The 144,179-nt window shown below is 32.7% G+C and overlaps 5 protein-coding genes across 9 annotated transcripts; 3 read left to right on the top strand and 2 right to left on the bottom strand.

Moving 5' to 3' along the window:
• Nucleotides 1–14,924: 14,924 nt before the first annotated feature.
• LOC117925598 (pollen receptor-like kinase 1) lies at nucleotides 14,925–19,542 on the bottom strand. The gene is made up of 3 exons (XM_034844659.1): nucleotides 18,774–19,542; nucleotides 15,900–16,478; nucleotides 14,925–15,802 (listed from the first exon to the last, which is right to left on the bottom strand). Exons 1-3 carry the CDS (start codon nucleotides 19,435–19,437, stop codon nucleotides 15,144–15,146), a joined length of 1,902 nt encoding a protein of 633 aa, XP_034700550.1. The 5' UTR covers nucleotides 19,438–19,542; the 3' UTR covers nucleotides 14,925–15,143.
• A 31,428-nt stretch (nucleotides 19,543–50,970) lies between these two features.
• On the top strand, nucleotides 50,971–73,259 carry LOC117925066 (26S proteasome regulatory subunit RPN13). Of its 3 annotated transcripts, none has more exons than XM_034843886.1 (14): nucleotides 50,971–51,094; nucleotides 54,846–54,919; nucleotides 55,537–55,629; nucleotides 55,796–55,855; nucleotides 62,106–62,144; nucleotides 62,239–62,313; nucleotides 62,412–62,478; nucleotides 66,866–66,947; nucleotides 67,171–67,289; nucleotides 67,446–67,469; nucleotides 72,270–72,364; nucleotides 72,482–72,559; nucleotides 72,656–72,710; nucleotides 72,875–73,259. In XM_034843886.1, the coding sequence occupies exons 2-14, from the start codon at nucleotides 54,881–54,883 to the stop codon at nucleotides 73,009–73,011; spliced, it is 963 nt and encodes a 320-aa protein (XP_034699777.1). In that variant the 5' UTR covers nucleotides 50,971–51,094; nucleotides 54,846–54,880; the 3' UTR covers nucleotides 73,012–73,259. The 3 variants fall into 3 exon arrangements, with proteins under 3 accessions (XP_034699777.1, XP_034699779.1, XP_034699778.1); XM_034843888.1 differs by having other exon boundaries at nucleotides 51,001–51,094; nucleotides 54,816–54,919; XM_034843887.1 differs by lacking the exon at nucleotides 50,971–51,094 and adding an exon at nucleotides 51,154–51,178.
• Nucleotides 73,260–80,268: 7,009 nt separating this feature from the next.
• Nucleotides 80,269–89,524, top strand: LOC117924993 (TORTIFOLIA1-like protein 2). 2 transcript variants are annotated; one of them, XM_034843762.1, is made up of 8 exons: nucleotides 80,269–80,373; nucleotides 80,973–81,808; nucleotides 83,005–83,199; nucleotides 83,291–83,393; nucleotides 84,478–85,130; nucleotides 85,786–86,496; nucleotides 88,101–88,266; nucleotides 89,286–89,524. In XM_034843762.1, exons 2-8 carry the CDS (start codon nucleotides 81,158–81,160, stop codon nucleotides 89,300–89,302), a joined length of 2,496 nt encoding a protein of 831 aa, XP_034699653.1. In that variant the 5' UTR covers nucleotides 80,269–80,373; nucleotides 80,973–81,157; the 3' UTR covers nucleotides 89,303–89,524. The 2 variants fall into 2 exon arrangements, with proteins under 2 accessions (XP_034699653.1, XP_034699654.1); XM_034843763.1 differs by lacking the exon at nucleotides 80,269–80,373 and adding an exon at nucleotides 80,406–80,552.
• Nucleotides 89,525–89,641: 117 nt separating this feature from the next.
• Nucleotides 89,642–96,850, bottom strand: LOC117924994 (probable serine/threonine-protein kinase PBL17). Its single transcript, XM_034843764.1, has 6 exons — nucleotides 96,544–96,850; nucleotides 95,447–95,802; nucleotides 94,420–94,555; nucleotides 91,221–91,357; nucleotides 90,888–91,011; nucleotides 89,642–90,402 (listed from the first exon to the last, which is right to left on the bottom strand). The coding sequence occupies exons 1-6, from the start codon at nucleotides 96,596–96,598 to the stop codon at nucleotides 89,837–89,839; spliced, it is 1,374 nt and encodes a 457-aa protein (XP_034699655.1). The 5' UTR covers nucleotides 96,599–96,850; the 3' UTR covers nucleotides 89,642–89,836.
• Nucleotides 96,851–103,356: 6,506 nt separating this feature from the next.
• LOC117924470 (prefoldin subunit 1) lies at nucleotides 103,357–115,064 on the top strand. 2 transcript variants are annotated; one of them, XM_034843083.1, is made up of 6 exons: nucleotides 103,357–103,459; nucleotides 103,747–103,800; nucleotides 113,327–113,432; nucleotides 113,684–113,690; nucleotides 113,828–113,912; nucleotides 114,758–115,064. In XM_034843083.1, exons 1-6 carry the CDS (start codon nucleotides 103,436–103,438, stop codon nucleotides 114,869–114,871), a joined length of 390 nt encoding a protein of 129 aa, XP_034698974.1. In that variant the 5' UTR covers nucleotides 103,357–103,435; the 3' UTR covers nucleotides 114,872–115,064. The 2 variants fall into 2 exon arrangements, with proteins under 2 accessions (XP_034698974.1, XP_034698975.1); XM_034843084.1 differs by lacking the exon at nucleotides 103,747–103,800 and having other exon boundaries at nucleotides 103,389–103,459.
• The last annotated feature ends 29,115 nt before the right edge of the window (nucleotides 115,065–144,179 follow it).

Here is a 144,179-nt window from a genome sequence, read left to right as displayed (position 1 = left end):
TAGTATGGTGTAGCTCTTGTAGAAGGCGAAATAAAGTACGGTATGCCCATAAAGCAAAAGGAAGCTTCTTTGACCAATCTCGAGCAATCTCGACTGTCTTCCTCAAAATCCTTTTAATGTTCTTATTTATAGCCTTTACCGCTCCATTAGTTTGTGGCCTATATGTAGATGATCTGTGATGTTGGATGCCATATTTCTGTAACAAAGTTTCAACTTCAGCTCTAAAGTGTGCTCTCCTATTTGAAATCATCTCATGTGGAACTCCATAGCGGCAAATAATGGTGACCTAATGAAACTGGCAACTCTAGTAGATGTTAACTTCGCATATGATGCAGCTTCGACCCACTTGGTAAAGTAATCTATGGCTACTAAGATGAACTCATGGCCATTAGAAGATTTCGGCGAGATTTTTCCAATGATATCAATACCCCATACTGAGAATGGCCATGGCGATGTCAAAACATGCAACTTTGAGGGAGGTATATGAATAAGATCCCCATGCATCTGACACTCTAGGCATCTTTGAACAAACCAACAACAATATGTTTCCATGGTCAACCAAAAGTATCATAATCTCATAATCTTATGAGTCAATATGTGTCCACCCATATGCGGACCACAAACTCCTGCATGAACCTCTCTTATCACTCGATCGACAGAGGTGCTATCTAGACATATTAGTAACATGCCATCAAATGATTGTCTATATAAAGTCTCTCCACATATCACAAATCTAGTCGCTAATTGCCTCAATGCTCTCCGATCCTTGGCTGTCATAACCTTAGGGTATGTGCCAGATCTGAGAAACTGATGAATGTCATGAAACCATGGTAGGTCATCTTAGACCTTTGTCTCATCAATCAAGTGACAATAAACGGGTGTAGTTCTAGTCTCAATCAGCAAGGGATGAACTATCGCATTAGTTGGAACGTTAACTGTAGAAGTTAGGGTAGCTAAGGCATCAACAAACTGATTATGTGCTCTAAGGAGATGAATGTATTTCAACTCCTCAAATTTCTCAATCAATAACTCCAAGTAGGCATGGTATGGCTTCAGCTTTGCGTCTCTGGTCTTCCAGTCACCTCGAACCTGTCTGAGTACTAGATTGGAATCACCAAGTACATCCATCTGTGTGATGTTAAGCTCTAATGTGGTCTCTAAACCGAGGATACATGCTTTATACTCAACAATATTATTTGTGGTGGGATGGTAACTAGGAAATGTTAAATGAACAGATCTTGAGATGTGATCACCCTGGGAGATACCAACAAAACACCTATCCCATACCCCGAATGATTAGCTGCTCCATCGAAGTACATGCGTCATCCTAGTAACCTAGTCATAGCGACAAACTCCTCATTTGGAAAATCATCATCAACTGACTTACTCTTGATTGTTGGTAAGGACACTAAATGATCTACAACAACGCTTCCCTTAATGGATTTCTGAGAGACGTACTGAATATCAAATTCTGTAAGAAGCACTAACCATTTCATCAGTCTACCAGCCAAAATGGGTATATCAAATAAGTCTCAATGGATCAAGACGAGAAATCAAGTGCACTGAATACTCTGTCATATAATGTCTCAACCTCCTGGTAGCCCATACTAGCGCTAAGCAAAAACGCTCAATCATAACATATCTTATCTCATATTCCAGCATTCTCTTACTCAGATAGTAGATAGCTTGCTCCTTCCCTTAGTCATCAAGCTGAGCTAGCATACATCCCAAGGCCATGTCTGAAACTGATAGATATAAAAACAGTGGACGTCCTGGCATGAGAGGCACTAAAACAGGAGGAGAAAGAAAATACTTCGTAATCCTCTCAAACGTAAGCTGACAATCATCATTCCAAACTGTAGGTTGGTTATTTCTCAATAAACAAAAAATGGGCTCACATATGTCTGTCAATCTGGTTATGAATTGATTGATGTATTGTAACCTGCCCAGAAAACCCCTAATCTCTTTCTCAGTCCTCGAGACAGGCATGTCAAGTATGACTTTGATCTTATCTGGGTCAACCTCTATGTCTTGCTCACTGACTATATGCCCCAACAATTTTCCAGAAGTCACTCCAAAAGTGCACTTCTTGGGATTCAGCCTAAATCCGAATTTTCGAATCCTCTCAAAGAATATCTCTAGAGCTGCTAGGTGATCTACTCTGCCTTGGGATTTCACAATCATATCATCCACATACACCTCAACATCCTTATGCATCATGTCATGAAATAAAGTAGTAACGGCTCATTGATAAGTGGCTTCTACGTTCTTTAACCCAAATAACATAACCTTATAACAGTAGGTACCCCACTTAGTAATAAAAGTTGTCTTCTCCATATCCTCTAAAGCCATTAAAATCTGATTATACCCTGAAAACCCATCCATGAAAGACAACATCGACTGGCTTACAGTGCTATCGACCAATAGATCAATGTGAAGGAGAGGAAAGCCATCTTTAGGGCTGGCTTTATTAAGATCTCTGAAATCAACACAAACTCTAACTTTCTCCAGTGCTATTGACCAACAGATCAATGTGTAGGAGAAGAAAGTCATCTTCAGGGTTGGCCTTATTAAGATCTCTAAAGTCAACACAAACTCTAACTTTGCTGTCCTTTTTGGGAACAAGGATGACGTTAGCCAACCACTCTGGATACTCAACCACTGATATAAATCCCATACTAAGCTATTTCTGAATCTCTTCTTTCACTTGTAGACTCCAACGTGGGTGTAATCGCCTCAATTTCTGCTTAACTGATCTGGCATGTGGTAAGATAAACAAGTGGTGCTGGACTATAGAGGGATCGAGACCAGGCACGTCCTCATATGACCATGCAAAGACATCTAAGTATGACTTGAGTAAAGGAATAAGTCTATCTCTCTCATCTATGGATAAGGGTAAACCAATCTTCAACTCTCTAGGCTGATCATCTGTGCCAAAATCAACAGTCTCAACATCCTATATAGTAGGTGAAACCCTCTCATCTATGGGATCAGATTCATGATAAAAAAGTCTCTATCTGAATCAGGCTATGCAATTTCATCATTTATATCAAATATATGTGAAGTGGGTGAATAAGGTGCAAGTAACGAAACATCATCATAAGAGACAGACAAATACTCATAAATTCTCAAATCCATAACTGAATCATCATAAACATAGTTAGAGTGGATGACAAATCCCGATAGAATATCAAATGAAATAGGTGGGTCCATAGAGTTGGACGCTCCCTCAACTGGGCCAACAGTGCTCTCATACATATCAGTAGTAGGAACATAAAAAACAAGAAGCTTAGGAGCAGGAACAGTCTGATCCTCCTCAGCAATCTTGATGACAGATACTCCAAAAAACTCCAATGGCGAGAAAGACTCACGTTGAACTGCATTAAGGAACTATCTGATACCCAACATGTCCATCTCATCACGATACTCATCATGAGGAACTGCTCCATCAATCATATTTGTAGGCTCAATGACTGCCCCATAATCAGTAGTCTCATTTGAGAAGCACAAAGAGAATAAGTTGCCTCGATCCGGAGATGGTGGAGCGATCATCATAAAAGCCGACATGCTAGGAGTCTCATGATCCATCTGCATCCGATGAAGCATATGCTGAAGCTCATCCAATGTACTATCATTAACACCTATCTCCTCAACACGAGGTCGAACCTCTAATCCCCTAATAAAGTAATCGGCCAAACTGAAAGTGTAAGGGCAAACAGGATAATCAAATGGGATGCCAAACAATCGAGCCCTCACCCTGTCACTACGTAGTCTTACCACATAACGAACATCGTCCTCTGAAGGGGTGAATCCAAGTCCAAAAGGAGTATCATGATCAATAGTAGTCACAAACTTACTAGATCCATGTTGGCGTCGTCCTAAACCAAAACCAAATAGAAAGGACATGCCTCTCATCATATCAAGAACAAGGGCACTACTATGCTGGTCAAATGACATGGCCACCAAATCTCTATAAAAATCCTGAATCTCAAGGGTCTATACCTCATCAAATGTGAATCCTATCAGAAAAAAATCATCATCACTGTAACCGATTTGCAATACTGGCTCAGAGAATGAAATCATGTCTCTAGTAGACTGTACTGTAATAACCTGCCCATCATGGATAAAATTCACCTTCTGAGGAAGGAAAAATGGAATAGCTCTAGCCTAGTGAATCCAAGGTCGACCCAAAAGCAGGTTAAAGGAAGCAGGAATCCTCAAAACCTAGAATAATATAGAGAATGTGGTCGGGTCGATCAACAAATCTATAGTCAAGGTGCTCATGACCTTCCTCTGAGTGCTGTCATAAGCTCTCATTGTCTGTGTGAAGGAACCAAAATCTGAGGGTGTAAATCCAAGGGCTACAATAGTGGTTAATGGGCAAACATTAAGGGTAGAGCCATTGTCCAATAGGATAGATGAGACTTTGTGGCCTGAACAAACAACTATAATATAGAGAGGGTGAGTATGGTCAAAACCCTCCGATGGTAGATCATCAGCATAAAACACAATGCAAGTGGCCCTATCAGTTGTCATCATATGAATCAATCCCTCTGGAGTAGTAGAGGTCTCAACACGTATCTGACTCAAAGCTCGAATAAGTGCATCTTTGTGGGTACTAGAAGTGGCCAACAAAGTCCAAATGGATATCCAAGCCTAGGTGCTCTACAGTTGTCTCAAGATCTCATCATCCTCCCTCCTGACCTCCTCTTGAGAGTCCATACCACCAAATGGTCTAGTAACTGGAGGTGCAACCTGAGCTATCCTCCCACTATGAGTCATAATCTGTACATCAACATCCTCAGGCCATAGAATAAACTGGGCAAACGTGTCCCTATGCCCGATATATGATGGTGTAAAAGGAATCAACTGTAACGGCGCTCTATCCGGGATCAAACTGAATGGTGCAGGAATCGAAAAATCTTATGTAGCTCCTACAATCTCATAGCCATCCTCTAGAAAAATCATCTAAGGCAATCCATCATCCCAACTCAGTATGTGTATGACATCGTCCTAAACAAAATCCATGTGATGAATACCACCAGTAGGCGGAGCCATTGAATGTGTGGTGTGAGCAGGTAAAGGGTTCATGGTCACACTTAGTTGTCCCAAGTTAACCAGACCCTGATCTATCAAGTCTTGAATAACATGTCTTAGAGCAGAGCAATGATTAGTGTCATGTCCTAGACCTTGATGGTAAGCACAGTGAAGGTCCATTCTGAACTGAGGTGGCAAAGGCTGAGGTGGTGGTCTCGGTGCTAATTCAGTCAACAATCTTCTCTCTACGAGCTTCTTGAAAGCTCTACTCAAAGGCATTCCCAACATGGAAAATTGTCGCATCGGTCTCTGTGTAGGTGGAGCCCTAGGTTGGGGATAATGAGCGGGTGACCTCTGTGTGGCCTGAGTAGCATAAATTGGTTGTAGGGCCGAGTGTAGATATGTGGGAGACATAGGTCTAAAAGGAACAGGTGGCCTATACTGCACTTGGGGTGATGGCGAATAATAAACATCGAAAGTCTGCCCAACTATTTGATAATATCTAGGAGGCCTCGGTCTGGTGGCATTGATGGTACTAACGTCCCTTGATCTCTGTCCAATAGATGGTTTCTTCCCCTTCAAGTTTGAAGGGGAAGAATCAAGCCACAATCTTCTAGAAATACCCTCCTCAATACCATATAATGTCTGCACCAAAGATCCAAAGTCCACGTGTGAGAACCCCATCAAATGCCTTGAAAATTGAGGCTGCAAGCTCCTCATAGTCATGCTGATTTGATCCCTCTCAGATGGTCTATCAATTATCTGGGCAATCTTCTCCCTATAATGAGAGATGAGTGATGTGACTGTCTCATCGGGCCTTTGCCTCAAGGCCTCCAACCCTCTCCGTGAGACATCTATGACAGTGTTAAATGCAAACGGTCGTAAAAAAATCCTGGGTTAAATCATCCCATGTACGACGACGTGATACATCCAAAGAAGGAAACCAACACTAGGCTGCCCCACTCAAGGACATGGGGAATAACATAATCATCTAAACCTCATCCAAACCATAAGCCTTCATTACAGTACTATATAGTCTCAAATGAATGCGGGGGCATCTAATCCCCATGTATCATTCGATCTTTGGCATCCTGAACTTGGCCGGAAGACTGGCCATTGGTAGTCCATCAAAATCATCCCATACCATCCCCCCATCTGATAATCTCAACTATCTTATCCTCTGCTCAAGCTTGTCTATCCGTGCATGGGCATCCTCTAGGGTTGGAACAACCACCATGGCAGGCGGTGGGGCAACCTCAGTCTATCTCTATAAAGCAAATGGTGTAGGCTGTGGAATTGTCTGACCAAGTAGGGAAGGTGGTGGCATTTGAGTGTCCTATGAAGCTGTCTGACTAGGCGGGAGAGGTAGCGGAATAGTGAGTTCATACTGCACACTCTCCTAAACTAGAACCTACTAGGCCTACTGCCCATCCATTCTATGACCAAGACTAGTTATGGCCTCTTAGATCGAAGCCATAACAAAAACAATCTGATCAATTGTAACCACTTGTGAATCCATATCTGTCTTATCTAACTAGTCTGACACTTTGATCAATCTACCTCTAAATCTGATCTAAGAAGCTGAACCCAAATCGAACGTATCGATACTCCTACAATAGTGGAAATACTAGATAAGATACGGTGTAAGGAAAATTCTACATGGAATGTCTATCAACTATGCAGGAAGGTAACTTGGAAATACTCAAGACTGATATCCAATTCTAAGTAAATGTAAAAGAGACTACTATGAATGTAACTAAACCTATCACTACTAACCCAGCTCTAAAGGTCCATAGATGCACCCACGCGTAGGAAAAGAATCCTAATGGGGCCTAAGCTTAGCTTATAAGGATAATGTGGCTCTAAAAATGACAGGGTGGGTTAAAGGATCCTTAGTAGAAGTGATCATACCCTTCAGCGGTACACAACCCTCTGCAAACCTCTGAAGAGATGGGGCGCTTCCATGCAAGGTGTTCATTACCTTTACACATGCACTACCTCAATATCTTAGGGGGTTTCCTATGGTGAAAGATCTCGCAACTCTCAGCACTTAGTAGTAAACTAAAGTGCATAGTGAGTGGTGTGGGTGCATCCAAAAATCCTATAAAGCTAAAACGGAAAAAAAAAAATACACTGGTCACACAAATATCCATGAAACCTAGCTCTGAGTTATATAGGTCTTCAAAGATCGAACTCCAATCAACATCAATGTGTGCCGGCCTCCTCTAGAATGCTCCCAAAAATCGATATTGCCTATTGCTAGACCCTACTCCTAACCACTAGCTCGGTCAGAGAAACAAACACACACAAGGACTCACATTTGCAAAGGTAAGAGTCGAGATGAAGGAAATGACCGAAACCAGAGGGTTAAAGGTAAGAGGATAGATGTACGACCCACACAGACAAGCAACATGCAAACACACATAATAAGAGCAATCAGGCACCGAGCAATCATGCAAAACAGGTATATATCATCCAAATTTACACACAAGCCAAGTAGGAAGTATAATAATCGAGATGGATGTATATCAAAGATAGAATACTCTATGATAATCATGATAATATACAAGCAAGAGAGTCAACACTAATATAAACAAAAGATACAACAAAGTGAACATACATGTCAAAGTAAGAGCAAAATCAATATGCTAAGACAATAAAAAGAATCAATCAACGTCATCAGCACGTTAATGTCCCAAATGAATATGACAGTTAAGCATAGGAAATCATCACATCAAACTCTCAGTGTGCTATGAACACTCAATCATAGAAAAACACAAAGAGAATGTATCCATCAATCAACTAATCAAACACCATATTTGCCTCAACTTAAGTTCGAACTTGATCTTCTATGAAACCAGAGATTCTGGGTTCAATCCCCAACGGAGTCGCCAATTTGTGGACCCCACATTTTTCATGATGCGTTCCCACTCGATTGGCGAAAGTCGCATTTGATTAAAGTGAAAAACTGATTTTTATAAAAAGTTGTAGTCGCCACTTACTTTTATTTATTTTTAAAGGGGAAAACAAGTAAGAATAAAACCCCTAAAATGACTCTTGATTTTTTTGGAAAAGTTGTCTGTGAAAAACTTGAGTTTGGGTCCGGGGATCAGGTTACTTATTGGGAAGGTACGGTAAAGACCGTAGCACCCCTCTAAGCCCCTAAAAAATGGGTTTCTAGTAAATAAGGTGAAGCAGACATGATAGTTAACTAGGAGATCAATGGATACAAAAAATGATTATAGTTAAAAAATAAGTCATGATAACGAATTAATAAACAAAGTGAGGGTGAGAGCGTACCTTAGCAGCAGGTAATAAAGCGCTGTCATGAAAACAAGGTTAGTGTACAATGATAAGTATAAAACATTTCGCACAAAATCAATCAAAACCAAACAATTTCAACCGCACAATTTACTTCAATTATTTTTGAAAGAAATGTTATGAATGTTGGGCCCCCACCAAAGCCCAATTTATTTTGTTATGAATTAATTCTCATAAATTTCAATATTTTGGAATTATGAAAATTTATTCATTTTTTTTTTTTAAAAAAAATTGAAAACAGAACTTTTGGAAATTTAAATTTGAAATTTGGGATTTTGAAAAAAATATTTGAAGATGACATTTTAAAAAAATAAATTTGGAAATTGGAAATTTTGAAATTTTATTTGAGAAGGATATAAAAATAAAATAAAATAAATTAGAATTTTGGAAAATTTATTTGAGAATGGTATTTTAAAAATTAAAATTGGAATATCGGAAAATTATTTGAGAATAATAGTTTGGAATTTTGGAATTTTATTTGAGAATGGTATTTGAAAAAAAAAAATTAAATTTGAAATTTTGGGAATATGGAAAACTTAAGAATGGTATTTTAAAAAATTAAATTTGGAATTTTGGAAAATGTATTTGAAGATAGTACTCAAAAAATTAAATTTGGAATTTGGAATTTTAGAAAACTAGATTAAAGTTTTGTAAACTAAATTTAAAATTAAAATTTGGAAAACTATTTTGAAAATGGATGTTTTGAAAATTAAATTTGAGAATTGAGATTTTTGAAAATTATTTGAGAATGGAAGCTTGAATAATTAAATTTGAAAATTGGATTCTCTTTTTGGCCACCTTTCATTGGGGTTCAAGGAGCCAAATTCATGATGGAGAGAAATAAAAATTAAATATTTAAAATTTAAAAAATTAAAATAAATAAATAAATAGGATAAAAATAAATTATTTTTGGTAAAAGAAATTTTTATTCACCTTGATAAAGTCATTTTAAAGAAAAGGCTTTTTCTAAAGAAAACCAATGCTCAAAGATAATCAAACAATGAATTGTAAATAAAGATATTAAATCATAAAATAAATAGTAATCTTTCGAAAATGATTAATCAAGCTTCATGTATTTTAACAATGAGTCTAGATCTTAAACAAATTAACAATCTCATAAAAAAAGAATAACAAGATTTCATGAAAATGAGTAAATAACATGAATCTAAAATAACAATACTACTAAACCCTAAGAATCATTCAACTTTCAAGAATTAAAAACAAGAAAAACTAAAACTTAAGAACTACCAAATTTTCAAAACAAGGACTTTCAATAGAATAACATTATCAAATAACAAGTATAATAACAAGAAAATTTTAAATTTAAGAAACATTATTTTTTTCCATAGATGAGAATTTCCAACTCAACAATCCAATCAACTAACATACAAAACTATATATATAAAAAAAAAAAATTTATTCCCATGAGAACAAATAACCTAAAAAATTAAGGAAAATTCTAAAACTTTTAAACTAAATAGGATCAATCAAAAACTAAACTTAATAACTTGAAAACATGAATTATCAACATGGAATTAATTAAATTAAAAGAAGCTAAAAAAACTAAATGAGACCAATTAAAAATTAAAGTTAATACCTTGAAAACACAAATTTATCAACATGAAATTAATTAAACTAAAATTAAAAATTAAAAAAAAAACTAAAATTTTAAAACACATTAACTAAATGAGATCAATTAAAAATTAAACTTAACAACTTGACAACATGATTTTATCAACATAAAATTAAATAAATTAAATGACTAGACTTCTTAAACAACTACGCAATTAATATTTGTGAATCAAAACTTAAAAGAACTAACTTACCTTTTTTTAATAATGCATGGGCTGCTTTCCACCATTAAAAGTATCAAATCTTTTTTTATTCATGCACCAAATTCAATCTCCATTGCTTCTTCATGCAAATACTTGCCTCCACGAAGTAGCCTCCATGATCCCCGCACAAAACTCATGGTTGTCGCTATCCATAAAACAACTCTAAAATATCTCCACTCACTCTCGCACCTTTGCTCCGAATGTCAAATACCACATTTCAACCTGGCTGCACCATTTCTTAGAAAGAACCCCTGCGTGAGTGGCCTTGTCCGTTGGGTTAATAATGCATGCGTGGATATCTCTATGTAGCTGGTGGTGTACTATATTCTCCAATGGTTTATGCACCTGGCAATCCAATCGTCCACCAAAATCTATTCGGAGAAGGTTTTTTTTTTTAAGTGGCAGCCTGTGCCCAATCCTTCACTCAGAAAATTCTAATGCTTTTTATTTTTTCGCAAGCTCAAGGATGCTCGGAAGAGGGTGTTTGAAGATGCATGCTTCTCATCCAACACTTGACATGCTTCTTTTTTAATTTTCTGTGAGGCTTGCAATCAAGAGTTTTCATGTGAATAGATCTATTCACCATGCTTGACGAGCTTGAAAATTCTATCAACTTGGTTGATCATTTTTAGCCACCATCATCATCCTTTTCAATAAGTGAATCACCAGCAGCACTCCATTTGAGTATAACTTCCAACCTTTAGAGAGGTCTTCTCTAAGTCAGGCTTATCAGCAGCAGAATTTTGGAACTGATGTAGTTCGATTGTACGACATCTAAGACGCACTGATCTTTCTTAGAAATTTAATCCTCACTGCACCCATTAAATTTGGCACCAGTTGATGTTGCAACAACACTGTCAAGATTAGTGATACTACTTCCCTTAACATATGGAGTTGATGGTGGCATGGATTTCTCCAAAGTAGGGTTCAAAACGGGAAGCCCCGTCACCCAGTGTTTTGATAATGCTACATTAGTTGGAGGTTCAGACATGGGACCATTTGTTAGTGCCAAGCAGTCAGATGAGAACCTGCTACTTTTTGGAGCTGATGCTTCTCTTGATAGAATCTCCTTTGGCAAGCCAACATTTGATACATCATTTTGAGTTACAGTAGCAGAAACATCACCACCACTGAAACTTTTCCCAACTGGTCCACTTTGAATGGTTTCCTTTAGATCTTGACTTACATTGGAATGTGTTTTCTTTGCTATGGAACTTGCAACCAAGTTCTGTTTCTGAACATAAAACAACATGTAGGCCTTCTGATCCAAAACAGTTCTCTCACTAACCTGGACAACCTGACTGTCATCGAGGGAGTACCACATGCCAGTAGAAGTGAGAACAAAGTAGTGACAGTCACCGGAATTGGTGCTCCAACTGGTAAGATAGATGCATGCACCTTATAAGATCAAAGGGTAGGGAATGGAGCAATCCGAGATTCCCAATATGAACTTAATGTTTATCAAATTGTAAGGGACTCAATATTTTCCTATAGGTCCTAATAGTCCTTGCTTAGGTTCACATTCTTTGGTAGCACATGGTTTGAGGGAAATTTATATTTAATTATAAGCGTGCATAAGGGTGCAAAATAGTAAACATATTCATGTCTTTGCATAAGCACGAGATTGTACAAGAGCTTACAATTAAGTACTTATGGTTTCTCCTTGGAACATTTAATGGAGCATGTGGGGTTAATTAAATAGGGATCATTAGGGCTAGATTAATTTACATTCATCATAATATAAGTAGATTTGAGACTTAAGGATTAGAGAGTCTTAAAAGGTTGATAGTTACCACTTTGTTAGATTACAAACATCAGTTCATGAAGAACCTACATACAATAGATAGTAGGTCGCAAACCTAAGAAAACTAATTAATTTGTATATCGATTTAATGTCATAGGATATCAAAGTACAGTTAAGTCTCTTTAGTGGAATGTGGAGTCAACTTCATAATTGAATTATGAGGAGGTCAATATTTTCCTTAAGTCCTAATGGTTCGCTCAAGCTCAAATTTTTTAGCAACACTTGGTTTAAGGGAAATTTATATATTACTATAAATATGCATAAGGGAACAAAAGCATAAGCACATAAGTGCTTTTGCATAAACACAAAATTGTACTAGATCTTATAATTATGTGCTTGTGATTCTACTTAGGATATTTAATTAATTGAAGTTCATTGGACTAATTAATTACATAGGATTCATTAGGACTAGATTAAGTAACTTAAGCTTATGAGATGGATCCTAGTCACTTAAGCTTATTCATTTGTCTATATCTTAAGGTTTATGGTTAGACAATCTTTGTTCTTCCATTCATTAGAGAGAAATCATAGCCACTACCATTTCCTTAAGGAAGAGAACCTCACACTTCTCTTATATCAAAATTCAAAGGAGTCATCAAGTGGAAGCTAGACTCGTTTGGCTTTTGAATTAAAGAGCTTTTATAACTTGGTGAAGATGGTTTGGGAATAGTTACTTACAAATATTTTCTTCAACACCCTAGAAATCTTTAAAGGCAATTAATTCCACCATGCCTAGGATCTTAGAAGCATGCACCCCATTGATTTAGTGATACCAACAAATTTATTGTGGTCCTATTCTTAAATGTCATCTAAATATAGTTAGTGCTCTCTCATATGCTCACTAGGTAGGGAATAAAGATATTGCACTTCCAAGGCCTACATTTATGTTGACAAAATATGGTGTCCCAGTACTTGAAGCTTGTAGTTGCATGAGTAACCACCAATGTTGAATATAAGGCTATAACCATCACAACGAAAGTCACATGAATATTCAACTTGCTCCCTAAGTTGGGTATCTCTAATTAAGCCTCCCAACATACTATATGATAACCTCAATGCCACTTATTTGTATCAAACCTGTGCTTTACTCAAGAATGAAACACGTTATGAATTATTATCACTTTGTTCATGGTGAAGTTTTCAACGGCTATTTATAAAATCTTCAATGTCTAGACTAATGATTAGCCAATGACTATTTTAATGAAGCCCTTGAGCAAGTCATTGTTTTTTCTTCTTCAATCCAAGATAGGAGTCTATAATGTGATCACCAACTTGAGGGCATATAAGTAAAGAAGACACCTAGCTACAAATTCTCTCCATGTTAAACTAGCCTTCATACAATTGCTCTTCTTGTTGTATGTATAGTTATGATTCTAGTTTATAATTCTTGAGATATAATTGTCTTTGTAATTGTTGTTGTATAGTTGATTCCTTTAATTGTTGCATGGCCACCTGTATACCTACATACACTAATGAATTCAACCATTGCTATAAATTTCTTGTCTCTTTCTTCTTAATACATGTTACATCACATGGATAGTAGTTGAAATTTGAGTATTGTGGTGAGCTTGTATCCTTAAAAATGCTCTTTGCTTTGATAGATATTTGCGTGCATCCTAAAACTATAGTTGTTTAGATACTTACCATTTCATTGTCATTGTACTAGTTGTTGGAAATGTCTCATATTCAGAAATATTAATATTCTTTTTCATAAAAAAATATTTAATATGTCATTGTAATAATAGAATTTCTTATCAAATAAGAAGAGTTATTAGGAATATCTCTATAAATTTTATAGATTGTGAAAACAAAAGGCTATTAGATAGAGATAGAGTTGTGAAAACTATATGTGGTAGATAGAGTTGTGAGAAAGAATGAAAGACACATCTCATGGAGCAAAAGAATTTATGGTTCAAGGTATAGACACAAGGAGTGGAGAAAATGGAATGTTTTATAAGCTTACAGTTATATCTATTTCTATCCTCTATAATAATCTTTATGGTATAATGAAATAATTTTCTTTCATTCAAGAAAACATGAGTGACCGAACCATGTTAAAATCTTATGTACTTATATGTGTGGATTGTTTTGTCTTATATTTTTATACTACTATTTTTGTATTGAAACTTCTACTAGCACAATAAATTGGTGTCAAAGCCTAAGTCGAGATTTTTAGAAAAGTCAAAGAGAACAAAACATAGAAGAGAATTACAAAATGAATTTTAGGTTTAAGATGGGATCATGAGGGAAGAAAAGGTATAAGATTAAAATGAGTTCACGAAGGCTATACATGAATGATAGAAATGTGAGGAAGAATGGAAAACACTCGCATACTGAGAAAACTTATGGTTTAAGTATAGATACATTAAGCGAAGAAGCATAGGATGTTTTGAGACTCAGTAGTTATTTATATTTTTGTCCTTTATAATATTCTTTATGGTGTAGTAAAATAATTTTATCACCGGTGGATATAGGTATGATTGGTTAAATCATATGAAAACTTCATATAATTTTGTATATGAATTATTTTATCTTTATGTCTTTGCACTAATATATTTATATTGAAGCGTCCACTAAAACAATACTAGTAATTTAATCTTGGCAATTAGTGTTTTTAACTGTTGTAATCTTGATTGTTGTTTATTTTTTAACATACATGCATTAATTGGGTATGCTTGGACATATCAATTTTAATTTTCAAGTTTTGAAAGCTCAAAATTAATTTTCAATGGATTAGAAATGAAAGTAGTTTGCAAAAGGACCGGTCCGAACTTGGCTTTCATTTATCCTCTCATGATCATATGATTTTGGATGAGTAGTGTAATTCTTTTATGAATTAGAATAGCTTTCTCGTACAAATGTATGCTATTTTCCACAGCGCAATGCACCCCTTTTGTATGATATACACATGGAATAGAGGAGAAGAAATTTATGATTAATGTAGAGCCCAAATCCCAACCAATTTGCAGTCTGGTAGCGCAAGGAGAAAGAAAGAGAGGGGAAAAGCTTTTGAATCTGCTTGAAACCAGTAATTAATTACTGAATTTAAACACCCTCACTCAATTGCAGTTGCAACTTCCGCACTACATTTACAATTAATGAAAAAAGGCAGCCAATCCTCTATTAATTCCACCTTTCAACACCATTCATGAGAAAGAGGGTTCATCTGACAGTTGTCTTGAAGGGCTTTCCATTTCACTGGCATATGAAGAATAGAAATCATCCTCGCTATCCCTCTCTTTTAACTCTTCGATCTTCTCAACTGCCTCCTTCATATCCCACCTTTTTCCCACATCCCCTTCACAACAAGCCAACCCTATCTTCAACAGCTTCACCATCTCCCATTTACTGTTCGTCGTCCCTCCCATCTCTTTATCAAACACCTCATCTTCCCACTCTTCCTGGGAAACAGAATTCACCCAACTTGCCAAATCAGCGTCACTTGCTTGACCTTGTTGTAAATTTTGAGTGGGAAACTTTCCAGTTAATATCTCTAGTATCAATGTCCCAAAACTCCATACGTCGGTCTTCTTTGTTATCCGACCATGTTGTTTGTATTCTGGTGACTTATATGCGACCATGAGCGCTTGGGCAATCTCCTGGTTAATCAAGGGTACTAGACCGTAGTCAGTGAGCAGGGGCGTGAAAGACTTGCTAAGAAGAACATTAGAAGATTTCAGGTGGCTATGAGGTGCAATTAGGGTAGGGAGCTCAGTATAGAGGTATGCAAGGCCCTTGGCTATTCCTTTAATGATTTTCAACCGAGTTGCCCAATCGAGCCTTGGTTGGTCTCGAGCATGGTTACCTGATGGAGGAAGAATGAAATGGAAATTTAATTAATATAGAAAAAAAACTAGGTGTGTACATATATAAATTGTTTCGAGTTTGGAGGAACAACATACCATGAAGATGAATTGCCAAGCTGCCATTGTCAATGAAGTCAGTAACCAAGAGCTTCTCCTCCTCCCTGTAGTAGTAAGCCACAAAAGGAAGCAAATTGGGGTGTTTCAGTCTCCCTAGTCTTCTCATATGCTCTTGAAACTCTTCTTTTCCAACATTATTCATATGCCTAAACCTCTTAACAACCACGGATGACCCATTCACCAGAACAGCTTTGTAAGAAGAGCCAAAGTATCCACTGCCTAATATTTCAGCTGAGGCTTTTAGCAAGTCTTTCAAATCATACTTGTTCTCATCATTCCTTAAGTAGTACAACTTTCCTTGCTCAACCTTTTTCCCGGATTCAGTGTTAGACTCTTGAAGCTTGACCTTATCTAACTCCCTACAAGTCACTTTCAATGGTGGAGTCTCTACTTGTACTAGAGTTGTTTGGCATTTGCTGCAGCGGAGGAGGATGAAGGCTACAATGATGGCAGATAATGCCAAGGCCACAACGATACCAACAACAACCATCATTAGCGTTGTTGGTTTCTTTGGCCGAGAACATGAACCCAACGGTGCTCCACATAGATTTTTGTTACCTGTTTCCACAATTCAATAGGTGTCTTATAAGCATATGCCCAAAATTGCTCTACCATATATCTAAGACGAAGAGTATATTTGATAGTTATTCTAAGAAGTGTTTTTAGTATTTCTAATACATAAAAAATTTTATATTTCAAAGTATTAGAAAAATTAAAAACACTTGTTAAAATCACTGCCGAATGGACTCTAAGAGTGCATTTGACATTGATTTTAAAAGCATTTCTAATATTTTTAACACTTATAAAATGTATCTTTCAAGTATTAAAAATGTTAAAAACACTTCCTAAAATCACTACTAAGTGCGTTTTAAGAGTGCGTTTGATAGTAATTCTAGAAAATATTTCTAATATTGCTGATACTTGAAAAATAAAATTTTTCAAGTATTAAAAATGGTAGAAGCTTTTCCTAGTATCACTATTAAATGCACCATTAAAGTGCGTTTATAAATTATTCTAAAAAATGTTTCTAACATTTCTAACACCTGAAGAATAAAAATTTTCAAATATTAAAAATATTAAAATGTTTTTTAGAATCACTATCAAATGGACTCTAAACAATCTGTGTATCATAATTTTTACTAAGACATACACCTTTCTTGATATGGTACCATGCAAAGTGCATTTATTGAGACCACTTTATTATTATTTTTTTTTTATTTTTAGAAATAATGTAAGATTAGAATGATTATTAGTATTTTTATTTCAATATTAAGTAACAGTGGGAATGAGAATAAAAAATAAATAAATAAATTGTCAATAATATCTCTATATATAGTTTTAAATCATTTCTTGTTTTCATTTAACAAAAAATAAAAAATAAAAAAATCTCTCACCATACATAGTAAAATAATTTTTTTAGTTTCATTTAAATAAACATCTCTGAAAGTTTTTTTTTTTTTTTTTGCTAAATATTAAAAACATATTTAAGTGTGTGATTTAAAAACAAAATTGTTTTTAAAAATTTATAGCACTCTTTGATTATTGTTCTATAGAAACAATTTTTAAAACAAAACAAAATAGAAAACCATTTTTCTAATTTTTTTGTTAGAGAAATGAATTTCAAATTAAACAAAAAATTGTATTAAACTTATTAATGAGTTTAAAAATTTTTAAAAAGTAATTTGAAACTCATAAAATATATATAATAACTATAAACAATATTAATATATATATATATATATATATATATATATATATATATATATATATATATATATATATATTTAATACTTTAAATTCTTGAATGGATCTTCTAATTTTTAAGATTAATTAATTACGAACTAAATAAAAATATAAATGTGTATATATAATGAAAAATTGATTTATTTATATATTAAAAGAATTAAAATTTAGTTAATAAAATTATTTTTGAAAAAAAAATGTATTAGCAATTATTAATTTTGAATTATTATTTATATTTTAAAAAATAAATGAATTATCCTTTTATGACATGTTAATATTCATATTTTTATAATATTAATAAAAAATATATAATTTATGATTTTATTATAACATAACTATTCATATTTTATTAAAATTTACTTTTTAATTACAAAATTATTTAAGACTTGAATTAAATTTAATTTATATTGTATAAAGTGAATTTCCTTTTTTTTTTTTTTTTTTACAAAATCAAAATAAAAAATTAATTTTTAAAACACTTATCCAAACAAGGTTTTCATTTTTTATTTTTTATTTTCTATTTTCTAAACCATGTTTTTAAAAATAACTAGACTAGTAAACCAAAATACAAGCTCTTAAAAGATGAATTAAAATCTCACTTATAAGTATGATTTTACTTTCATAAAAATTATTTTTTATTTCATTCCCATCATCACTTGAATTATCCAACCATAACAATGAATGAGAAAGGGAGCAAGATTTTCATTCCCACTTCTCCTTACCCTAACAAACATGGCCTCAAGGTCAACATGCCATTAGATCACAATACCTCATCCAATCAAATTCGTTTGGTGCCATGTTTTGAATGCAATGTGTACTTGTCCATTCATTTTCTCAGTTTCATTGATTATGAGAAGGGATAACAGTATGGGATCTATAGTGGGCTTCTTTTATTCAAGTAATTAAGGGATTAATTGTTCCAAGTTTTGTTCCTGTGTATCTTTCAATTTTCGGTTTTAAACTACAGTTGCAAAGTTTGCTATAGATGAGGATCCATTGAAGTGTTATTATGGAAAGAGTAAGAAAGTGTTAAAAATCCTAAAAACATCATCTTCAACGTGGAAATTGATGATTAGTAATTGGCTATATGCAGACATCATAGTTACTCACCTGAAAATGAGGTCAACTCCATCTTCCTAAGGCTTGCCGGGATCGGACCTTCCAAGTTATTGTTGGATATGTTGAAGGATTGCAATTGAGTTGCTCTAAATTCAGGTATCTGGCCTTTAAAATGGTTCCCCTCCAATCTCAACTCCAAAATCCTAGGCAATAAAGCCAAGGACTCAGGAACCCCACCTGAAAACTTATTATGTGCCAAATGCACCTTCTTCAACGAAACCATACCCGAAAAGGCATCATCCTCTATCTCCCCAGAAAACTGGTTGTTGGATAAGAAAACTGACTTTAGTGCACTGAGTTTCTTTATTTTTGGAATGGCCCCATCAAAATGATTGTTCATGAAGCTTATACCCCTCAGATGAGGCAACTTCGCAAGGGTGTCCATTTCAATGGTGCCCATGAGTCCCATACCCTCCAGTTGTAATCCCCAGACGTCTCCATTTATGCAAATAACACCGACCCAACCTCCCGGCGAACCACCGCATGGCGTAGTGGATGTGTTCCAACTGCCTAATGCAGTAGCATTACGTAGAGAATTCTTAAACTCGAGAAGAATTTCAGACTGGGATGGTTTGGCACCAGAGGCAACATTAATGTGCACCACTGAGATGATGACGAGGAAGATTAGAGGCCAAGGTGAATAATTATGGGACATGATTCAGGTCGGTTGGTGCACGCGCTTGTGGGGCGACGTGCATGCCCTCCAGCCTCCAGTGGGGGTGCTGCAATTGATGAATGGCGGTTTGTGGGGATAGAGAAAGAAGAGGTTTGAGGGGGGAGAGCAGTTTTGATGGCACAGAAATTAGGAAGGGAGACACCGCAGCTGCATGCGCTAAGAATAGGAGGATTAGGTGGGGGAAGCAAAGGACAAAATGGATGAAGGGTGATTTGGGATTGACTAAGTCTTCCTTTTCTTCTATTTCTACACTCTCAATGCACTTACAAATAATGATTGCTTTAATAAAAACAACTTTTCTAATATTAAAAATCTAAAATGAGAAAGTTATGATAAGGATGACAATGAAACGGGTTTTTTCGGGTATATTCCATCTCAAATGAGAAAGGCTTGAGATAAAGATAAATGGGTTCGAAGCGGATTTGAGAAGTTTTCAAAAACTCGAAACAACTTCATAACAGGCTCAAGTATGACTTGTTCCACCATGCCTTGATTATATATAATTTTAAATAAAAAATTATTTTTATTATTTTTTTTGTCATTTTTTAAACTTTTAACATAAATAAAATATTATTTTTCACAAAATAAATTATAAATATTTATAATATTTTTTATTTATAAACCATATTTATTTTTAATAAAATTAAAATTTTAAAAGCAAAAAATTGAATAAAAATTAAACGGGACTAGGTGGATATGAAAATTTCCTATATCTACCCTATCTTGTTCCATCCCATTTAATTTTTTCTTTTTTTTTTCTTTTTTTTTTATAGTAAGGATGAAAATAGATATAACTAACGAGACAAGGTTGGGATAGCAGTCACCCGTCACAAACTCGCCCCATTGTTATCCCTAAGTTCCAATAATCACAAAGATCACAAGTAGTATATTTAACTTTTATAATTTCTTTTTCATCAAAATTATATAGTTTAAGAGATGGAATCAAATTAAACTTTTTAACCCAAATTAATTGGCATCATATTTACTAAATTATTAAGATTACACTCAAATTTAACTATTTTTTATAAATAAATAAAAAATAAGCATACTATCATTGGAAATCAAATGTAAAAATAATAATAGTAGAGAGAGAGAGAGAGAGAGAATAATAAATAAAATAAATTTTGGCATATTCAAATGTTTTTACACGATGGTTGCTGTTTGTTTTCTAGTATAACACAACCATAAAGAGGAGCATAAAAGCAAAATTTTGTAGAATGCCTTTTGACTAATAATTAATTTCAAATATGGGATAGAATTAATTTTTTGTAACAATTACTTAGTATCACATGTGCTACTATTAAATTTCACTAAAATTAAAATTATTAAAAAAAAAAGATATCATATAAGCATAGTTTCACAAGAAATTAAATTAAAATGAAAAAAGAATAAATAAATATATAACCCCAAGTCATATCAAATTATTTTATTACAACCAATAAAAAATAAGCCAAAAAAATTAATTAAATTTTGATATATATCTTGAAATTTTTTAATGTAATAAGTACTTGTTTTACACTAGAGTGCTACCACAAAGAGGAGAAAAAGAAGTTTCATATAATGTCATCTAATTATGCTTTCGGGTTAGATGGGTCTAAAAAGTAGTCCAACATCCTTGTATTACCCATAATTGATTGGAATGATATAAAATAATAAGAGACAAAAATACCCATTTAAGTTGTCACGTCGGATATTAAAAAAAAAAAAAGAAAAAAAAGTTGTTTGTTCACATCTAGGGGTGGCAACTGAGCAAGTTCAGGATGAGTTGCCCTCATCCCAACCCCACCCATTTATTTAAAATATTTTCCATGCACATCCCATTAAAAAAAAAAATTAAATGAGATAGGGCGAGGCGGAGAGGGTATGAGAAATTCTCATACTTGCCTCGCCCCACCCAGTTTAACTTTAAAAAAAAAAAACTTTTACCTTTTTTAAAAAATTATTTTAAATTTTTTTAACTACATTAGAATAAATATATTTTTATAAATACTTAAAATATTATAATTTTTTATAACTTATTTTAAAAGTATTTTATTATTGTATATATATATATATATCTATATAAAATAGGAAAATAAAGATTAAATTAAATTAATTTTTGAAATTAAATTTTATATCTAATTAGGACGGGGTAGGATAAGATAATACCCAAATCGTCCTGAACTCAGTTCAGGTTTTTAAAAAACTTTCAAATTCATCCCAAACTCGTTTATTTAAATTTCAAACTTGTCTGATTAAGGGCGGGGGGGGGGGGGGGGGGGGGTAGGGGGGGTATCCGAAAAAACCTATCCTATCGTCATTCCTATTCACATCAGATACCCCAATAACTTTGATTAAATAGAAGAAATCCTCCGTTTTTCTTCCCAAACTTTCATTAATGGTAGACTATTTTAATAGCAAAACCACACAAGATGATGATGATGAGGATGAAGACGACATGGGAGATCTCTCTCAATTTACTCCTCTCAACCCCTAAAAGATAAATTGAAAAAGGTTCCCTCTGTAAACTCTAAATAGGCAAGAACAAAGAAAGAGTCTTTAGAAAGTGACAACAATGAGAAGATGATCCATTAACCCTAGCAAAAATGAAGGCTCTGTTCAAGATGTTGAAACAAATGGGCTACACCTTGGGTTTAACATTGCTCAATTATTTTGAGCTCTTTTACATGAAGAGCCAACTCCGTATTCATCTCATTTGTTAATATTTCTTGTCATAATGTGCAATTTTTTTCAAAGTTTTGTGCACTGTGGCAGATTCTCCAATATTTTGGAAAGCCTTATTTATTTTGTTACTGTTAACAAAGCAAACTTTCTCTTGATATTGCATTTAGCGAGAATAAGATTAAGGGAGAATTGAGTTTCAAAGATAACATGAATTCAAAAAGAAATTTTTTTTGGGCATAATCAATTTTGTTAAATTTTTTTTCAAAGACTATCATTTTATTATTATTTATTTCTTAGGTTTTTTTTTTTTTTTTGTTTCTTTTATTGAGCTGGAAGTTTGCTATAAGGTTGTGACAACCATTTTGTTTCCCGCCTACATATATATATATATATATATTTTATCATTGATAAATTGAAGGAGGAAAATATATTATAAAGCACTATGTGTTCTTCAAATACATTTTGTTTGTCTTGATAAAAGCTATGTTGTATTTTATTAATAAAAATAAGGAAAAATAGAAAAGAAAATTCTGCTCTTGTGCCATGCTCCTTATTGTCTGGTATTTACCAAGATCCATTTATGCAAGCAGGAGAAACTACTTTGAATGAAAAAAGCTCAAGATCACATCATATAATTAGGTTGGTATGCTAAACTAATTGTTATGTATGAGTAATCAGGTTATTATGACTAACTAATTGTGATGCATGATTAATCAGGTTGGTATGACTAACTAATTGTTATGTATGAGTTCTATTTATGAATGGGGAATATAAGGTGCATCATGCTTCTCTATTCCATTAATTTGAATAAGTAGGCCCTATATAAGATGTTGTTACTTGGAATACATGGTGCCCTAGCTTGTCTTGCTATGTTATGCAATTTCCCTATCCTTGAAGGAGCAAGTCAAGGAGCTTATACGTTTGCAAGTAAATAAAGAGGATGAGAATCAAGCATGCCTAAGATAATGTAGATACTAGCATTGAATTTTTTAAACAATGAAGTTAACGAATATCATTATTGCAATCCATAAGTTCGCAGATCATAAGGAGCAAGAAATAACAACAATCACTCATTCTCCGTGTCCTTTGGCCTACTTATAAGACTTGGCCTTCCTAACAATATTGTGATAGATGTTGAAGCCCCCACTCACTACCATTAGAATAGCCTCCAGAAGTTATAATTAGCCCATTTGTATATTTGATTTGTTTGTTTGATAGTTCAATTTCCTAGATAATTGGAAATTTATGAAAAAAAAATCTTTGCATTTATGGTTTCATTTATATTTTTTTATGGCTTTTATAAAATTACAGTTCAAATTTATTATTTAAATTTTAAAATCAATGATGAGTTGCATAGTAGTGTTGGTGAAACACTATTGTTGAATGGTTCCATGAAGAATCAATGTTCAAAACTTTTATTTCCCCATGATTGATGGTTTTCTACCCTTTTATCAAAGAAACAAGTGGAGCATAGTTAACACAATTTTGGACAACGTTTTAGTAGGGGGTATATGAAATTTGTCATTGTATAAATGTGTTACACTAACTATACATGACAATACACTAACTGTACAAGGAGTGTAAAAGGGGGCCCTTTTGTAAAGGATTTCAAATGATTCTAAACCACTCCCTAGCTTATTTCCCTCACTTAAGGATTACACACTCGTCTTACACATTCTTTCATGAGTTTCTCATCTCGTGCAAATCTATACACTCGAACATGGCAATTAGACTACCTACCACACTAATAATGATTAGGGAGTGTAGTTTGGATTCACCATACCAAACCATTGGAAATATGGTTCATGCCCTTTATTCTTAAGTTTTCCACCCTTTTCTAAATCATACAATTGAAAACATGGTTCACACACCTATATGGACATATAATTTATGCATGTGTATGGAATTTGCACCACTGTACAAAGGTGTTATACTAACTACACAAGGTCAATATATTATTTGTAGAAGGGGTGCACAAGGTTGCCCTTTGTGTAATATTTTAATAAATTGTTAATCACGTTTTTTTTTTCTTATAACCTAAGGCTTGCACTCTCTCATACCATGCATGTTGGCATCTTAGATCAAAGCAATGGAAGTAATAACATTTTTTTTTAAAAATGATTTTTTTTTTTAGGGTTAAATATCTAACCTTTAGGTTTGGATGTTCCCAAACCTTAAATTCCAAGTGTTGAAGACGACTTTCAAATTGTTGGAAGTCTCATAAATCCATGATCTTCCACCCGATGACTCAATCTTGTTCTTGGCACGCGAGGGGAAATGTGGGTTAAGACTATGGCTCTCTTTCTCTTTGGATGGTGGAAAACAAAAGTTATGGAAACCCTAACCCCTATGGAGTATTTATAGGGTTCCTAATTGGGCTTAAGTGACTTGAACCCACATGGGCTTGGGTCACTTGATCTAACCCAAAATGGGTCCTAATTGATGAATTAACCCAATAAGGTCTACTAATTAATCAATTAGCCCAATCTAAAGACCTTATTCACCCACCCTTGTGTAACCTGGCGTAATTAGCAAAACACCCTTATGCACAAAAGTGAACCTAGAGTCAATCTTTCTCTCATAATCCATGCCAACAAGGTAAATGAGCTTAGAGCAGAGACTACTAGGACCCATAAGAGTATTGGCTCCATCATAATCTAATTCTGAAGTTGATTCAACATCTCACTACAGAAAATCAATTGAACTCTAGTATCCTACTTAAATAACAACGAGACACTATGTGCTTGGGTCTGTGACTTGCTATTCATTGTGTTCAGTTTCCCTATGAATTGGTGTCTAGAGTCTAATAAGGTGAAAGCTATCAGTCTTTCAAGACTACCTCTACTATCCTTGAGTTACAGAACCTCCTATTGTGTATTTAACTTGCATGTCTTAGCTCTCAAAGAACCTATGTCAAGTTCCACTTAAGGAACTACTATGACCATAGTTTCCATGAACACACCTCCTTAGAATCACCCAAGAAGGCACATTGTCTCAATCTCATGAGATATCATGGTGCCTCTTTTAAGAATACCTATTGCTACCGACTTTCATCAATGGTAACTCAATTCATAGGGAATAAATAATCAACTTACAATCTTACTCGTAGGTTAGAGCCACTGCTAACTTTAGCACAAACTCAATATTCTCTCAAGATTGAGAGACAACACAATGAAGCAGCTTGGTAAGGTCATGACTACTTGACAGTCTTCAGTCATGACTCACTGTAGGTCATGTTCAATCTGTAACCATACACACTAGTACACTCATCATGAGAAAACCATCCCAATAACCAAGACCAACCATCCCTCCAATTAGGAGGTGGTGCACTACAACCTCTAATGGATTGCCTAGACCCATGAACTAGTTTTGAACAAGTCATTTATTTGCAAAAAAAAAAACCCATGATTTAGATCTTTTGTGCAACTCCTAATGCACCTAAGTCACATACAATGCAAAAGATGCAAGCAAGAATGCTCATAAAGTATAATACATGAAATAAGGATAGGTAAAAGTGAAATTAGAACATCATTAAATAAATAACGAATTCTAAATTTATTACATCATGTTATACTTTTAAGGGTTCTATCCTAACAACACACTTATCTCATGCACTTTATTACACTTGTACATTGATATTTGAACACCTATCCCCCAATGATCATTGGGAAATCAAATTTGGATTAAACTTTTCCCTTTCTTTTGAACCAAAACATTGAAAACATGGTTAACCTACCTACGAGCACACATTCAATAGGAAGTGTATGGAATTTGAGCCACCATACAAGGTATTTACACTAAGTGTACAAGGTAAATGTACTAATTATATAAGGAGTATACAAGACTACATTTTTTAAAGGAATTCAAGGGATTTTGAAAAACTTGCTTACTTATTTTTCTCGACCAAGGATGAAAGACATTCCTCACATATATTGTTTGATTACACACTCATCTTATGCATTTTTTTAACTCGTACATAGTCATTCGAATACCTACCCCACTAATGATGATTGAGGAATAAAATTTTGACTCAATTTTTTGCCTTTTTCTAAACCAAAGGAATGGAAACATGGTTAACTCACTCAGATGCACACATTTACTAGTAGGTCTATGAAATTTGTGCCACTGTACAAGGTATTTATACTAAGTGTACAAGGTAAATGTACTAAATGTACAAGGGGTATACAAAGTTGCCTTTTTTGAAACATTTAAAGGGATTCTAAAAAAATTGCTTGCTTATTTCCCTTGGCTAAGGATAGGGGACATTCCTTACACATATTGGTTGATCATACCTCATCCCATGCATGATATTGAACACATACACGGCCATCTGATTACCTACCCTACTAATGATGAATGAGAAAAAATATTTGGGTTTTAGAACCACACGAATGAAAATATGGTTAACCCACCCATACCACATTCATTAGTAGTTCTATGGAATTTGTGCCATTATGCAAGGTATATACATTAAGTTTACTAGGTTAATGTACTAACTATACAAGGAGTGTAAAAAACTGCATTTTTTGAAGCATTTGAAGGGAATTCTAAAAAACTCACTTGCCTATTTTTCTCAACCAAGGATAGGGGACATTCCTCTCACACATAGTGGTTGATCACACACTCATCTCATGCACATTATTAAAATCGTACATGGCCATTCAATTACCTACCCCACTAATGATGAATGAGGAACAAATTTTGGATTTCAATACCACACAAATGGAAATATGGTTAACCCCCCATCCCCCATATGTACACATTCACTAGTAGTTCTATAGAATTTGTGTCACTGTACAAGGTATTTACATTAAGTGTACAAGGAAAATGTATGAACTGTACAAGGGGTATACAAAACTACATTTTTTGAAGTATTTAAAAGGATTATAAAAAAACTTACTCGTTTATTTCCTTCAACCAGGGATGAAGAACATTGCTCACATACATTGCTCAATCACACACTCATCTCATGCACTTTATTGACCTCTTACATGGCCATTTGATTACCTACCCCACTAATGATAGATGGGAAACAAAATTTGTATTCAATTATCCATTTTTTGGAAGTAAACAAATGAAAACCTAGTTAACCCACCCATATGGACACATTCACTAGTTGTTCTGTGGAATTTATACCATTATACAAGGTATTTACACTAAATATACAAGGTAAATGTACTAACCGTAGAATGAGTATATAAGTCTGCATTTTTTAAAGAATTTCAAGGGATTTTGAAAAACTCACTTGCTCATTTCCCCCTGCCAAGAATGAGGGATATTTCTCGCACACATTGATTGATCAAACACTCATCTCATGCACTCTATTTAACTCATACATGATCATTTGATTATCTACCCCACTAATGATGATTAGGGAACAAAATTTGGATTCAATTTTTCATTTTTTTTCTAAACCAAATGAATGGAAACATGGTTAACTCATCCATATGCATACATTCACTAGGTCTATGGAATTCGTGCTACTGTTCAAGGTATTTGCACTAAGTGTACAAAGAAAATGTACTAACTATACAATGGGTGTACAAGGTTGCCAATTCTAAAGGATTTTAAGTGATTTTGAAAAACTCTTTTGACTCTTATTTTTAAATTTTATCATCCAAAATTTGTTAACTTCATATTTTATTTTTGTAGTTTTAGCATTTTTTTTTTTTTGGCATATTTCCATCCCTTGTGGAGGATTAACCATGCTATTTAAGTTTTTCATTATTTTTTTTTGTGAAATAAAAATGATGAAAATCCATAGCACACTAGTATCATTGCTTGAAAGAGACGTAATGCAACTTATGAATGGAAATATTTAGGTCCTAATTTTTGTGAAAAATAATAATACATGCAAAGCATAGTGTACTCATACCACACTTGAACATACCTAAAACAACTTTTAAACAACAAACATAATTGTGAATATTACAACACATCCAAGTAGAAAATGAGCACATAAATTTGTTATGGGATCTTTGGTCCTCCTGATAACTTCTTCACCGTCTGGTTGTCCAATGAGTTTTTTAACATCTTCATCTAAGGATGATTAAGTTAGTGTTTCAAGTTTTCTCCACAAAGGCTCATACATGGCCCAAGTCGATATAGCCTTATGATGGGTTTTAAATGATTTATAAATGTTACCCTTATAATCAACAACTTGAGCTTGGCATTTAGCTAAGATGTGTACACACCTAGTTTCCACCTAACAAAAACAACATAGAACTTGTCTTTATTTCCCATATTCGGCTTCTCATAAGCATAATTGTAGTTGTATTTGTTAATAATGATGAAAACAAAGCAACATTTATGCATGAGTCTTTCTTCCATATTTGTTAAAAAAATTGAAACAAAATTTAAATGAAAATATCAAACACCGACTTCCTCACATAAAAATACCAAAAAATATGTTTGACCTACGTTGCAAAGAGAGGTTGTTTAGAGGTGCATAGAACATAGCAATGATGTTGAAAGGTTATATAATTTATAAACTTTCAAGATTGACTTGAGGGTCTTCTTGCAAGATTGGCCTTAAGGCCTACTTGCAATACAAAAAAGTACAAGACATAAGTTAGAATTAAAATACATGTGGCTAATAAAAGTGTAATTGTGAAGTCAGATTTGTAATGAAAAATCATGCTACACTAAACCATCATTTTCAGTCAATTGTAAAATATGGTTTTTATTTTTGTTCACACCAAAGTCTATTTCACCTAATATATGTCATCTTATTGTACTAACCTGCAAGGTTTTCAAAATAATATATTTTATTCCCTAACACATGCAATATGTGAACCTTATCAAAGTTGGTGGTAAGATTGAAAACAATCTCACATCCACATACAACACTATGAAAATCTTGTTTACAATTTGAGGAAAAAAAACAAAGTTTAGCATTATTTTGAAGCCATTTAGTTAATTAGTTACCACATTGATCCCAAATTTCAAAGTACAATATTAGATAGGTAACCCAAGGGCAAATCTTCTAAGGTTATTCAAATACATTTGAAATTGAAGAATTCGTTTCATATTGCCATCAATGAACATGTTACTGCTTCTCATCAAATATTTCAAAGTCCAATGTGCATTATAGCAAAGAAAGGATTTCTTCTTTATTTTCTACACTTAGTTCTTGACCATTTGCAACTCCCTCATTGCACGTTTCTTGTAGCATTAGGACCCTATTTTTTTGGATATTCATTTTATTATTTTTCTCTCTAATCTTGTTTAGTTTTTTTGCCTAAACCAATGTGATCGTATTTATGAATGGACAATGATTTTCTACGACATACCCATACACTCAATGAACATAGCTCTTGGATGAGATTATTTAATTCCTCGACTCGATGTTTCCACTTATTTTCCATTGTACACAAGGTCACATCAGAATACCTATCCAATGACCCTAGCAAGTACATGAATTCATCATCTCCTAATACTCAATAGCACCCTGACAACTCAAATATATCTCTTGACCAGTAGTGCTTACCCAAGTGCAGATGTCTATGTCATTGCGAGTCCATGTCATTCACAAATTATTGAACTTGAGAAACAAGTGTGTAAATCACCAACATATAATGAGCGTAGAAACATAAATAATAATGATAATGTTTGTCTTAATGTAAAATATATACAACCTACAATAAGTGTCTAGGGAAAATTATTAAAATATTGAACCAAACTATATGAATAAGATCTTTTCTACCAAAATTAAAACATATTAGATGAGAGTTGTGATTGGTGTAAAAATGAATAATCTAATTTCCTATGTTCTAAGGTTGAAAGTACCATCACTTATTTATGTTATGTTTACATGGCACAATACATGATAATATTTTCTAATATTGTGTCCCTCTAAACCTTATTCTTATTTCTTTCACTATTCCTACTATTGACTCTATATATTTTCCTTTTGAAAAAGTGATTTGACGTCTCATTTGTGAGTTGTGTACACACAAAAATCAATTAATGTTGAGTAAATTTCATGTTTACTTTCAAAAAGTACGCAAACAACTCTCAACGGCGAGTTGTCAGTAAATGGACTTTAGTGTTGTCTTGTCACTCTGAAAAAATTAGTGTTGTCTTCTCGCTTTCAAATTGGCATATGTATTAATGAAATCTCGTGAGGTATTTTTGTGTTGTCATTTCATAGCAAGATGTGTATAGAAGTGTCATCAATGAATTGTTAATAGTTGTGAATCTTAGTGGGATATGGACAAAAGTGTTATCTCGTCACTATGAAAAAGTAGTATTCTTTTTTCACTTTCAAATTAGCACATCTAACAAAGGAATCTCCTAAGCTAATTCTTTGTTGGCATTTATTTGGAGCTTGAATGAAATCAAAGTACTAAATTATCAAGATTTGCCAACCATCTCTTGCTTTATGAGTTGTATATCTATACATATAATCTTGGCTTGTATAATATATGTTTATAACAAGGGTTTGTTGTTCTATAGGAGTTTCATTTTCCATCATGATATATAGTCATTGATAAGAGATGGATTCCAAAAGGAATTCAATCCTTGTTAATGGCCACTTATGAATTTCAAATGGTGCAAACTTCACTCACTAAGTGTATATAATCGTAGAGAGTAGGCTTATAAGGTGTGTAAACAAAATGAATTAGTCATGAACTTAGAATAACTACATGCCTAGGTTAGCCTCTTTTATGCAGTTCAAATGCATCATAAAGTAATGTATGTCTGGGAAGATGCATTATTTGAGATACAACGAGAAAATAATCGAATGATGCATTATAGAGCTCAGGAGTTGTTTTTGTGTATTTGTATCCAATTTGCACAAGACAATGGTCGGGATTTGTCAATTAAAAAATATGACAATGTTTTTGTAGACCCTTTATTTTATCATCTTAGCATATTCCATATAAGATTGTCTTCCTACATCCTTTGATGTCTTATTTTTCACTTATGGTGGTTTTTAAGCTATTTTTTATCTCTCATTATTGGTCTACTGTGACTATTAAGGTCATTATTTCTTTGGATTTTCCATGAGAGGCATTTGGAGAGATTAAGTGGATCCCAACTTTTATTATAGTGACCCTTGATTTAGTTTATGATTTTTTTTTTTTTTGATTGATTTCTAGTATATTTAGGTTTGTTTAGAATTTTAAAACCTTAATCCTTACATATAAATTCATGATTTAAATTAAATAATAATTGGTTTCATTTTCTTTAAAAATATGAAACACAATAAGGGTTTAGTGATGAATTAGGATAAGTTTTCTAATAAGAATGATTTAATATGATTCAATTTCTTTTTGTTAACATCATTTCAAAAATTATAGAAATCTAGGTATCAATCATGATTGTTAAATGAGTAAGTTGAGAAATAATATGTTAGGGTTACTAAAATATACTTTAAGATTTCTTTAATGCTAAAATAATTTTCCTTTATAATATTTCATGAACCATAAATCGAAATAAAATTTTGAGTTTATTAATATTCCAAAACAATTTTCCTTCTAATACCTCATGAACCACAAAAAAAAAAAAAAAATATTTAGGATATTACAACTATTAAAACACTCATCTTAAATATGAAATGAATTTTTTTTCAATCAATAACAAGTATACAATTTATATAATTCTAAAAATATTTTATTTTTCAACATTCACATAATTTAAAATATGCCAAACACTCATCATCACAACCCATTTTATCTCTTTGCAACCTTAACACATTAATGTCACTAATTGTAAACCCTTTACCCATCATAGCCCCATGCTCATGACCTAATAGACCACCAACTTAATTGCAACTAGTTGTCTTACTCTCTACTACAACTCAGTTTTAGTTGTCCAAGACACCCTAACTCAGGCCCCATTAGCCATTCTATTCCTCATGTTGTATCCATACCTTTTAGTTGCCTAAGACACCTTAGTACAACCCCTATCAAACCGCCACATCCCCTACAACAGTCCATAAATCAAAATAAAAATTTGAGTTTATCAATATACCAAAACAATTTTCCTTCCAATACCTCATGGACCACAAATAAAAATAGAATATTTAGGATATCACAACTATTAAAGCACGCACCTTAAATATGAAATGAATTATTTTTTTTTCAATTAATAACAAGTAAACAATTTATATGCTTTCATAAAACATTATATTTTTCAACATTCATATAATTTAAAATACACCAAACACTTCTCATAACAGCCCATTTTATCTCTCTACAACCTTAACACATTAACCTCACTAGCTATAATCCTCTCATCCATCATAGCCCCATGTTCATGACCTCATAGAACTCCAACTCAACTGCAACTAGTTGTCCCACTCTCCACTACAACTCAATTTTAGCTGCCTAAACTCAACCTCCATTAGTCGGTTTATTCCTTATGTTGTACCCATACCTTTTAGTTGCCTAAGATACCTCAATACAACCCCTATCAAACTGCCTCATTCTTGCAACAATCCATTCTTTGGGCTACCCAAGACCTATCTCTATTACTCTCACTTTATTTCAATCCCTACCATAACCACTCTTTCTTTTAAGCTACCCTTGCTACAAGCAAGCCTACTTATCCACTCATTCATTACTCCATCTTCACTAATTTCATCACCCTCCAAAGATCCATGCACCGGTCGTTTTCACTACCCATGGTCACTGAAACCTACTCTTTCTTCTCTAATACAACCCACATCACCAACAACTCCATCGAAGCTTCTTCATTTTCCAACCTGTGTACCACCAGCATCTCCACCAAAGCCTCGTTTTCATTCTTCTCTAACTTGTGCACCACTAACAGCTTCATCGAAGCTTCATTTTCATTCTTCTCTCACTTGCACACCACGACCCATGGTTACCATTGATCCTTTGGCTACCTAATCCTTCATTTTTTTTAATACCATGTTGTTCGAAGCTCAATTCTTTTTTATTGTTATTTCATCCTTCATTCCCACCTTTGGCACTCTATTCATGTTGTCCATATCTCTCCAAATACAAAACATTTCTCTTCTCCACCCTATTTTCTCAACCAAAACCACAACAGTAACAGTCAAGCTTCACTGACTTTAGATTTCAAATCCCATTCATCATACCATAGTCAATACTGTTTCCCATGTCCCTTGTATTTCGAGTAGAAGTACCATAGTCAACACTGTTGACTCTACTATGGAATTCAAATACATTATAGCTTTTGAAATAGTAAAGGAATTCGTTTGGCTTAGGAAGTTCCTCATAAAACTTAGGGTAATACTTTGGATGTATAACCCATGACATTGTTTTGTGACAACAATGGAAGGGGGGAAGTGGCACAATATAGAAAACCCAAAAACCATATAAAGAGTAAGCACATTAAAAGGAAGTATCATTTGAAATATAAGATAGTTTAGAAGAGTGATATAGTAATTGAGAAAATACCATTTTTGAAGAACCTGGAAGATCCCTTCACCAAGACATTAATGAGGAGAGTCTTTGATGGTCATTAGGATAGCATAGGTGTTAAATATGTGTCTAGTTTGCTTTGATAACATTATATTTTGAGAGTTAGTAGGAGATTGTTAGGATAAAACCTTAAAAGCATGATATGATGTAATAAATTTGGAATTTATTATTTATTTAATGAGATTCAAGTTTAACTTTATATATCCTTTTTCCATACATTATACTTTATAAGCATTTTGACTTAACATCTCTTGCATTGTACATGTTTTGTCTATATTAGGAGTTGTACGGATGATCCAAGTCATGGGTTCCTTACAAGTAGACAATTTGTTCACAATCGATTCATAGATTTAAGTAATCCATTTGAGGCTATAGTACACTACCTCATAACTGGAGAGATGTTTGGTCTTGACCATTAAGATGAGATTCCCATGGTGAGCGCACTAGTGTATACGATTACACATTCGACTATGGTGAGTCATGAAGTAGGTTATCAAGTAATCATGACTTCACTAAATTGTTATATTGTATTATCTCTCAACCTTAAGAGTATACTAAGTTTATGCCAAAGTTAGCAATTGCTTTGATCTATAAGTGAGATCCTAAGGTGGTCATGTATTTCCCATGGATTGGGTCACTATTGATGGAAGTCAATAGTAACATATATTCTCAATAGAGTCATCGTGAGGTCTCATGGACTTTGAGGCAATGTGACCCCTTGGGTGATCCTAGGGATATGTAATAAGGAAATCTATGGTTATAGTAATTTCTTAAGTGGAATTTTCCATATGCTCTTATAAGCTAAGATATGTCAGTTGATCACAAAATAGGAGACTTTGTAATTCAAGAATGACAACAATAATCTTGAGAGGCTAACAACATTCAAATTGTTATATTATGAATGTTAGTTCATAAGGAGATTGTATACAGTGGAATAGCAAGTCACAGACTTGGGCATTTTGTGTCTTATTATTCTTTACATAAGGTATTGGAGTGCAGTTAACTTTTTGTAGTAGGATATTGAGTCAACTTCATAATTAGATTCTAAGGGAGTTAGTACTATCCTATGAGTCTCAATGGTCCCCACTCAACTCATATTCCTTTATGACATGATTTATGAGGGTTGAATTAGTTCTTGGTTCACTTTATGTGCATAAAAGCATTTTAGTAAATATGTAATGTTGGAAAGGGGTTAGTGAATGATATCTCTGGATTAAGCTAATTAATTAATTGGAATCATGTTAGATTAATTAATCAATTAGGACCATTTTTTGGGCTAAATTAAGTAACCGAGGCCTAGGTAGGTTCAAGTCACTTAAGCCTATGAGAAGCCTATAAATACCCTTTTTAGGGGTTAAGGCTTTACTTTTGTCATTCATTATTTCTCTTATATGTTCCAAAAAGAGTCATAGCCTCCACTCTCCCAAATCTTCACCATTTGAGTGTCAAGATTCAAGGAGGAGTTATCAAATGGAAGATCAATGGATTGATGAGATCTACGAAGACTACCGTGGATTCAACATATGTCTGCATCAATAGGAAATGGTCTTAGAACATCCAGATCCTTGGTGAAGCACGCCTAACCTATGATACTATTTATTTTTTGTTTTGAATGTTTCCATTGCTAGTATCTAATAACCCTAGGAGTTTTGCATGCACCTAAATATCTAAGACTAGTGAATGGAGTAATTTGGATCCCCGACAAGTTCATCATTCAAGACATTTGTAAGCAAATAGTTCATTAGTTTAATCACTGGTCACCTTAACCAAAACATTTTTTTAGCAAGTTTTTTTCTAAGAAATTTCATTTGAAAATTTCAAAGTATTCATACTTTGTAACTTTCTAAAGAATCAAATTCTTTAATCAAGAAAATTATCACTCATCTATGTTCTTCTTTTATATCCATTTGCTCTTTTTTTAGCTAGAAAAATCTCCTTCTATGTGGCTTAAACTAGCAACTCCTATGATTCATCCCAAGTTACCAGGTATTAAGGACTTTAAAAGGTCACTTACCCTTCAAGGTGTCACCCTAAGCTCTTTAAAAGAAATCTCAATTTCCCAACTTTATATTTTATTTAATTATTCATTTTTATAAAGTGATAAGTAGTTTTCCAGCTTATGTAGTAAGAAGATGTTGACGACTCCTAACTAATGGGCATCAGAGTTTAAACACAAAGTGGTCATAAACCCTAAGGACATGTACTCAATCTTTCAAACTTTTTCTTTTTCTTTTAATTTTTATATATATTTGATGACAATATTGTAGACCCTCCATTTTGTCATCTTAATAGATGTGACACTAAGTGTCTTCCCATACTTCTTTTTTGACTCGTAGTCATCTCTTGGCTGCCTTTCGAGCTTAATTTAAGCTCATTTAGACACACTTGGCCTATTAGGCACACCTTGCCCATTAGACACACTTGGCCCATTAGGCACACCTGGCCCATTAGGCACACCTAGCCCATTTAGGTACGCCTAGTCCTTTTGGGGCTTACCCCAGCACCCCTAAGTCATTCGTATGGCTTACGTGACTTTCATGGCCCGCATGGCTTACGTAGTTTGCATGTTTTCTTTATAAATACATGTTGTGTACTTATATCTACTCATTTATTTATTTATTTATTCATTTTCATATCTACCTATATATGTATATAGTTATTGTACATTTTTATTATTATTGATTACTACCCAAAAAGTGCTATTTTACACCTTTAAGTCATTATGTTTTAAGCACTTTTGTGTAGTAGTTCTCCATCTTTATTCCAATTGGCATGTTAAGGACCTAGCAATGACTTCTAATCATATTTGTGGCTAGTTTTAGTGTTTTGACAGCTTTTTGGATCATTAAGACAAGCCAAGTAAAGGAGAGAAGCAAAGAGGAAAAACAAGCAAAGTGAAGAAAACAGAGGACAGCAGTTGCAGTATTCCTTCGCACTTTTGGAGCACTTCCTGAAGTTCATTTTTTACATGCTATATACCATTTCAAATATCAAGAAGTCAAGAGTCCAACGCTTCAAACCATGTACGATTTGGAGCTGAAATGAGGAAGATATGGCCTTCAGAAGACAACTGCTCCAGGCTTATGTGAAATTCGTACAACACTTTGAAATTCGCACAACACCTTCCTTGAAAATTCGCACCAGCCCATGCGTGGTGCGAATTCTCCTCTGTTCTGCCGACTCCACTTTAGATCTTTTCTTTTGTATTTTTTTTATGTAAATTCCTTTCTTATCCTTGTAACTAGCCAATCACAAGCTTTGCTTTTGTAAAGACTATAAGAGGGGTGGAAATCATCTCTCGAAACAGATGTTATGTTTTACACTCAGTGAAATACAGGGCTCTCGTGTTTTCCTTTTCTCTCTACTATTTTCTTTTTCTTGGAAGCCAAACAACCTCTGAGGATGTTTTCCCAGAGGATGAGAGGCTAAACTTTTGGTTTCTTGGAGTGAAGGAAGCTAGGTGAAAAGTCCAGATGCAAAGGTGGAAAACTCTCGTGCATTAAATACAGGTAGTTGGAGTTCATAAATGGCTTTTAAATCTAAAGTTTTGCTTTAAATCCCTTTGAATCGCTTTAAATCCCTTTGAATCACTTTGAATGGCCAATACATGGTAAGCTTCAGGTCTCTGTGGATGCTTATTGCTAGATCCATATCAGTCCATTAGTTATCATGTACGAGCCATTGGAAAGTGGCTCAAAGTGAAGACCCATAGTGTCTAAAGCCATTAATGGACCTTGACTACCATTTCTATTGACTTTTTATGGATTAAATCTTCATTGTTAAACCTATGCCGGTTCGGGAAATAACTATAGGTTAAATCCCCAATGCGAGGAGAAAAATCCAGAATTTTCCACTTTGCATTCTGAACTTGATCCTAGCAACCCTTAGCTCCGGGAGACTTTCTTTCTTCCATTTTTATCTAGTTCTATATTAGTTTAGTTTCAAACACCACTTTCAAAACAAATTTTATTTTCTTTTAAACTTTAAGTTTTTTACAAAGGAACTCATCAGACTCAATTTCTAATCTTAAGTATACCACTGGTAGAATGAAAACCCATCCCAGAGTTCGACCCTAGAGTCACTATGCTATAGTAGCTTTGCTACGCTAGTATGAGGTCATAGGATTTATAAATGTTTTTTATTAAAAGACCCGACTGGATTTACACGGAATCAATTATTATTGTCATTTTGTTTTTTTAATTATCATTATTAGAATTGTTTTTCTTACCATTGTTTCTAATATTATTATTATTATTATTAAAATCATTATTATTATTATTAAAATTATTATTATTTTATTGATATTATTAATATTATTCTTACTAGTATATTATATTATATTTTTTATTTTTTATTTTCATCTCCATTTCGAAAATATCTTTTATGATCTTTTTATTTTATTTACTCGTTTATTTAAATATAATAATAATAATAAATAAATAAATAAGAAAAGAAACGATTTTTTGGTGGGAAAGTAAAGAAGGAAGACTCAGTTTGGACTTTAAAAAAAATTAATTTAAAAAGTTTGGTGGGAAGGTGCAAAGGGGCCATCGAGAAGGGGAGTTTGTAGAGGTAGGGAACAACAATTTTTTTTAAAAAAAAAAAAAAAGTGAGGATTTTTATAAGGAAGAGGAGGAGGTAGAAGAAAGGATTCTGGTATAAAACAAGAAATATGAGAAGTCGGTAGAGGTAGGAGAGAGGAGAGAGGAGAGAGGAGAGAGATTTGAGGGGAGAAAACCAGGGGAGAGCATTCAAATTTGAGAAGAGAGGGGAGAACATTCACATTTGAGAGGAGCTTTCCAGGTATGATGACTAAAGCATCTTGTTTCTCATTTTTACACTGTTTTACTCTCATTTTCAACTGTTTTTCTGAGTATTGATTTGCTGATTGGTGTGGACATTAGGGGCCACTCGCTTGCTTTACTAGATCTACCCTTATGTACATGCTTTGTTTTGGCTTTGAATTTTGGTATCTTTGTTTTTTTTCTGGTAAATACCTGATGCATTGATCTCTCCCTAAGTTTGATAGATAAAAGTCATGTTTTTGTTTCCTGTGGATTCCACCTGCTCCTAGCTCTTTATCAGTTTATGTTTTGCCTCTGTTTCTGTTCTTCCTTGATCAAGAAGCAACAGCTTCAGTCATGTCTAGACTTGCCATCCATTCAGCGGAGACGTGTTATGCTTGAGATTTCATCAAATGGCTAGATAATGAACTGATCCATTTTGTCTCCAAGTTTTGGGACTGTATGCAAGAAAATACATATTCTTTTCGCCTATCAACCAACTTCTCTTTATACCCACAGTTCACGTATCCATCATACTCATTTCTCTCACTACCCATAACTCCACTCACCACCTAACTCTATAAACACACTTCTTTCACCACCTCTTTCATTTAAACCCATTCTCCTAACCCATCATCATGCTCCCCCTAGTCAGGCCAAAAACGGATATGCTTGTGTTCTTGCACCTTCGTCCATCACTGATACTCCCATTTATCATACCCATTTCCAGCAGTTGAAACCCATCACCATACTCACATCTCCATTATTTCAATATCCACTAAAGCCACTTTTCTCACTACCTTTCATCACCCATTCCACCATTCATTCCCCATTTGTTTATTTTTCATCTTCCCACGTACATGAAGTCCCATGCACATGGTCACCATCATCTCACCATCCTTCTAATCTTCATACCCCAACACACCCCTCACCACTTCATTACGGCTCACCCATGTAGTCCGCATGCACCCCATGGTCGCCATGCTCACCACGACTCACCCATGCAGCCCATATGCAGTCCGCATGCACCCCATGGTCACCATGCTCACCACGGCTCACCCATCCAACCCACATACAGTTGTTTCGAAACCTCTAATTAAAGAAAACCAAAATTGGAGAGATACTCATTTTTCTGCTTCGATTCCAAAAGGTAAGGAACGGGGTTATACAGGTGAATAATTGGGCCGACCCAGTATTGAACCTACGTTCTACACTGCTTTAGGGTTTGTTTGCCAAAAGCATTTGATCATTGCTTCTCCAAACGCTACATTTCAGTCAATTTCTCAGTTCAAGGTACTGCTCTAATCTCTATTCTCAATTCCATCGATCCATTTCGAGTTTAGATACAATCGTTTGGATGCTAAGAAAATGCTTTAGGTTAGATACCATCATAAATATTTCATCATCGAGGGATTGCACTTTATCTCAAACTCATATGATTGTTTGGCTTAGTTGAACTCTATCTCAAGTAGATAATTTGTTCATAATTGATTCATAGATTTAAGCAATCCATTTGAGGCTATAGTGCACTAACTCATAACTGGAGAGATGTTTGGTATTAACCATTAAGATGAGATTCACATGGTGAGCGCACTAGTGTATATGATTACACATTCGACTATGGTGAGTAATGAAGTAAGGTTATCAAGTAATCATGAATTCACTAAGTTGTTATATTGTATTATCTCTCAACCTTAAGAGAATACTAAGTTTATGCCAAAATTAGCAATTGCTTTGATCTATAAGTGAGATCCTAAGGTGGTCATGTATTTCCCATGGATTGGGTCACTATTGATGGAAGTCAGTAGTAACATGTATTCTCAATAGAGTCATCATGAGATCTCATGGACTTTGAGGCAATGTGTCCCCTTAGGTGATCCTAGGGATATGTAATAAGGAAATCTATGGCGATAGTAATTTCTTAAGTGGAATTTGCCATATGCTCTTATAAGTTACGATATGTCAGTTGATCACAAAATAGGAGAATTTGTAATTCAAGAATGACAATAATAATCTTGAGAGGCTAACAACATTCAAATTGTTAGATTATGAATGTTAGTTCATAAGGAGATTGTATACAGTGGAATAACAAGTAATAGACTTAGGCATTTTGTGTCTTATTATTCTTTACATAAGGTACTGGAATGCAGTTAACTTTTTGTAGTGAGATATTGAGTCAAATTCATAATTAGATTCTAAGGGAGTTAGTACTATCCTATGAGTCTCAATGGTCTCCACTCAACTCATATTCCTTTATGACATGATTTATGAGGGTTGGATTAGTTCTTGGTTCACTTCATGCGTGTAAAATCATTTTAGTAAATACATAATGTTGTAAAGGGGTTAGTGAATGATATCTTTGGATTAGGCTAATTAATTAATTAGAATCATGTTTGGTTAATTAATCAATTAGGACCATTTTTTGGGCTAAATTAAGTAACCGAGCCCTAGGTAAGCTCAAGTCACTTAAGCCTATGAGAAGCCTATAAATACCCTTTTAGGGGTTAAGGCTTTACTTTTGTCATTCATTCTTTCTCTTATATGTTCCAAAAAGAGTCATAGCCTCCACCCTCCCAAATCTTCACCATTTGAGTGTCAAGATTCAAGGAGGTTATCAAATGAAAGATCAATGGATTGATGAGATCTACGAAGACTACCGTGGATTCAACATATGTCTGCATCAATAGGAAATGGTCTTAGAACATCCAGATCCTTGGTAAAGCACATCTAACCTATGATACTATTTTTTTTTTGTTTTGAATGTTTCCATTGCTAGGATCTAATAACCTTGGGAGTTTTGCATGCACCTAAATATCTAAGACTAGTGAATGGAGCAATTTAGATTCCCAACAAGTTCATCATTCAAGACATTTGTAGGCAAATAGTTCATTCGTTTAATCATTGGTCACCTTAACCAAAACATTTTTTTAGCAAGTTTTTTTCTAAGAAATTTCATTTGAAAATTTCAAAGTATTCATACTTTGTAACTTTCTGAAGAATCAAATTCTTTAATCAAGAAAATTTTCACTCACCTATGCTCTTCTTTTATTTCCACTTGGTCTCTTTTTAGCTAGAAAAATATCCTTCTATATGTCTTAAACTAGCAACTCCTATGATTCATCCCAAGTTACCAAGTATTAAGGACTTTAATAGGTCACTTACCCTTCAAGGTGTCACCCTAAGCTCTTTAAAAGAAATCTCAATTTCCCAACTTTATATTTTTTTATTTATTCATTTTTATAAAGTGATAATTAGTTTTCTAGCTTATGTAGTAAGTAGATGTTGACGACTCCTAACTAATGGGCATCAAAGTTTAAACACAAAGTGGTCATAAACCCTAAGCCTAAGGAAATGTACTCAATCTTTCAAACTTTTTCTTTTTCTTTTAATTTTTTTTATATATTTGATGATAATATTGTAGACCCTCCATTTTGTCCTCTTAACAGATGTGACGCTAGGTGTCTTCTCATACTTCTCTTTTGACTCGTAGTCATCTATTGATTGCCTTTTGAGCTTAATTTAGGCTCACTTAGACACACCTAGCCTATTAGACACACCTGGCCCATTAGGCACACTTGGCCCATTAGGCACACTTGGCCCATTAGGCACACCTAGCCCATTTAGGTACTCCTAGTCCTTTTAAGGCTTACCTCAGCACCCCTAAGTCATCCGTATGACTTGCATGGCCCGCATGGCTTACGTGGCCTACATGGCTTACGTAGTTTGCATGTTTTCTTTATAAATACATGTTGTGTACTTATATCTACTCATTTATTTATTTATTTGTTCATTTTCATATCTACCTATATATGTATATAGTCATTGTACATTTTTATTATTATTATTGTCATTTTTTTTTAATTATCATTATTAGAATTGTTTTTCTTACCATTGTTTCTAATATCATTATTATTATTATTAAAATCATTATTATTATTATTAAAATTATTATTATTTTATTGATATTATTAATATTATTCTTACTATTATATTATATTATATTTTTATTTTTTATTTTCATCTCCATTTCCAAAATATCTTTTTATTATCTTTTTATTTTATTTACTCATTTATTTAAATATAATAATAATAATAAATAAATAAATAAATAAATAAGAAAAGAAACAATTTTTTGGTGGGAAAGTGAAGAAGAAAGACGCAATTTGGACTTTAAAAAAAATTAATTTAAAGAGTTTGGTGGGAAGGTGCAGAGAGGCCATCGGGAAGGGGAGTTTGCAGAGGTAGGGAACAACAATTTTTTTTAAAAAGAAAAGTGAGGATTTTGAGAAGGAAGAGGAGGAGGTAGAAGAAATGATTCTGATATAAAATAAGAAAGATGAAAGGTCAGTAGAGATAGGAGAGAGGGGAGAGCATTCAAATTTGAGGAGAAATGGGAGAACATTCATATTTGAGAGGAGCTTTCCAGGTATGACGACTGTAGCATCTTGTTTCTCATTTTTACAATGCTTTACTCTCATTTTTCAACTATTTTTCTGAGTATTGATTTGTTAATTGGTGTGGACATCAGGGGCCACTCACTTGCTTTACTAGATCTACCCTTATGTACATGCTTTGTTTTGGCTTTGAATTTTGGTATCTTTGTTTTTTTTTTTCTAGTAAATACCTAATGCATTGATCCCTCCCTAAGTTTGATAGATAAAAATCATGTTTTTGTTTCTTATGGATTCCATTTGCTCTTAGCTCTTTATCAGTCTATGAAACAGAGCTAAGATTCTTTTATATTTGGTTATTTGTTCGATTATGCTTTGCCCCTATTTCTATTCTTCCCTGATCGAGAAGCAACAGCTTCAGTCATGGCCAGACTTTCCATCTATTCAGCGGAGACGTGTTATGCTTAAGATGTCATCAAATGGCTGGATAATGAACTGATCCATTTTGTCTCCAAGTTTTGGGACTGTATGCAAGAAGATCCATATTCTTTTCACCTATCAACCAACTTCTCTTTATACCCATAGTTCATGTATCCATCATACCCATTTCTCTCACCACCCAAAACTCCACTCACCACTTAACTTTGTAAACACACTTCTTTCACCATCTCTTTCATTTAAACCCATTCTCCTAACCCATCATCATGTTCCCCCTGGTCAAGCCAAAAACGGATATGCCTATGTTCTTGCACCTTCGTCCATCATTGATACTCCCATTTATCATACCCACTGCCAGCAGCTGAAACCCATCACCATACTCACATCTTCATTATTTCAATATCCACTAAAACCACTTTTCTCACTACCTTCCATCACCCATTCCACCATTCATTCCCCACTTGTTTATTTTTCATCTTCCCACGTACATGAAGTCCCATGCACATGGTCACCATCATCTCACAATCCTTCTAATCTTCATACCCCAACACACCCCTCACCACTTCACTACGGCTCACCCTTGCACACCTCACCACGTCTCACCCATGTAGTCCGCATATACTCCATGGTCGCCATGCTCACCACGGCTCACCCATGCAGCCCATATGCAGTCCGCATGCACCCCATGGTCACCATGGCTCACCCATGCAACCCACATACAGTCCGCATGCACCCCATGGCTACCATACTCACCATAGCTCACCCATACAACCTATATATTCACTCACACAGCCCACACAGCTTACCATGCAGCCACACCTCTCTCAAAACTCACCCACACAGCCCACACCTCTACCATGTAGTCGCACCTCATCACAACTCACTCACACAACCCACACAGCTCACCCATGCGGTCACATCTCATCAAAACTCACCCACACAGCTTACCATTCAGCCACACCTCTCTCAAAACTCACCCACACAGCCTCCACACACCACCATGCAGCCCACATGCTCATCTTCAACTCGCCCACATCCATCCATCACCACCATGTAGCCCACATGCTCATATTCAGCTCACCCACATCCATCCTTCACCACCATGCAACCCACATGCTCACATTCAGCTCACCCATGGCCTCACACCTCCACCATGCAATCGCACCCCATCACACGCAGCCCACATACACCAATCTCCTCCCCATAGCTCATTTGCAGCTCAAGATCTCAATCCAACCACCCTTCAACGCCCCATGAAGTGGCCACATTCCATTTTTTTATTATTTTAATGTTAAAAATTTAATTATTTACTTATGTTATGTATTCTTTTTATTATTCTCAAATAACTATTTAAAATCCCATTTTTTAAAAATCTAATCTTCAAAATATAATTTTCAAATAGTTTTCTAAATTTTCCAAATTTAAACTATAAAATACAATTTTCAAATATTTTTCTAAATTTTCCAAATCTAATATTTAAAATACAATTTTCAAATAGTTTTCTAAATTTTCCAAATTTAATCTTTAAAATATCATTCTCAAATAATTTTCAAAAATTCCAAAATCCCAAATTTAATTTTTAACATCCCATTTTCAATCAAATTTTCCAAAATTCCAAAATCCCAAATTTAATGTTTAAAATCCCATTTTCAAATAAATTTTCTGAAATTCCAATTTTTAAAATACCATCTTCAATCAAATTTTCCAAAATTCCAAAATCCCAAATTTAATTTTTAAATCCCATTTTCAAATAAACTTTCCAAAATTCCAAAATTCCAATTTTAAAAAATCACATCTTCAATCAAATTTTCCAAATTTCCAAAATCCTAAATTTAATTTTTAAAATCCTATCTTTAATCAAATTTCCAAAATCCCAAATTTAATTTTTAAAATCCCATTTTCAAATAAATTTTCTAAAATTCCAAACTTATTTTTTAAAATTTCCATTCCCAAACTTTCAAATTTAATTTTCAAAACTCTCATTTTTTTTAATAAAAAATAAATAAGTTTTCAAAATTCAAAAATGATGAAATTTATGAGAATTAATTCATAACAAGATAAATTGGGCTTTGGTGGGGCCCGACATTCATAACATTTCTTTCAAAAATAATTCAAGTAAACCGTATTATCGATTTTGTTTAATTTTGATTTGGTTTTGTGTGAGATTTTTTTACATTTGTCATTGTACACCTTGTTTTCATGACAACGTTTTATTATCTGCTACCAAGATACACTCTCGTTCTCACTTTGTTTATTATTTTGTTATCATGACTTGTTTTTTAACTTTAATCATTTTGGTATCCATTGATATCCTAATTAATTGTCATGTTTGCTTCACCTTATTTAATAGAAACTCATTTTTTTAAGGGCTTAGAGGAGTGCTACGGTCTTTATCGTACCTTCCTAATAAGTAACCTAATCCCCGAACCTAGACTCAGGTTTTTCGCATATAACTTTTTCACAAAAATCAGGAGTCCTTTTAGGGGTTTTATTCTTACTTGTTTTCCCTTTAAAAAATAAATAAATTTAAGTGGCAACTCCAAGTCTTTTCTAAAAATCATATTTTTCACCAAATAAACAAAAAGCGAGTCTCGCCAATCAAGTGGAAACGCATCATGCTAAAATGTGGGGTCCAAAAGTATTAAGAAATTAATTCATATTGGGAACACTCATAAGAAGAGCAAAAGAAAAAAATAACAAAATAACTTGTAATAGTGAATTCAAAGAAATGAGTGACACAATTAGTTTACTATGGAAAAACAAAGGGAAAAGAAAGAAATTTGAGCTAAAAATGTTTTATCAACTTCATGTATCTTTTTATACCGTAAAAGTCAGAATGTTGAGTTTTGTTGTAACTTTTATTCCTTTTTTATCCTTTTTTCTGAATATTTAACCAACTATCATTCCTCATTTGCTAGCAAGTTGGATTCTTACCAGGGAGAATTGTGTTTTGGGCCTAGTTGGGCCCAAAATTTAAGATCTGTTCCATATATCTTACATAATTAAGCCCAACACCCAAAGAAAGTCTGAAAATTGAGAGGAAGGATATTGTCCTTCATTAATCCCTAAAATACCCTTAACCCTTACATAGACACATAGTGAGTGTGAATTTCAATTTTTTTTTTTATGTTTTTTTCCCTTTTCTATTCCCTATTAAGTATTACTTATTTCTAACTTTTTTTTTCTTTTTCTTCCAATCTATATTTCTATTTTATGTCAAATAAAAAACAATAATGTTTTTCTTTTTCTTTTTCTTTTTTTCATTTTTAAAGATATTGAATCTTTTTATTTTTATTATAAGCAAGGATAAAAATTTTGGGATTTTTCATCCAAATATTTTTTATCTTTTTGTATTTATCTTTTAGTTTATTTTTTTATTTTTTTATTTTAAATTTATATTACCCTTTCATTTATACTTTTAATTATTTTTTATATTTTCTACATTAACCATATTTTAAAAAAATTAAAAATTGACTATCACTTCACTCTTATTATATAAATATATCGTTTTAGCTTTTTAATTTTTAATATTTTTATTTTAAATTTTTTTTAAAATAAATTTATTGAAAAAAATAACTAAGATATGAAGTTCTAATATTATATTAATAATTTTTCTTATCTAGATAGACTAATGCAAAGTATTTTGACTCACAACAAGAAAATTGTCAATACAATTTTTTAGTGAAACTTTAGAAATTAAATTTCAAATAAAATATATTATATAAAATTTTATCTAAAAATTATTGAAAGTGGTGTTTAATTTTTTTTTATTGACTTTCAAACTTATCTAATTTTTTACTTGAAAGGTAATAGAACATGTTTACAAAAAAAAAATTAGTTTTTCATTTTTTAAATAAATGAGTATAAATATATTAAAAGAATTAAAGATAATTTTAGTAAAAACTTTAATAAATATGATTATAATTTTAAATATAGATTCATTTGGATAAAATTTCACAAAAAAAAAAAAAAAAAAAATAGTGGAAAGAAAGAACATTGCTAAAACTACAAAAACAAAATATGCAATTACAAAATTTTGATGATGAAATCTAAAAATAAAATTCAAAACAATTCTTGAGTGAGAGAATTTGAGTGCGGAAAAATCCTTGAGTAGAAAAAATTGGAAAGTTTTTCAAAATCACTTGAAATCCTTAACAAAAAGTAGTCTTGTACACCCTTGTACAATTAGTAAATTTGTCTTGTACAGCTAGTGTAATACCCTTATACAATAACTCAAATTTCATACATCATCTCATGAATATTCGACAATAAGTCGGTTAACCATGTTTGCATTGGTTTTGTTTTAAAAAAAAAATGTTGTATAATTTTGTTTTACAATCATCATAAGTGAGGTAGCTATTCAAATGACCATATACAAGTTAGATAAAGTGCATGAGATGAATATATGTTTAACCAATGTGTGTAAGGAATGTCATCTATCCTCGATTCGGGGAAATAAACAAACAAGTTTTTCATAATCACTTAAAATCCTTCACAAATAATAGTCTTGTACACCCTTGTATAGTTAGTATATTTATCATGTACACTTAGTGTAAATACCTTGTACATTGACTCAAATTCCATATACCCCCTACTCAATGTCTAACCATAGGTAGATTAACCACGTTTTCATTGGTTTGGTCAAAAAAATAGTGGAAGATGGAAAAACAAAATTTTCTCTCAAACATCATTAGTGGAATAAGTATTCGAATTGTCATATGCAAGTTAAATAAAGTGCATAAGATGAGTGTGTGTGATAGAGGAATGTGTACCTTGAGAGTGTGCAATCCTTAGATGACAAGACAAAAAAAAAATTGTTTAAAATTGATTGAAATCTTTCACAAATGATAGCCTTGTATACCCCTTGTATAATCAGAACATTTGTTTTGTACAGTTAGAACATTTGCCTTATCCAATTGAACATTTACCTTGTATAGTTAGTATAACACCCTTGTACAATGGTGCAAATTTCATCCATATGCATACATTATGTGCCACATATGATGTGTGAACCATGTTTCCAATGGTTTGATTAAAAAAATGATATAAAACGTAAAAATAACGTTTTTTCCTAAACATAATTATTAAGGTAAGTATTTGAATTGTTATATGCAAGTTAAATAAAGTATATGAAATAAAAGAATTTGTAGTAGGAGAGCGTATAATCCTTAGATGACAAGAAAAAAAAAAATTGTTCAAAATATACAGTTTTGTATACCCCTTGTACAATTAGTGTAATAACCTTGTATAATGGTATAAATTTAATATATATATATATATATGCATAAATTATATCCACATGAGTGTGTAAACTTTGCTCGCAATAGTTTGACATTTAAAATAATTAAAACAAATAAAATGTTATTTTATTTTATTTTATTTTCAATGCAAAATGTAATTAAAAATAAGACAAAGAAATTACTTAAAAACTATTATTTAAGCCAAATTTATTTATTAATTTCCTTTTATTTTTGGAAATAAAGAAAAAAAGAATAAACAATTTATTTAACCATAAGAAATATGAATATAAGATCGGTTAGAAATTTCAAATTTATTTATTTATTTTATTTTATTGTTGGAATTAAAGAAAAAAATAATAAAAAATTTATTTAACCGTAAAAAATATTAATATAAGATATGTTAAAAAATATAAATAACCCCAAATTTATTTACTTATTTCATTTTATTTATTTAAATTAAAAATTAATTTATTTTAATAGATCAAAATGTGCACAATTAATTTATTACATTGTTAATTATGGATATATTAAAATTTTCTATTAGACAAAAAATAAATAAATAAAATAAAATTAAAAAGAGTAATAAATATATATATATATATATATATATAATTTAGTTATTTAATTATTTTTCATGTAAAAGATAATCACACAAAAAACACATAATTGACCAATTCCTTTGTTTAATCGTAAACATACTATATTTTTTATTTTATTATTAAAATAACTAATGGAAAAAAATAAAAATGGATAATCAATAAATAAAATTTAATTCTTTTTATTATTTTCATATAAAAAATAGTACTAAACAATGTTTTCAATTTTTATATTTAAAAATAGTTTTCATTTTTTAATTAAATGTTTTTTCAAAAAGAAAATATAAAAAATATAAATCATATTACCATTTTTTTTAGAAAGTATTTTTTTAAATAGTTTTTGAACATAATTTTTCTTTATTTATAATTTAAAATAGAAAATAATGTTGATTTTCAATTATTTATAAATAAAAAATTAAAAACAATGAAAAAACCAAATTGTTAAAATAGAATTATTATGGTTGCGTGAATAGTGGTGTGAAAATTGTTAAAATCCAAATTTTAAAAAAGCTTATATGAAAAGTCATTGGGTATTTTAGTCCATCATTATTTTATATCCCTAAAAGGTAATATATAGAAATTTAAAGGGTATATTGGTCTGTTAATATCTTATATCATTTCTATTATTTATGTAAGTTATATGGATCAAATGTTAATTTTTGGGCCAGACCCAAAACACAATTGTCCCTTCTTACCAACCGTCCCACCACCTTGATTTCTGAACACTGCCATTCATTCATATTTAACAAATCAACCTTTTTTATACTCTATTACGTCCATCTCTCTACTCTCTCTCACCTTCATCTTCTTTAATCTTCTCCTCTATTCCATATCATTTTTTTCTACATTTTTCTCATTTTGTGGATGCACATTAGATGTTATTTTATTTGGTATAATAAGAATTTGAATAGATAACCCAGTATTAGATTTAGGGTTACAAATTTCAACAACTTTTTTCTTCTACATTTTATAGGGAACCAAATAGAAAATACAAAAGAAAAGAAATCAAAAATTGAGAGGAAAAAAATAGAGGTTTTTCATGTGAAAAACATGATTGGGAATCAGGTTTAGAGTTAAAAATTTCAACAGCTTTTCTCCCTACATTTTCTAGGGAATCAAACAGAAAAAATAAAAGGGTTAATCCAAAATTACCTGATAGGGTTTGGGAAGATAAGGGTCGGATCATGTGGTGTTATCAATTGAAGAACAAAATCAATCAAAAAGGTTTCCGTTGTAACTCTGAAAATCTATTTGTTTGCATGAGAGTGAACAAAAACTACTTTTTGCTCTCTCGAAAATTGCTCCATTTTCTTTCAAAACAATGTCCTCTCTCTACTATTATTTTTTTTAACTCTCTTCTGTCTTTGGTGAGTTGCACAACTTCATCCCCACTATTTTATCTTTATACAGTAAATAATGTGTTTTAAAAATGAAATTAAAAAAAAAATTATATTTTTATCGTGATATTAAATAAATAATAATGTTATCAAAACAATTAGCCTTAAGCTAAAAAAAAATCTAAAAAAAGTTAACATTTTTATTAATGAATAAAAAATTTTAAAATTAAAATAAAACCACATAAATATAAAAAATATATATATTAGTTACTTAAACGAAGATAAAAAAAAAAAATTATTATTAACTATTTGCGACATTACATTTTTATTAAAGAATAGAAAAATTAAATGTTATAATATTAATTTTATTATATTTTTTTATGTAGAGTTTTATTATATAATATTAATTTTATTACCTGACTGTTAAACCAACCTAGTATATATAAAATGTAGAATTAGTGACATCAAACATTAAATATTTCTATACGATCCAAGCAGATTTCTACATTAAAAATAAAAAATAAAATAAAAAATAAAAAGTGTTTTCCTAGTCTAATTAAATACTGAAGAGTTTTAAGAAAACCAAAATTAGAGAGAGACTCATTTTTCTGCTTCGATTCCAAAAGGTAAGGGGCGGGGTTGTACAGGTGAATAATTGGGCCGGCCCAGTATTGAACCTACGTTCTACACCGCTTTAGGGTTTGTTTGCCAAAAGCATTTGATCATTGCTTCTCCAAACGCTGCGTTTCGGTCGATTTCTCAGTTCAAGGTTCTGCTCTAATCTCTATTCTCAATTCCATCGATCCATTTCGAGTTTAGATACAATCGTTTGGATGCTGAGAAAATGCTTTAGGTTAGATACCATCATAAATTTTTCATCATCGAGGGATTGCACTTTATCTCAAACTCATATGACTGTTTGGCTTAGATGAACGGAGTTTTCTCTTTCTCTTTTCTTGTTTTTTTCTTTTTGGATTTTTGGCAGCAAAGGAAGTGAGAGAAAACATAGGAGTCAAAATGTGGTTTTCTTTTATTTTTCAATCGAGGATCGCATTTCACTCTGCTTTATAACTTGGAAGTGCTATTGCTCGAAGTTTCGAATTCCAGGGTTTCTATTTGAAGAGCTGTTTTGATTATAGCTCAGACTGAAATTTTTGTTTGATTAGCTGTCTTTGCTATTTGAGAATGTTTTCTTCTATAAAAATAGATTTAGTTTAGATGCCAAGAAAATATGAAAAAAAAGAGGGTAATTAAAATTTTGAATTTTAAGGTTTTCACCAGGGACCGGTCGGGAATATAGAAAATTCCACTTTAATTAAAACTTGCGCTGATTGTTTGGCTTAGTTAATTGGCGGTTTTTTTTTTCCTCCTTTTTTCGGGAAGGCAAAAGATGGGAGATAACGCAGTAATGAAAATTGTGTTTTCTTTTATTATTCTATTTTCTTGGAAACCAAGCAGAGGGCTTGGGCTAGGGTTTCTCTTTGAATGCTTTTAACTTGTCAAAGTTATTGCTGAAAATTTTTGGAAGAAAAAAGTCCAGACTCTTCTTATTTTTCTAATATATATATATATATGTTTTTTAATTCTCTTTTTTTTTTCTTTTTAATTTATGTTTGGTGTGAACAAATTTGGTGGTTGGATGACAAGGTTTAAAGTATCGACCAAGACCGGTATGACTCGGCCAGGTCGTATCTATCTAGGCTAAGCCCGATACAAAACTGATATTTGAGTTTGACTCGGAGATGGTCTAGGTCGACTAGAAAGGGAGATCCAGCCTGGAACTCGAGGAGAAAGGGAAAATGTTTGATTTTGAAGTGGAATCTGGATTATTAGAGCTAGAAAGGTGGTTTCCACTGGGTTGCAGATGGTTTTATTCAATATTCACTCAATTGCAAAGGAAGAAAAAATGGGTTTGAAAGAGAAGAAGAGAACAGGGAGGAAGAAGAAATGGGTATTGGGTAATGGGTTCTTATGGTTAGAGATGGGGGAGGAAGAAGAGTATTGGATGATGGATTAATGGGTTCTTATGGATTACCCAATGGGTATTTGGGTATTTATACAATGGGTAAAGAATGTAGTGGAATTTATACAATGGGTAATAAATATAAAGAGATAAATAGAAATATGAGAATCCAGGTATAGTTTATAAGAATTAAATTTAATTATGTTTTATATAAGCTACTTATAACTTTTTTAATACAATTATATAAAGGTCATAAATTAATCTTTGTTAGCTAGCATATTACTGAAAAAAATTGACAATTACTTGTGTCAAAAACAAATGTAATGGTAATAAACAATTTTAAAAATTTTATAATTAATTTAATTTAACATGAGGTTATTAAATAAAATCATTTTAATATTAAAATGAACCAAACATACTTTTTTAATTATTTAAATAATATTAAATACAACTAAACTTAAAATTTTATTTTATTACTTTTTTAGTATATTTAATTGTATATATCTTGCGTATCATCCAATACCAATTTGAGACATTGAGACCAATGTGCCTCAAGACCTCTCAAGTCAATGACCGAGACCGTGACTTTGAACCATGTTGGATGATCTGAGAATTGGGATATGATATTTGATGCCTTTGAAAAGTGATTATGATTGTTATTGTGTTATTGAATACATTAGATGATTTATGGAATGGAATTACTTGTGTTGAATGATAATTAGGAAAATGAAGGTGTTTATATTGTTTGAATTAGGTAGATTTTTAGCTCATGCTATTGTCTCATTTTGTTGCCTTTGCCATCAACTACATTCTGATTGTTTGCCTTTTTTGCTCACTAATTCTTTAAGATATAAACTACTCTTGATGATCAATTCTTCAACCTAGAGTTTGCACACTTGTAGGTAATGAAACCTGCATCTAACACTTGCCTTCTCTCTACAAGGGACTCTGCTACTAGAGATCATCATCCCTGCAACACTTCTTTGGCTTTTAGTCAGTATTTATGGAGACTTCATAAGCACTCTCGATTAGGCCAATAGATCAGAATCTTTTATGTGGTCTTGGTTTCCATAGGCAAATAAAGACTTTATGAGAAAGGCATCCAACCAAAAAACAAAAAGAGCACAGACCTAGTAGCAAGAAGTATACAAAGATTGATGAAAAGGGAAGTCTTTATATGTTGTCTGCCCCTCCCTTTAGAAAACATAGCAGCAAAGTGAAATTGAAACTCTGGTTGGACTTTCCATTTGGAAAAAAATGAATTGAGCATTTTTGTAAAATTGAACATTTTGGTAAACACCCACCTACTCAAGCCTCAGCATTTTTGTGAGATGGCCATTGTCTTCATATATTCTCTGTTCTACCACCTGGAGGCCTTTGCAACCTTCTGTTCTTCAAAGCTGTTCTTTTGATGGCCATACACACACACACACACACAAAGAATTATCCCATGTACACTGTACTTCTGCTGCCTCTTTTCAAAACTATATGTATGTCCATTCTGAGTCCATCTGTATGTATAAACCCAAGTATAATCTCCTGCAACATTTTTTGTCCAACAGTGTTGTGGTTGGGCATTCACTACATATGACCAGAGCCACCACCCAGTCCCAATTACTACCAAGAAAATGATCCTCAAACATTCTCCACACATAGATCAATGCACTTCTGACCACCACCTTTTCTATTCTCCTAAAACAGTTTTTTTTTTTCTAAAAAAAAATTAATTTAATTTAATTTTATCAGAGTTCGCTTAAAATTGTTTTTACCATCATTTTTCTGACATCCCATTTAAGCACTAAATTCAAAAAAAGATTTCTATGCTTCATCAAGTAACCACTAAATTGCCACCCCTCCCAAAAAAAACACAATATTACCTCAAAGCTCATCCCACTCTTTCCTGGTCTGTAATCATATTCAAATGGAGGCTGAAAATTTCTTCTATTTTCTCGCCTTTCTTGAGCTGGAATCAGCACTCACTTTCCTGGGACTTCTATGTCCCTTTGCTCCCCACCTCGTGTCAATTATCTCTAATACCCACTAACCATGAACTTTCATCCTTGAATTTGTTGCAAGATGCACTGACAAGTTTTCTGAACCCTTTAAATTCCTCTTTAGCACCCAGTGCAACACATTGCTAACTTTCATTCCTATAATCACAGGAATTGTTCTAAGTAGCACCACTTGCTCCAGCTTGACTCGGATCAACAAGTCATCTTTCTGCATTCCTCTGACATAGAAAATTCATTTAGGCCCTCTATATCTCCCTTAGGAACACAATTCATTGAACTTTATACTCAGTTCTCTTTCCCATACTCCCCTCTACACTATCCATAGTGCAAGATTCCCCTGCCTTCTTGCGTACTCAGCCCAACTTGTAAATTCTGACCTTATTGAAGGAGTAAAAGCCCTTCCAATCAACTTGAAACATCCTACATTTTGTGGGAACTTCCATTCTTCTCTCCAAATAACAAGCATGAGTCACCAACTTATTTGTATTTTATGGCCGTCTCTTGTTTTCTATCAGTTATGACATCCGGGCATCTACCTTTTGTAGTTTTGAGATTTCAAAAGGCAATACACAGCAAAGTCATGGGTTCGTCATCAGCTGACACTTTTCCAGTCATGCAGGTATGATTAGGCTGCTTTGTATCGTTGCACAGGAAACACTTTGCTTTCCTTTTACTTCATGCTTATTGATGATTCTTATGGTGTAATGATTTCTGTCTTAACATTATCCTGTTTGTAATTTGTATTCAAGTATATGGTTATGATCAAATTATATATGTTCACTTGTTTCCTATTTAAAATTTGCTTGAAGTACTTCTTAGCTAAGGTTCACAATTATGCTTGTTGATCAATTTCCTGTTGTGAGTATAAATTAGAAGCCTAACTGCCATTATTCCTTTACCCTTATGGTATCATGACAATCCAAGCCCCTATCCCTCATGTTGAATGAATGGAAGTCTGGTTTCAAGCAGAATGCTATGAGGCACTCTGTCTTACCAGAATTGGAATCATATTGGCTCCTCTTGAAATATTGCTCTATTTTGTATTATTATAACAACAATGAACACATGGCTTATTTGCATCATTGACAGCTTTTTGTCTCCCTCTCAAATTATAAATGCCCCAGTGCTAAAAAAATATTATTTGGCTGTATAGCGAATGCATGCATACACACATATGCCTTTTGTTTTTTATTTTTGTTGTTGCATGGTTGCTATCTCACAAATGTTTATGAACAGGAAATTATGCTCGAGTTTCGTGCAGGTAAAATGGTTTTTGAGGGAACAAGAGTCACCCCAGATACACGTAAAGGACTTGTTCGTATTGCAAGGGTATAATAAATTACAGGCAGTTTATTGTTACTATTTGGTTACAATTTTTCTGATAATTTTTAAGTACAATATGAACATTTAATGTTGGTATTGCTTTAATTCATTTTTTTGAATCAATGTTTTTCACTGACCTTTTAAGTGAATTTCCTCTTCTTGTTTCTTTTAGGGTGAGGAGGGTTTGGTCCATTTTCAGTGGCTTGATAGAACCAACAATGTCCTTGAAGATGTATCCTAGTTTTTAAATTTTCCATTTTTACTATGGTATTACTCAACTTTAATCCATTTTCTTATCCTTCACACATGCAAAAATGTGTTTCATTTTTTTTTTTGTGCAAAACATATTATGGTTGAGTTTCGATTTGACTGCGAATAGATTGGATTTCTTGGTGTGTTCAAAGTTGTTCAGATTCCATGTTGGGATTGACATAATGTACCATGTGATCTTCATATGGTGGTCAGCTAACATCTATTTGGTCGATTTTTTGGCTTTCGGGTGAAGCTAGTTATGTTTGATACAATATATTAATTTATTTTTGGTATAGATATTTTTGTTGATATATATAACATTTTCAATGCAATAAAATGGTATGATGAGGGCGAGGTTTAGATCTCATGATTTCTGTGAAGGCTTGCATACAGGACTTGGTATTTCAGAATCTGCTGATCCTTCAAGGTTTGCATGAGATGCCGAAAGAGAAGATGGCAAGGTCTGCAATGATGTTGGAATGAATCCCTCACAGAATGCTTAACCTTTTAAGAACAATTTTGACAACACACCATGATAAGTTTGAGGGCCTAGGATGACAAAGCCCTAGTAAATTAGCCATCTTGTGTAATGACTGTACACCTTTTGGATCAAGACACAGTTGTATCTGATGGTCCTTGAGGCTTGTAAAATGTACATCCTTACTCGAACATTGACAGTTCAAGGATGAGCATAAAGACCTAAACCTGTAGTAATACTATTTTCTTTCCTTGGTATGGACACCTTGTTACCACCCTACCTACTCTATGGAAAGAATAATTTTCTGTTAGATTATGTTTCATAGTGATGGTTCTGAGCAATTTGAAGATGCTTGATTTCTAGGTCGGAACTTTGTCAATTGATTAATAATAAGCTTGCATGTCATTCGGACTCATTTCTGTCTCAGGTCTGAGATGAGTCTGGTTATGCCAACATCAGTCTGGAGAACTTCTCTAGTACGCCAGGTGGTTATGTTATTTGTGCATTTTTTTTTTTTTTTTTTTTGCAATCTAGAAAGAACGAAGCTTTGGTATTGTTAATTTCTAGTCTGCTTGCATGTGATGTATGGTTGCCATGATGCAACTCTTTTTCTTTTGAGGCTTATCTAATGTATTGTTTCTATAGGATCCATGCCTACATAGGATATTATAGAGCTTAATATCATTATTATATTTTGAGATATTATATTGGGTTTTTTGGTATTCCTTTGGTTTATTAATTGGCAATTTGTCTTTTCATCTCCAGCATTATGTATCTGTGGAAGACATACTTATGTTAGTATTTTTGTGGTTATAATTATATTTTTCAACCTGTAGTTAGAGCTATTATATTGAGACTAGTTTTGAATGCCAGGTCCTGATGTGTTAGCCAAGGTGTTTGACACACACACACACACACTCATTGATTAAAGCTCTTTTTTTTTTTTTTTTTTGTGCCATGATGCTGAAGGTAATGATGTCAACAGGTTGAGATCTTCATATGGGGTTGATGCTATGCCAGAATCATGTGGAACCTTTTATTTTGAAGGCCTTGCTATAATGTGTTGTGTTCTTGAATTTCTTGGGTGTTTTCAATATTTATGGATAGAGACCCACAGGGGGGAAATTGCATCTTCATAGTTCTCATCTTTTTCGAATAACTGGTCAAAAGCCTGTAAAAGCTTGTCTTGATTCCTGGTTTAGGTTCTGATGGCCTTAACACCATAAATGCATGAACAGAGAATATTTATCAAGTGCTCCTAATTTGTCATTGAGACCATTGTATAGATGAAGATTTTTTAACATAATGACATATTATGGATGATTACTATTGGTAGCAGATGTATTGGGGTGTCTAGGGAAATAGAAAGGCAATGAAATGGATCCTAATGAGCTGAAAAGGTCAGCACGTATCTATTTGGCAGTGTCTCTAAGTGCTATGAATTGTAGTGCTATCAAGGATGGTGATATTGATTATGCTGAGCGTAGATGGGAGAAGGTCCATTTCACTATTGATGCACTAATCCAAAGGTATTTTTAGTCAAAACTTAATGGTTGAGTTAATGATACATCTCAATTGAGGTGTTTGGTGATGTCTTGGTAAGGAAGGAGGCTTTTAAGCAGATAGGTTTCTCGGATGTGAAGGAAAGGGAAGGAGTTTTATCTTCAATTGAGGCAGAAGCAAGAAATTTTGCAAGGGAGGAATTTAAAAAATGTGCTCTAATGGAAGAAGTTTCTTGGAGACAAAAATCAAGAGAAATATGGCTAAAGGAAGGGGATAGAAACTCTTAAGTTTTTTCATAAGATGGTTAATGCTCACAGAAGGAAAAATTTCATTGTCAAGGTTAAAGTGAATGGGGAATGGCTTACAAGTGACAGGGAGCTGAAAGAGGGAGGAGTGGGGCCTTTTAAATCTCTTTTCTTTGAGGAAGGGGGTAGAGGCCTAGTATTGAAGGGTTATCATTTAAGGCATTGGAAGAAGAGGAGGTGAGGAGTTTAGAGGGGATTTTCTTAGAGGAAGAGGTGCTAGGAGCACTGTTGGAATTGAATGGCAGCAAAGCTCTAGGCTTGGATGGCTTTTCGATGGCTTTTTGGCGTTTTAGTCGGGAATTTGTGAAATTCGATGTGCTGAATTTTTTTAATGAGTTCCATGAACATGGCAGATTTGTTTGAAGCCTCAATACGACCTTTTTGGTTCTGCTTCCGAAGAAGAAAGGGGTTGTTAGCCTCAAGGATTTTAGGTCGATAAGTTTGGTGGGGAGTCTTTATAAGTGGATGACAAAAGTATTAGCCAATAGGCAAAAGAAAGTAATGGGAAGGGTGATTTCTAGCTTTCAAAATGCCTTTGTGGAGGGAAGACAAATTTTGGATGCAGTGTATATAACAAATGAGGCAATTGATTCAGTGCTAAAGAAGAAAGGTAATGGTTTAATATGCAAGCTTGACATGGAAAAGGTTTAGGACCATGTAAATTGGGATTTCTTAGTAGCAATCCTTGCTAAAATGGAGTTTGGGCACAAATGGATAAAGTGGATAAAGTGGTGTATTTCTTCTTCAAGCTTTTCTATTCTAATAAATGGAACCCTCTCTGGTTTTTTTCAAAACTCTAGGGGTTTGAGACAAGGGGACCCAATTTCTCCCTACTTGCTTTTGAAAGCTCAAGAGGGTGGTTTCATTTCAGGATTTATGATTGGGGGAAGAGGGGGTGATGGAGAGGAAATCTCTCATCTCCTTTTTGTGGATGATACTATTATTTTTTGTAAGGCCTCTCAAGAGCGAGTTACCCACTTGTGTTGGTTGCTTATGTGGTTCGAAGCCATGTCAGGGCTGAAAATTAATTTAGAGAAGAATGAGGTGATCCCAGTAGGGAAGGTGGACCTGTTGGAAGAGTTGGCTTATGAAATTGGTTGTAAGGTGGGAAAGCTACCCTCTTCTTACCTAGGGCTGCCCTTGGGGGCCTCTCATAACTCTATGGTAGTATGGGACGGTGTGGAAGAACATTTTCAAAGGAGGCTTTCGTTATGGAAGAAACACTACCTTCCAAAAGGGGAAAGACTCACTTTACTTCAAAGCACTCTAGCTAGCTTGCAAATCTATTTTATGTCCTTGTTCACTATACCTAGATTGGTAAAATTGAGATTGGAGAAGATTCAGAGGAATTTTTTTATGGAGAGGAGGGGCTTTAGAGAAGAAAGTACATCTAGTCAAGTTGTCAACTATTTGTAAGGTTAAGTTAAAAGGAGGGCTTGGGGTTCGGTCTCTTTCGTTGTTCAACAAGGCTCTCCTTTGTAAATGGTATTGGCGTTTTGCAAGTGAAGGGGATTCTCTATGGAAGAAAATCATAAAAGGAAAGTTTGGGGAGGAGGAAAGGGGGATGGAGGTCAGGAATGGTGAGAGATTCCTTTGGTGTTAGGGTATGGAAAGAGATTGAGAAGCATTGGGAGCTTTTTAAGTCTATGACTTCCTTTGTGGTGGATAACAAGAGGAGGGTAAAGTTTTGGAAAGATAGGTGGTGTAGTGAGGAACCTTTATGTGAGATTTTTTCATCCTTGTTTGCCTTATTTGATTCCAAAGAAGCTTGGGTAGCTAATCTATGGGAGTATAGAGGAGAAGGTGGCAATTGGAATTTCCGTTTTGTTAGGAACCTAAATGATTGGGAGTTAAGTGCCATGGAGCTTTCTTTCTTCACTTCAAGGACATTCATTGAAAAGGGAACAAGTGGACAGAGTGGTTTGGAAGGGTGGGAACAAAGGGGTCTTCTTTGTTAAGGGGCTTTATTTTGTGTTAGAGGCTGGTGGTACAATCCCTTTCCCTTTAAAAATAGTATAGAACCCTTGGATTCCTTCAAAGGTGAGTTTCTTCACTTAGGAGGCTTGTTGGGGAAAGGTTTTGACTTTGGATCGGCTTCAAAGAAGGGGGTGGACCTTGGTCAATAGATATGCTTTATGCAAAGTAAAGTTGGAGACCATAGATCATTTTCTTCTTCATTGTGTCAAGGCGAGATTATTATGGCAGCTAGTGTTTTCCATTTTTGGTGTTCGGTGGGTTATTTGTAAGACAGATAGGGAAACCCTCCTAGGGTGGAATGTGACTTTTATTGAGAAAAGGCGCATTAAGGCTTGGAGAGTAGCCTCTACTTGCATTTTCTGGACACTTTTGAATGAAAGAAATAGGAGATTTTTTGATAGTGAGGAATTGTTGGATCAAAGGCTAAAAAGTTTATTCCTAAACAATTTCTCTATGTGGGTTAGGGTGTATATAGGTGGAGGATATACACATTTGATTGATTTCATAGAGTGGTTGGGCATTGGGATAGGGAGGGGGTATTTTTTTTGTACCCTCTTTTCTACTCTTTGCTTGTTTTACTTGTATACTCCTTGTATACTCTTGCGCTTTTTTTAATACAATTTCTTACTTATCAAAAAAAACTGTTTTGAGCAAAATGATCTTTTAGAGGCTTATTGGCGTCTATTATTTGAGGAACCTCTTTGTTCAAGGAGTTTGTTAGGGGGACTTCCTCCTTCAAGTTCCATTTCCTTGTTGGCACTTCTGTATTTGATTTAATATTGTGTGCATATGGGCATTTCCTCTAGGGTTGCAGTAGGTATTTAACCCCAAATTAAACAATAGTAGACCATGTTAATTTGCCTTTGATGATCCTCATATCAAATTGTGGGTTGAGCACATTGAGGGCTCTCTTAGGCCTCCATATGGAGGGCGAGCTATTTTTGAAGCCACACAAGGGACAGCGATTTGACTGCAGTAGTTGTGTTGTTCACATGTTGAGGAAAAATAAATAAATAAATAAATAAAACAAAGATGGGACACTAAGAAGAGAGAAATTTTGCTCCTCTTTCAATGGTAGCTAATATCTTATTTCCTATTAAAAAGAGGATCCTTTTCATCTCCTTTTTCTTCATCATTCTAGCTTGATAATCCAAGAGAATGTGATACTTTGGATTGAATTTTATCACAATTTTTTGGCTGTTACAATGTGGTTTTTGTGATTCGGCTGCTCTGTTTGTATGTGGCTAGGAAGGTTGATGAATGAAGGTACAGCGGCTTGGGATATTTTTTTCCCTAGGTGTAGTGATTCCGTATGATTTTGTATGTGCCTGTGTTGGAGGTGGGGTAGGAGTGTTGATGGGTGAAGGTACTGCAGCATGGGACTTTTTTTTTCCCATGTGTAGTTGATTCCACATGAAGTTGTATCTGTGTGGTGTGTAGGTGATTCCAAATGATTTTTGTCTTGTGTTAAATGGTTGTCTGTGGTTTAGGACTGTTGGATGTTGGTGGGTTGAAGTATAGTGGCTTGGGATATTATTTTCCCATTTAGAGTTGAAGTTGCATGAGTTTTTCTTGTGTAAAACTCTTTATATTATGGGGCTCCAACCATTTTCAATGTAGTTTTGCAAAAGGGTTTAAAAATGCAGGAGTCAGAAATTTATTGGGTGGTGTTCAGTTTTCTATGTGATGGTGAAAGCAATTTGTTCTTTTTCACCCATGGACAGTCATTGACTATCTTGACATTAACTTCATTGACTCATGTTGCAGTTAAAATTGTCACTGCATTTTTTTTTCTCGAATTTCACAATCTAGATTGGACCTTGACCAAGATCACTTGCTTTCACAATGTACTTCTTCCACCTTATCATCTGTTATTACTATTATTTTCATAACTGTTCAAGTTATTATTGTAGCTGTTCATTCTATGGCAAAAAAATTGTAGTGCTCCTTGACTCAATGTACCATAGGACCAGATTGTTTTTCCTGATGAAGCAGTTTTTGAGAAGGTATCTGATCATTTTAAATTGTTCAGCTTTTCAAATTTGGTATGTATTTTTATGTTTATAAGATCTTCATTGTGATTTTTCATGGTTTATTTAGGTCAATCAAGCATCTGGAAGGATTTACATTTTAAAGTTCAACACCGACAATAGGAAGTTTTTCTTTTGGATGCAGGTTAGGTTTTTTGATCATGTTTTCCATTAATTTCTCTAGCAGATAATGTGGTATACATTTTTGAGATTCTAACATATTATTTTCTGACTTGGTTTCAGGAGCCAAAGGCTGAAGGCGATTCACAGTTATGCAACTCAGTGAACTACCACATCAATCGACCCTTAGGTATTTGGAATTGATTCAGTTTTACAAATTTCTACCAAAGTTGCTATTTTTTTTTATAAGTAAGCGATAAATTTTAAAGATTAAAAAAAAAAAAAAAAGACTATACACTAAGATACGCAGGACGTACACAATGGGTATCAAAAGGCTATGTCATAGAGAAAACACAAAAAACTGTTCCCTCTTAGTCAGCTCCCGCCTAATCTACAAAATCAATCAAGGGCATTGAATATTTTTTTATATATACATGCCAACCCCTAACTTGAATCCAAGGGAAGAGTAGTTCAATGCTATTTTCTTATTGTAACCAATTTCTTTGATTTGATAAGACTGTAAATTTCAGTCCCTTATTGCTTGGTATTCTTTTTCTCCTTACAATTTGTTTTTACCAATCCATATGTGCTTTTAAGCATATTCTTAAGATTGGATTCTTTTATCCATTGCCTTTTTTACAATGGTTTAAAAGAATTAAAATGTCATACAAATAAAATTAGATAAACTTCTTTTATCTATTGCATTTTTTATAGGTAATTTTTCTTTTTTGTCCCTATTGGGACTTGAATCTAGAACCTCCCATAAACCCGCCCAACCCTTTACCACTTGAGCTAGGCCATTTTTACAATGGTTTAAGAATTGAAATGTCATAAAGATAAAATTAGCTAATTTCTTTCTTTTTATTTATTTTTTTAATTTGAGGGATAGACTCAAATCAATCATAATTAATTTACAATTGTAATCCAATGAGTTCATGCTTATTTTCAATATCAAACATTATTCCCTATAACAGTGTCAATCATTATTCTCTATAAAAAGGGAGATGCATGTGTTCCTCTCACACTAGATTCTTTTATAAAAGAAAGAATGAATTTCATAACTTGAGTGAAGGAATTAATTAAGTGTAAGGAGTTCATTTTTCTCGAGTTAAACAAACACAAAATATTACAAGTTTAAGAAAACAATTTTATTTTCAATTTCTTTCTAATCTCTTCTAACTGCTTTGGAAGACCCAAAAAAATGTGAGCATAAGATATTGGAAGAGAAGGTTGAGTAAAAAAAATGTGGATTTGAGGTATTTAGAATGCGGTTGAGAGAATAAAAAAGAGATGGTTTGAATTCATATAAGTTCTAAGATAAATAATTTAGATTTGAAAAAATAAGATAAAAAATTCAAGTAGTATTTCTTACCTATCATCTTATAACTTGAGTCATTATCTGTTATAACTTGAATCATATTTTCTTCACTAAATTGTTCCATCCATTTGTCAAGTAATTCAAACATTTTTTCTTGTCTTAATCATTGAAGAAGCATCAATAGATTCCATAAACATTGTTCCCTTTGAACAATTAGCCAAAAAGTTCACCAACATCCATCCAACATAATTGAACATCCATTTTTTTCCATTCCACCATATGATCCTTCATCAAATCCTTTGTAAGAGTCAATTTTTTCTAGAGGTTATTAACTCTTACCTCATGAAGATTTAGTCCCTTCATACCCACATGATATTGATCAATAGCCTCAATTAGTAGTTGAAAACTCAGATGAGTGATTGCATTAAATGGAATACCAGGCTATCGGCCTTACACATCCACCTTGTGATAAGCATACAAGCTCTTTCTCTTGCTTCTTTCCGCTCTTCCAATTTTGAACAACCACCTCTATATTAAGAGTGAAGAAAATAATCCATGGAACCTTTTTGTCTTGATCTTTTTAATGAAGATTTCATTGTCCTACCACTACTTCCCCTTTAGTTACTACCTCCACTAGAAATATTAGTGACACCTATTCTACTATGTTTTTTTTTAATAAGCAATAGAGAATATATGTCAAAAGCGCTGAAGGGAAGGTGTAGCACAGTACACACGAAAGCCATTCTATTCTTAATCTCATCAAAATCTTCATCTTGAAAACCAAACAAATCTTCATTCACATTTTGGTTCTCCATGTTATTTTGTTCTTTTTTATTCTTTTTTGCACTCATATAATCTTCTATTTCTTCTCTAACATGTTCTGGACGTTTTGTACACTTTTTAGCATTTATATCCATTGATAAGATGTTTGTGTGTATGTATACCTTCTGTTAATTTGTCACAATAAATTGCATATAAGAGTTTCAAGTCTTTTTCATTTGGCAAACAGACATATTTCCATTTGGGATTTATCCTTCCACTTGCACTTGAGTCTACTTGAACTTGACGTTGAGTATTTGTCCTTAGAAACGAATTATTTATACTAGAATAAAATAATTACAATTAAGAAAAAAAAATTGAAAAGTAAGTTGTATATCTAATATTACATAAGATAGGATTATAGGAATATTACATAGTATAGCATAAAAAAGTAACTAAATAAGTTTCACTACTTAAATCCAACGGCCCCTCACTATTTTGTTTGTTGCTCTGAAATCTAAACATTGAAGAGTGAAAAAGGGCTCAACAAAATGTAGAAACAGGGAATGTAATATTTGCCAGTTTGGCTAGCATCCAATGGTTCAAGTTACTGTTAGTTGAGCAGTAAACTGCTAGGATGGGAACAGATATTATACCATAGTATTCTTTTTTTTTTTTTTCTCTATCAATTAGAGTCGTCATACCAATATTCATTTCTATAAAAAATAAAAAATAAAATCAAATGAGAACCAAATAGAAGGGGTTAGAAAAGAAAAGGAACAAGAAATAGAGAAAAATACCAAGGGGCTGTCAAAGAAACTGAGAAAGGCATGTCTCCTCTTCTTATTCTCCTCCTCTTTGGCCTTTGACTCTCTCAGTCGAGTTCCAGCCCTAATCTGATTTTTATTTTTTATTTTTATTTTTTTTTTGTTAACCAACAAAACGCAATGTTTGGGGATTTTTGTTTAAAAAAAAAAGAAAAGAAAAAAGAACTGGGGTCAAAACAATGTCATTTAGACTGTTCTGGGAGGAAAAAAAATGCAGAAGCTGGCCTCTTCAAGAGCCTTGCACTTGGCCAAAGGTGCATGCCTTTCATGCCTAGGCAGCACCACCTTTAACTGGCTGCACCTGGAGTGAGGTGATGCACAGGAGCTTTGTGTCACACTGCATTTCAGCTAGGCGCACCTGTTAAAAGCATGTATGGTGGTACCCTAAGCCTTCAAAACACCCTTAGCATGATCTGAAGGCCTTTACAAGCTTTGTTTAACACTTGGTGAGCATGCATATACCCACCATGCCATGTGCATCAGTTATCATAGGCCATGCGCACAGCCCATGTTGAGGCTTGATTTGGTTGAGATTTGTCGGTGGCTCACAAGATGGCCCTCAAAAATCAGACAATGTTGTGGCAACATTGCAAAAGGCTTGCACCATGGGCACAGTTCCATGGTGCATCAGTCATGGGGTTGGGCATGACATCCACTGCTAAGGCATGCAGAACAATGTTGGTGGCACACTAAGACCATGTTGATGGTACACTGAGGCAGTGGGCTGAAGAAGGGGAAGGTTATCTTTGGTAGTGCATATACAAGGTGGAAAGTAGCCACATGCAAGGTAACTGTTGGGAACCAATATGCTGGTTGGCTGAAGGCAGACCCAGAAATGTGTAGGCAACACACCATCAGAAATCATTTGGATGCAAGACACAAGAGGCATAAGGATGGTGGTTTAATGGTTGGGCAGTTCAGGTGGTTTAAGTAACTGCCCAACTTCCCTTAACTGACAAGGACAATTGTTAGAGTCTGGTTGTCTAATTTAAATGGACAATTAATGGTATAGGGCTGTACCTGGGATGCATATATATGCTGATGTAATAACCTGATATGCATACAACAGGGGACTTGTCTTGTGATAGGCAAGGTGTGCAGTAAGCAATTTTGCATCTTGTATCAACTTGAGTTAATACAAATTGGGACATTTGCTGCTGCAAAATTCTGGCTGTTGATCTTTCATTGCTTTACCTAGACAAATCACACAGAGAAGGCTGACTAAGTGGGACTTAGCATCACACTTCACAGGAAAAGAGAAAAGGAGAAAACAAAACCAAGACACTGATTTTGTGTGTGACAAAATAGCTATTTTGATTAGCTGAAACTAACTTTCTTGCTACATAATTACTGAAATATTAACTTCTCATTCATTGCTAATTAAATTAAGTGAAATACTCCCAGTACAATAATTTCAATATCCAAAATAAACCTAACTTCTCTGAATAAAAAAGAAATAAAAATCTTGTCTTTCTTGCTAGTGTGCTCTGCAAAATCTGGTCAAAGCTTAGCCTGATTTGTGGTGTGTTATTTTCTATTACAAGACTTTGTGGTTTGGTTTTAACTGCAAAATATCTCAATGAATTCTATCCTCTTTGGATGCACAGCCAAAAGCTAAATGGTCATACATTTTTCCATCAAATTTGAAACTCTGTTTATTTTCTGTCAAGTAGAATTCCTCGGTGAAGAAGAGCAGGATGTGTCAGGCCCAGTACAAATTTCTGAAGACATGGTTGAGGATGATATTTCATCAAGGTAGACCTCTAGACTCACTGATGAAATGCATTAGGTTGTCTGATCAATCTTTCTGCATGTTGATGTATGCTTGTATTATATTTAATATCTGTAATCTTTATGTTTGGACTCAGGCATACTGCTATGTTCATATGTTGAGAATGAAATTATTTCATTCTTTTAAAATATCATTGGATGTTTACTGGAGGTTACTCTAATGTGATCTTTATTCTTTGATTTCCAGAGCTGGAAATTTAGTTGGCCCCAGCCTTGGTGCAGAAGTGACAAGTGATGTAACCTCTTTATCTGGACCAGTAAAATTGGCGGATCTGCAAAGAATTTTAAGTAACATTGAACCTGCAGGTATCAATTCTCGATTCTGTTCTCAGAAGAAATAGTTTTTACATTATGTTCATAACTGAATTTCTGAGTACCTATCAAAAAAAAAAAAAAAGAATAATAATAACAACTGAATTTCTGAGTTTTGACTCTTCTGTTATGTGATTGTTCATGTTGCAGATGGTGCTGGAGATCCAGATGAAGGTAATGATTTCACTCGTTTCAGTACAGTTGCTGACACATTCACCTTACATGCAATGTTTTTGGACTGTATATTCCAAGGGCTGTCTGGGAGTTGTGACCCATTTTGCTATTAATGTGCATAATAAGCCATATGCAGGATGCTCTAATTAAAAGTCCTATCTACTACATCTGTGGTACCTTGGAGAGAAGGGATGACATGGCAGGCACCACATCACCCTTTACGAATTTTTTGGATGTGGTTCAAAATGCTAGTGGGGAGTACTGTTCTCAATTTTAAAGTATCTCCCAGTAGCATTTTTGGAATTCTTTAAAAAATCTAAAAGCATTACTGAGAGGAGTGCCTTTTTTAAGTTATAGGCCATCACTACTTGGAGTAGCATTCTGGGTATCTTTTTAGAGAAACTAGAAATGCTACTAAAATGCCAATGTTTTTGGACTTTATGAAAATGCCTAAAAATGCCAATGTAGGTATTGCCTTTTCAGTCCAAATTGAAAATTCAATTTGATTGGGACTACATTTTTTGGGCTTTTTTTTTCCTAATTATGGAAAATGGGACTGGGATAGTTCCTGTGTTTAGGGCAATATTGTTTGTGATTTATTGTTAGGGGTTTAGGGTGTAAGGATTGAGGCTTTTTGTTAGGTGGCTCAATCATGGTGGGTAGGAACTTCAGTCTTTGAGCATCCTGCATAGGGCTTTATATGCCTCATCAATAGCAGTGGCCTCTTGTTCTGGTATATCAGACTGCTTAGGAACGTATCATTTAATGTTCATCTCCAACTTTAGGCGTCATATCATAAATCCAGTGAAGGCACATTTTCAACTTATATGCTCCATGTGTGAAGAGAGCATTATCCCACCTAGTGATTCATGTTATGAAGCAGTGAAGAAATGTCATGAAGCAAATAATTGATAAGGCTGCAAGCTTATATTAACATAAAGATGTGTCATGAGACCTAAAAAGTGTGGGACAATACTTAGAAGGCATCATGCCCTCAACACACCTAGGAAGAGAGGGACCTCAAGCTCAATCCCCCTTAATTGAGGCATATAAAAGGATGATCAAATTTTTATATAATGTAGTCTCTAATGTCCTTGACTTAGGTCTCTATTTGGGAGGTGGCGATTGGGGTGGGGTTTGGGACTCAATGTTATATAGAATTTCCTGTTGGTTGGTTGGAAGAAAGCTTATGTAGCGACTCACACCCAACCATATTGATATTGTCTGTTTTAAACCTAAAGGGATCCTCACGACTTTAAAACGCATCTATAAGGTTAAGATGAACCCATACATATATAACGTCAGGAACTTTCTCTCCTATCTGATGTAAGACATCACAAACAACCCCCACTCATGCAAACACAACATCCTCGTCGTGTCCATGGGATTGTGGACCCAAAAAAAAAACACCCGAAGGGTTCAAACAAACCACCATATCGGAGTTCGAGATTGGCTTTGATACCATTTGTAACAATATGCACCTAACCTTGTTGATATTGTCCACTCTAGGTTCAAAGCGGACAAAATCTATACAATTGAGTGTGGGTTGTTACAACCAGAAACTTCCCCCCTATCCAATGTGGGATGTCACAAACAAATCCCCTTGAAAAACACAACATCCTTGTTGTGTCCCACAGAATTACGAGGTCAAACAGACAAACATCCCCAACGAGACAAAACAAACAAACACCTCATACGGGGCCAAACAAACACTCACACCAAGGTTGAAGATCAACTTTAATACTATTTGTAACAACCTGCACTGAACTGTATAAATATTGTCCACTCTAAGCCTAAATGAGCTCTTACGGCTTTAAAACGCATCGATAGGGTTAAGAGGGGTCTATACTTGTATAGCACCAAGAACTTTCTCCCATATCCAATGTAGACGCGTTTTAAAGTCATGAGGGTCCCTTCAGGTCCAAAGCAGACAATATCTATATGGTTGGGTGTGGGTCATTACAATTTAATTGTCCTTGGGAAGTGGAATGCCCTTGGGCGATCTTATTTATCTTTTATATTCAAATATTTCCCTTTTGGGTAAAAGTTGCCTCTAGGATTGATAGATTGTAGGATTTGGGGAGGGTAGGAGAAACCACTTTGTGGGTAGAGAATATGTGTAAACAGAAAAGAGATGGAGTTTTGGGGTTTGGTATGATCTCCTCAAGGAATAAAGTCCTTCTAGGGAAAAATTGTTGTGGAGTTTTCCTAAGAATTTTTATACTTTATAGCATAAGGTCATCTTAAGCGTTTTCAGGACACATTCTAATGGTTGGGATTCTAACATTGGGGTTAGGTGGTCACATCATTGTCCTTGGAAGGATATTACTCACGTTTTATTTGATTTATCTAATTCTACTTTTTTCCTTTACTCCCGATGGTACAAAAGTTTGTCTTTGGAAGGATGCATAGTTAGGTGATTGACTTTTTTAAGCTTCAGTTTCCAAATTTATTTAGGGTTCAGATAACTAAAGATTTTTCTATTTCTTCTGTTCTAGTTCCTCTACCCCTTAATCATGGAATTTCAATATCCATCGAAACCTTTTCAATTTAGAAAATGAGGAGTTAAGGACCTTTCCTCCTTATTACATGTGTAAGTTCACCTACCTTCCTAGATGCGACAGTTTGGTCACTGATACCTTCAGGACTCATTCTTTTAGAGTTCTTACAGTTTCTCCAACCTTGACTCATTTTTGTTGTGCCAAGTGCATTTAGAATTCAAAAGCTCCATCTACGGTTGAGGTTTTTACATGGTTTGTGGCTAATAAGAAGGTTAATATCAGTGATATGCTACAGGTGTGAAGACTTTACAAAGCTCTCAAACTGGGTTTGCATGTTATGTGCTTGTAGAGTGTTGAATTAGTTGGTTGATCATCTTTTTTTTTTCATTGCCCTTTAGTACTAAGATGTTGGCACGAATTGTTTAGTCTTGCCAAGATTGATTGGTGCTCCTATGGTCATAGTAGATATGTTAATTTCTTTTAGGGGCTTTGATAGTTTGCTCAACCGTGGAGTTCTTTGGTTAATGGCTATCTTGTCTTTGATATGGTTTTTGAGATATGAGAGAAATGCTAAAATCTTTGAGGAAAGATGGAGACTGGTGGAGGCTAATTGGGATGTGGTTTACCGATTCTCTTTCGTCACTGTTTATGCTTTTGTAGGTTGCCTTGGACCTAATATTGTTAGATTGGAAAAATGTTTGTTACTCATACATGTGTAGATTATGCTTGATTGGTTACCTTCTCCAGTAGGTTCAATAGAGTTAAAATTTTAATCGGTGTTCTTTAGGCTAGGAGGTACAATTAAAGATCATTTGGGTACAAAAGGGAAGGCTTACATTAAACATGCTGGAGTGGGTTCAGCCATTAGCATGAAAATACTAGCATTATTGGAGGGCTTGGTGTAGGACAAAGCTTCGTATCTATCCAACTTTTTGTTTTTTTGATAAGCAAAAAAAGATATATATATATGGTAAAAGGGAGTACATTAGAGTACACAGGACATATTACAGGCACAAAAAGGCAAAGCCACGCAAGAGAGAACACCAAAATCGACTCTCCCTCTCTTTCTAACACTCAACAAGATCCTAACCAATCAACAAAATCAATCAAAGGCATTGAGCCTTCCTTTATGTACATCCCCCCACTCATGCTAAGAGGATCCTCGGGAATAAACATTAGAACTTTTGATCCAACATCTCATCGTTCTTGTTATTTCTTGATGTCTAATAGGAGAGGTTCATGGAAGTTTGATGTTGGAAAATTATATATAATTGGTTGTGAGGTGGGATGCTTCTTCTCTTTGGTCCCTTGGTTAATCAAAGATGCAAACCTATTAGCTAAGCAAGGAGCAACTCACTTAGTTTCTTCTCTTGGAGAATTTTTTTCCTCCTTGAGTGCATGGAGTATTTGTTTTTTTATCCAGAGTTTAGAGTGCTTTTCTGCCTTTAGTCTATGCAGATTTATAGTTCTTTTTGTGGAAGGGTATTATTCTTCTACTTTTTGATCAACTATCATACATCTTGAAAGCTTCTATGTCCTTTTGTTTATCATTCAATGCAATGAATATGTTTGTTTATGATCAAAGAAAAAAAATTCTATTGATCAGTTTCATAATTTTTCCCCCATTTAAAAAAATCTCAAATTAGATGTTGGTGGTCTTTTCCTGGAAATTGATTTGGATATGCAAAATAGTTGGGAAACCTTGTAGTAAAAGAGTTCATATTGATTTGGAGCAGTCAAAAGAGTCCATAAAACCTTGGGTGCTTCATATTCTCTTCTCATTCTAGTTTTATCTTCTTCTTCTCTTTCTTTGTGACCTTATTAAAAGATAATCAGATCAATTATTTTCTGGAAACCAATTTAGATCTGCCAAAGAATCCATAAGAGTTTGGATGTAAAATTCATGTATAATCCTCATCTTCTCTCTGTGTGATCTTGTTAGCAATATGTTAGTGGGCTTTTGCAAAATGGCATATTGGCCAAAATTTCCCTGTATCCTCTGGTTTTCAGAGTACCCCTGAAAATATGACCAGCAATTATTTCCTGGAAACCAATTTTGATCTGCCAAAGAGTCCATAAAAACTTGGATGTAGATCATATGTACAGCCATTTAGTTTAGTAGGGTCCTGTCAAAGAACACAAGGATTTATGTGTACCATGTTGGTTACTTTATTTCTGACTTTTTTTTTATCAGATCACTTCTGGATTTTCCATAGCATATTCAATGAAATTATCTGATTCTAGCTATGCATTTATAATGTGTTAAACAAAATTATCTGATTCTGTTTTATTGTTCTAGGTTTGGGATTAGCAGATATTTTAAAGCCTGATTTGATACTGCCATTGATTGAGACATTACCAATGGAACAACGTTTAGCCTCTTACTTACCTGAGGTATTGCAATTTGCTTTTTCATTGTTTTTTGTTTCAAATCCTTTAGTCTTATGTCACTGTTGGAGATAATTCTCTCTTCCTTTCCCTGTCCTTTCTTTTCTTCTGTGTGTGGGGCAGGGTCAATGGAATCCAGAGGATTTATTGGAGTTGCTGCAGAGCCCACCTTTTCGCCAACAAGTAGATTCATTTACTTATGTGAGTGATTTGATCCCTCCCATTTTCTTCCATTACTGTTCATAAGATTGTTTTGGATCTTATGAGATTTAGTGTTTCCCCTTTGTTAATAAATAGGTACTTCGAACAGGGCAGATAGATTTGTCTCAGTTTGGAATCGATCCAAGTAAATGTAAGTAGTTCGTATAGCTTTAAAAACTTAAATCCTGGCAATGAATTTAACCTCGCTGAGAAAATTTTCTTCTTTTATTTAGTTATTGTTTCATTAGTTTACAGACTTTTGGTGGCTAGATTTTTTTGTTTTAAAAGAAATAATTTTTCCCTTTTTCCATGCAGACAAGTTCACTGTTCTCTCATTTCTAGAGGCACTTGAAGATACAGTTTGCAAAGCATCACAATCGGGACAAGATGATAAGGATTCAAGATCTCAAACTTCTTGTAATGACAACGAGCCAATGGATGAGGCCCAGTAACAGTAACCGTCATTGTTAGTGCAAAAAAAGAGGGGAAAATGTGTTGGTTCTAACGGTCAAAAAGGTGTTGGGTTGTAAGATTACAGGTCACAAAATGCAAAACATTAGCACTCTTTTAAGATTGATTTTTACATAGGATGTCACTATATAAATATATATGCCATTGCTCTACCCTCAACAGGCAGCTAATTTTTGTGCAAAATCCAATGTCTGCTGCCTTATAATAAAAACAGCATAAAAGAGGTTAATGGATTGGGTTATGTCACAAACAAATGAGAATTTCATGGGTTGCATTGCCATTTTTGTATTTTGGTCCATCTAGGCGGCATACACTCTGAACTTTGGGCTATTTGATTGAGAGCGTAGGTAACAATCCAATTTTTTAAATTAACTTTTTGTCCTTTTTTGTCTTATTTTTGATAAAAAAAGTCCTCATTATTTTATTATAAAAATAACCTTTAATTTCAAAAGTGACCCTTAACAATTTATTTATTCCAAATCCCAACTCCTTATTTGTTAGTGAGAATGGTGACTTAATTTGGATTGAAAATCTATTTATATATCTGGAATTAAGGATATAGAATGAAATTGGTCGAATAACCGTATCTACATCAATCAACATCTATTAGTATTTAATTCAATTAAGTGGTTTCATAAATAAATAAGATAGGGTAGCTTTTTCTTGATTAGGTCAGTGAGATCATGAAACATTTAGATCTTTTTATCTTTTATTTTTAATGGATTTGCCTACACCAATACATGATTTTCTTTTAGTAATAATTAATTTTTTTATTATTTTTTTTTTTACCATTTTAAAAACAAATCCAAACAACACTTATTAAACATTGTATGGTCGGTATGCACCAACATGTCTCTAATGGTTTTGTTAGTTTCTAGATAATACTAAGGAAAAAAATAATTATAGAGATGGAATTTATGCTTGGAGATTACATTTTAAAAATAATTATAATATTTTAAAATTCACATCAATTTCTCAATAACCACTTGTCTATATAAGAGTAAAGCAACAAACAATATAGCACAAAAAATGGGCATTGCCCAAAGAATTGCTGAAGAAGTTGCTAACACAAACCTGCTATGTACAATGTTAAAAATAAACAATCAAATAAATTAAAGTTAATATTTGTAGCAAAAACAACCGGTTGAAAAAGGAGGCACACCGTCGGATGTAAAAGGGAGTATTGATTTTTATTCGATTTTAATCCAAAAATAGTAAGAAAAAAAAAATGTTAAATACACTTTACGTTACAAGAAGAGCTTGTTAAGTGAAGAGATAAAGATTGAAATGCAAAGAAAAATATTTATTATCTAAGTTCAAAATTGTTGTACTTTAAAGCTAAGTGGGAATATCACAAATAGTTATGCAAACATTTCTAAAATAAAAAATCAAAACTAATAACTATCTTATTTCGAAAATATTTGAGAAATTCCACTTCAAAACTATTAGTATAAAGTTTATTCTTTCAAAGTTTGAGTTAGAATATAAAAAAAAAAAAAATCAATTTTATAATTTATAGAGGGTTTATAAATAATGTTGAAATATTGTTCTTTGATATTTTTTTGGGAACAAAAAGTTAGATTTTGAATTTAAAAAAACAAAGTGTAAAATACAAAGAGATTGATGGACTTAGCCTAAAAACACTATCAAAACCCAACAATAAATGTTGATTGGAAGGGAGAATCAACCAAGCAAAGAAGAGTAGTCAATTGCTTAATTGAGGTCCTTGAGAGCTCAAAATGCCTCAAAAACCTATCAATATCACTACACATTTTTTGGAGCTTTGACCCAAAATAGTGCGTTTTAAAAAAAAAATTCCAAAAAATAAAGTTGTTTTCAAAATAATGTCCGATCTTCTGTGCCACATAAGCTGCCATGTCATAAAACCATAGTTGGTAACTACGGTTTCATTTTTCTAAAGTGGTTAGAAACCGTAGTTACCAACCACGGTTTTAACTTTAAGTTTAAAGCCGTAGTTGGTGACTACGACTTTGACTTTTTTTTAAAATGGTCAAAGCCATAGTCACCAATTGCCGGTTTTCACTTATATATATTTATATATAACTTTAATTTTTTTAATAAAAATATTATATTATTTTGATTTTAAATATACTTATTTCATTATTTTAAAAATAATAATATACGAAATTAAATAATTGATATTTTTAATTTGATATAAAAAATATATTTTAAAATTTTATTAAAACAATAGGCACTATATTTAATATAAATATAATTAATTAATTAAAATATAATATAATAAATTATATTTATTTAAAATAAATAAATTATAAATGCCTATTTAGAAAAATAAAAAAGTAATATAAATTATTATATTAATTAATAATTTTTTATATATTATATATAAGTGGTATATAATACCTCACACACACACACACACACACATATATATATATATATATATAAAAGTTTAATTTAAGTTTAAAATTTATCACATTTTTATTTAAATATATAAATAAATTTTATTAAAACAATTGACACTATATTTAATATAAATATAATTATTTAATTAAAATTAAATATAAATAAAATATAATAAATTATGTTTATTTAAAATAAATAAATTATAAATGCCTATTTGGAGAAAAAAATAATATAAATTATTATATTAATTAATAATTTTTTATATATTATATGTAAGTAGTATATAATATCACACACAGATATATATATATATATATATATATAAGTTTAATTTAAGTTTAAAATTTAGCATATTTATTTAAATATATAAATAAATTATTATCATATCGATATAATATTATGAACTTAAATTAAAATATGATAAATTTTAAACTTAATTGAACTTATATACATGTGACATTATATACCACTTACATATAGTATATAAAAAATTATTAATTAATATAATAATTTATATTATTTGTTTTTTAATAGGCTTTCATAATTTATTATATTTTATTTATATTTAAATATAATTAACTAAATATATTTATATTAAATATAGAGTATATTATTTTAATAAAATTTAAAAATATATTTATATCAAATTAAAAATATCAATTATTTAATTTCATATATTATTATTTTTAAAATAATGAAATAAGTATATTTAAAATCAAAATAATATAATATTTTTATTTAAAAAATTAAAATTATATATAAATATATATAAAGTTAAAACCGCAGTTGGTGACTACGGCTTTGACCATTTTAAAAAAAGTCAAAGTCGTAGTCACCAACTACGGCTTTAAACTTAAAGTTAAAACCATGGTTGGTAACTACGGTTTCTAACCACTTTAGAAAAATAAAACCGTAGTCACCAACTACGGTTTGATGACATGACAGCTTATGTGGTACAAACGCATTAGATCGGACATTATTTTGAAAACAACTTTATTTTTTGGAATTTTTTTTTAAAACGCACTATTTTGGGTCAAAGCTCCATTTTTTGAACAAAAAATCATAAATTAATAGCCTACAAGATACTTCACCTCTTTTTGGTTTCAACACCCTTGAATTTTATTCACCTCTTTTTGGTTTCAACAACCTTGGATTTTCAAGATTTTATCAAATCTTGTAAAATCCTTTATCTTTCAAACCTTATTTCTTTATGTTAAAAGTCAATTTTAGAGTAAGAAATAACTTTTAGTATTAAGTCAAAATAAAATAAATAATATATTTTTAATCTCAAATCTCTTTCACATTATTTATCTACATATAGTGAGTCTCTTTTGTTAAGGAGTTTGGATGAGAGATAAAATGTAAAGAGAGCAAAAACAGAGCAGAACAAAGAAAACATATCCTTTAAGAGAAATATAACATATCCTTCTTATTTTTTGTATTTCTGTTTTCCTTTATATAGAAGAGTTTACAAAGCAATGATTGAAGACTAACTAATTCTATTTTTCAGCTAAGTCTAAAACTAACATGAAACTAATTTTGTTTATTTAGAATATTCTGTCAAACACGCCCCCTTAATCGAAATGGGGATACCTTTACATTGAGCTTGACCTTAAGAGTATTAAATTGGGATATAGACAAAGGTTTTGTTAGTATATTATTTATCTGGTCTTTTGTAAGCACATACAGAACGTCCAATTCTTTTTATAGCACTTTGTCACGTACAAAATGGACATCTACTTCAATGTGTTTTGTGCGGACATGTGCAACTGGATTTGCATCAATGCAAGTTGCCCCAATGTTATCACACCATATTACAAGACATGAAAAGCTAGGTACTTGTAGTTCTTTTAGTAAGCCTTATAGCCAAGTCACCATTGTTACTATGTGAGCCAATGCTCTGTATTCTAATTTGGTGCTCAAACTTGCAACAACTTTTTGTTTACATGAACTCCATAAGATAATGTTAGGACAAAGAAAAACACAAAAGCCACTAGCAAAGCTTTGATCATCAACACAACTGACCCAATCGACGTTTGAGAAGCTAGTGAGACTGAACTAGGAAGCAAGTTGAATGTGCAGACCATGATCAATACTCCCACATAAGTATCTGAAAACTCGTTTACAAGCTTTCTAATGCATATCAGTTGGACAATGTAGAAACTAACTCAACTTGTTTACAATGTAGGATATTTTTGGCTTAGTGATCATGAGATATTGTAATGCTCCAATAGTGTTGTGATACAACTTCTCATTGTTCAATTTATGTCCTTTCAAACTAGATAGTTGTAGTCATATACTTGCTAGTGTAGGGCAACTTTTGGCTTGTTCTATGTTAGTTCATTTTAACAAATCAAGGTACATTTGGATTGAGTTGGATAAAGTCTTATGAAATCTTGAAATGCTTCAATTCCAAGAAAATAATGTGACTCCTAAGTCCTTGAGTGAAAATGAGAAGTTAAGTTGGGGTTTTTCTTAGTAATGAGAATTTCATCCACATACACAAGTAGAAAAATAGAGTTACATCCTTCATTATATACAAACAAGGATGTGTCATCTTTCGAGTATTTGAAACCTCATTTGAAGAGAGTACTTTGTAATTCTTCAAACCAAACATGTTGTGCTTGTTTGAGTCCATATAATGTTTTATGTAGTTTGCATACTTATTCAGGCTTATCAAGATCTACAAATCCTTCAAGTCGAGACATGGAAACAGTTTCTTGCAGCTTTCCATTTAAAAATGCATTATTAACATCAAGTTGTTGAATCTTCCAACCCATTGTAACTGTTATAATTAAGATGATGTGTACAATAGTTGGCTTTGTGACAGGGTTGAATGTTTTTTAAAATTCAACTCCCGTTGTTTGATGAAATCCCTTTGCTACAAATCATGCCTTGTGATGTTGAATTGAGCCATCTAGGTCAAATTACACCCATTTGTGACCAACAAAATAATAGTATGGAAAACAAGGTATTAAAGACTAGGTTTGATTATGACATAATGCCTAAATCTCTACTTTCATAGCCTTTTTCCACTTGTTAGATTTCGATGCTTCCGTAACACTATTGGGTTCACTCGTAAGTTGTTTTGTTATGCTTTCAATTGTGAATATCTTTGGTTTAAATATTCCTACCTTTGACCTTGTTGTCATTGGATGTGTATTCAAGGTAGGAATAGGCAAATTTGTATGCAAATCACTAGGAGGAATTGGTTGAGATGCAAACTGATTTTTTGAAGCACTATGTGTATAATCTTTTTCAATATTCAGGCTACCTTTTTTAACAACAAAATAGTCTTGGTTTTTCGAGCTAAGGTAATACCACAAGAAGTCTTGAAGTTTGAGTTGTACTAATAGTTTTTTTTTTTTTTTTTATAAGGGCCAAGAATCAGGATAATTGAAAATCCCATGGGAAAAGGGAATGTTTGTTCATCAAATGCCACATTGCATGCTATATAAATTTTTCATGAGGGACTTAGGCACTTGTATTCTTTGTGTAGACTACTATAACTCATGAACACACATTTGAGTAAATGGAAATCAAACTTGTTCTTATTATATGGTCTGATGTGTGGAAAACAAGTACATCCAAAGCAGTGGAGGAAAGAGTAATCAGGTTCTTAATGAAATAATTTTCTTAGGGGAGCTTGATTATTCAGTATCTGTAGGTAACTTGTTGATTAAGTAAACTATAGTGCTAAAAACATCCCACCAAAAACTAAAAGGCATGAAGGGTTGTATGTATTTTTTTTTTTTAAATAAAATTATGATAACAACTCTGATTGTGACATACAAAAATGTTTAGAAGTTTATATTAAAAAAGTAAATAAATAGTAGCAACTTTGACTAAGAGGGTTATTTGATTAAAGAGCTATTGGAAACTCAATTTTAGAAATCTAACATTTGGTTCTTTTCTTGTCACATTTTTGATAAAAATGTCCTCAATCTTTTCTTGTAAAAATAACCATTTCTTTTAAAACTTACATATAATTAATTCAAATAGTTAAGGATATTTATGTCAAAAATATATTACTTTTCAAGCAAAAACATAAAAGATATTAAATTCACAAATATGAGAATTATTTCATCATTTTAAAAGATTAATTCTTAAAAATATAATATAAAATTATTTAAAATAATTAAGGTATTAAAATTTGCTCATTATTCTTGGCAATGATTCCAATTAGCGATATTAATTTTAAAATGTTTTAAAATTTTTTTAAATATTTGATCAAATTTAGAAAATAATTTTAAAAATCTAAAAAATCATTTATGGTGTTGAAATTTTATTTGTTTAATAAGACATTCTCCTAAAAATACTTTTTTCTATTATCAAACACGTTTTTCATGTTTTATCTTTTTTTAAGACATGACAAACTATAGAACCGATAGATTATGAATGAGTTTACTTCAAAATTTAAATTTATTAAAAACAGTTTTAAAAAATATAATGTAAATAAGTAATACATTTTATTTATATATATATATATATTTTAAAGACAAAAGTTTGAAAAAAACTTATATATATTGGGTTTAAAAAATATAAGAAATACCGATCTGAATTCTGACCCAAAAATTCGGAATTTGAAGTTGGGAAGTGTCAGAGAGTGAGAGCCGATCCAGATCGTGGGCCCAATCCAATGGCCCAGAGCACGCCAAAGCGTTGAGGGTGGGACCCACTCGAAAGGCGCTCCTCTGAATTCGAAAACACAGAACAAAGCGCGAAAAACAGAGACGACAAAACCGGCAACTGACGGCTACGATTTCTTTAAAGTTGTCCTCAATTGTTTTTTTTTTTTCTTTTTTTTTTTTTTGGAGTTTTTGAGATTCGTTCTTTATTCATTTTGAAAATAAAATAATAAAATTATCAAATATCAATTTCTGATCTGCTTTTTATACTTTCACTTTGCTCTCTAAATGTTTCGTACAACCTACAAAGAGGTGTTGTTCTTCCGCAATGTAAGATGATTTTTGGAAGGTTTCTATTATTGTTTATTATTCTTTTCTTTTTTTGTTCTTTGGAGTGGGAGTGTATGTGTGTATGTTGATTTACACTCTGTTTGGTTGCTAAGAAAACAAAGGAAAATGTGGGGTGTCTTATTTTTGTGTTGTTTCGGTTTGGGGAGTTTGAAATTAAGGTTCGTTTTTATGTCCTTGTTTTTCTCGTGTTAGTGTGATGGTTTTGTAGAAATGGAAATGTAGAATGCCGGTTGTAGATGTCTGAGGAAAGGAGTTGCTTTAGAAAAATTTGAAAATGGAATGCAGTTTTTGAATGTTGAGATGAAATGCTCTTCTTGTTCCCACTTAATTTAGGACCTCATATTTGCTGCTTCTTTGCTTCAGTTTCTAGTTTAATCATTCTGTTTCGTCACTGAGAAATTGATCCGTAGAAAGGAAACCAAAAGAAAAATGGTGAATCTTTTAGTTTTCGTTTCCAGTAAGTTTGAAAAAAATGGGTCCCAAATTATAAAGTTTGACGCTTTTCAAAAAATTTTCTACATTTATATCTATCTTAACTCAGGCTTCATTTAGTCTGACTTGTTGCTGTCCTATTGTAGGGCTCTTCTAATGATGCAAAATACAGAAGTCTGGCATTTCATTCATGTGAGCTATAGCGTTGCTGGTGATATCAAATACCAGACCTTTAAGTGACCTTCTGTTACTTTTTAAGCCCTTGGCAATGAGGAGTTCACCATCTTTGGCTTAGTTTTTGTTTGTAGTCAGTGTCAAGATACGTGCTAAGATGAAGACACATACACATTTAAAAGCCAAAGGCACGACTAGGGTAAGCACCCAGCAGGTTATTTTTGAGCTTAAACATCGGGTGGTACTAGCTTTAAATAAGCTTGCAGACAGGGATACTTACCAAATTGGGGTTGATGAGCTTGAAAAAATGGTTGAGTGTTTAACTCCTGAGGGTGTTGCCCCATTTCTGTCTTGCATATTGGATACTGATTCTGAGCTGAAGAGTGCAGTCCGAAAAGAATGTATCCGAATGATGGGTATGCTTGCAAGCTTCCATGGGGGTATTATTGGGCCACATCTTGGGAAAATGATGGCTAGTATCGTTAAGCGGCTCAAGGACTCAGACTCCGTTGTGAGGGATGCTTGTGTGGAAACAGTAGGCATGTTGGCTTCAAAATTAAGCAATGGTGAGGGTGAAAGTGATGCAGTCTTTGTGACGTTAGTGAAGCCTCTTTTTGAGGCCCTGGGGGAACAAAACAAGCAGGTGCAGTCAGGTTCAGCATTGTGTTTGGCTAGGATCATTGACAATACCAATGATCCTCCAATTTCAATCCTGCAGCGGATGTTGACTCGAATAATTAAGTTGCTTAAAAACCCACATTTTATGGCAAAACCAGCCGTCATTGAGTTAAACAGAAGTATTATTCAGGTAAGATTGTAGCTGTGCACATACTCAGTTTACTTTTTGACTGTTTTTATGTTGCTATATCTCTAATCACCTGCTAGATGTCAGTTTGAAGTTAATGGGATTCTCATTTTTGAAATGCAGCCCAAATAAGATTTCTTTTTCACTTTTAGCTTGCTATTGATGATGATTGTTATCCAAATGGAGAATGAATCTTTCAGATTTAGTTGATAAGTGTACCCTTATTAGATTCAATTCACATAATGTCTTGCCACTGAGTTTTGAGGGGATTTAATTGTCGTAATATGCGACAAGGACATCTTGCATGATTTCTCAATGCCGTAGTGCATGTGGGTTATGCTTATTTTGATTCAGTTGGAGAACATACTTATACCTTACTAGTTCTTTTAATATGCAAGGGTGTTTAGGCCATTGTTTTATAATTTATGTACCATTAATCTATATCTAACTAATATTTGATGTGAGCTAGACAAATATTGTTAAATAGGCCTGATTTTAAATTCTCTAAGAACTAGAGCTAATATCATGTCATATTACCACTAGAGCCAAATGCTCAAGTTATTGGAAAATAGGTCAACCATGTATATCAAATTGGCCAACAGAACAACATGCTCCATGTGGCCCATTCTTATTTATGCCCTGCCACTAAAATGGATGAGAGGCACATCTGGTTCTCAGGAAATGTGCATAGTGTTGTACATGTAAAATAAAACAAAGCAGAGACAAGAATTAGCTCAAAAACTAGGACAGTTTATAAACAATTTGAAGCCCTGGTCACAGGAGCCAGATCTCCTAAGCTCTCAATCCTAAATTGCTTTTGACTGCAAATGTTGGCATCCTGAACTCCTTAGCAAATGAGATGCCAATGACAATTCTGCATTAGTTGTACACCTATCTGATGCATCATAAAAGAGTTTTGCCAATTGCTTTAGTTATGCAACAAATAAAAAGCATGAGGGAAGTGTACAATCTTCTTCTGGATTTTGACAATGATTTTTGTTCTTAACAAGAACCCTAATTGGAATAAGCTGGTAACAATTTTGATGTTTCATGCATTGTGGTTCAATTTTTGTCACCATTTTGTATGCGATTTTGTTATTTATTTTTTGACTATTTTTATTTCTTTTCTTGTGCTTAATTGAATTCTTCATCTTCTATATTTATGCCCTCTTTCAGTTTTTTTTTCCTTAATGTTTCAGGCTGGAGGTGCTCCAACACAAAATGTTTTATCTGCTGCAATTACAAGCATCCAAGAGGCTTTAAAAAACAGTGACTGGACAACACGCAAAGCTGCTTCTGTAGCACTAGGGGAAATTGTTTCAAGTGGTGGATCATTCTTGGGATCTTTCAAGACTTCCTGCATTCGTTCTCTTGAATCATGTCGTTTTGACAAGGTTAGTGTTACTCAATGATGAATATCTGAAGGATTTTTTTCCCTTGAGGATCGTTGCAGGATCCTTTAGATGCTCCTTGTATTTTATATAGGTGAAACCAGTTAGGGACACGGTACTGCATGCCCTACAGTACTGGAGAAGTCTTCCAGGGCCTGATACTCCTGAACCTTCAGAAGCTGGATCTTCTATCAAAGGTTTGTTGGCTAGCTCCATTACTGTTCAGATTGGCTTTACCTATTTGTCCACTTATTACTCATTTCACCTTGTGTGTTGCTAAATTATGGTTTTCTTTCAGAATCTATGTGCATCCTTCAAACATAACTATGTGGTTTGATTTGCACCTTTGAACTATATTGCTTTTCAAGGCTGTGGATTTCACTATTTTATCTGAAAACAACCAGAAATCTGATACAGTTTTATTAGGTCATTTTATTCCATGATGAATCTTGAGTACTTGGTACATTACAGGAGCAGTTGAAGTTAATTAGAGTGAGTCAAGATGAATAAGATGGTACAAAAACTTGACTATGATTTTCCAGTTTGGAATAACATATGTAATATATCCTAAATTTAAATTGATTTTATAGTTCCAGTTGGCCAAATTGGATGGAGCATGGAGCTTTCAATTTCATGAATTATGCTTTTTTTTCAAAACAAGATTGAAGAGGGTCATATGCTCAAAATCTGCCATTTTAGGGCTTTATTTTTTTTGTCTAGTCTACCTTTAACATAAATTATTTAAGCATATGCTTTCTCCTCAGAATGACAATTTTGTGGCTATTGCTATATATGTTATATGGATATGTCAACTCACATGTTCATACATTCAGATATATTGATTTGAGCATCAGCATGCTACTGTTATGTCATCTGTTGTTTGCTTTTTCATGATGGTTCTGTTCATAACAATTTAATCACTCGTTTTAATTGATAATAAAAATTATGAAAGGACAAGCTACTATTCTTAACCTATTATGATGTGGTTTGCTTCTGTATATGGTAGCTCTGAGCTACTTCACTGCTCTTAACAATATCTGCCATGCCATGTTTCTGAGCTAAATAGTTGGGAAATTAAAGGTTTTCTTTTTTGGTGCAGATACTTACATTATGACACCAAATCTTTTAAGTTAATTTGTTTTATTAAGTTGGAAAGGTCTTGTAGAATGATGAGGTTGACATAGATTTTTCCATCATGCTCCCATTGTTCTGTTTACTCCATACTCATTGATATCTATATTGTACCTCTTTATCTATTAATCATATGTGTACTTCCTACAGAAAACTTCTGTGGAGGTGACTACAGTGATCTCACTAGTGCCAGCGACTCTGGATGGAAAGATGCCATGCTAAAGAAAGTTGCTACTGACACAATCAAGATGAGAAGGATTCCTCTGTCTGTCAGAAAAACATGTCAAAATTATGTGGAAAACCCACAACATTCCAAAGCAAATGATTGGAATATTGAAATTGCTGTTTCAAAGCCCCATAATGTTTCTTTAACTGATGTTCATAATGAAGAGTCTGAGGGCAGTTCTGTTACTAAGACATTAGAAAGAACAAGTGCTGATGTTAAAAGTATGCAAGATATAGGGTATGAATATGGGACCATAAATGACAAACAAGAGTGTTCTTCTGCGTCCAATGTTGTTGATAATTTTGAGACAAAATTTGTCACAGTTTCTGATGACTTTGAGGGTGGTAGAAACCTGATGGGAACAAATCAGCGGTTTAAAGCTGAAGAGATTAGCAGTGAAGAACAAATATTCTTGGCAAAGGTGCAGGATCGTAGGAGTCTTGATTCTACAGTCACTGAGCTGAGTTCGCAACCAGTGCGTGGATGTTGTTTGCAAACAGCCAATGAAATGGTTTCCATTCGAAAGCAGCTTTTGGAGATTGAAAACAAGCAGTCAAGCTTGATGGATCTTTTACAGGTAATTTTTTAGGTCTTTTTGACATTCTTATATGTCCATAATTTCAGAATGGGAATTGCTCCTGAACTCAACTGTCAGGTACATAATGTAGATAGTCTCACAAACTGTTCTTTCAAACTCAACGAAATATGCTTTATTTCTTTCTATAGACAACCCAAGGGACCAAATTAGAACACTATCCAAACAATTTGCTGATTAGAATTAGGAAATCCTGAATTGTTTGTGCGTAATCATTTTCTGTCAAGACCCAAGATCTGGCACATCAGTTAATTTTTTGAGAAAAAAAGTTCAATTCCAGAGTTTCCAAGTCCTTGTACGAGTTGGTTTCTGCTATTCAAAAGCATTTTGTATCTTTGGATGTTTCCTGTATACAATGTGATTTTCCTTAATTCATATTTTTTTGGTGTAAAAATATCTTGCATGTGGCCTAATTAGCTCAGTCATAAGCATGAAAGCCATCTGCACAAGTGCATCCAGTAATCAATATCTCATTATCTAGGTCTAGCTTTTGGATTCCTTATTTTAAATTGTGAAATAATTATATGTCATAAGATTGCAAAAAGTGATATGCAAAAACCTTTTTCTTAAGCATTTTAAAGCCATGGAATGCTCTTTAATATCCTTTTTCTTTTTTGGCAATCAAACTAATGTTCAGGTGTTTACAACCAGAACGATGGATAGCTTGTCTATGATACAATCAAAAGTGCTGGGTCTAGAACATGTTGTAGACAGATTAGCACAAGACCTTGTCCATGGGGTGAAATATTCTGATCTGGCAGGCACCAAGCTTTTGAGGAAGGGCCAAAATGTTGCTTCTCCTAGGCTCTCTACGTGCACTCCCAGACCATCTATAGATTTGCCTAATAAACAAGCTACATTAACATCTATGAAAAATACAGAGATTTGGGAAGAAAGAACATTTTCCAGGAGCAGATCAAGCAATTCTGCCAAACAAGATATGGAGATATGGACAGATACTACAGCAAAGATAAACAGAAATTCTGTTCGGAAGGGCATCCAGAATAACTCTGTGAAAGGAACACAGAACATGGCAAGCATTCAAACAAGAAAAACTGATGCTGTCTTTTTGCCAGCTTCTATTGGTAACACCAAGCAAAATGGTTCAGAATGCAAAAATAGCCTGTGGCATTGTGTGAAAGGTTTCCTATGTGAAGGGGACATAGAGTCTGCATATGTGGAAGCTCTCTGTTCTGGTGATGAACTTGTTCTGGTTGAGCTTCTTGATAGAACTGGCCCTGTTCTGGAATGTTTATCGCACAAAACTGTCAATGATATTCTGTGTGTTTTGGCATCTTACTTCCTTGAACAAAGATTTATGAACTCTGTAATCCCTTGGTTGCAACAGGCAAGTTACTTCACTCTTACTATTTTTTAAGATTTCAAATTGTTTTCTTCTATGTCCCAGCTTCTCTTCTCTCCATTATTATGGATTATCTGCATGTGTCTTGAGGTATTTAGTTGAATATAACAACTATTTGCTAGATTTTGGAGTGAGTTGGTGCATAGCTGCATTGTAATATTTCTTGCCTCCTAAGTGTCTGGTGCACATGGACACCTACACGATTGGACACATAGCCAGTATGAGATAAGGGCCTTCTTGGTGTTTACCCATGCATCTAGCTAAGTGTTCTTGGTCTCCTCTTTTTAATTTTCTTCTATGTCCCAGCTTCTCTTCCCTCCATTATTATGGATTATCTGCATGTGTCTGGAGGTATTTCGTTGAATATAACAACTGTTTGCCAGATTTTGGAGTGAGTTGGTGCATAGCTGTGTTGTAATATTTCTTGCCTCTTAAGTGTCTGGTGCACGTGGACACCTACACGATTGGACACATAGCCAGTGTGAGATTAGGTTCACCCATGCACCTAGCTAAGTGTTCTTGGTCTTCTCTTTTTAATCATAATGTTAATGTCACAATACATAAATTACACAACTCTCTCTCTAAATTTTGTGTTGTGAACAATAACATGAATAATTATTCTATTAGACTACCATCATGTTTACTTGTATGGTAAGATACTAAAATTGATCCCTTATTACAGAAGAGCTTCAATTTTTTATAGCACAACAAAAGGAGATTGTCATTATTAAGGATATGTTTGGAAGCACATCAAAACTGAATTGTTGTGTTTATATTCTGTGAACAGTTCTGCACAAATCAATCATCATTATTAACACACCGTTGCCCTAGGGGGTGGGGCTTGAACTTGGTGGTTAGGCATTTAGCTACTTTACCCTTTTCCCCCTTTCTTGTCTGTTTATACTTCATAAAGAAAATGACATCATTAGGAGTCATGCCATTAAAGGAAATGGCAACCATCACTGTGAAATGTTAGTAAAAAGCTGGAAGTAATTCAACTAGAACCTGAAACTGAACCAAGACTATTAGTTGTGGTGAGGCTCCCATTTTCTTATATGATCCCATTTGTGATTATCAATTTGGGCATTTAATGTATGTGAAAGAATATGGAGTCGTTCAATTTCAATGATGAATTTGTACATTAAAATTGCATTGTAGCATACAGACTTTGGTTGACTAACTTAGGCTGATTGACAATTTTCCTGCTTAGACTAAATTTAAAAAAAGGATATTAACTCAGATTGTAATTGATTTTTAGTAGTTCAACCTAGAAAATTGGTTGTGACACTTTAACCAAGCAGCTGGTCAGACTTAACTTAAATTTTCAGGTGCAGGCCAATGAATTTGCATGAGACCATACTGTAGAACCATCCAGTTTTTTCTGATATTCCTTTTGTCATAGAGTTGAATGGAAGTCATTTAATTCTCTTTGCTATTTATCTTTCAAAATATTTGAAATGGTTTGAATTTTCTTATCTCTTTGAACTGAATGAAATTGTTTCTTCTTTTATCTGACCATTTATTTGTATTATGTATGGAGTACGCTGGAGCAAAACTCTCATTTTGTGTGCTGTTGTTACACATTTTAGGTGGTGGACCTAAGTACTATCCATGGGCCAAATTACCTTGTTCTCTCTGCAAAAGCAAGGCGAGAATTCCTGTCTGCAGTTGAGGAGGCTGTTAACATGGAATTTCCTAATCCTGCTGAGAGAAGATCTGTCACACAGCTAGCTATGAAACTGCACCAACTTTGGGGTAAGATAACTTCTACATATTGGAGTCTTAGGTTCACAAACATGGTAAATGAATCCAAGGTTTTAGATTTTGTTTAGATGCTGATTAATTCTTACTTAAAGTGAAGAAATTCTCAATTATTTAAAGAATCTGATTGCAGTTACATTTGCTTGCACTGATTTTGTGTTGGGAACATGAAATTATATTTGTTTGCTGTTATCTCAAAGTTTTTTAATATTATGATTGCATAAAATATTCTGCTATTGGACCTTTAACAATGTAGGATACATGTTCATGAAATTTCAGACTTGGAGAGTTGGAAAACCTTTGATAATGAGCATGACCTTTTCATCCTGTCAACAAAATGAGGATACTTATCTCCTCAAAATAGACCACATTGTTTATGCTAATAGTGATAGGGGGACAGCCACTTGATCTCTAAAGGAACCTTAATTTAGGATTTTGGCACCTTGTTTTTGTTAGTTGTCATTAATCTGGTCTTATCAATTTAGGATTCATAAACACCCTCTAGCTGGTTAAGAAAAACAATGGCTGTTTAATTAGGAAATTTTTCTATGACATTTGTTCTTCCACATTCCTTTTATCTCTATCAAAGTTTATAATTTGTTCCAATCAAAATATTAGATTAAATGTGAGGAAGTGCCAATGAGAAAATAGTGCAGTTATGAAGAGCAAGGTATGAAGTGCTAACACCCCAAGAATGGTTTAAAGAATTGGTATCATATGACGATTAAAATGTCATTAGGAATGTAATGCAATTTATGGTTTCATTTACATTCCATTCTGTAATGGCTGAAATGCCCTCCATTCATGTGCGATCATTGTTATTTATTTATTTTTATTTCTTTGATTTGGAAGACTGATTTAATGACACCTGCATGTAGCTGAAATTGATAAGACAAACCAGGAATGGTTCTTTAGTAGGCCAAACAAAGTCCTCCAATTAGATAAACCCTTTTGTCCTTTTAACCTACTTTCAAGGGAATATGACAAAAACCATGAATTTTGTGTTCTTGCAGGAAAATGCTCTAGATGATCAGATGAAATGAACATGGTGGTCACAACACGTGAGGATTTGCAGATTGCTTATAGGAACTCATTGCTCTTACATTGATGATATGAAGGGGGATTGTAGTTAAACATCATGGGCTTCATGTTTATCATCTTGAGAATGGTTCTACATATAAGTTGCGGTGAACTAGTGTTAAAAACTCTTTTACTTTTCAAAGTAATGTCAGTAACAATGAGATTCCCTTTCTTCTTGTGTGCTGATTATCAGTTAAAAGCTTTGGTTTCTAACTTTGTAATGCCTAAGCATTTGCAGATTACAAATAGAAAAAGGAACCATACAAACATGCTAGGTAAAATGCCACAGTTACTGCAATACCACAATTGCTCATTAAAGAAAACAAATCATTGTTCAGGTGGATACAGGACAACTTATGGCTCCTTAAACCTCGCAAGATCCTCAAGGAAAATGGTAATAAGAAAGAATACTTAAAAATACCAATCAGATAGAAATGTTGATACATCTCTTGTACAGGCTCAACTTCCAGATGGGTTCCTCACTTCAACTTCTGGGGGAAACTGATTTCTCATCGGATTCAGAATCTACAAATGGACTGCAGAGACCACCTTCATTGGGAGGCTCACTCTTGCTCCTTCCATTTGATGGTTTTCTCTTTTGATGAGTCTCACCTTCTTTTTCACCATCCATATTAGTTGGCTTTTGCTTCTTATCTGGGTTGCTATGGGTGTCCTTTGGAACTTCATAAAGGGTTACACAGCCGCTGCCTCCACTTTGAAGCATGGCCTCTTCCTGATTTTCTGATTGTGTGGCAATAGTTTCAAGTATTTCAACTACCTGGCTCATGACAGGCCTTCCTTTTGGGTTTTGACTGAGGCATTGATATGCCAAATTGGCAACCTTCAGTGCCATTTTGGTTGAGTATTGCCCCTCCATTCTTGGATCTAAGATCCTCAGTAGCTTCTTATTATGGTTCAAGAGTGGGCGTGCCCATTCAACTAGGTTGTGCTCTCGACTTGGCCTGCTCTTGTCCATGGCCCTCCTTCCAATGAGCAGCTCAAGCAGCACTACTCCAAAACCATAAACATCACTTCGAGCTGTTAAATGCCCTGGCCACACCAAGGAAATTGTTTAGGTCATAACCTATCATGGTTCAAATACTGGTCTGCAATGCAGTTGTTGATGCTGTCAATAATAAACAAGTTATTGTTACCTTCTAAAGGGGTATCAAGCTAAAAAAAACATACCAAATTGTTGATATAATAAATGAGCTATATTTTTCCCTTTTTTTGATAGGCATGGGATGAAAGCTACATACTTTGCAACAGTTGTTCACATCAACAAACAACTATGTGAAGGTCATACCAGTATGTTTTAAACATACCATTCAAAAAGTAACCAATTATATAGTTTATAGCAGATGTTCACATTAGATATGTGCTCTCTTCTGTTGTTTTGATCAGATTTTGTATTTTGCCGTCTCATCCTTCTTAAAATACTTTTATTTAATGGGAAAGATCTAGTGTTTTTGTGGGGAAAAAAAAAAACCCTTACAAGGCAATTAAGTGCAATTTTTGGCAATTCAAAGACTCACCAGTCATTACATACTCAGGAGCTGCATATCCATATGTGCCCATCACACGTGTTGACACATGGGTCTGGTCTCCCATAGGTCCATCCTTTGCAAGCCCAAAGTCTGAAAGTTTTGCTCTAAAATTCTGCAGGTTATAACTTCAACTCTTAGAAACTGTAAGTCACAAAATCAATCAATCAATCATTTCACTTGAATGGTTCTTTTGTCTTTTCAAAATAAACTTACTATTATTTTCCACAATATTTTAAGCTCATTCCATATGTGCTTTTTATCTTCCACTCAATGCGCTTTAGAACTCTTATTTAAAACCATGACAAAGAACTGATGACTAACCGCATCTAGCAAGATATTTGATGTCTTGAAATCTCGGTATATGATAGACCTTTCTGCACCATGAAGAAAAGCAAGACCTTTTGCTGCATCTAAAGCAATCTTCATTCTTGTTGACCAAGTCAGTGTAGCACACACCCCTACCAGCAGATAAATACAACAAATAGGACATGAAAAATATTTCATTGAACAAATAATTAACAATATTTGTTGAGAGCCAAAGCTTTGACATTTTAAGATTTATTGGTTGACGGTGACTCCACTATTGTCATTTGTGTGTGTATCCAAGAGAGAAAGAGGTCCATGGAAGTATGATGAGCAGATCTAACAAAATAATTGATGTTGCAAGCAATGTGAGATGTTATGGTGGTTTTTTATTTTTATTTATTTTTTGGATGAGGGAATCTTCACATGTTGGCCAAGAAACAGATCTTTCGGTCAAGTGAGGGGCTAGACACTTGGTTTCTTGGGGACTTTTTAACCCCCTTGAGATGTGTAGTGCTCTTGGATTATACATAGTTTCCTTTAGAAGATGATGTTCAATTTGTTTTGCTTTCTTTTGGAGGTATAGACATGCTTTTTCTTTTTTATTAGCCCTTTCTCCTCATAATAAATCTTGGAAAGATTTTTCAACCTTTATTGTAGTTTACAAGTTTAATATAATGAATTATCTGGTTTCCAATTTGAAAGAAAAAAAACAGAGTATAAGATGATTTTAAGATATATCTTGGAGGGGTTTTTTTTTCCTACTTTTTCTTTAAACTCGTTCATACACCTTTGTGGCGAATCACTTGCCTCACTATACTTTGCATTGTGTCACAAGAGAGAAATGCTAGGATCTTTGAGGAAAAGTGGAGAACAAAAGAGATCTTGTAGGATCTAATTCACTTTTATTCATCCTTGTGGGCCTCTTGCTTAGTCACCTTTAGGGGTGTTCCAAAAGAGGGATAACAATGAGAGATTTTGAGTCTTGAGGAGATTTGTGGTTGTCTATATGTATAGTCCTCCATGTATAGAAGAGGTGTTAAGTCTTTTGTGTGGTTTTTTGTATTAAAAGGGGAGGACCTCCCATCCTCCTCTTGTACTTTTTCCTTTTCTAATATATTTCTTGTTTCTGATAAAAATAAATAACAAAAAAAAGACCCTAACCTGACCAGTGAACCAGGTGAATAGGCTCTTAACCAGTCTAAATAACCTATTAGATTGTATAAAGGTTGAACCCACAAAGACCAATTTGACTGCCTTGGATTTTTTGTTGCATATACAAACTGGTGAAGTCACAGAGAAACCTGGATGAGTCAGGCTTCCCTTTGACTTTTTGTAAAAATCTTAAAGCAGGCAAAGTGGTAGACATGACTTGAGACCTCTAGCAAGGACCTTGGCAAAGAATAGATCAGATTACACTTTCCCTCTTTCAGTTTTATTTTAGTTTATTATAATGACTTCAAAATATGCTAGAAAACACAGACAACCATTTATATTTTAACCCAAGCACCAATGTTATAATGCAAAAACCTATAGTATTTGATATGAAAGATTATGCATTGGAACACTATTTAATGTTATTACATATGTGTGTAAAATCTACATCATAAAAATAAATTTGTCTACATCAAATGATAAAAATGTTCATAGACAACCCCTTGCTAGAGTTTTCACCCTACAAAAGTTTGGAAAGCTTTTACCTATTATCATTGAACTTTTAATTATTCTTCTATTCTCTAAATATTGTAAATGATTAAAAATATATATCATTTTCACTTAATTTTGAGCAAAATTTGTTCTCTCATGATGACATTTTTGTGAAATAGTAACTTGTCATGGTTTAATTAATTGAGCAATTTATAGCCAATTTAGGTTAGATCAACTGTAATTGTAGTACAACCACATGTCACAGCACAAAGAGAGCTTACAATTTAGCCACTTCTCATTTTGATTTAATATTTTTTTAAAGGTTCAACCAGAAATGACTTAGTTTAGGAGGACTTTGAATATGTGATATATATATACATAAATACATACAAGCATAGAATATGTGATATATATATACATACATAAATACGTAAATACATACATACACTCCCTAGCTTTTCACATTAATCCTCATCGTTCAAAAGTGTTCTGCAGTTTATACCATGTTATAAGAAGCATTCCTTAGCTTAATCCTATCTTGAAAATGGGTCAGTCATTCCAGAGGAAAAGCTTTCATGCAGCTTAAGATGGCAGGGAAAGAACCTCCTCCAATTGTTACAACTTTCAATCCAGTCAACCACCATCCATTTCAGGTGGGTCCACAGGAACGTGTGTGCATGAAATGGCAGAGAAGAGTTACTCTTGACAAAGCCTTACAAGGCAAGTGGCTTGAGAGATTTGTGAATGATTGAGATAAATTGTAGAGGAAAGCATGGTGGATAAGTTTAGGGAAATCAAGAAGGGTGTGGGGTAGTAGATTCTTTTTATTTTTACTAGTACTGTTTTATACATGGAATAAACTTAGAACCTTCCCTATCCGCACCCCAATCACTTGATGCTTTAGCAAGGCCTCAAGAACAGAGAATCTAGAAAGTTATTAGGAAGACTGAGACATTCTCTTTGTTGATCAAAGTGGTATTTCTATAGAGAATGGTCATACAAACATATTCTGGCACGACATGGAGAGAATGCTCTTAAGAATTGCTTCTTGGATTTCTTGTCTTGCAATCTGATTCTGATCAAGAAGTTCTGGCTGCCAATTACTTGTGTGAAGGGAGGAAATGACCATGGGAACTAGTAATTCATCAAAAGTTCTCACAATTTGAGATGCCGTGCTAGTGGAAAGTTTCATGTCTTGTATCTATGAATATATTATCAGGACTGATGGGAAGGATGCTTTGGATGTTAGAACTGATTAAATCATTTTACACAGTGCCATGTTTGAGGATTGCTTTCACCTTTCAGTCATTTATAGTGTGGGTTTCTTGTGCTCCTATGGGCTATTTCATGCAGGGAGCTATTTTCTCAAAAAAAAAAAAAAAAGGTGGGGGGCTGGAAACTCTCATCATCAACCAGTTTGATCCTATATTCTCTATGTAATTAGACTACTTATAAACATTAATACAAAATTGATGTGTCAATGTGTAAGGCTTGTTGGATTTGATTATCATGAGTCATGAAACCTCATTTATAATCAACACTCAGCTTTTAAATGCCATTAGCTACTTACTGCGAAATAGGTGCTTTTCCAGGCTTCCGCATGCCATATATTCATAGACCAACAGCCTATGCTCATCTTCACAGCAGAATCCAATGAGCTTCACGAGATTTGGGTGACTGAGCTGCCCTAAGTAGTTGACTTCTGCCTGCAAAAGAAATCCACAACAATGTTGTGAAACAAGCACTTTAAGCATTAGGATCCACAAAAAAAATAAGCTTCACTATCACTTTTTAAGAAAAAATGCTTCTACTTAAACTCTTATAATAAGAATGTAGATCAGAATTTTTTTTTTCCAAGTTCCAATATTCTGTTTCTCTTTTGCAATATCAAGTAATTTATCTGCAGAATTGCCCAATGTATGAAACGAGGCACCAACCATTTTAAGCTGACTGTGGACATTTGGAGGTCAAGAAAAATCTGTTCATTTATAACTGCATAATATTTAGAGTATCCATTTTGATCCTTCAAATATGACAGCTTAGATAGGCTACTAAAGGTAATTCTAGTGGATTTCAAAAGCCACTCTTAGATGACAATTTTTCCTAATCCACTCAAAATGTCACCATTCAACTTCAAACAAGAAGCAGGAGGTAACACCTTCTTTCAGAAACAATTTAACATTGCTTGATATTACAACAGAGAAACATCATCCAGAAAACAGGCTTCACTCTATTTCTAGGGCAAGATGAACAGTTGCAAGGATGAAATCAATTGTCTATTGAGAATTCATTAAGGGTTGATTTCCATAATAGTTGGAAACATGTAATTTGCCCTTTCAATGAATGTCTAGTTTTGAAAGGCCATTGCTTGCACACCAATTATGTCAACCATGTCATGCATCCACTACTCTTCCCATTTATCACTGGAATATCTCTCTATTTCACTATCTTTTCAGTAAAAAGATATCATTTTATAACCACAACAGAGGAAATAAATAAAAGCCTTCCTTATCATATCTATAGGCAGGATGGCTATAAATCGGCATATAGGAAGAAAATGTGTACACAGAGATAAGAAGGATAAGTCCTGAAAATACCAGCCATTCTCTATCGCCTTGAAAACCTTCTGGATTAAGCTCCTTAATGGCCACTTGTGTTGTCTTGTAACCTGGCTTTACATTCTCATCTATCACTCCTTTATAGACAATTCCAAATCCACCCTCCCCAAGTATCTGATCTGGTCGGAAAAGCTTTGTGGCCAATCTCATCTCTTCATATGTGAAGACATCAACATTCCAATATCCAGGATTCTGGCGCAGATCCTTTACATTTTTGGGAACCACATGAATGCTGGTTGCAGTTTCCCTGCCATCTGACGCTGGTTTTCTTGGAGAAGTAGCTGCCTCTTTGTTTTCTTTGGTGGGTGATGTAGCAGGAACATGGCCTACTTCAACTGAAATATTGAGCCAAAAATGAAAAATAAAATATATATATTGTTTAACCAATTTATTTAGCTAGAGCTTGTTTCAAGTTAGTTAGTTAGTTACTCTCATGCATACACAACACATCACTGAAAAACAAATCAACCAAATCCCACCTGACCATAAACCCCATCCCACCAATTTATTAGTTCTATGCTACCACCATATCAATGGAACTAACACCTCCAAGAAGTGTTTAGGACAAGTTTGGCTGCATGGAGTTGGGTTTTATTTTGATTTTTGATTTTCAATTCTGGCACTTGAAAACCCAATCTTGTATCATGGAATTTCATTTTTTTTTCCACGAATTTGAGGGCCATGGAATCCAAAAACTCAAGACCAAAATCCATAGGCAAATAAAGCAAGCAAGTAGCCAGTAAAACAGCAGGATTCAAACTTCATGCAAGGAAACCTATCCTCAAGAAACTTCATCCAATAATTCAATTCAAGCAAAAAAATTTGGCACAATAAACACGTGAATTTCCTTTTGATTCAGTCAAATTTAAGATACTAGTTGTAGGAAGAAATATAATCTATTAAGTTTAATTTTTCTTAATCAATTTATGACCGTCGAGATCAAACACGAGCCACTTCATTGTCAACAAATGAGAATATTAAAGACAATGGTGTCAACAAATTAGAATATTAAAGACAATGGAAAGGTTCAACAAAAATAAACAAATCTTTCCACAAAAAGAAAGAAATTTAAATACCTGGATTATAATTAATAGACGAACGGTGTTCTTGAGAACTAAAACAAATCCCCATTAAAGTTGAGCCCAAATTCGAATTCGAAACCCGAATCGAAATTTCATCCTCCCATTATGGGCTTCCCTTGCTAATCGTAGAAATGCTAATGTTCACACAGTTTGGTAAATTGGAGCCGGATCCGATCTGGGCCTGTAATGGGTAGAGGGGGAATTGTCCGGATAATCCCGGAAAATGTGGAATTTTCCCGAGAAAATACCAGTGAGAGAGAGAGAGAGAATGGGAAGGAGAGCAGAGGGGCTTGTGGGGATTTAAGTTTTGGGATAGCCGCCTCCGAAAACGCCAAACCATGAGCCAGAGCGCCTTCAGTTGGTCCGCATCTCAATTTACCATAATACCCTTAAACTTCCTCATTTATTACATAAGAACCCTTCGGGCATTATAAAATTAAGCTTCATTGTTATAACAACAAGAATAATTTCCTAATTTCAAATAAACTTTCAATCAAACATATCTTATAAAATTTATTACATTTTCATAAGTAGTGTTATACATAGTTTATCTAACAAAGAATCAACTTTCTATTTTAGAATCTTTGGCTTGAATGCTCAATTTTTCCAAAAATATTATAACATTCAACTTCAAAATTAATAATAATTTTTAATCTAATAAAGTTTATAAAAACTTTTACATTTATTAAAAAAAGTAAAAAAAAAAAACGAAGAATATATTTTTCTTATATTTTTACTAAATAAATTATCATGACTTTTTTTTTTATCGTTAAATTAGTACATCCAAAATTGAAATTTTAAAGTTTCGTTTTATAATTGTTTTGAAGAACAATTTCTACTTTTAAAAAAAAAATAGAAAAACACATTTGATAATAAAAGAAAATTGTTTTTTATTTTCTATTTTTAAGAATAAAAAATAATATGTTTTAAGATAATTTTTTTTTAGTTATTTTTATTTATTTTCTGATGATTATTTTAAAAATTAATAATACAAACATGTAAGTCGATTAAAAATAAAACACTGAGAGAAGATTTCCATTTGAAGTGTGGGGGGGTCTCTTTCTGCCAGGAATGAGTTGTTGAGACGCATGACGGACATCACCATCTTGCCATGTTGGTGGTTGAGGATGATGTCTTCGTTGAACCTAGAACAATGGAGCCGGTAGAAGCTTGCAAGAGAAGCTAAGAGAGGGATAAAAGAAGAAAGAAAAACAAGGCATAGGGGAGCTGTTTTTTAGGGATACCAGCTATGAAGAGGGGAGGGAGAAAAACGGGCAGCGACTGAGAGGGATTTTTTTTCTGAAAAAAAAAATATATGGAGAGTGGGTGCTAAGTTTTTGTGGCATCTGAGGAATTTTAGAAGGAATGAAAAAAAAAGAGAGGGTGAGAAGAAGAAGAAGAAGAAATTGACCCCGAAATCATCAGGGTTTGTTTGGCTTCCTTTTTTTTTTTTCTTTTTTTTTCAGGTAAGAACACCATAAATTTTGAAGCTTTGTTTGGATTCTGACTTGGGTTTCGTATCCTTGTTCTTCACCTCAAAACCCACTTGTAATTCCGACTTCTTTTCCGTTTCCTAGCAGCCAAACTGGGTTCCTTTAATTTTCTTTGTTCCCCTCTGTTCAGTCTGGTTGTTGAGAAAATGGAGGAAAACTTTAGAAAGGAAATGGGGTTTTGCGTTTGATTGTTTGAAATTTCGGATCTTGGCGAAGGTCATTTTGGACCCGAAAAGCTAGAATCCTCCACTCAACTAAGCTTATTGTGGCTACTTGTGTGAGATTTGATGATCTGTTTGCATTTGATGTTTACTTGTTGATGTAATTCGATCATTATGATTCTATTACTGTTGGAAAGTATTAAATTCATACTTCTAGGCAACGAATTCAGAAGCTACAAATTTTGTGGGGGCAATGGTTTGTGAGCAGAAGGATTGCATTAGGAGTTTGAACTAAGTGAATGAAAAAAAAAACATGAATTTAGTCGTGATAGGAATTGATCCCTGTTCTCTTTGTATAAACCTTTCTGTAAATTATTATAATTATTCTCATTATTTTTTATCATTGTTTATGTGGAAGATTTGATACTATCTTAGTAATTATCTTTATTTGGGCACTTTTAAAAGAAACATCTTTATCTGTAACCGAGAGTTGATACTTGCTCAAACTTGGATGCTTGGCATGATTATTTGTAATATGTAGACGGTAGTCCCAAGCAAATTTTGAATGAATATGTTTAATTTTCATTTTCAAAATCCCAATTTTTAAAACTTTAATTTTTAAATAATTCTTCAAAATTTCATTTCTAAATTTAATTCATAATTTTCAAAATTCTAATTTTCACATTTATTAATGTAATCATTATTATTATTATTCTATTTATTTATTTTAAAAAAATTCCATCTTTAAGTAATTTTTCAATTTTCCGATTTCCAAATTTAATTCTCAATTTTCAAAATTCTAATTTTCACATTTACTTATTTAATCATTGTTATTTTCGTTATTATTATTATTATTATTATTCTATTTATTTTTTTTTTAAATTTCATCTTTAAATAATTCTTCAAAATTCCGATTTCTAAATTTAATTCTCAATTTCCAAAATTCCAATTTTCACATTTATTTATGTAATCATTATTATTTTTGTTATTATTATTATTCTATTTATTTATTTATTAAAATTTCATATTTAAATCAAAATTCTTTATCTCCAAATTTAATTCCCAATTTCCAAAATTCCAATTTTTACATTTATTTATGTAATCATTATTATTTTGGTTATTATTATCATTCTATTTATTTATTTTTATTTTTTTAAATTCCATCTTTAAATAATTCTTCAAAATTCCGATTTCTAAATTTAATTCCCAATTTCCAAAATTCTAATTTTCACATTTATTTATATAATCATTATTATTATTATTCTATTTATTTATTAAAAAAAATCATCTTTAAATAATTCTTCAAAATTCTGATTTCCAAATTTAATTCTTAATTTCCAAAATTCTAAATTTCCAAAATTCCAATTTTCACATTTATTTATGTAATCATTATTATTTTTGTTATTATTATTATTATTCTATTTATTTATTTTAAAAAAATTCAATCTTTAAATAATTCTTCAAAATTCCGATTTCCAAATTTAATTCTCAATTTCCAAAATTTCAATTTTCACATTTACTTATTTAATCATTGTTATTTTCGTTGTTATTATTATTATTATTATTATTATTATTCTATTTAATTATTTTTTAAATTCCATCTTTAAATAATTCTTCAAAATTCCGATTTCAAAATTTAATTCACAATTTTCAAAATTCCAATTTTCACATTTATTTATTTATTTATTTATGTAATCATTATTATTTTCGTTATTATTATTATTCTATTTATTTATTTATTAAAATTCCATATTTAAATCAAACCAATTTCCAAATTTAATTCCCAATTTTCAAAATTTCAATTTTCACATTTATTTATGTAATCATTATTATTTTCATTATTATTATTATTCTATTTATTTATTTATTAAAATTTCATCTTTAAATTAAAATTCTGATTTCCAAATTTAATTCCTAATTTGCAAAATTCCAATTTTCATATTTATTTATGTAATCATTATTATTTTCGTTATTATTATTATTTTATTTTATTTATTTATTTATTAAAATTCCATATTTAAATCAAACCAAATTCCAAATTTAATTCCCAATTTCCAAAATTTCAATTTTCACATTTATTTATATAATCATTATTATTTTCATTATTATTATTATTCTATTTATTTATTTATTAAAATTTCATCTTTAAATCAAAATTCTGATTTCCAAATTTAATTCCTAATTTGCAAAATTCCAATTTTCATATTTATTTATGTAATCATTATTATTTTCGTTATTATTATTATTATATTTATTTATTTATTTTTAAATTCCATCTTTAAATAATTCTTCAAAATTCTGATTTCTAAATTTAATTCTCAATTTCCAAAATTTCAATTTTCACATTTATTTATGTAATCATTATTATTTTCGTTATTATTATTATTATTATTATTATTATTATTATTCTATTTATTTATATATTTATTTTTAAAAATTTTCATCTTTAAATAATTCTTCAAAATTCCGATTTCCAAATTTAATTCTTAATTTCAAAAATTCCAATTTTCACATTTACTTATTTAATCATTGTTATTTTCGTTATTATTATTATTATTCTATTTATTTATTTTTTTAAATTCCATCTTTAAATAATTCTTCAAAATTCCGATTTCCAAATTTAATTCTCAATTTCCAAAATTCCAATTTTCACATTTATTTATGTAATCATTATTATTTTTGTTATCATTATTATGCTATTTATTTATTTATTAAAATTCCATCTTTAAATCAAAAGTCCGATTTCCAAATTTAATTCTCAATTTCCAAAATTATAATTTTCACATTTATTTATGTAGTCATTACTATTTTCGTTATTATTATTAATCTATTTATTTATTTATTAAAATTCCATCTTTAAATCAAAATTCCGATTTCCAATTTTCACATTTATTTATGTAATCATTATTATTTTCATTATTATTATCATTCTATTTATTATTATTATTTTTTAAATTCCATCTTTAAATAATTCTTTAAAATTTCGATTTTCAAATTCCTTATTATTATCATTTTATTTATTTATTTATTTATTTTTAAAAATTCCATTTTCAAATTTAATTTCCAAAATTCCAATTCTTAAATTTAATTTTCAAAATTTCAATTTTCAAATAATTTTCGAGACTTCAATCTTCAAAAAAATTTTAAAACTCTAGTTTTCTTCCGAATAGTTTTAATTCCACTACCAATTGTCAAATATTTTTTTCAATTATGCAACTCTTCATCCATTAGGGTTTTAAGTCACTAAAAATCCCGTTTTTAATAAATTTGCTATCTTTCCTTTCAAGCAAGCACTTTTATTAAAATTTGAGTAAAAATTAATTTTTCATAATTCTAAAATAATGGAATTTGTGAGACTAATCCATGCAAGGGAAATTGTGCTTTGGTAAGAGCCCTACATATGAGTTTCTATTCTGATTGTCGATTATTATACGTAATGAATGTTGCTTGATCTTAGTCTTGCTCTTTGATATGCATGTGATGATTTTATACTTGAGCTAACCTTGTTTCCATGATAGTGCACTATTACTTGCTGTCAAGGTACGCTCCCATTCCCACTTTGCTTACTCTTACGTGTGATTTGTTTTATTACTTGATCATTTCATTGGTATCCATTGATTTCATTATCAATTGCTACACTTACTTCACCTTATTTAGTAGAAACCCATTTTTAGGGGCTTAGAGGGGTACTATGGTCTTTATCGTACTTTCTCAATGAGTAACTTGACCCCCGAGCCCATACTCTATTTTTCACATGCTGCTTTTCCTTAAAGAGTCACACTTATGGTTTTTCTTTCTTATTTTGTTTTCCTTTTAAAAAATAAAACAAAAATAAGTAGTGACTCCAAGTCTTTAAAAAAAAAAAAATCAAATTTTCACCAAATAAATAAAAGAAGCGAGTTTCGCCATCGAGTGGGAACGCATCGAGTGAAATACAGGTCTACAACTATATATCAAAATTAGTTTTTTAAAACTATTTATCATAACCATTTTGAAAACAAGTACCAAATAGGCCATCATTATTTTTTCTTGTTTCTCTCACTTTCTTTTATTTCTCATTTTTTTTCCATCCAAAACTTAATCCCATTTTATTATTTTAAATTCAAAAGAGAAGAATGAAATAAAAAAAGAAAAAGAAAAGAAATGCTTAACCATGTTTGATGATTTTTATTTTTATTTTTTTATAATAGTTTTAAAAAATCATTTTTAAAATTAATTCTAAAAAAAAATTAAAGGCAAATTTGAAATGATCTTTTGTAAAATAAAAGTTTAATTAAAAATTCGAAATATTTTTAGTCTATTTTCATGTTCTTAATTATGTTTTAAAATATTTTTATATCTAAATGCTTCAATTTTTTTTACTATTTTTAATATTTGTGTAATTTTTTTAAACCTAGAATTATTAAAAATAAAAAATATATATTTTTTAAAATTATCAAACGAGTTTCCCTGTTTTTCTTTCTTTTTTTTTTTTTTTTTAATAAACTACTATTTTCGAAAATAGTCATCACGGAGAAACTTAGACTTTGAAACAAAATAAAATGATATTAGAGAGGATTAAAAAAATGGAAGAAAAGGAGTAGAAATAATTAGGATTAAGTTTAAAATGGATTGGCCAAGCTTGAAGTGAAGGTGGGTCAAATCACATCACCTATCCTTTTTTTATTTTTTTTATTTTCCTCCTTTTTCTTTGAGAAAAAAATGTATGTTTGACGAAATGATGAGTTTATCTAGAACCCCTTTGAAAACAAATCATGCCTTCTATGAATTAATATAGAAATTCATCGATCATCTTTAAGTCCATTTGATACCAAGGCCAATTCCCAAAACATGGCTAAGGAGGAGGGTATTTTGGTAAATGAGGACATGCATAAGGGCAGTTACGGCATTGCGCCAACCCCGTTTAACCGCGTCGCTTCACTTCTTTGTTGTTTTCTTCAACCACCGCCTTTTTTTTTCCTCACTATTTTCCACTTATCTTTTTAATTTTTAAAAATTTTCTGAGCTCCGTAAAATAATTGTTCTTTGAGCCGTTTGTATCGGAATTTTTTTTTTGTGTTTGACCACTGGTCGGTTGCTCAACGCGCTTCATCTAGAGTACCACGCACGAGCAAACAGAGTAGCAAACCCGTTACCCCAACCCGGCCCATTTTTTTAGAACACATAAAATGGGTCGATTCTTTCGGTTAGGGTTTCAGGCTCTTGAATTTGCTATTAAGGTTTCTCAGGAAAATGGCCGATGAAGCTAACAGAACTGTAAGAAAAATTCTCCCCTTTTGCTTCAAAATGCTCCTTTTGGGAAAACTAAAGAAATGGCAAAGTTTTTTTTTTTCTTCAAAATTCTCTTCTGCTTCCTTAGCATACAAAAAGAGGGAAATTGTAGAATTAGTCATTGATCAAATTAAGATTTAGATGTTTGAAGTGAGTATCGGTTCATGTGGGCGAGTTTCTTGCTTTTGATTTATTGCTAAGACAATAGCTGAGAGAGTTAAATCTGATATACTTCTGTTTGTTTTGTGTTGATGGGGTTTGGAAATTCATAGGCATTTATGGAGATTCAAGGTCACATGATCGAAACTACTGGAAAATTGAAGCAGGTGAGTGCTTTGGATTTCGTTATAGAGTTACTATTTCAATTAATTTGCCAAAACTCACATTATTCGTTTTTGGAAAGAGTCGAGTGTCTTTCAGTGACTGTTAACTTTGATGGATATTGTTGAACGCTTTAATGTGAAGCAAATAGGAAAATAAATTGTGACTGTCATTTCAAAATTAAAATATAAGAGAGAATGACAGAGCATATAGTCTACTGGCACTCAATGGATACACTTGTATCTTGTGGTTTGGTTGTATATGAATGAGAGATAGGTCGTACTAGCTTGAAGAGGCTGGATCTAACTTTGAATGGTGCCGAGTGAATAGAGAAAAGATTTTTTTGGGTTCTGTTCTGTCCATCCGGGGACTGTATTGGGCAGTGGGAATCCGACCTTAATTTAATTTTCTATTTTGAGACTTTTCATCTTGTTTCTCATTAGGTTTGAGCTTGCTCTCTCTAAGCCAATCCCTTATTTTGAGCCCTTGTGTGAGCTAGGTATTAAAGCTAGTTCTTTATTAGATTAGTATTGAAAACATGATAGATTAATTAAAGAAGGAATGCACAAAATCAAAGATTAAAATGACCTTGTATTTTTTAAAGGCAAAGGAAATATAGGTAAATTTATGAATTTTATTTGTAAAACAGTGGGTAAAATTGTCTTCTGAAGTATTTTAATTTGCATTCCTATGATATGTACAGCACACTGATATCCATTCATATTTTGGTGTGCTATGTTTTATAAACCTACATCATTCTGATTTTCCCCCTTCCAAAATGAGCAAAACATTTGAGACCTCCAAGGAGATTGCATGTTGCCTGAATTGTAAACCAAAACCAACTCTGTCCATCTTGGAGAAGGTGCAACAAGTGTGAAGGTTACTTATGTCTAAGTCTGCATCATCTAGACATGCAATATGTTGTCAAGCTTCACAATCCTATGATATTATTGTTGGGCATTCTACACTCTTGGGTATGTATATGAGATGAATGACTAATAGTTAGAGAATTAGTCAGTTAATTTGACAGTTTTTTGATTAGTTACAAATTGGCTACATTGTTAACTATGTCGTAACTAACTATTGTAATATCAGTTTTATGGAGCTCAAAATTTTATTCTTTTGAGTTTTCCCAAAATATCTTTTTTTCCTTAACTTTCATGGTATTAGAGCCATTATTCCTCTCCTAATTTCTCTTTGTTTCTTCTCCATTGTTCTACCTGATCTTTCTTTCTTTCTTTCTTTTTCTTCAATGGCTTCTTTGTTGGTTTTTGCAACTTCAAGTCCTTTCGCTGAGCATGCTGCTGGTCCCAATCTAACCTTAATTGTTTCAAATCCTCCATTTTTTCCGCTCAGTCAAGGTTTGAACCATGCTTTCCTGGTGAAGCTTGATAAAGGAAATTTCTTCATTTCAAAAGTACAAATGGAAAATGCGATTGTGTGGAATTGAAGATTTTCTTGACGGAACCTATGTGTGTCCTCCTAAATTTCTTGATGCGTTGTTCGTGTGAATCCAAAATTTGTTCAATGGAGACACAAAGATTGCTTGATTCTTAGTTGGATCTTTTTGTCTTTGAATCCTAAAATTATTAGACAAATTATTGGTTATACTTCTTCTGCTTCAACTTGGGGAGCTCTTCAACGTGTGTTTGATGGAGCATCAAAGGCATGCATTATGCAATTGTGATTGCAACTTCAAACTGTGAAGAAAGGTACCTTGTCAATGATAGAGTATATTCTTAAAGTGAAAGGTTATACTGATTCACTGTGATTTCTGAGTCAATTTCAGAAAAGGACCAAATTCTATATCTTTGTGGTGGCCTAGGATCTGATTACAACTTCTTTGTGGTCTTAGTTACTTCAAATACAAATTTTGTGACTTTTGATGGTGTTGTTAGTATTTTAACGGTACATGAGAGTTGTCTTGAACAACAACAAACAATTGATGAAATGATTAAAGTATGTCTCTATCTACTAATGTTGCTAATTTTCAATTCAAGAATAACAAGAAAGTTTTCAAGAATTTGAACTCATCACAGTAGAATCAATTTTATCCAAATAATTAGCTGCAGTGGCTTGTATTCAATCATGGCCACAGTGGTTTCAATGGAGGCCATGGTTAGTTTTAGAGGGGATGCAATACTGCATTTCCGAAGCCACACTTAGATTTGCAGTAACTTTGGTCATATTGCTATGTCTTGCTATCAATGGTTTGATATCAATTTTTAAGGTTCACAAACCAATCCCATGACTGCTATGCTGGCCACTCCTATGATGACTAATGAAGGTTGGTTACTTGATTCGGGTGCCACCCAACATCTTACTCCGAATACAAATACAGATCTCAATCTTCAAGTCCTTTTCTTTGCAATGACAAAGTGACAGTTGGGAACAATAAACCACTTTCTCTTTTGTATAAGTTCTATTTCACTTCCTTTGTCTTCCTCAATCTTTTCTCTTTGTAATGTCTTTCATGTCCTTGATTTTTCCTCTAATTTAGTTAATGTGTCAAAATTCTGTGCTGACAATAAAATTTTTGTTGAGTTTTATTCTGGTTTCTTTCCTGTTAAGGACTTGTCCTTAAAGAAGGTCCTCAAGCTTGAGCATGATCTCTACAAGTTTCAAGCTATGTCTTAGAAGCATTTTATCTCTCTTGTTACTGGTTGTGTTGCATCTTTTACTACTAATTCAGATTTGCTATCTGCTTCTAGTTCTAAGTCAAATGATTGTTCTGTTTTAAACTTGAAACCTATTAGTTTTTCTATCATTTCTAATCTTTTGGATGTATGGCATGCTTATTTAGGACATGCTAATTCAACTATTGTAAATCATGTTCTCAAACTTTGTAATGTTTCCATTTTCTATGATAAAAATTATGTTTGTGCTTCCTGTCAATTTGCCAAGAGTCATCTCCTTCCTTTTTCTTTCTTATGTTTTCATGCTATTCAACCTCTTGAATTAATTCATGCTGATTTGTGGGGACCTGCCCCTATGTTGTCTACATATGGTTCTTGTTATGTTGTTCTTTTCATTGATGACTATTCTAGATTTTCTTGGTTATCCTCTACAAACTAAAGACAAGCCTTAAATGCCTTTTGAAAATTCAAAACAATGGCTGAAAATCAGTTTTCCTCTACCATTAAATTTTTTCACACTGATGAGGTGGTGAATTTCATTCTTTTGTTTGTTTTCTCAATTCTTGTGGTATTCAAATTTGTAAGTCTTGTCCTTATATGCCTCAACAAAATGGATGAGTTGAAAGAAAATGTTATCATGTTGTGGAAATGGGCTTCACTATGCTTGCTCATGCTTCCTTACCTCTTAAATATTGGTTGTTAGCTTCTTGTGCTGCAGTATACTGTATTAATCAACTTCAATCCCCTTTCCAGGTTCTATGTTCTAAAAATCTTGATTATACTAGGGAAGGGAACTTGTGGGTGCCTTTGTTTTCCTTACGTTTAACAATATAATCATGACAAATTACAGTTTTATTAAATGCTTTTTCTGGGGTATTGCACTTAGCACAAAGGCTATCTTTGCCTATATTGTTCAAGTGGTCATTTATACATGTCTCGTCATGTTGTCTTTGATGAAGGTGTATTTCCTCATTCTTCTATTTCTTCTACTTTGCATCATTCTTCCTCTTCTCATGATGTCTCTGTTGTTACTCCTGTTGTCTTGTCTCTTCCCTTTATTGAGTTGCTTCCTTCTCTTACTCTGGTGTCTTTTTCTTCTTTGCCTGCTTCTGTATCATCTGTTTTTGCAAACCAACCTAGTCCTGCCACTGATTTGGCTGTTCCAACTCCAACCATAACTAATTTCCATCCTATGGTGATTCATTCAAAAGCCAGAATTTATAACTCAAAAGTGCTTATTGCTACAGACTATTCTATTTCAGTTGAACCAACTACTCATAAGGAAGCTTTAAAAGATCTAATTTTTTTTTTTTTTTGATAGGCAAAGGCAGATTAAATTAATAAATGCCTAAAAATAGGGGGCACACCCTATGTATACAGACAGTATACAAACAAAACCCAACCAGATTGTGGAAAGGAGAAACAAGACCTACAATAGGGAGGCCAATCTCCATTAAGGACACCAAAAAATTCAAAAAAAGAGGGATTGTCTAACCCTTGACCTGTTGAGATCACTCTAATAGTGAACAGGTAAAGAGCTTCCTCAGACTTTGGTCAAACATCTCTTCTTCCTGGAAAGTCCTTCAATTTTGTTTTTCCCAAGTACACCAAAAAAGACAAATCGGAGTCAATCTCCACACTGCTCTTTTCTTCTTCCTCAACCCCTTAACTTTCCATTCTAAAAGAAGTTTTTTCATTGAATTCGGGAACACCCATACCAGTCCGAAAGAAGTTAACAACACAGTTCAAAGCATTTTTGTCTTGTCACAATGAATCAAAATGTGGTTAGCCGACTCCTCATTGTCTTTACAAAGGCTGCACCTATTGCCATGGACCATTCCCTCTTCATTAACATGTCTACTGTTAAGATTTTTCCCCAAATTGCTTCCCAAGCAAAAAAAAAACGACTTCTAAGAGGAGCATACAAACCCCAGATCTCATTGGCAGGGAATAAAAAATTGCTTTCAGCCCTTAACGACTTATAATATGATTCGACACTAAACTTTCCCCTTCCATCATTCTTCCAAGCTAATGAATCCTCCCCTTCTTGAACCTTTAGCACAAAAATATGTTCTAAAAAATGAGTTGCCTCCAATTCTTAATCTTGGAAAGATCTTCTAAAATGCACCTCCCAACGACCGCCTCCATCCCCTTGCCTCCCCCAAAGGTTTGCCACTGTAGCAAATTTGTGGGCTGCAATCCTGAATAGAGAAGAAAAAACATCCTTCAATTTAGAATCCCCAACCAATTATCCCACAAAAAACTCATGTGTCTACCATTTCCAATACGGATACTAGTTCTAAGAATGAACTCTTCACACTTTTTTCTAATGTCTTTCCAAAGGCTCAGCCCAAAAAGAATCCCTCTCCTCTCTAGTGGTCCAAACCCCCTCCACCTCCCCAAATTTTCCTCTAATGACTCTCCTCCAAAAGCTCTCCCTCTTAAGGGAAAATTTCCACAACCATTTGCCTAACAAAGCTTGATTGAGCCCCCCTCCAAGTGCCTTAACCCGAGCCCTCCATGGTTCTTAGCTTTACAAATAACCAACCAACTTACCAAGTGTATCTTCCTCCTTTCCTCCATATCACCCCGCAAAAACTCCATTTTTTTTATTTCTAATGTGATTCTTACTTTCCTTGGAATTAAAAAAACGACATAAAGTAGATCGGGAGGTTCGAAAGAGTGCACTTAATAAGGGTGAGTCTTCCTCCTTTGGACAAGTATTGTTTCTTCCAAGTAGCCAATTTTCTCTTGAATCTCTCCTCTATTACGTCTCAAACTCCATACGACTTATGAGGGACTGCAAGAGGTAAGCCTAGATAAAAAGTAGGGAGTTTCCCTACTTTATATCCAAATAGAGCAACTGCTCTTTCCACATCCTCCGTGCCCCCCATTGGAATAATTTCACTTTTCTGCAAGTTTATTTTCAGACTTGATACCAATTCGAAGCAAGTAACAATCCTCTTCCAAAACTTCAACTAATCCTCATTATCCTCACAAAAAAGAAGAATGTCATCTGCAAACAACAAGTGAGAGACATGAACCCCTTCTCCATCTCTCCCCACTACTTTGAAACCTGTAATGAAGCCTCCCTCTTCAGCTTTAGCAATTAAACCACTGTAAACTTCCATAATCAGCACAAACAAATGAGGTGACAATGGGTCCCCCTGCCTCAGGCCTTTATGTGTCGAGAAGAAATCAGTAAGAGTACCATTGATTAAGACTACCATTCTTATAATAGAAACGCAGAAAAAAAATCCACTGACGCCACTTGGGCTTGAAACCCATCTTCTCCAAAACTGAAAGAAGGAAGTTCTAATTTACATGATTGTAAGCTTTTTCAATGTTCAATTTACAAACTAAACTCACATTTGAACTTCGTTTCCTCTAGTTGATCGCCTCATTAGCTACCAAGGCTGTATCCAGAATTTGTCTTCCACCCACAAAGACGTTCTGGCTGTTCAATACCACTTTGCCAATCACACTTTTCAGCCTTTTAGCTCGGACTTTTGCAAGAATTTTATAAAGGCTTCCTACAAGACTAATAGGCCTGAAATCCTACACATCACTTGCCCCTCCTTTCTTCGGGATAAGAGCTAAAAAGGTTGCGTTATGACTTCAAAGCACAATATTCTGCAAATAGAATTCCTCAAAAACCTGCATCACTTCTCCACCCACTATAGGCTAGTAGAACTTCCAAAACAATAATACTAGCAGCTTGTTCCTCCACCATATGTTGCTAATCTTATTGGTTGTAAGTGGGTGTTTAAATTGAAGTTCAAGTCGAATGGGCCTATTGAGTGTTATAAGCCTCGTCATGTTACTAAGGATTTAATCAAACACATGGTTTGGATTATTTTGAGACTTTTAGCCTATTGTTAAGGCAATCACCAGTTGAGTTGTTTTGACACTTGCTTGGTCGCGATATTGGGAGGTTCAACAATTAGACATTCATAATGCTTTCTTGAATGGTGTTTAATGGAGCAAGTTATGCCTCAGCCACCTGTGTGCAAGCTAAGTAAGGCACTTTATGCTCTTAAGCAAGTCTTGCTTTCCTGGTTTACTAAACTGAGTAATGTCTTACTGCAGTGGGGTTTAGTGTTCCAAAATTGATACTTCTTTGTTCATTTCCAAATCTTCTACTGCCATGCTTATCATCTTAATTTATGTTGATGACATATTGGTAATTGGTGATTACATCTCACATATTACTAGTTTGATTCAATCTCTTAATTTTATTTTTTTATTTTTTTTATTTTTTTATTTTTTATTTTTTATTTTTATTTTTGATAGGTAAATAAAATTCGTATATTTATGTGTAGAGGAGACACAAAAAACAATGCCCTCACAATATACATGAATTATACAAAAGAAGCATAAAGACTCAAACCAGAGGGAGAGAGGGGGGGGGGGGGGGGGGGGGGAAGAAATAAAAAACATCACTTGCCCTTACTTAGAGTCTAACCAATCAATGAAGCTTACAAGAGAAATAATGTTCATATTTATAGATCACATGCAAAAGAATTTTTCAATCTTTAGATCGATAGCTTTTCATTGTCAAATGCTAACAAATTCTTTTCCTTCCACACTGTCCAAAATATACATAAAGGGGCTACTTGCCAAGCCTTTTTACGAGCTTTACCCGCAAATGACCCATGCCACCTAAGAAGAGTTTCCTCCACTGAACAAGAAAGAATCCAAGACACACCAAAGAGGGAGAAAAGAAGATTCCAAAGAACTCAAGTCTTTGCACAGTGAAGAAAGTAATCAACCGTCTCTGCTTTAGAGAGGCAAAGGAAACACCTATTTGCCAAAAAGAAACCCCTCCTTTGGAGTTGGTCTAGAGCTAAGACTTTCCCCCAAAAAGCCTTCCAAGTAAAGAAAGCCACCTTAGGAGGCACGCTTGATCTGCAAATACTACCACTAGGGAACAAAGGAGAATCTTCGGGCTCCAAGATAGAATAGAGAGATTTGACCGAAAAGGTCCCACACCTCGAAGCCGTCCAAATCACTCTTATCATCTACATCCCTGTGAACCCTAATTGCTTGAATATTTTGTAGAAAACGCTCCAACAAATCTAACTCCCAATCATTAAAGGCCTTAGAGAAAAGAGGGGTCCATCCACCCCTTTCACCTTCAAGGTTCCAAACATTTGCCGCCCAAGCTTCCTTAGATGAAGAAAGGGTAAATAAGGAAGGGAAGGACTCACAAAGTGGCTTGTCTCTACACTACTTGTCCATCCAAAATCTCACTCTCTGCCCATTGCCCACTTGGAAGGCCAACCTACCACTCAAAAAATTCCACTCTTTCCTAATAGCTTTCCACAACCCCACACCAAGCCTCTCACTTACCTTGTGGGAATGCCACCCCCCATCGTCTTCACCATACTTTTGACTGATGACTTGCTTCCAAAGGGCCTCTCTTTAATTCTCAACTTGCTTTACAAGATCTTGGTCTTGTTACTTGGTGTTGAGGTTTGTTTTCAATCTCGACAACTTCATTTGAGTCAAATCTAGTATATTCGGGATCTTTTACTCAAGACAGATATGCTTGATGCTAAACCTGTAGCTACTCTCTCGGTGTTATTGGTAAATTGCAGTCCAAGTTTGATGGTGCTTTCTTGGATGATCCGACTCTATATAGAGGTAGAGTGGGTGCTCTTCAATATGTTACAATCAATCAAACAAAGCTTGCTTTTGCTGTCAACAAGGCTTGTCAATTTATGTAGAACCTGACTATAGAGCTTTGTCACTATGTCTAAAGAATTTTACGCTATCTCTGTGGCTTGATGACTCATGGTCTTACTCTGTGGGCTTCTTCATTTCTTTATCTGTTTGCATTTACAAATGCAGATTAGGAATCTTAGCCTGATGATCGACGTAGCATAGGAGGATTCTGTGTCTTTTTTGGAGATAGTTTGGTCTCTTGGTCTTCATCTAAACAACGTGTTGTATCTCAAGTAGTATGAAGTCAGAATATTGAGCATTGGCTAATGTTGCTGCTGAACTTTCATGGTTTCAGTCTTCTTTTTGTGGGTTGCATCTTGTTTGGCCTTCCATACCAGTGTTCTGGTGTGATAATATTGGTGGTACTCAACTTGCTTCTAACTCAGTGTTTCATAGTAGAATGAAACATGTTGAGATGGATTTTCATTTTATTTAGAGTATGGTTCTTTGTAAGGATTTGGTGATACAATATGTTCCTTTTTTAGATCAGCTTGCGGATATTTTCACAAAGCATCTTCCTTCTTTTTGGTTTATAGAACTCAGCAAGCTGACTGTTCTCCCAGGACAGTTCATCTTGAGGTCAGGTGGAAGACTAACTAATAGTTAGAGAATTATTTAGTTAGTTTAACAGGATTTTGATTAGCTACAGATTAGTTAAGTTGTTAACGTTGTTGTAAACAGTTATTACAAATATAATCGAAGCTTGGAATTTTATTTGTTTGAACTTTTCCAAAATATCTGTGTTTTCTCTCTGTTTTCTGAGCTTTCTTGGGATATTTGGGCAATGCTTCCAATTTTTTCTATTTAAAAATTAGTGGAGTTCACATTGGACATTCTATTTCATAGATACCTCATTTTGCCTAAGGATGATTCATTGGAAACTTCTACAATTAGCTATTCCTTATGCCCTAAATTTTTTTATTAGATGTATTTGACTATTAGACACATCCTGGACCTGTCCTTACCCAGAACCATGTAGTTTGTCAATAAAGAGGAGGAAAAATGTAGAACCATTTTATCGTGTTTCTTTAAGATTTTGGTTTAGGGCTCTAGAGTGTGGTTACCTTGCTTGTTGGTTTGATCACTAAATTTATTTCTAACAGTGAAGGAGTATATTTTAAGATTTATCAGTATTTGGAAATAAAATAGGGAATCCCCTGGATTTCAGGTGCAGAACCAGATGCGGAACAAAGAAGGAGAAAAGAAGCGTGCTTTCTTAACCTTGGAAGAACTGCGCCAATTGTCTGATGATACAAACACATACAAGTCTATAGGTATGTAAATGAAACCATAATCTCATATTGACAGAGAATTTTCATGTTATTGTCACATATTAGTGTGTGTTTAGTTTAATATATCTGTTTTATCTAAGAAAATGAATATCCATCTTCATGGTTTTATTTTATCAGTTGCCCAATATATTCATGAATAGTCTTGGTAGGGTATTAATGACACATCATTTTATTGATTTTAATCCACACAGGCCATTTTACCCATTTAGATGATGTCTTCTTTTGTTTTGCAGGGAGAACGTGAGTTCTGGATAATCTTTCTTTCCTTGCAGTTAATGAATCTTAGTTTGTGGACTCCCAATGATATATGATATGCTGATGAACTTGCTTGTTTATTTCTTCCCCCTTCCTTTTCACTTTATTTCTAATGTGAGCAGGTTCGTCTTAGAGCCAAAATCGGCCTTAATGAGTGAACAGGAACAGAAGCTCAAGGATAGTGAAGCTGCAATTGCTGGTTTACAGGTCTGCTTTTCTGCTTTCTTCCTCTCTATGTAGTGTTTCACATGATCACATGAAGGCAGAAGTTATGAGATTAATCCTGCCTTTTATTTATTTATTCCTTTTTAGTTTTCTTCAAATTTGTTTAAAGTGTGGGTGAGCTTGGAGAACACTTTTACTTGTGACCAAAATAGATAGTGATGGAACTGGAAATATTGAAGATTACAAGAGCCAAATCGGTTTTAAGTTGCAGTAGTCTTAACAGGTTTTTGAATTGTTAACCATGGTTATTGATGAATTAGAAGCAGCTTTTTCCACAAAATTGTATTACTTAAGGAGTGTCTTTAGAAAAGGTTTACCGAATTAATGGAGGAGATTGCAAAATTTAAAAACTTAGGAGAGGATTTGCCTAATTGCTTAGGAGGAGATTTCAACAGCTTTTGTCCCCTTTTCCTTCCCAGGAATGTGCCGAATATTGGGTTTGTTTTCTGCTAATGCAGATTGTTACCGCCATGAAATTTCCAATTAGGGTTGTAGAAAGGCCTAGCTAACCCCTTCTTTTCTAACTTAGTTTGGCCTCAACCCAGGCTTCTACCCGTCTTGTTGTTTATCAGGCTTGTGTTCAGGCTTTTCTCCAATCACTACAAGTTTGGTTGTCCGGGGCTTGGCTTAAGCCTCAAGCCTCAAGCTCTTAACAGTTTGTAACATACAACAATCATGCAAGCAACCCTACCTTACTCGAGTTTGTTACTCTAATTGAACACCTTTTGGGGCTTGAGTTTGGATCTCACAAGCTACAGTCTACAACCACAAACTTGTATCTCTGGTGAAAATTTGATTGAAACTAAGATTTGTTGCACGTTGGACAGACTTCCAAGGAATACTTAGAGAAGCAGATGGCAGAGGTAGAGAACAACCTGAGGGAGCTGCTGCAGCAAGATCCAGGTCTTGCTCGTCAAATCATGTCGATGACTGTAATGTAAACCTTTTCTGAAAATTCCTCATATCTTCATTGTCTTACGCGCAAATCAAAAGCTGGATGTTTGTGATATTGCTTGTATAATCAGCTTGCCTACTCCTTTGATCATGATCATAATTTTTGTCTGAAACATTACATTTCATTTGTGGTAGTTGACATGGTATGAATGATATGAGTTAGGAACCTACCGTTGCAAACTTTTGTGACCACTGCAGTGGGGTGAAGGAGCCATGAATATCCTGTTGGGATTATAGGACCACAGGAGGTCATTGTGTTCTGTTATTGGCTTTTTTTTACATGATTTTGTTTTCTTTTTCTTTTTTGGTAAAAAGAGAGCATTTTACAATCTATTCATGTCAACGACTGTGGACGTCCATGATAGTGACACCACACTTGGCTAGGTTGCAGACCATGACCTGCTTAGCTTGGAGGAGCCAACTCCAACCCTAGGATACGGTTAGAGAGCAATGGATGGGTTACATGTTAATATGAAATGCATTTGTTGCTCATGAGCCTCCTCCTGGTGGGGTTGGAAAAGACCCCACCATCAAGATATGGCAGGAGTGAGCAGTGGCATTACTGATTGATTCTGGATCCTTTGTTCCCCATTATTTCCTTCTGCTTAAATGTATCTTTCCTTTTCTATGGCTGGTCATTCTAAAATGTGAAAATATTAGCTAAATATTATTCAAATAAATGATGCTCTCACATGAGTTGGTCCCACCAACTACTTGATTTCTGATAAGTAGCTGGGTGTTCAGTTTGTTTTCATCAATTGTAGGGACTAAACTGGGAATGGAAGGCAATTGAACAAAAAAAAAAAAAAAAGGATAGGGAATAGAAGAAAGGGAATCTGAGTCATTAATTTGATTATTCCTTTTGAAGCCTTTACATGTTTGGGAATGAAATGGAATGAGATTATTATTTTATCATAATATCTCATCCATTTTATTTGGAAATTTATGATTGTGAATAAAAGAAATATGTTCAATAATTATTTGAATAATTATGAAAAGATATGGAAGTTGTTTTAAATATGAAAATTTGTTTTGGATTTCCAACTAGATTTCGAACAAAAATAAAAATTGACGACGTATAGAATTTTTTATTTAGCGACTAAATCCAAATTGGTTAGATGAATTTCAATTTTGTAATTCTATTTAATTTATCATATTTCTTTTCATAGTTTTGTTTGATTAAATAAATTTAAGATAGAAAAATTCTTATTTTTTAAAATGTTTTTTTTTTCAAATTATAGATTTTAAAATTATTTGTGTATGTTTTTAATAAGAAAAATTATTGGGGACATTTATGATCCAAACTTAAGAATATCATTTATTATCAATACGAATTATAGAAAATTATTATCTTTTTCTATTTTTAAAAACAGAAAAAATGAGACAAATACTACACAAATTTCATCAACATCAGAATACTTATTATGCTTTTGGAAAAAGCGAAAGCTTCAGGTAGTCTAGTCGGGCTGGAGGCAAGCCTTAATTTCAAATTTCAAAGATCGGTGAAGTTTTTTTTTTGAGTTCATGAGCTAAATTTACATTCATGAATAATCTCCCTTAATACCTGATTTTTCTAGATACATATTTATTTTGTATAAAAAAACTAGTTAAAATTTGGTTTGATTATTGGTTTAAAGAACAATGACTGGACAAGTTGGAATGATACAATGGGAAGAGAAAATTGGGGAATTACTCTTTTGACCAAAGATGATACGGGTAATTGTACAATAAAAGTTTTTGTGAATGATTCAAGGAATGATTAGAATTTGAGCCCTCATTGATGATATTAAAGTTTTAAGATGAAATTAGCCCAATAGTGAAGGCCCAACAAACAACTCAGAAGGCCATATTCTTGGGCCTTGTCAAGGCCCAAGTACTAAGGGCAATGCTCACTAATTTAGGCACAAGACCACCTAAGTTTTATTTTCTAAACTTTAATTTATTCAAGATTGTAGAATCAATTAAAAGAAAATAAAAAAGTAAGGCCCTAAGTTAACTCCATGCTGTTTGATATCATCCCCTTTTTTATACTGTAAACATGTCATTTCTTTGATTATCATCTATTATTTATACATATACTACTTTTATCCACCAATTTCTAACCCTTTTCAACTTTTTACATGAAAATCTATATTTTAAATATATTTTCTAAGAGTAGAAAATTTCAAACAATAACTTAGAGTTTGTATGAAATGGGTATTATATATATATATAAACTTTGATATAATATACAAAAACTTTTATATGTTTATATTGAAAAAGTAACGGATTAAAAATTTTGAGGTATAGAAAAAGAAAAAATTTACTACCTTAATTTTTAAAATTTTTGAAAATGATTTTTAAAGACAATAAGACAAATTTATAATTTTATACAAGATGTTTTACATTTTATATAAAAGCTTTTAATTTAAAAAAGGAAAAAAGAAAATAAGATGTGCACACCCAAGCGGACACTAACTAACTACATTTAAAGACATTAATATTTTTTTTCCCAATTATTGAAGTAGGATTACAATAATAAAATTACTAAAAATGATTTTTTTTTTTTTTTAATGAAGTCGAATTTATTTTATTTCATTTTGATTGAATTCCTTTAACATAGTGTTAAACTTTTAGTTTTTTTTTTTTTGGAACTATTTTCTAATAATATCAAATATCAATAAAATATAATTACACTCCTATGACTGCCTTGGATGGATGCCATGTCCTCAAATAGCATAATATTGTTCAAACCCTACCCCATCTTCCTATTGAATGCCCATGCCACTTGTCTCACAAGTAGTTTGAATATGAAAAATTAATTTTTCTAAAATTGTAATAAAGGGAAACATTTTCTAGTATAATCTAAGAGATTATATCACATCTAGAGTTTTCGAAAACATTTTTTGAAAATGATTTTTTTATGTTTTATAAAATAAAAGTTTGTTGAAGAATTTGAAATGTTCGTTAACTTGTTTTTGATAAATGTTGTAAAGAAAGAGAACAAAGAGAGAGAGAGAGAGAGATTTCCAAATTTTTTTTTTGCCTTTTATACGTACTTTGATTTGTACATATATATATATATATATATATATATATATATAGTTTTAACAACTATAAAATGTTCTCTTTCTAATAGACAAAGAGCACCTTAACAACTCTAATTGTTCTTTACTTATCCTACACATACAACACCTTCCTTGAACTTTCTTGAAGTGGGTTTCACATGATTTTGTTGTTGCATGTAGTCTGCAGCTAAGAGTGCTGAAGGCATCCCCTTAACATGCCTCTTTAAGTTGAACGTAGACTTTTCTGGAGCGTTTATTGAAGAACCACTTTTGACTTTTTTTTGCATGGATATTTTATGCCATTTCAAACGTGAGAGAGAAGTGATGTGAAGCTTGCTACGAAGATGTTGGAAGTACGGGACAAGGAGTGGTTTAGTGAATATATCTGTCACTTGCTCAAGAGAGGGAACATGTTGGATGGAGAGTTGATGGTTTAGGACCTTTTCACAAATGAAATGGACATCAAGCTTAATATGTTTAGTGTGAGCATGGAACATGGGATTGTTGGCAAGGGCAATAGAACCTTGGTTATCACACCAGAACATTGGATGGTGTGGAGGAAAAACATGTAACTCTTGAAGAAATTATTGAACCCGAGTCAGTTTTGCTGTTGTAGTTGCAAGACATTGGTATTCTACCTCTGTAGAAGAATGGGAGACTATGTGTGGACCCTGCATTTTTAGCTTGATGCGTTCCCACCCGATGTCGCGACTCACTTTTAATTTATTTGGTGAAAATATATCATTTTTAGAAAAGACTTGGAGTCGCCATTTATTTTTGTTTTATTTTTTTTTTAAGAGAGAACAAAATAAAAAAGAAAACCCTAAGTGTGACTCCTTATTTGGAAAAAACGGTCTGTGAAAAACTAAACCTGGGTTCGGGGATCAGGTTACTTATTGGGAAGGTATGGTTAAGACCGTAACACCCCTCTAAGCCCCTAAAAATGGGTTTCTACTAAATAAGATGAAACAGACATGACAATTAACTAGGAGATCAATGGATATCAAAATGATCATAGTTCAAAAAACAAGTTATGATAACGAAACAATAAACAAAGTGAGGGTGAGAGTGTATCTTGGTAGCAGGTAATAAAGCGTTGTTATGAAAACAAGGTTAGTATACAATGACAAGTGTAAAAAATCTCACACAAAACCAAATCAAAATCAAACAAAATCAATCATGCAATTCACTTGAATTATTTTCGAAAGAAATGTTATGAATATTGGGCCCCCACCAAAGCCCAATTTATTTTTTTATGAATTAATTCTCATAAATTCCATTATTTTGGAATTATGAAAACTTATTCATTTAAAAAAAAATTGAAAATGGAAGTTTTGAAAGTTAAATTTGAAATTTGGGATTTTAAAAAATTATTTGAAGATGACATTTAAAAAAAAAATTAAATTTGGAAATTGGAATTCTTGAAAATTTATTTGAGAATGATATTTTAAAAAATAAGTTTGGAATTTTGGAAAATTTATTTGAAAATGGTATTTTAAAAAATTAAGTTTGGAATTTCGGAATTTTGGAAAATTTATTTGAAGATAGTATTTTAAAAAATTAAATTTGAAAATTTGGAAAATTTATTTGAAGATAGTATTTTAAAAAATTAAATTTCGAATTTTGGAAAATTTATTTGAAGATGGTATTTTAAAAATTGGAATTTTAGAATTTTGAAAAATTTATTTGAAGATAGTATTTTTTTTTTTTTAAAAAATGGAATTTTGGAAAATTTATATGAAGATGGTATTTTAAAAATTGGAATTTTGGAAATTTGGAAAATTTATTTGAAGATAGTATTTAAAAAAAAAAAAAAGAATTTTGGGAAGATGGTATTTTAAAAATTGGAATTTTGGAAAATTTATTTGAGAATGATTTTTTTTTTGAAATTTAAATTTTGGAAAACTATTTAGAAAATTACTTGAGAAAAATAAATTTGAAATTTTGGCATTTTGGAAATTATCTGAGAATGGTATTTAAATTTTTTTTTTTTGACTTTTTTTTGGAGTTTTGGAAATTATTTGGAAATGGTATTTAAAAAAAATTAAATTAAAATTTTTAGAATTTTGGAAAATTTGGAAAACTATTTGAGAATAGTATTTTGAAATTTTATTTTGAAAATTTTGGAATTTTGGAAATTATTTGGAAATGGTATCTTAAAAAAATTAATTTTTTTTTTTTTTATAAAAAAAGGAATTTTAAAGAGTTATTTGAGAAATAAAAAAAGAATAAATAAAATAGATAAATAAATAAATAAAATTTAACATTAAAAGAATAAAAAAAACAAAAAGAATGTGGGTACTCCATGGTGTGCTGAAGGATGGCCGGATTGCCATCATCGGCGAGGTTCACATCATAAAAAACCTACCTCAAACCTAGGGTGGTCTCGGCAAGGTGGCCGAAGGTGTGCCGCCCATGCCGTGGTAGAAAGGGGAGCCGTTGCATCAGCCAGTGGGGCAGTAGTCCCGATCGGCGTCAACGGAGCAGTTGTGACAGCTCCAGAGTATGGCTGAACCATGCTGCTGGGATGTGGAAGAAGAGAGCTTTGGTTAGGGGTGTCAACCAAGCTGTAATTGGGATTAATCTAAAACAAAGAAACATCTGGCATGCCTGATGTTTCAAAATCATATTGCACCATCACATTCCCCGACAACTTGGCCATGCTTTCGACCAAGAGAATGGTTAAACCAGTTTCACCAAGCGGCGCAAGCAGCGACAAGAAAGATCCAGATAACGAAAATATCTCCAACCTTCCATGCAGCGTAAGAAACTCCCCAATGGGCGCCGACTGTCTGAGGCTCACTTTCATCTCCAATCCACTCCCACTTAGAACACCAATCCCACTTAGAACACCAATCCCCCGCTGCCCCTGACAGACATAGGTGGCCACACAGTCGAATACATCACAACCATTATGCATCTTTAGAATCTAAGCTCAAAGTGTGCTTGCACCATTTGGGATTGTACCCTCAAATGGTGATACTTTAGCCAAAACATTCCACAATTTGATACATAGGAATAGAGGAATACAAAGAAGAAAAGTTACTAAAAAAAACAGAGCATTAGTGGGAAATTTGAAGATATACATAGCAAAGCCATGTTTCATGAGTTATCAACGGCTTGAGGTGTACTTGAATGAAAGCAAATGGATTTTAAATAGAAATCAAAACATGATTATAAGCATATCATACGAAATCCCGAAATAGAGCCAAGGAAATAGGTGCGAAATCAAACATTAAATACATTCAAACAAATTCGGATTCTATAAGAATATGAAATAGTGCCCAAGACTCGCATTTAGACATCAAAATGGAATCCCAACATACACAGAAAGCTTGATGGAACTCATGAAAATGAAAGAACCTAGTAGTTTATAGAAATCATACCCGTGTTCTTCCCTTCCCAACTCATTTTCCTCGTTTTTCCTCTTTCTTCACCTAGCTCTTTCTTTTCCCTGCTTTCCTCTTAGCCCTCCTCTCACTGTTTTTCTTTTTCACATTTTTTTCTCGCAACCTCCGCTGAAGACCTCTCCTCTTCCTCTCCTCTTAAAAAGCCTCTTCCCCATTCAACCATCCTCTCCCTCCTCACTTCTTTCTAGTCAGAAATTTCTCTTTCCCATGCAACCCGATTTCCCGTTATGCCACTCAAGTTCCCATGGTGTGGTTACCCTCCTTTCATCTTCTTTCCTTGGCAGCCTTCTTGCTTCCTTCCAAAATGGTATGGGTGTTATCTTTAGAACGTATCCTCTCTACCTAATGTAAAATCCTTTCCTTCTATGTAAGCAATCGTGTTGATCCCTCATTCTTTGCCAAATATATATATATTTTGCTTGTCAGTCCACCTTTCCTTTGTTTTCTTTCCATGTGACACCCATGTGTGTGTAGATCTTCTTATTGAAAAATCTCATATAAAAATCCAAGAAATATGAGTTAGAAACTTGTAACATAATAAAATAAAATAAATAGAAATCATGCAAATTTAAAAAAAGAAAATATTTCATTGCAAATTAAAAATAAAGTTACCAATCTCATGTAATTTTCTGAAAATAAATAAGTAGATGAATAAATAAATAAAACAAGAAAATAAATAAATATCAAATGCATATAATCAATAATCTAAATATTAAACAAAGACATAATAAAAAATGAAAAACAAAATATCAAACTAACACAATTAAATATCGAAAATTCATCTCAAGCAATCAAAAATCAAAATCAAACCAAATACTCACCTAATCTCAAAAAATCAAGCAATCAAGAAATCAAACCTAAGGGAATTAAGCCCAAAAAAGCATCTAAGTGACCTAGGTGAAAAATGATTAAGTGACCTAAGTGGAAAGTGCCAAGGTGAACTAGGTGGAAATTAAACTAAGGAGGTGTCTAAGTGAGCTAAGTGGGAACACAACTAAGTGAAACCTAACCTAAGCTCGAAAGGTGGCCAAGGTCACAGTGAAAGTCCAAATGAGCCTAAATGGATCAGGTGTACCCAAATGGGCTTAAGTGATAAAAAAATGTGCTAACTGACCTAGAAAGTTTAGAAAAGTGCCTAAGTGATGTAGGGTGATCAGAAATATGTCAAGTGACCTTAGGTGTGTCTAAATGTCCTAAAAGTGTACCTAAATGAGCTATCCTAAAAGGAAAAAAAAGAAAAACTTAAATGTAACTCGGGGTTGCCAAAGTCATAGTGAGGGTATGGATAAACCCTCAACAAAAGGTTCCAAAAAGTGGCTCAGAAGGAGTAAACTGTATGAATGTCAATAGTCCACCAAGGGTTGACTACGAGAGAGAAACACAAAAAGATACCTAGTGTCACATGTGCTAAGAGGACAAAATGGAGGGTATACACTATGGCTTACTTCTTAGCACTCCAAGTGATAAGGTTGGTCCTTAAGAAGAGGCAGTAGCCACTAGTTGATTTGTGATCATCAGGATTGGAGACCCAATCTGCATCAAAGAATGCTACTAATTTAAGAGATGAATATGAGTTGAATAGGATTCCATGATCACTGGTGCCTCATAGGTAACAAAGGATGTGCTTCACGGCTTTCCAATGGAATTACACGAGGTGTTGCATGAATTGAGAAACTCAATTGAAAGCAAACGTGATCTTTGGATGGGTAATGGTGGCATATTGAAGGTTTCTAATAATGCAATGATAAAGGTGAGGATCATCAAAGGGAGCTCCAACATATGCTGAGAGAGAGAGATGCCTTTGACCATGGGAGTAGGTGTTGGATTAGTTTCATCCATACAAGCTTTGTGAAGGATTTCAGTGATGTATTTTTGTTGTGATAAGAGAACACCTTGGGGAGTGGTATTTAGTTCAAGTCTAAGGAAATAGGATGGGTTGCCGAGGTCTTTCAAGGCAAAGGAAGCTTGTAGTTGATATACAAATTGCTTCACGTGAGTGAGAGAGCTTCTTGTGATGAGAATATCATCCACATAGATAAGGATATAGAGAGAGTGACTGATTACTACCAAAAAGTGCTATTTTTTAGACCTAATTATAATGGTTTTAAGCACCTTTGTGTAGTAATCATATTCATTTAACCCAATTAATTCATTAAGGTCCTTAGTAATTGGTTTTAACCATTTTGTGACAAGTTTACATGTTTTTATCAGCTTATGAATCAATTCAAGCATGCCAAATGATGGAGGAGCTACTTGGACAAGTTAAAGGAAGGATTTTGGAAGTTTACAGGCTTGAATTTCAAGTGGAAACACGAGCACAAACAAGAACAATGGCGAAGAGGAAAACAGAGTGAAGAAAATAGAGGACAGCAGCTGCAGTCTTTTTTTGCACTTTTGGAGCACTTCACGAAGTCCATTTTCTACATGCCATATACCATTTCAAAGCTCAGGAAGTAAAAAATCTAACGCTTCAAACCGTGTACGATTTGGAGCTGAAATGAGGAAGATATGGCCTTCGGAAGACAACTGCATCAAAATGGGAACACCATTTCACAAGGAGATTTTCTTCATGGTGCGAAATTTGGCCATTTCGCACCATGAAGAACCACCTTGCGAAATTTCGCAAGGTGGCTTTTTACCTTGCGAAAATTTTGTAAGGTAACCTTTTACCTTGCCAAATTTCCTCTGTTTCTCCACGCACACACCACCGACTTCCCAGATATTTTTAGCTTGATATTTTCTCGTGTAAATTCCTTTTGTAACCTTGTATTTAGCCGACATAAGGCTTTATCTTGTAATTTTGCTATATATAGAGGTGCACAATGCCTCCAGAAAAGATATTTAGAAAGATGAAAAATTGGGAGATCGATCCTCTGTACATTAACTTAAAATATATAAAACTCTGTTTTTCTCTTTTCCCCATTTCTATTTTCTTAGTAGCCAAACAGCCTCTGAGGACTTTTCCTCAGAGGATGATTGGCTAAAACTTTTAAGTTTCTCAAAGTATGGATGTTATGTGATGGCTTAGATGCAATCCCATGGAAATTTCTCGCACCTAGAAGGTAAGGTAGTCGTTTTTCATTAATGGTTCATTAATGCAAAGTTTGGTTTTTATTTCCTTTGGACAACTTCCAACGGCCAATACTTGATAAGCTTTTGGATTTCTATCCATTAGTTATCTCCTACGAGCTATTAGAAGGTGAGGTTTCCAATTCCAAGTTTTGCATTAATCCGTTAGAACCAATTTCAATGGCCATTGAAAGGTGAGTTTATCACCTGGAATGACTTTGAGTTGCCAATATTTGGTAAGCTTTTAGCTTTAGACTATTAGTTATCTCTTACAAGCCATTCAAAGGAAGTCTAAGGTGAATAACCATTGATGAAATTCACTACCATCTGTTTTTCCATTTTAAAGGATTAAAACTTGATTTGCTAAATCCATACCGGTTCGCGAAGCAAGCATCACCATAGTTGCAACCCCAACGCGAGGAGCCTATCCTGAGATTTCCAATTTGCATAAGAGCCAGAGCATAGCTATCCTATCTTTGAGAAACTTGTTTTTACACCCTTTCATTTTAGTCTTTAATGTTAGCTTAAATTAGTTTAAATCTTTCTAAAATATTTACATCTTCTTTTAAAGCTAACATCCATAAGAAAATCACCTATTTTCCTAATTTGAATATCACTAGTGTTTGTGAAAACCCTTCCCAGTGAACGATCCTAGAACCACTATGCTATAGTAGCTTGGCTACTTTAGTAATAGTATTTAAGGTATAAATTTTGTTGATACGCCTTTAAAGCTAAGCTACCAAGAGTCGCATCAGTGACCATCCTAAAACTTAAGGAAGAGAGAGTTATTTTCTTTGGAAGAATGAAAACCAAGTTGATGCAGTAGCGGGTGGAGACGTTCAAACTAGGCCATAAGGGCTTACTTGAGGCCATACAAATAATGATGAAGCTTATACACCTAGTTAGGATGAGTAGTGTCAATAAACTTAGGAGGTTGGGCCATATATACATTTTCCTTGAGAATATCATTGAGACATGCATTATTAAAATCAAGTTGTCTCATGGTTTAGTGATTAGAGATGGTAAGAGCTAGCACCACCCAAATGGTAGTAGGTTTGATGATAGGACTATAGGTATCATGGAAATCAAAACCCAGAACTTGGTGGAATCCTTTGGCCACTAGCCTAGTCTTATACTTGTTCATAGAACCATCAGAGTTGTGTTTGAATTGGAAGACCCATTTACATCCTACAACTTGATTATTTAATGGTGGTGGAACTAAGGACCAAGTGTTATTAGAGCAGAAGGCTTGGAATTCTAGCTCCATAGCAACACACTATTCTAGGATAGACAAGAGTTCAAAAACAAAATGAGGTTCTAATAGAGAAGTAGAAGATAAACATGTGGTCATCAATGTTTTTGGTTTGAAAATGTCATGCTTAGAACAGGTGAGCATGGGATGTGTGTTGTGAGAGGAAGGTTGAGGCATAGATCATTGAATTGAGGGATTGTCAGAAGTTAAATGGGAGAAGGAGGATGAAGGATTGGAATTAAAAACAAGAAGAGGAATATGAGATAGTGGGCTGAAGGAAGAGAGAATGGATGGGAGAGAAGAGGTTGTTAATAGAAGAGATGGTAAACAGGATTCATCAAAGGATACATGTGGGGTGATGTAAATTCTTCCATTCAAGGCAAGACACTTAAAACCATTTTGATTTTCAAGGTAACCTAAAAAAATTGGAAGGAGTGGAATGAAATGCAAACTTGTGAGTGTTATAAGGACAAATATGGGATAACATCTGGATCTAAATACTTAAAGATGAGAATAAGATGGTTTTTTTATGGAAGAAGGTTTCGAATGAGGATTTGGAATGAAGTATAGGAGTGGGTAAACAATTAATAGTATGGACAATAGTGAGGAAAGCATGATCCCAAAAACTGAGAGGAAGACGTGGTTGAACTAGAAGAGTGAGTCCAACTTCTATAATATGACGATGCTTACGTTTAGAAAGACCATTTTGTTCATGAATATGAAGACATGAGGCATGATGGAGAATGCCACATGATTGAAGGAAGGTGTGGAACGCTTTGAATTCACCACCACCATTAGTTTCTAAGCGTTTGATAGATGTCCCAAGTTGCAGTTCCACCATTGTTTTAAACTTAATAAATCAAGGTAGTGCTTCTAATTTAGCATGAAGTAGGTAGATCCAAGAGTATCTAGTGGCATGATCTATAAAGCAAATGTAGTAGTGGAAGCTTGCTAGTGGTAAATAAGGGGCAAGACCCTAAAGATCTACATGAACTAATTCAAGAGAATGTTTGTATGTAGTGTCTGAGGATTGAAATGGAAGTTTATTTTGTTTTCCTAATTGATATACAATGCACAAAGGTGTTATTTTATTTTTTGAATAGGAGATGACTCGACCATTGGTGCTAAATATCCAGTTGAGAGGAGATATCTGATGTAGTGAAAGACAAAGCTTGTCTTGATTAACGACTTAGAGTTGTTGTATAGTTGGACTTATTAAAAATTTTATTGAAACATGTGGAAAGTTTAGGATGTTGTGAGCTAGTTGTGGAAGGCTATACATGAAAGGCATATAGACCATCTTCAAGTATGCCTTGAAAACAGATTGCACTAGTGGCTTGGTCCTTAACAAAACATATGTCAAGGTGAAACTCAAACACTTTGTTATCTTGAGAAAATTTGGACACACTAATAAGATTCTTTGTGAGATGAGATATGTGTAGGAGATTTTTAAGATGAAAAACACATGGTGAGCTTGATAAGTGCAAGAAAGCTTTTCCTATGTGAGAGATTGGCTCACTCTCTCCATTGCTCATGTGGACTTGATCAGGACCATCATAGATAGATTTGTTTGTGAGGTTGTCAATTGTTGGTGTGTAGTGGTTTGTAGCTCCAGAGTCTAGAAACCAATGAGGGTCACTTACCACTTCAAGAGTGGCTAGCATGGCAATCATGGACTGATTGTTGGTAGTGTAAGTTGAGGCTTGAAATTCTTGATCAAACTTATAGAAGCACTGAACAACAATGTGGCTTATTTTGTAACATATCTAACATTGTGGTTTCATGATTCCTACCATGACTTTCTCTTCTTCCATGTAGTGGTGGAAGGTTTGATCATCTTCCTCTTGCATTATAAGAAAATTGTGTATGTTGGGGAATTCCACAAAGCATTGCATTTGGAAAATATCTTCTTCCTGGTCTAAAATGCATTATTATGTTGGGATTAGACATAAGTGTGTTAATATCTAGAGAATTGATTTCAAATGAGTTTTGAAAATATTGTTCTAGTTTAGTTTCATGTATCATTAACAGAGCTACAATGTCCTCAAACTTAGAAGGTTCAGTTCTTGTGATGATAGAAATAATAAATGAATCATATTCAAGGCTTAATCCAGCAAGAACATGTAATATTTGGTCTTCTTCAGAAACAATATGACTAGTGGAAGCTATGATGTTTATATATAATGCCTTTGAATTTGAGAAGATACTCAACTATAGTGGATTTGCCTTTATTTTTTATAGTTTAAAGTTGAATTTTATGTTGCATAATCCTTGTTTTGCATTGAGATGTGAAGAGTCTTTCTAATCTCTTTTAGATATCAAACGAGGTATTTGATCCAACCATGTGTGGTAGAATACTTCCACTCATGGAGGATAAAAGCCAGTAGACTAGAAGTTGATCTTGTTGTTGCCAAGCTATAAAGTCGAGATTGATTCGACCGGCTTCCTAATCAAGTTCAGTTAGAATTTATAAAGGAAATGAGTAGTTTTCTTGTAGGACAAAACATTAAAGATTGTGATCTCTTATGGTTGCCATTACTTGTTGACACCATAACAAAAAATTATTTATGTCCAACTTCACTGCTGGGGGAGGAGTGAATGTTCCAAAAGTAATGGAGAAATGTGACATTGTTTCCAATATTAAAGTTTTCTTGATCTGAACAAGAAGTAAAAATGGAATGAAGAAGAAGAAGAAAAGCAAAGGTAAGAGAAATTTCAATATTGTTTGATTATTAGGAAAATGGAAAAGGGGGAAAAAAAAAGGATTATACAAGATTCCAACTAGAACTGTGGCGTCTTTAGGACTAATAATGCTTTGATATCATGATAAATATTGTAAAGAAAGGGAATGAAAAGAGAGAAATTTCTAGAAAAACTTCATGCCTTTTATACTCTTCTGCCATACTCTGATTTGTACATACATATATAGTTTTGAAAACTATGAAATATTCTCTTTTTAATAAAAAAACACCCTAACAACCCTAACTTTTCCCTACTTATCCTACGCACACAACACCTTTCTTGAAGTGGGTTTCATGTGATTTTGCTGCTACATGTAGTCTTCGACTAATAAAGGCATTATAGAGAAAGAAAAATATGGCATACTATTTTCATTGAAAGCGGTCTCTTTGTTTCTATGGAAGATGACCTCCCTATTTTTGTGGAGGGTGGCTTCGTTGGTTCCACGAGACGAGTGGATTCAACTTAGTAGTTGAAAAATTAGGTAAGAGTAATAGGGAAAGGTTTAATCATTAAAAGGATACATTTTTTTTTACACAAGAATACAATTATTATTATTTATCCATCTACACTACATATTTCATATTAGTTATTTTGAACTAGACATTACTCCACTATTAACTATGCCATTTGACTAAGAATTTAAATAATAGAGTAGTCTGAAGAGATTTCTTTCTCTTTCCAAAAGTAACATTACTCATTACAAGGTAAATGTACATCATCCTCACCCATCATCTTAATTGCTTAAAATAACATCCTTCCCATAATCACTAAAAGAAGCTTTAAAAGTGAAAGTAAGTGATAAAATGATATTTAACAAGGAGATGAAAACAATAATTTAGTAGGGAAATGAAGGGAGGAGGGGACTTAATTATAAATAGACAAACATTACCAATTGACCCATCTTAATTAAAAGAATAGTAAATGCAAGTTTCACTTAAAAAGTTTAACCATTAAAAGGATATAATTTTTTGTTTACACCATCATACAATTATTATTATTTATCCGTCTACACTACATATTTCACATTAGTTATTTTGAATTATATATTAACACCCCCCCCTTAGTAATTATACCATTTGGCTAAGACCTTAAATAATAGAATAGTTCAATTTTTATTTTTATTTTTATTTTTTAAAAACCTAATCTTTGCAGCCTCAAGAGATTCCTTCCTCTTTCCAAAAAGCAACATTACTTATTACAAGGTAAATTTCCACTGCACACCATCCTCATCCATCATCTTAATTGCCTAAAACAACATCCTTCCCATAATCACTAAAAGAAGCTTTAAAAGTGAAAGTGAGTGATAAAATGATAATTTAATAGAGAGATGTGAATAATAATTTAGCATGGAAATGAAAGGGGGGAGGGGGGACTTAATTATAAATGGACAAGCATCACAAATTGACCCAACTTAATTAAAAGAATAATAAATGCAAGTTTTACTTAAAAGGTTTAATCATTAAAAGGATACATTTTTTTACACAATAATACAATTATTATTATTTATCCATCTACACTACATATTTTACATTATTTATTTTGAACTAGACATTTCCCCACTATTAACTATGCCATTTGGTTAAGATTTTATAGAGTAGTTCATAATTAAAAAAAAAAGAAAACCTAATCTTCGTAGCCTCAAGAGATTCCTTCCTCTTTCCAAAAAGTAATATTACTCATTATCCTCACCCATCATCTTAATTGCCTAAAACAATATCCTTCCCATAATTACTAAAAGAAGTTTTAAAAGTGAAGGTATGTGATAAAATGATAATTTAACAAGGAGATGAAAACAATAATTTAGTAGGGAAATAAAAGGGGGTAATTATAAATAGACAAACATTACCAATGGACCTATCTTAATTAAAAGAATGATAAATACCAGTTTCACTTAAAAGTTTAATCATTAAAAGATATATTTTTTTGTTTACACAATAGTACAATTATTATTATTTATTAGTCTACAGTATGTATTTCACATTAGTTATTTTGAACTAGACATTACCCCATAAGTAATTATGTCATTTGGCTAAGACCTGGAATAATAGACCAATCTAGAATTTTTTTTTTTTAAAAAAATCTTTAAAACCTCAAGAGATTCCTTCCTCTTTTCAAAAAGCAACATTACTCATTATAAGGTAAATTTTCACTGCACGCCATCCTCACCCATCATCTTAATTGCTTAAAACAACATCATTCCCATAATCACTAAAAGAAGTTTCAAAAGTAAAAGTGAGTGATAAAATGATAATTTAATAGGGAGATGAAAAGAACAATTTAGTAGGGAAATGAAAGGTACATATCTATATCAATAAAACAAAGCATTAATACAGTAATAAATTAGTCATTTTACTCACTTATTGATTATAGTAATTTTGTTGTAGTAATATCAAGTTTCTTTCCTCCTATGTTTGTGGAGAGAAAGTGAGGAAAAAGTTGGAAAAAAAAAATCTAAGTATAGAATATCATCTATTTAGTTTTTTTTTTCCATTATTTATCAACAAGAAAAATCAATGAGTATTTCCAATTTTTATTGCTAAGAATTTTTTGGGAAGAAAAAAAAAAGAAAAATTAAACATTACTTTTTCTCCATATTTCTCAAGAACCAATTATTATTTAGTTTGGTTACTAGAAACATTGCAAAATAATTTTAAAACCTGTCCATTGTCACATCATGACTAAATAAGCTTATAAAAGGATAAAAAGCTCCTAAAAGAACTGAAATGCATTTATACATTTCCATAAATAGGTAGGTATAATTTGAGATTGTGTAGAATATTTTAGAAAATTTTTGTAAATTTTTATAACTTATAAATAGATTGTATGAAGAATATTCTACAATTGTAAGAAAATCAAGGGTTTCACATATTTTAAATGGTACATTTAGCAAAGGTATTAATTCCTTGAGAGCTTCCAAGCTTTGTGTCACATTCTTATATAATACATGTTTACATCTTATTTTTATATATTTTGAATCATTTTGTGTGGAGGAATGAGAGGATGAAGAACTATTTAGTGATGAAAAAATTATAAATGAGTTGAAAATTTTATACTTATAAATTGAGGATTTTTTTTTCATGAAATATAAAGTTTAGAGTTAGAAATTATGTTAAACTTTTTTTTTTTTGGAAATTAGTAAAGAGTTTATTTTGTTTATAAAAATAAAAATTTTAATTTATTTGATGATATTTCATGAATATATAAAGTGGTAAGTCAAAGATTATGTTAAAAAATATATTTTTTAGAAATTATTTAGTAAATAATTTGTAAAAATAATAATTTTAATTCATTTTTTTTTGTACAAAATGATGTTATCAATATTCATTTCAATTTGCTTGACATAATAATGCATGTAAGTAACATTTATTTTAGTTAATGTAGAATGAGATTTCATTATTTATATGAAGAGGATTGAATGCATTTTGTTAATATATTTTTAGTCATTATTTGTACCTTAATAGTATTTTTGAATCATTTTTTGGTCACATTAGTTGAACCTTTATCATATGTTTTTTATACCTCAATCACATTATTCATACTTTAATCACATTATTTGTACCATAAGTCATATTATTTATATCTTAATGATATTTTTTTTGTACATAAATTATATTGTTGTACTTTGATCATATTATTCATACCTATGTTATGCTCTTTGTATCTTAGTCCCAAGTTACATTATTTAGATATACTTGGATCTCATTTATTTTACCTTACTCACATTATTTGTACTATGGTCATATTTTTGCATTCTGAACAACTTTATTCATAATTTGGTCAGATTATTTGTACTTTGATTACATTATTCATACTTTTATCATATTTTTCGTACCATGTCACATTAATCATACCTTAATAACATTTTTTGTATCTTGATCACATTGTACATGTATAAGTCACATTATTTATACTCTTATCTCATTATTCATACCTTGGTTCAAGTCAAAATATTCAAAATTAGGTCACATGATTTGTACCTTGATTATATTATTCATATATTGACCATATTTTTCGTGTCACAATCAATATGATTGTATCTTGGTCATTTTATTCATACCTTGATCATATTTTTGAATCATGATCAAATGATTGTACTTTGATCATATTATTCATACCTTTAATCATATTTTTTGTATCTTAGAATCATGTTACTCAAATCACATTATTTGTACATTGCTCATTTAGATTTCTATGAAATACTAATAAAGAGATTATTGTTGATCTCAAAAAGCATTTTGGACTTTGTTGACAATTAAATTACATATTTGGTTTGTGCAATGGTTCATGAAGTATGGAAGAAGGTACTAACCGTTGTTGGAGGTTGTAAAACACATTCCTTTAATTTTTTTTTAAATATATATATAGAGTTTTCAAAACAAGATTTTGTTTTTCAAAATAATTATTTTCAAAAAACATTAAATAATGATTTAAAGAAAATATAACAAAAATACTATGAACAAAAAAGTTTTAATTTGGATAACTTTAAAAGTATTCTAACCCATTTTATACCAAGGATGACTTGAATTTATTGTAATGATGTTTATAAATAAATTGTTTTGATGAGCTAATGGTGTTATTTTCATGAGTGACCCTCTTATATTATATTAAGTCAAATCTTATAATTAATTGCTTTTGATTATTCATATTTTATAGGTATTATTTACATTACTATCTAAATTTATAAATAAAAAGAAAATGTTGTGATTATAATTACATCACATTATAACATCTTTATTATTATTATTATTATTATTAAATTATTATTACTATTTTTCTATTAGTGCATATGGCGGGTATTGGGTTGGTATTATTTGAATCATAAATATTATCTTTTATCTTTTATTTTTTATTTATTTTTACCTTAAGTCATTTTAATTACAAATATTATCATCAAACTTGCCTCCTCTTCGCACAAGTGCCTTTGTCAACTGACTACAACTCCAACTTTCTTCTTTCCTATTAATTCCATTTCCCTAACTTCTTTATCTTTATTGGTTTTTGAAATTTTATATGGTCATCTCATATAGAAAGTATAAGCTTAAAAGAAATCATCTCATCTAGTAAGCATAAGTTTAAAGAAACAAATTTTCACCATTTTTAGGCACTCCCAACAACTACATTAATATTTTTAAATTAATAGCAAAAACTAATTTAAGATATATTTGAAAAGTCCTTCAACTTATAACACAAATATTATTAACATTACTTATAGATTTATATTAGTTGGGATTTGTTCATATTAACGAATTAAATTAAATTCTTCAAGTTATAATATGTTATAAGCAATAAGAAATGACGAAATTTGATATCTCCTTCAGTTGCTAATTTTTAAAAAACTTACGCCATTGATCATTAACTCAATTGAAACTTATTCCATTGCACTTATGGTTACACCCAAAAAAGTTTACTTGAGGAACTGACCTAAGCATAGCTCTCAATTTCAAGCAAAGAAAAGGTAAGTAGAGGATTTCAAATAAGAAAAGAAAGCCCTCTTAGTGCGAGGGTTGAAGAAAGGTATACGATGCCCTTCTCAAGATAAAGTGGTTCACGCATGCATAACAAATGAAAGGAAGAAAGGTAGTTTGGTAGCTCTATGCCCCAAGAGTTATTCTATTTCTTTTGGAATAAGGGCCTTTTTATGCGGAGATGGGGAAGGCTTGATTCTATTCCTTATGCACTATTAAAAAAATATCCTTAAAATAAATATTGTTAAGTTATGAAAAATACTTATAAAGAAAATGATAATAGTGATACTAGTATAAGCATATGAATCAATTATTATATCAAAAGGTCATCCCCATATTATAGATATGAAAATAATTAACCCAAACTTCCAATAAAAAAATTCCTAGTAAAAGAACGGAAAAAAAAAGTCTAACTAGATGGTTTTGAGGCTTAAGCATATGATGTAATGGATTATTAAGCATAATATTGTTTTTTTATTTTTATCCTAATTTGATTTAATGACATAATATTTGAAAATATTAAAGAAATGTCATTTGATTTTGCTTTGAAAAATGTTAGGGAGAATTCTTGAAGTAAGTAGAATTATAAGTTTTAATTTAACTTTCATATATTTTATTTTAATTTTGTCGTTTATGTTACTTTCTCTTGCAATCCATCATACTGGTGGCATTGTATATCTCATGTTTTTATTATTTTATATTGATAGCATTAATTAATTAAATATTAAAATATTCTCAATCTATCTAATAAAGATCTGTACTTTTTAGGCTCAATGAGGTATCTAATACCTTACTATTGAGTAACTTCATCGTGATCCATTATTCTTGATGTATAAACTTCAAGATCTTTTAAAAATAAATAAATATATGAATAAATACATGGAACTCCAAATAAGTGATAAATAAAATCATTTTTTTTTTTTTTTTTGCAATTTTTGGGGAGATTGCAATTCTGTCCTTGCTATTTAAATTTTAATCATTCATTACACTGCTATCTAGCCAACTCAACATTTTCCACTTTCTTTTCATGCTTTTCACTCTTACTTATTTTTCTTTCCCTTTTTCTCTTTCAATTTTCATTGCTAAGTTTTTTGGGGAGCATGTAGAAAATAATTTTTAGGAAATAAGTTTAAATTAATAAACTTTTTCATTACCCCATTCTTTTACATCTCCCCATAATCTAACAATTCCATGGAAATGAAGTTTGTAGCAAATGGGAAAAAACCTTTGCTGAATTATTTATTCTCCTGATAAATTTCAACGAAAAGAATGATGTCATGTGGACAAGAAGAGAGACAACTGAGTGGAAGTAGGTAGGGAATAAGAAGTAAATGTAATAGTAAGTAGCTAAAGTAGCATGTTCTCTCTCATTCTTTGATCTCAAGTGTGAACACTGAACACCTCCAACTCTGAAAAACCTCATTTTCTCTACATTTCGCCATTTTTTGGAGAAATTTTCACTCTTTGGTCTCAAGGGTGAACACTTCCAATGAGGAGCTCTCTCGTGTTTTTCTTTTAGTAGCTCATTCTCTACATTTATGCCCCACTGCCTTCTTTCCTATTAAAGAGCATGATATACATAGTGCACCCAAATACTACAAACTTAAGTTTTTAGGAAAGTTGGTAGTTCAATATGGTATCAAAGCTTGGTTTAGTAGGAAATCATGTGTTCGAGCCTTCTCTCTATAACTTGCATATTTGTTTCCTCATTTCCATATTTGTAAGTCCAAAAAGACTATTTGCATTTTTTTGCCTATGGGCTTATATATATCCCCATGTGCGGATATGAGGCTACATGTGTCCTCATGCGATGAAGGGTATTAAAGAGCATGATATACATTGTAAACCTAAATCCTATAAGCTTAAGTTTTTAGGAAAATTGGTAGTGTAACTTTTCTTTCATTGATTTTTCTAGTTTTTGTGCTATATTTGTGGTTATACTTGAAATTTTTTCAATCCTTTCAACACTTTAAATTGTCTTGTAGGGTTGGGAGAGTCAATCTTCAACATTAAAGACCTAAACCCCAAGCCGACTTAATTGGTTGGAGCTTTTCATTTTGTCCAATAGAGCCTCATTGATTTCTTTTTTTATTTGAATTTTTTGTTTTTTCATTGAATCTCAAGATTAGAAGAGGTTTTAATTTAATAGTCTTTGTAAAATTATCATTGATTCATTTGATGATTGTTGTGATCGATTATTGAATCAAAAAGACTGATCAAGATATATACTATTTCTTGTGCTAATTGATCCCATTTTGGTTTTGATTTGTTTTCTTAAAAGCTTTTTCTATTTCCAAAATAAAAAATTTGATATTTTTCCTCATTCTAGAGATGGGAGAGACTACTAAATTAGAAGTTACTAGGGCATCTACAACAAGCTCTTAGGATCTAGAGGGCATCAAAGAGATAGAGAAGGCATTGTTGAAGTTTCAGGAATTTGAAAAATATCAATTGGCAAAACTATGATTGGAAGTTAAGAGGTACCTTTATTCTTCATGTTGTTAATAAATTTATAGTTTTTGTTTCCTATTTTGGCAAAAGGTTAATTTAGAAGGATGTAGGCATCTAAAAGCATTAAACAAATATTCTCTCTCACAAGTCACATTATTAATTCATCACTTCCTCATTTTTCCAGTTTTAGGAAATAATATTTTATTTTTAAAAAAATCCACAAAATAAACCTTTTGCCAAAGAATTCCTAAACTAGTGCCTTCTATCTATGTGGTTATCCATATCACAAAAACTGTAGTTGCTATCTATAGTTTTGAATTTTTTTAAAATGGTCAAAACCATAGTTGGTGACTACGATTTTATGCTTCAATTAAAGTTTTAGTTATCAACTACAGTTTTGTGTTTAAAAAAGATTCAAAACTACAATTGCTAATTATGGTTTTGTAAAAAAAAAAAAAAAAAAAAAAAATCTCGGTCCACATGAATGTCCAAATAATTGAGATGTATTAGTTTGAGAATTATTTTGAAAAAAGTTTATTTTGTTGATTTTGTTTTTCAAACGTATTATTCAAGCTCAAAACTCCTCATTTTCTCTCTTAGCAAATTTCTCTCTCACAAGTCACATCATTAATTCATTCATTTTTGTCTCTACTCTTTCTCCTACATACGCTTCAACTTCAACTTCAAATATTTTGGCTTTTTATATTAAGCCAAAAAAACAAACCCCACCTTAGAGTTTGTATGAAATGGGTATTGTAATATATGGTAGTAACTTTTATATAATATAACAAAACTTTTATATGCTTATATTGAAAAAGTGATGGTTTTAATTTTTAAATTTTGGGGTATAAATAAAATATTTACTATCTCATTTTTTTTTTAAAAATTAATATGATTTTTAAAGACATAAAATAAATTTAGAATTTTTATAAAAGAGGTTTTAAAAATTGTTTAAAAACTTTGAGATATAAAAAAAAATTTACTACCTCAAATCTTAATTTTTTTTTACAATGATTTTTAAAGAGAATAAGATAAATTTATAATTTTTATACAAGATGTTTTACTTTTTACATAAAATCTTTTAATTTTTTTAAAAAGGAAAAAAAAAGACATGCATCCAAACGGACACTAACTAATTACATTTAAAGACATTATTTTTTTTTTCCAATTATTGAAGTAGGATTACAAAAATAAAATCACTAAAAATAATTATTGGTTTTTAATGAATTTGACTTTATTTTATTTCATTTTAATTGAATTTCTTCAATTTAGTGTTTTAAGTTTTAAGTTTATTTATTATTTTTTTATTTTTGAAATATTTTCTAATAATATCAAATATCAATAAAATATAGTTAAGCTCCTATGATTGCCTAGGATGGATGCTATGTCCTCAAATAGCATAATATTGTTCAAAAACATGTCTCTAGTTGGTAGATGGTCCATGTGTTTGATCAACATCTAAAGTAGCCTTTCTGATTAGCTAATTTAACCATTGTTGGATAAAGTTTCTAAATATATAACATCAAGTAGAGGGGTCTCAAACACTACCCCACCTTCCTATTGAATGCCCATGCCACTCGTCTCATAGGCTGTTCAAACATGAAAAATTACTGTTTCTAAAATTGTAATGATGGGAAACATTTTTTAGTATAATCTAAGAAATTATATCACATCTAGTGATTTCAAAATCGTTTTTTTGAAAATTATTTTTTTATGTTTTGTAAAACAAAAATTTGTTGAAGAATTTGAAATGTTTGTGTAAACCCCAAAATTTGTCTCATACCCATTCTCACTTATTTTATTTTATTTTTATTTACTATTATTTATTTATTTATTATTTATTTATAGGACTTATTTTGATTGTGTTTATTTGGACTCATTCCATTTTAATTTTGGCCCAACCTAGGCCCAACTCTCCATACCCATACGTGAGAACTAATCCTAGCCATTATTTTTCCTTTTTAATCTCCACCATCCATTCCAAAAGTCAAACCCTAAAAGTTTTTTTTTTCTTTTTTTTCCCATTCTACCGCCCACTCACAGCCTTCATCCCTTCCCATTCTTCTTCTCTTTCATTTTTCTTCTATTTTCTTTCTTTCTTTACATTTTCTTGTCTCTCCCTTCCCATTTTCATACCCATGACGCTACCCCTCTCACTGCCGGTGGCACCACTTCAGGCAGCGCCACTATCAGCGGCGCTACTGCCAATCGACAATCTCTTCCAACCACACTTTTTTTTTCTCTCTCTATTTTCCCTACATCTTTTTGCTTTCATTCTCTTAGATTTTTTGATATGAAATATTGCATCCATGGTTGCCGCAAATAGCATTCATCTATTTATGCTTCCAGTTAAGTGACTCATGGCCGCCACGCCGCTCAACTCTATTGTCATCCTTTCCACCATCGTTGTTTGGTTTCAAGGTGGAATTAATGGTAAAAAGGAAATTTCCATCTTGATTTACATAGTAACTATTTTGGGCGTGAATTCGGATTCGGGCCTACTTTCAATATTATTTGTGCTTTGGTTTTGTTGGTATTTAGATTGCATTTGAAGTTGGGCTGTTTTCTTAATTGGACTTGATTTTTTTATTTGAGATGTTGGGCTTGAATAGTTATTGATTTAGATTGCTAACTTATGTGATTTGGGCTTGTATATTTTGGATATTAAATTGGGTTTGATTAAAATATTTTCAATGGGTTGTGACATTTCTTGTATTTCTTTATGTTTTGGCATTGTGTTGAGAGTGGGAAGAGCAAAATGAGAGTAGTTGGGGTGGTTGAAGCAAGGTATGGACATGAACAGAAAGTTGGTGGAACCTAATTTGGGATAAAAGGATCACTGACAGCTTGAAAAGAAGGAGGAGGAGGAGATAGCTCTGAATTATCTCGATCTCTTGGTATTTTTTTGAGTTTCTGTGTGTAGTGAGGTTGAGAGATTTTGGTTTGTATTTTTTGAGCTTTGTTTGGGAAGTTATGGAGAGCCAATGCTAATGGGATTGCACTGCACCATAAAGTTGTATGTTTATTCATATCCTCCTATTTATTTATTTATTTTTGTATAATACAATTTTTTATTATTTATTATTATTTTTTTATTTTGTTTATCATGGATGCAAATATTGATTTTTTGTTTACTATGTATATTCATCAATTTGTGCACATATCCCTGTAAATATCTTACTTTTCTTTTGATTTTTTTTTTTGTGTGTTTATTTGGTAAGCATGGATTTTATTATTAGTGGGCATGGTATTGTATTCGTTTATTTATTTAATTTTATTTTTTATATTGTTATAAAAATCTGTTAACGTAATTTTTTTATATTATATTTGCGATTATTTTTACATTTTTAATATTTTATAATAAAGCTGGAGATTTGGTTAAAATATGATATCATTTTTCTAGTAATAAATTTAAAGTCATTTTCCTAATAAAAAAAAATATATTTTATTTATTTATAAAATTGAAACAATTCTTATCAAATAAACTAATTTTTTTTCTTCTGTCTTTTCAAATTTGAAATCCTATTCCTTGAAAAGTGGCATTTTTTACTTTCAACAAATATCTTTTTTATTATTATTTTTTTCTTTTAACGAAATTGAAATCTTGTATTTTAGGAAATTTAAATCACTCTTTTTATATACAAACTTCAATTATCCTTTTAATAATAAAATTCAACCCCCCTTTTTTTAATACAATGATACAAAGAATTGAAATCATTACTTTCAAAAACTTTATTTTATTTATTTATTTTTCACAAAATTAGGAATTTTTTTATTATTTTTATTTATTTAAATGATCAAGATATCTTTTGTAAGTAAACATAATCGGAATAGAATTCTTTTGTAAATAAAATTGTGAAAATGGTTTTTTTTTTTTACACAAAAGATAAATAAATTTTCTTTTGTAAATAAAATTGTGAAAATGGTTTGTTTTTTTTAAATAAAAGATAAATATTTTTTTTTAGATAAACTTGTAAAAATCCTCTTTGAAAGGTAAACATTCTTTTTGTAAATAAAATTCCCTATTTAGTAAAGTTAAGGAAAATTTTCTTTTTTTTTAAAATAATAATAACTAAATCAAAATTTATTTTATATCAAAATTGTAAAGAATATTCTTTTTTTTTTCAAAAAAAAAAGAAAAAAAGAAAAGGTTTAAAACACCTTTTGGTGAATAAAACATGAAAATTTGTTTTCTTTAAATAAAATCGATAAATTCTAATTTATTTATTTATAAAATCCAAATCTTTAAAGACAAATAGAATAAAAGTTTTATTTATTCATTTATTTATTCTATTTATTTATTATTATTATTATTATTGATTTTTAGTTCTAATAAAATTGAAAAACTTTCCTTTAAATCAAATAAAGATAAAATCTTTTCTTCAATCAATTTTTTTTTAATAAAACCAAATAATAAATAATTTTTTTTGATAAATAAAAAAGGGATTAAGACATTTTTCTAAATAATTTTGTAAAAATTCTTTTTTCTATTAAATAGTTTTTTATTATTAAGAAGATTGGATTGGATTTTAACATTTTTGTAAATAAAGCTATAAAAGTCTTTTTTTTTAATTAAAAATTATTTTGAAAATAAAGTTATATATATATTTTTAATAATTTATATAAGTTACTTTTCTTAAATGAAAATAAATGAAAATACTTTTTTAAATAAAATCGTAAAAATTCATTCATTTATGGTAAAAGCAAGTAAAAATAATTTTTGTTGCCAAATTGAAATTTTGTAATAAATTCTTTTGGTACAATAATTGTAAATAACTTTTTTTTTTTTGAAAATTAAATACAAATGAAATTGAATCAAATCATTAATTGAAAATAAATTGAAACTTCCTTTTTGTAAATAAATAAATCGAAATCACTGATTCAAAATTGTTTTTAATAAAATCATTTGAAATTTCTTGAAGACTAATTCTTTCAAATATCTTTTTTTCTAATTAATTCAATAAATCAATTTGCATAATTCTATTGTCATTTTTTTTTTGTACATTCTTGTAATTTTATTTTGTCATCATCTTTCTATATATTGTTTCATTCCTTAAATCTTGGTGTCCATGATTAATTAATTAATTGTCACAATTTCCTTAATTCGTTTAGTAGAGACCGTATGTATACAGGCGTAGAGAGGTGCTACAACTCACAACCGTATCTTCCCAATAGGTAACTTGACCCCCAAATCCAGATTCGGTTTTTGCAAACATGTCTTTTCCAAATAAGGAGTCACACAAGGTTTTCTTTCTAATTTTGTTTTCCCTTTAAAAAAAATAAAACAAAAATAAGTGGTGACTCCAAGTCTTTTTAAAAAAAATCAAATTTTCACCAAATAAAATAAAAAAGCAAGTCACGCCATTGAGTGGGAACACATCGAGCAAAATGCGGGGTCCACAAAATGGCAACTCCATTGGGAATGTTTAGAGGGTTAAACTTGAACTCAAGTTGAGGAAAATGTGACATTTGATTGGTCGATCAGTGGATACCCCTCTCTACATGTCTTTGTATGATTGGGTGTTGATTACATGTTGAGAGCTTTGATATATTTATCTGTGATGCATGTTTGGTTATTATTGTTCATTGGAGATGTTGACATGTTGATTACATCGATTGATTCTCTTACCTACTTCTTGTTGTATGATTATCTTGCTTTTCTGGACATGTATATTCGCATTTTTGTATATCTCATTCATCTTGACATGATTGATTTTATTTGTTGTATAGTATCTTGTTTGTCTCAACATATTGTCCATTCTGCTATATACCTATCTTGTTTATCTTATCTCTACCTAACTTGTGTGTAGATATGAGTGATATACCTGTTCTTTGCATGATTGCTCTTCTTCTGTGTGATGCATGTATTGTTTGTCTATGTGGGTCGTACTTCTATCCCCTTACCTCAACCCTCTGGTTTCAGTCATTTCCTTTATTTCAGTTCTTACATTTGCAAGTGCGAGGCCTTGTTTGTACTTGTTCTCTGACTGAGCTAACGGTTAGGAGTAGGGTCAAGCGACAGACTATATCGATGTTTGGGAGCATTCTGAAGGAGGTGGACACATTGATGCTTATTAGAGTCCGATGTTTGAAGACCTATGTAGCCCAGAGCTAGGTTTCATGGATAGTTGTGTGACCAATGTATTTCTTTTTCTACTTTAGCTTCATAGGATTTTCGAATGCACCCACACCACTTACTGTGCACTTTAGTTAACTACTGAGTGCTGAGACTTGCGAGAGCTTTCACCATAGAAAACCCCCTAGGATGTCGAGGTAGTGCATGTGTGGAGGTGATGACCACCTTGCATGGAAGCGCCCCGTCTCTTCGGAGGCGTGTAGAGGGTTGCATACCACCGGAGGGTATGATCACTTCTGCTAGGGATCCTTTAAAGTCCACCCCTATTCTTTTTAGAGCCACCTTGACCTTGTAGGTTGAGACTTAGATTATTCGATAAGGATTTCCTCTCCTACACGTGGGTGCATCTGAGGGCCTTCAGAGCCTTTTTAGTTATAGTTCGGATCTAGTACTCCTTCTTTTGATCTCCAATAGAGATGCTTAGAGATTAGTGTGAGCTTGAATTTCAGTTGGACCACTCTTCTACTTTGTGTTGACTTGTTTCTTCTAGTTTAGTCTAGCATCTCTTCTATGCTTTTCTCGTGCCGTGCCTTATCTTGTTTCCCCATGCTTTATAGGATTTTCTTTTTATCTTAGTTTGAGTTTGCCATCTTGAGTCAGAGTTGACGATAGGCTATTTTGCATCATTGATTAGACTGATATGGATCTGCAGGCCATTGACCGAACTTCTTTATTGTACCAAAATACTTAGCCTTTTTTACGTAGCAACTCTGGTCAAGAAAAACTAGAGAAAGAGTCACTACGACTTTTGTAGTATTCTAGGTATTGTCCTTAAGGACTGGCTTATCGAAATTCTCAATACTAGAATAAATGAATTGCTTTTGTTTAAATCCTAAAGTGAAAAACAATATGTGAATAATGTGAAACTAAGTAAAAGAAATTAAATTAATAAAAAAATGAATATTGATTTTAAATTCAATTGATTCAAGTTTGGGGTTTTCCACAATCCAACCTAGGGTATAGAAATTAGAGAAAACAAGGGTCTTTTAAGTAATATGATCTTAGGGTTTTGGGATCCTTGGCCGCTCGCGATCAAGTTAAGTTCTATAACTCAAAATTGATCTGAAACCTAATTTTTCATTTTTAAAACAGATTCCTAAAACCATAAAATGAATGAGATTGATTACCAATTTAAGATTTGACTTTTTAACCCTTCCTACTCCTTATATCTTTGTTTAGGGGCAAATAACGGTAGGGAAGACGAGGATAACTAATGATCAAGAATTACCAAGAATTACTAGTATAAGGTAATAACCTACCGTATCATTCCCTAAACTAACTCACAAGGATAGGATAAAAAAATGATAAATTGTCACCCAACCAATAATTAATCTCATTGTTATAATAATTTACCCATTGTCCTTATAGGTTTCCTAGCCCTTAGGTTTTCATGCTTCAAGCCCCAAGTTGGCTCTTAGCCTCTCATGAGGGTGATGTCACATTCACAATCCATAATAGGGTAAAAATCCATAATTTGAATCAAAAGAAACTAAAAACAATATATTTAATAAAAAAGAAAAAAAAAACAAACCATAGTTCTCGTTTTCTTCCACCTTCAATGTCAAACTCTCCGGAAAAAAAATCCAAGATCCCTAAAACCTAGAATTAAGAGAGTTTATATAATATCATCAATTACCTAACATGTGGCACACTCTTATTGGCCACTTATTACAAAATAATTTCCTAAAAATGATTAAAAAATAATAAAATGGTGATTTCTAGT

The sequence above is a fragment of the Vitis riparia genome, chromosome 11 (assembly GCF_004353265.1).
Source record: "Vitis riparia cultivar Riparia Gloire de Montpellier isolate 1030 chromosome 11, EGFV_Vit.rip_1.0, whole genome shotgun sequence".
In the NCBI taxonomy this organism is placed as follows: Eukaryota; Viridiplantae; Streptophyta; class Magnoliopsida; order Vitales; family Vitaceae; genus Vitis; species Vitis riparia.
Note: the sequence above shows the minus strand (reverse complement) of the source record. Positions and strands in the feature narration are given on the sequence as shown.

What these genes read in the sequence shown, in the direction of transcription:
- LOC117925598 (XM_034844659.1), bottom strand. Translation starts at nt 19,437, where the DNA reads ATGTCCCATAATTATTCACCTTGGCCTCTAATCTTCCTCGTCATCATC. An exon ending in GGAGTTGACCTCATTTTCAG is followed by an intron (nt 16,479 to 18,773) that starts GTGAGTAACTAT and finishes TTGTGGAAACAG; the next exon opens with GTAACAAAAATCTATGTGGA. An exon ending in CTTGGCAATTCATCTTCATG is followed by an intron (nt 15,803 to 15,899) that starts GTATGTTGTTCC and finishes TTCCTCCATCAG; the next exon opens with GTAACCATGCTCGAGACCAA.
- LOC117925066 (XM_034843888.1), top strand. Translation starts at nt 54,818, where the DNA reads ATGACATCCGGGCATCTACCTTTTGTAGTTTTGAGATTTCAAAAGGCA. An exon ending in ACACTTTTCCAGTCATGCAG is followed by an intron (nt 54,920 to 55,536) that starts GTATGATTAGGC and finishes GTTTATGAACAG; the next exon opens with GAAATTATGCTCGAGTTTCG. An exon ending in TGCTGGAGATCCAGATGAAG is followed by an intron (nt 67,470 to 72,269) that starts GTAATGATTTCA and finishes TTATTGTTCTAG; the next exon opens with GTTTGGGATTAGCAGATATT.
- LOC117924993 (XM_034843762.1), top strand. Translation starts at nt 81,158, where the DNA reads ATGAAGACACATACACATTTAAAAGCCAAAGGCACGACTAGGGTAAGC. An exon ending in AGCTGGATCTTCTATCAAAG is followed by an intron (nt 83,394 to 84,477) that starts GTTTGTTGGCTA and finishes TACTTCCTACAG; the next exon opens with AAAACTTCTGTGGAGGTGAC. An exon ending in GCTTGATGGATCTTTTACAG is followed by an intron (nt 85,131 to 85,785) that starts GTAATTTTTTAG and finishes ACTAATGTTCAG; the next exon opens with GTGTTTACAACCAGAACGAT.
- LOC117924994 (XM_034843764.1), bottom strand. Translation starts at nt 96,598, where the DNA reads ATGGGGATTTGTTTTAGTTCTCAAGAACACCGTTCGTCTATTAATTAT. An exon ending in AAGGCGATAGAGAATGGCTG is followed by an intron (nt 94,556 to 95,446) that starts GTATTTTCAGGA and finishes TTTCTTTTGCAG; the next exon opens with GCAGAAGTCAACTACTTAGG. An exon ending in TCCTGAGTATGTAATGACTG is followed by an intron (nt 90,403 to 90,887) that starts GTGAGTCTTTGA and finishes TGGTGTGGCCAG; the next exon opens with GGCATTTAACAGCTCGAAGT.
- LOC117924470 (XM_034843083.1), top strand. Translation starts at nt 103,436, where the DNA reads ATGGCCGATGAAGCTAACAGAACT. An exon ending in CCGATGAAGCTAACAGAACT is followed by an intron (nt 103,460 to 103,746) that starts GTAAGAAAAATT and finishes GGAAATTCATAG; the next exon opens with GCATTTATGGAGATTCAAGG. An exon ending in CTGCAATTGCTGGTTTACAG is followed by an intron (nt 113,913 to 114,757) that starts GTCTGCTTTTCT and finishes CACGTTGGACAG; the next exon opens with ACTTCCAAGGAATACTTAGA.